The 136,813-nt window shown below is 33.5% G+C and overlaps 9 protein-coding genes, 1 non-coding gene and 1 pseudogene across 17 annotated transcripts; 6 read left to right on the top strand and 5 right to left on the bottom strand.

The window, feature by feature from the left end:
* Window positions 1–12,400: 12,400 nt before the first annotated feature.
* LOC133316103 (probable inositol transporter 2) lies at window positions 12,401–17,322 on the bottom strand. Of its 3 annotated transcripts, none has more exons than XM_061517803.1 (6): window positions 17,086–17,322; window positions 16,842–16,912; window positions 14,599–14,934; window positions 14,314–14,421; window positions 13,743–14,202; window positions 12,401–12,894 (listed from the first exon to the last, which is right to left on the bottom strand). In XM_061517803.1, the coding sequence occupies exons 1-6, from the start codon at window positions 17,216–17,218 to the stop codon at window positions 12,491–12,493; spliced, it is 1,512 nt and encodes a 503-aa protein (XP_061373787.1). In that variant the 5' UTR covers window positions 17,219–17,322; the 3' UTR covers window positions 12,401–12,490. The 3 variants fall into 3 exon arrangements, with proteins under 3 accessions (XP_061373787.1, XP_061373785.1, XP_061373786.1); XM_061517801.1 differs by having other exon boundaries at window positions 12,401–12,985; window positions 13,606–14,202; window positions 17,086–17,316; XM_061517802.1 differs by having other exon boundaries at window positions 12,401–12,985; window positions 13,606–14,202; window positions 16,837–16,912; window positions 17,086–17,117.
* A 23,347-nt stretch (window positions 17,323–40,669) lies between these two features.
* LOC133316138 (probable dolichyl pyrophosphate Glc1Man9GlcNAc2 alpha-1,3-glucosyltransferase) lies at window positions 40,670–51,579 on the bottom strand (annotated as a pseudogene).
* A 441-nt stretch (window positions 51,580–52,020) lies between these two features.
* LOC133316137 (receptor protein kinase-like protein ZAR1) lies at window positions 52,021–53,490 on the top strand. Its single transcript, XM_061517851.1, has 2 exons — window positions 52,021–52,024; window positions 53,036–53,490. Exons 1-2 carry the CDS (start codon window positions 52,021–52,023, stop codon window positions 53,488–53,490), a joined length of 459 nt encoding a protein of 152 aa, XP_061373835.1.
* An 11,917-nt stretch (window positions 53,491–65,407) lies between these two features.
* On the top strand, window positions 65,408–69,513 carry LOC133316112 (myosin-binding protein 2). Of its 2 annotated transcripts, none has more exons than XM_061517822.1 (4): window positions 65,408–66,953; window positions 67,056–67,241; window positions 67,364–68,764; window positions 68,859–69,513. In XM_061517822.1, exons 1-3 carry the CDS (start codon window positions 65,561–65,563, stop codon window positions 68,725–68,727), a joined length of 2,943 nt encoding a protein of 980 aa, XP_061373806.1. In that variant the 5' UTR covers window positions 65,408–65,560; the 3' UTR covers window positions 68,728–68,764; window positions 68,859–69,513. The 2 variants fall into 2 exon arrangements, with proteins under 2 accessions (XP_061373806.1, XP_061373807.1); XM_061517823.1 differs by having other exon boundaries at window positions 68,843–69,513.
* Window positions 69,514–72,572: 3,059 nt separating this feature from the next.
* On the top strand, window positions 72,573–75,258 carry LOC133316136 (uncharacterized). The gene is made up of 2 exons (XM_061517850.1): window positions 72,573–72,683; window positions 74,593–75,258. Exons 1-2 carry the CDS (start codon window positions 72,573–72,575, stop codon window positions 75,256–75,258), a joined length of 777 nt encoding a protein of 258 aa, XP_061373834.1.
* Window positions 75,259–78,562: 3,304 nt separating this feature from the next.
* On the top strand, window positions 78,563–92,591 carry LOC133316121 (cysteine-rich receptor-like protein kinase 43). Of its 4 annotated transcripts, none has more exons than XM_061517831.1 (6): window positions 78,563–78,845; window positions 78,983–79,122; window positions 79,464–79,674; window positions 80,942–81,176; window positions 91,235–91,382; window positions 91,805–92,591. In XM_061517831.1, the coding sequence occupies exons 1-6, from the start codon at window positions 78,791–78,793 to the stop codon at window positions 92,201–92,203; spliced, it is 1,188 nt and encodes a 395-aa protein (XP_061373815.1). In that variant the 5' UTR covers window positions 78,563–78,790; the 3' UTR covers window positions 92,204–92,591. The 4 variants fall into 4 exon arrangements, with proteins under 4 accessions (XP_061373815.1, XP_061373816.1, XP_061373817.1 ...); XM_061517832.1 differs by having other exon boundaries at window positions 78,940–79,122; XM_061517833.1 differs by having other exon boundaries at window positions 78,794–78,845; window positions 78,937–79,122.
* A 1,664-nt stretch (window positions 92,592–94,255) lies between these two features.
* LOC133316117 (uncharacterized) lies at window positions 94,256–96,686 on the top strand. Its single transcript, XM_061517828.1, has 4 exons — window positions 94,256–94,473; window positions 94,684–95,082; window positions 95,603–96,017; window positions 96,149–96,686. Exons 1-4 carry the CDS (start codon window positions 94,293–94,295, stop codon window positions 96,348–96,350), a joined length of 1,197 nt encoding a protein of 398 aa, XP_061373812.1. The 5' UTR covers window positions 94,256–94,292; the 3' UTR covers window positions 96,351–96,686.
* A 1,648-nt stretch (window positions 96,687–98,334) lies between these two features.
* TRNAL-CAG (transfer RNA leucine (anticodon CAG)) lies at window positions 98,335–98,415 on the bottom strand. Its single transcript has one exon. It is a non-coding gene; the product is annotated as a tRNA-Leu (tRNA).
* Window positions 98,416–108,409: 9,994 nt separating this feature from the next.
* On the top strand, window positions 108,410–113,217 carry LOC133316125 (L-Ala-D/L-amino acid epimerase). 2 transcript variants are annotated; one of them, XM_061517838.1, is made up of 7 exons: window positions 108,410–108,980; window positions 110,702–110,812; window positions 110,911–111,127; window positions 111,274–111,607; window positions 111,734–111,795; window positions 111,908–111,980; window positions 112,953–113,217. In XM_061517838.1, coding segments are annotated over exons 1-7 (1,350 nt in total). In that variant the 5' UTR covers window positions 108,410–108,428; the 3' UTR covers window positions 112,954–113,217. The 2 variants fall into 2 exon arrangements, with proteins under 2 accessions (XP_061373822.1, XP_061373823.1); XM_061517839.1 differs by lacking the exon at window positions 112,953–113,217 and having other exon boundaries at window positions 111,908–111,981.
* Window positions 113,218–115,023: 1,806 nt separating this feature from the next.
* On the bottom strand, window positions 115,024–120,978 carry LOC133316114 (kinesin-like protein NACK1). Its single transcript, XM_061517825.1, has 14 exons — window positions 120,894–120,978; window positions 119,738–120,028; window positions 119,504–119,593; window positions 119,143–119,243; window positions 118,848–118,964; window positions 118,593–118,674; window positions 118,451–118,518; window positions 118,287–118,346; window positions 118,077–118,201; window positions 117,436–117,634; window positions 117,247–117,357; window positions 115,887–116,915; window positions 115,469–115,791; window positions 115,024–115,351 (listed from the first exon to the last, which is right to left on the bottom strand). The coding sequence occupies exons 2-14, from the start codon at window positions 119,964–119,966 to the stop codon at window positions 115,024–115,026; spliced, it is 2,862 nt and encodes a 953-aa protein (XP_061373809.1). The 5' UTR covers window positions 119,967–120,028; window positions 120,894–120,978.
* A 1,061-nt stretch (window positions 120,979–122,039) lies between these two features.
* On the bottom strand, window positions 122,040–128,243 carry LOC133316123 (uncharacterized). The gene is made up of 6 exons (XM_061517837.1): window positions 127,567–128,243; window positions 127,039–127,253; window positions 124,821–125,109; window positions 124,653–124,738; window positions 124,413–124,504; window positions 122,040–122,957 (listed from the first exon to the last, which is right to left on the bottom strand). Exons 1-6 carry the CDS (start codon window positions 127,855–127,857, stop codon window positions 122,710–122,712), a joined length of 1,221 nt encoding a protein of 406 aa, XP_061373821.1. The 5' UTR covers window positions 127,858–128,243; the 3' UTR covers window positions 122,040–122,709.
* Window positions 128,244–136,813: the final 8,570 nt, after the last annotated feature.

Raw genomic sequence — 136,813 nt, 5'->3', positions numbered from 1 at the left:
ATATTTTTATCAAATACTCTTACTAGCCATAGGCCATAGCCATTAATATTTCCCAGACTATGAATGACAAAAAAAAAAAAATTATGCGAAAATTATCATGAACGCCCTTAATATCTGCTAATAATTCAGCACACTAATTACGATTTTTTTTTTAATATTAGTGATATCATAAACTAAAAATTATCGTAGATAGCCAATAATAATTCGAGCTTAAAATACTTTAATTCCTATAACATAACCCTTTTAATTAAGTAGGCATGCCATGTACTTTAATTCTTTATATTTAAATTTTTGGTCAATATTTATAAAATAAATTAATTTATCTAAATATACTAAACTAATGTAGTCAGTGAACCCTTAACAAATTTGAGACAAGAACAAATCAGATTCTTAAAATATTTGCATTTATAAAGGTACGAATCCTCTTCTCAGGCTTCAGTTCAATTGAGATTCTTAAATTAAGTAAATTATTATTATTTAATTATTATTATGAAAAGTTAATTAGTTAATGCTTTTGAAAGGAATGCTACAAATTTAAGAGTCATTAACTGAAAAAATAATATATTTAAAAAATTTACGCTTAATTAATAGCTTAATTATTTAGTTGTTTTTACGTTTTAGAAAAAATTATGCTTGAAATTTTAAACGTATAAAGGCTCATAGATTGCCAATAAAAATTGAACCTTAAAAATGATTTAAATTCCTATAACAGTAATTTTTTAATTAAATATGTACTTTGGTTCTTTGTATTTATATACTGGGTCAATATATATAAATATGCCAAATTAATGTGGTGGTCCTAGATTACCCTTAACAATTTCAGGCAAGAACAAAATCCAAATGTAATTTCCATACCTTACATTAGCATTTTTACATCATATTATCACAAGAACAAAATACAAAAGATTTTTCCGTCACGAAAGTGAAAAGGAAAATAAATAAAAGAAGAAGCAATAAATTAATGTTACCGACACTGTCTACTTTCTTTGACTGGCAAACATGTCTCATTTTCAAAGTGTAGGTGCAATTATAATAAATAGAACTATTTCACGGGAGAATTTAAGGGAGACACTGCTATGTGCCTGTGTTCATTTGTCTCATTGCTCATCTTATACTTCTCAAACTATGACAGGTAACAACTCACTTACTTAGTACAGTATCCTCCTTTTATTTCAATGCTAAAGTACAAATTTGAAGTGAAACATATGTGATTGGGACTCTATCCCTCCTGCTATTTTTTGTTGTTATTCTTTTTTCCTGAGTGTACCACCATTTAACTATGGTTTTAATTTTGGGGGTAATATGCTACAAAAACAAAACTATACAACTTTTGAATCGCCGTTTATTCTCACTTCGTCACCCACCTTCACCTAATTAACAGGTCACAAATTATATTTATTTTATATCCACGCCCTTCAATGTAATGGAAGTCAAAGAAGCAGTGTTTGGGATGCGAGCAAAAAAACTGTTGTATAGAATAAATAGTTAATAAAATAGGTATTTTTTATATTTTGAAAGTTAAAAATTAAAATACAAAATAAAAACAACTCAGATATACTTTCTTTAATTTTTATTTTTTATTTTTTTTTTACAAAACAGACATTATCAAATCAATTTTAAATTTTTTTATTCTAAAAGAAAAGAAACAGATTTTAAAAATTTTAAACAGATTTTATATCCTCCGGTTCTTGAACAAGGTTGTTTCCTCGAAATTAATAACAACCTTATCTTCTCCTAAGCAACACACCCGAAGATGACTCCACTATCCTAGAAATCTTATCTCCCTATGGCGCTGCTTCAGCTGGTAAAATTCGAAAATTTATATGAGTACTGAGATATCAAAGATGTTTAGGTTGAAGCCTATTTGGGCCTCCCAACAACTAAAGTTACTTGCTGTTTTCTCTCTTTTTAGCATGCTTCCTGTTTTCTTATAATCAGTTTTGGGTTACTCTTTGTTTTCTTTTCAGTTTTTGACTTTTCTTCATCCATGGTCACCGACCTATGTTTTTCCATCTATATCTCAATTCGCAAAATGTTTCTATAGATGGCAATTTTTACGATTTTGATGAAGATATATCTTTGAAGGCTCTTGCAGCACAATTCCTATGTTTTGACTTATGATTCATTTGTTCTTTGGAAAAAAAACTCTTTAATATTTAAAGCATCTTGGAAAGTTTGATCCTATGACCGTAGATTCTAAACTCTAAAGCAAGAGCTACACTCAAATCCTATGACTAATTGTAATAGCTTTACTCAAGCACTCCTCTGCTTTCTGTCATTTTCCTTCTACTCTATGCAATTTATTTTATTTTACTTTACTTTACCTCACTTCATGGATCTTAAATTGCAAACTGATTCGGTATATGTTTGGATGGTACATCCCTATGCTCTCAACTTCGACATGGCTCTGACCTGGAATAGAATAAAAGAAAAAATCAAGATGGAGAGAGATTTTATTTTATTTTTTTCATTTTAAGAAAAAGATAAATTGCAAGTTTCGATAAGTATGTATAATGAGATTGTAAACGATCCATTAAAATAAAAAAAATAAAATTTTAGAGGGACCACCAAGTAGGCCAATACGTTTTTGCTAACCGTGCCTACATTTGGAACATATAATTAGGTTGTGTTTGTTTCAGGAGAATGAAAATTTTCCTAGCTATCTGCACGTGGGAATGTGATGAACCCACTTTTGGTTGAAGCATTCGGTAGTTTTGTCCGTCAATCCACTTTGTCTAGCAATCGAGGAAAACTGGTTAAAACACTGTTAAGATGCCCTCCGATTCGGTGGTATTTTTATGAGAAAATCGGCTAAATTTTGGTTTTTGGTATAAAAGGGTTATTTTCCCATCAATATTTTATCTTCAACCAAACACATATTCAGGAACTTCATTCAATTTTTTTGGTAAAATTTTGTCCAACCAATTTTTTAAAACTTTTCTATCTAACTCATTTTCCCTGCAGATCCCTAGTATTTACATTTCCCTAGTAAAAAAAAAATTCACTTCAACCAAACACCACCTTAGACAAGAGACAATTTAAGGAACTATAAACGCACAAAAGTCATGGACGCCCCGTGATGATAAATTCAATGAAAATATAGGATCTGATATTATGTATAATTTTTTTTTTACAATCTCAACAGTGATGATAAAATAAGTATGAAAAAAATTAAATATAATATCATATTTTAAAAATTGTATATATATATATATATGTCTATTTTTTTTTTATGCTTAGTTCTTTTCACATTATTAAATCACAATCTTAACTAACAAGGGAGAAGAGAAAAAATTGTCAAGTCACAAACTTAATTAATAGTAGGAGGAGAGAGAAATAGTGAAGATCCGTGAGATTGTGATCAAATAATTTGTTAAAAAAAATAGGCACAGTAAATATGAAAAATGTTGGCCAATACTTTTTAGGCTTATAACGGGTTGTGTTCAATTCAAGAAGATGATGATAAATGTAGGATATGTAAGCTAGTGAAGTTGATGAAAGAGACAAACATGAGAAGTATAGCAGATCATTGACTTAACAAGAAACCCCTTGATGTGTGTGAGTTTGGGCAGATTTTTTTTTTTTTTTAATACATAATTTGGGTAGGAATCAAATTCTTAATAGAAGAGGTGTTTTAATATTTGGATTACGATTATCCTCATCTCTCTTTTTTTTAGAAGGTCTGCGTGCATGGGATGAGTCCAAAATGGATTCCTTGGTTTACTCTTATCCCAATTTTGAACTCCTCTCATAAAAAAAAAAAATTTTATAATATTTTAAATTAAAATTTCTTAATCCCTTAAAATAACAAAATTAATCCGTCACCGTGTATAAACAAAAAATATTTTTATTAAGTCATAAGTGTTAAATTAATAGAATAATCCTGTTTTAAAAAAATTAAATTAGTTATTACTCCCTTAATTTATTAATTTTTTGAGGGATTTTGATTTTTATTTAATCTAATTTATTTAAAAAATTAAGAAAATATAAACTACCTCTTAGAATTTCTATTAATTGAAATGAGAGGAAGTATTAATAAAGTGAATAAATAATTCAATCTATTGTAATTTTATTATTTAAAATTAAAAATGTCATAATTTTTTTTAGAAATATTGTTAATTAATATTTTGACACGGATATAGTTTGAACAAATATAAAATTTATTGTTAAATAAGTTAATTCAAATAAGGCTAATCAGATTAATACTGTAGTTCGATGCATTAAAATCTTGCTATAAAGGACGTGGGTCCAATTAACACCGAAGAGGCGTTGACATGTGTCAAACCTCAACCGTCTAACGTCATGGTCGCCTTTATTGCTGAGCTGATCCAGATGCATAAAAGCAACTGCAAATGGAAGCACGTGGGTACAACGCAAATAATAAATAAATAAATAAAAATTTAAAAACTCACGTCGTATTTTGAATTATTTATATTTTTATAATTACTTAATTTTTTATTTTTTTTCCATTCACATCTCCTTTAACATTATTAAAAAATTAACTAAATATATATATTCTACAATTCTTAGAAGAAAAAAATTAAAATGATAATAAAAAATAAGATCAACTATTATGAAAAATTAAAACACTTAATAAAATACAAAACGAAAAAAATAGTAAAAATAAAATAAAATTTGTCTATATAAAAAATATATAAAAATAAAATAATAAAAAATAAATAAATCACAATTACGAATTTTTAATATATTTTCTTTTATTTTTTTCTATTTTTTCCTTGGTCTACTTATTCTTTCTATTTAGGGTCTACTTATTCTTTCAATATATGTTTGGTCTTTTATATCTCTATTTTATTCTCTCTGTTTTTTCTTTATATAAAAATCTTTAATAAATGGGGTGACATAAGGCTAAAAAAAAATCGAGAAAAAAATCAAAATAAGATAGACAAGAAAAATACCATACATATTTAAATAAAATAGACCAAGGACAAAAAAGATAAAAAAATAAAATTATATATACTGGAAACTCATAAGTATGATTTCTTTTTATTTATTTTTTTTATCTTAATATTGTCTTCTAGTTTTTTGTCTTTAGTATATTATAGTTATCAGTATCTTACGATATACGCGATACGATTCACAAGTCCGACGATAGATATCGTGGAGTGTATTAGAAAAGGAATTGTATGGAACGATACGATACTGTATCTTATCTTATGATACCATAAGATACGAAAATTAAAATAAATTTTGTAATTTTTAATATAAAAAAAAGATTTGATTTGTGATTTAAATTAACAAAATCTAAAAAAAAAATTATTAAAAGAAAAAAATAAAGATTTGATTTGTGATTTAAACTCAAAAATCAATCTGAAAAATGTATTAATAAAAAAAATAATTAAATAAATATTCTAAATCTCTTCCATCTATAAGGAGGAAAGATTTTATTTTTGAAAATCATTCTGAGACTATAAGTTTCCAACGAATCCAGCCATAGTTTCGCATCAAGGATCTTATACTGTTGAATAACAAATGAGAGATGAGTCAAATGATTATCCTAATAAAGAGGATAATGGAATAGTTATGTCACTGATAGATGCTAATAGTGATAGTAGTGATAATATTAGTCTTAATAATTGATAATTAGGAGAATAAATGGTTTGCACTTTAGTTACTTATGTATTTTACTTATTGAATAGTAATTTGAATTTATATGATATTAATTATATTATATATTTTTAAATTATTTTTTATTATATTTATATATCTTACGATTCGATACGATTCTGGTATAAAAAACTCGCCGAACAATACATGATACACATTGAGATTCAATAGCCTTGGTGTATATTTTTTTTCATTTCGACAATTTTCATTTTTTTAAAATTTTAATCTTTTCTATCACTATTGTGATTTTAAATATATTTGGTCTTATTTTTTCTTCTATTTTTTCATGTGTTCAATCCTGTTTAGGGAGAGTTCAGGATTAAAATTTTAAACCATTCTCAAAGATGATACCGAGGATGATCGAATACATGCTCTCATCCCACCTGCACAACTCCCATGCACCAACTGAGCTACCATCATTTGATTTCTTCTATTTTTTTTTTCTTTTCCTATTTTCTTTTTTTATAGATTTATTTTCTTTTCTTTTTTTATTTTGACACATTTGAATTTTCTTTACTACTTTTTCTTTTTGTCTTTTATTAAGTGTTCTAAATTTTCATAACATTTAATCTTATTTTTCTTTTTTTATCACTTTATTTTATTTCTTCTAAGAATGGTAGAATAGATATACTTAGTTAATTTTCTAACAGTGTTAATGAAGGATGTGGATGAAAAATATCATAGAGGGTTAAGTGATTAAAAAAAATCATACGGTGTAAGTGATTAAAAATGCTCGCATATATATATATATGTGTGTGGACATGATATTCTTACACGAGTGTAAAAATATTTTTTAAGGTTATGGGTTAAAAGTTGACCTTACATGATTCAATTTTTTTTTATATATATATAAGACCTGATTTAGTTTTTTGTTTAGTAAAAACATAGAAACTTTTATAAAAAAAAAATAAAAACGTAAAAATTTACATTTCTACTGTTTTTACACGAAATTTTTTTATCAAGTTAGTTTTTGACAACAATAGTTATTACAGCATTGTTTACTATCAACACTTCTTACTTAGTTTATCTTCCAAGTATTTACCCCCTCAAAAATAAGTTTATTTTCCAAGTTTTCTTATATTCCTATGTGCACTTAATTTGAAATTTTTAATCTTTGACATTTTTATTTTTTCATTAATTAAAGTACAAATCCGCCATTCAAAAGTTTGCAATTTCAATATTGTATCATATTATTTGTCGTTACTATATATCAAATCAATAGCACAATTAATGATTAAGGAACGTGTTTAGTTGTAACCAAAAAAACGTCATGTCTGTACCAAAAAAAATAAAATCGTCATGTCTTCAAATTTTCAACTCATAATTATTGGTGAACCAGAAAAAGGGAAAAAAGAAAAAGAAAAAGAAAAAAATTGACAGCAACCGATCATATTAGATGATTTAGTTATTATAAAGTCAAAAGCATAAGAGTATGTCTTGAAACTTTTGATATCTAGAGTTGAAGGGGCCAAAAAGAGACCTCATGTTTAAAGCAAAGAGAGCAGGCAAAATAAAATTTTTTGACATTGATATTTAGACAAGAAAGTGCTAGTTAGTGGTAGAGGAATGAGCTAAAGACTTATATTATTTCCATAAAGCTGGTGCAAAGTTGTGGGGTTGGTGTGTGACCTTCAAGAAATTTAGGTCCATAAGAAGGTTCATCACAAGTTCTCTTCCTCATAACACGCCTTTACAAAAGAGATAACGAATGTCCTTCATTAAAGAGAAAGATGGAAAAAAAGGGGGAGCGAATTTCTTTCGCTTTGGCCCTATCTTTCCTGTTCAAAAGGATCTTCTAATTAAGGGGCACCATTCAATAATGACGATACCTTTTGTAGGTTGTTATATAGAAAATAGGATAACTACAATTTGTTTTTGTTTTTTTTTTTTTCCATAAAATGATAAACGGACAAATACCCAATTTTTTATATTATTAATCAGAATGAAGTTCAAATTATGTAAAATTATTTTTTATCCAAAAAATTATTTATTTATCTTAAAGATTAATCTGACTTATTTACTTACAAACTATATTATAAAATATAGACATGAACCTAGTCTCTTTGTTTTTAGCTGGAGTTCTATATAATATTCTTTTAACTCTCTTTTCTCTTTAAAGCACGTATAGTACCTCCGGGTATTTGGCTTTTTAGCTCCTTTCTCCTGTAGAATAATTTTATTTTATCCGTTCTTATCCATATATTGACCACCCTACCCGTGATTCAGTTCAAGATCACAATAATCATATGACTTCAAGTATTCTGCTTGCAGTGCTTGGTGTTTCCCATTAACAAAATAGAAAATAAATAAAATAAAACTAGTCTTTCCCGTGTCACTACGTACGTACAACTTGGGTTGTTGAGTGATATATTGCGAGAAAATGGCAGCTGCTGCTGAAGCGTGAAGAGAGTGCTATAATTACATAAATAGACAATCTCACACAAAGCTCGACGATTGGTCAATGAATCTCTCTCTCTCTCTAATAAACATTTGGACTCGACTTTTCCTTTCTCATATTTTCAATTGAACATTTTAACTATCATATACCTATGCTAAAAAAAATAGATGTCCTGCATTTAGAGGAAATAAATTTCTAGCACCATGATGAATTCCTTCTATTATTCACTTCACGACAACGTAACACCAAAAACCTTACTGCCATCCCATCTCTTTAGACGAAACTCTTGGAGAAGACTCATGTCGGCTAAAAATGTTTCACATCCTTCACCGACACGTGATTAATTAAAAAGTCACTACACATTAATTGTAAAAGGAGAAAAAAAGAGAAAAGAAAGAGATAAATCAGTAAAAAAAGTTAAAAGAAGAAAGTATCCTCAAACAATACGCGTTCTAAAAGTAACTATAGTTACCCTCAAGCATTGTGATTACCAATGTTCATAAAATCGAATTGATCTTGTTTGATCGATTGGGAAATTGATAAATCGGTCATATAATCGGTCTAGTTGAAGTAATGGACCCGTCATGCATCAGAATTGGTGTGACCTGGCTGATTTTCATTAAAATCGATGATCCAGTCAGTTAACCAGTGACCTGGCCCAGTCCCAAAAAAAAATTTCAATTTTTTTTTTTAAAATAATAATAATAATGGACATATTGGAATATTTTTTTTGCTTATTGACTTATATAAGTTATGTACCTACAACACTAATATTATCTCAATTATGCACAATGCAGAGAATTTTAATTTGATTTATAGTTAGATGTGTCGTTTACTGAACCTGAAGTCTCGTATCGCAATCATTATATTTTTGTTTGATCCTTTATTGGATAATAATATGTGATTTTTTATTTTTATATTAAACTTTTTGAAATTTTTATCATTTTTTTAGATATTTAAGTATGTTTATAATTTTTTCATATAAACTATAGAATTGCATATAATTACCGAGTCATGCGGTTGAACCAATTAGGGATGTGCAAAATAATCAAAAAACTGAACCGAACCATGAATCGAACCGAACCGCCCTTAAAATAACCGGTTTTTAAAAACCAGTTCGTGAACCGAACCGATAAAGAACCAGTTCATAAACTGAACCGGTTTTTAGAATCTGTTTAAGAACCGAACCGTTTTCAAACGGAACCAAATTGATTTTTATAACTCTATTTTTTAAATTTTTAATTTTCTTTTCTTTTCAAAAGAGGTCGACCCGAACCGGTTCCAAACCGAACCACTTTCGAACCACTTCCGAACCGAACCAGTTTTGAACCGAACCGAACCACTTCTAAACCGAACCATTTAAATCAATTCGATTCGATTTTTCAAAAAATCTGGTCCGGTTCGACCCATGCACATCTCTAGAACCAGTGATTCAGTGACCCAGTACCTCGATCGGATCAATGACTAGGTCAGTTTTAATAACATTAGTTATTACTATTTAATCGGTGGTGGGGGAAAAATTGAAATATTATTATATAATTTTTTTTTACAAAAATATAATATATTTTAATCAATTTATGGATCTATATTAACCGGTACCTACTTTTGGGCGGCGCTTTAGGAACTGGGTCGGTAACACTTATTTACCACGGTTTCCAAGTTGCTTCCCTATGTCCCTTTCCCTGATATATCAAGCAAGAAAGAAGAATCGATCCAAGAAAGTGATATCCAGCTTTATCAAATAGTAATAACTTGTCATGCCAAAACAATGCCTAATGTACTCCATACGAGGAACGAATAGGTATCCGACGAAAAAAGGCATTGTAATTAAATATCTTAATTATATTCTTCTTTGATTTTTATTTAATAAATTTTATTTTAGTTTTGTCATTTTATTATATATTTATTAAATGAGAAGGATTATATTGACAAACTTTTTTTTTTATAAACTTACAAATGACACTATATATTATCAGTAAAAATTTATTCAAAAATATCTTATTCATAAGACATATAATGTACTCTGTAAACAATTTTTTTTTATAAATATAACTTCTCATTATTAAATATTATTACTAGTATAGGCTAGCCTTTTAGGTATCCATTTTTTACTTGTACAAGGAAACCATTGCTGAAAAAAGAAGAAGCTTATAATCTAGAAGAATATTTAATTATCATTGTTGTACTTCGGTATGCTTTTCGACCATGGAGGTGGGTTACTATTGGCTGCATGTGGGTGAGGTTTTTTGAGCAGTGGGCAATATTCTATTTTCTAATTATTAGGTAGGTGACTAGATCAGTTTGTTAGAAGTTTGACCTTTGGACAGATACTAATATAATTTGATTTTTATTTTATTTTTTCACTTCAAATAAAATATAATTTTGGACTAATCATGTCATCGATAAATTAAAAAAAAAACTTAGAATAAATGAATTAGCATCTTATCCACACACAAAAAAGCGCCTGTATCAAAAAAAAAAAAACATCTTAAATGATCGATAAATGGCAATGCATTCACAGTTGTGATTCTTGTGAATACCCCTTGAGTGAAAAGCATTTATGGCATTATTTTGAATAAGACACCACGTTCAATTTCGGAATTAAATATTATTCTAAATGCGAAATACTTTTGACTTTATTCTTTCATGTTTCTTTTTATAATGATATTTGGATTGTTGTATATTAGAGGTAACATATGGATAACTCAGCATCAGACAACTAGAAGAATCGTCAATTTAATTAATGCCACCATTTATATTATACTATACTTATATATATATTTGAGATATTCCAATCAATTCATTATTTTACAATTTATTCAATTTGGGATGAATTCTGAGATTAAAACTTTAAATATCTCCAAAAGACAATACTAGAAATGATCGAACACATATTTTCACCTCACCTGAATTAGATTAATCGCGAAAAAGCATACTTTTTCAAATATGTCTTTTCCCTTATAGTAACTTACACTGTGCTTCACATCATTACTAAGCCGTGGAATTAACATTGTATAGTTTTTCGCTTGAAACGGTTAAAATGCATTTCATATATAATTTTTTTTTTATCAAAATATCATTAACCAATTCTCCCAGCAACTTAAGCTATTAGGAAAATTTACATTAATAATTTCCTATTATTTTGACACAAAACAATAAAGACATCTAAAGTTGAATGATAAATATATGTCCATGCACATATTTGAACTACAACAAAGTTAGGATTTATTAACTAATGCACTTAATATAATGGTTACCGAAATAAACAGAATGCACTTAACAATATACTATACTTGTATTGTTTCATATCTATACTTATTTATTTGTTAGAACCAATAACATTTGCTTTTTATATTATATATTTTCTTAGTTTTGATAATAATGATTTCGATTTTCTGATTCCAATATTCTTGATTACTTATTTTTCAGTTAGCAATATTTTATTATTCTTACATTAAAAAATTTAATAGTACATAATATGTAATAGAATACAAATATACAATGTATATGACAAGAATTTATAAAAGGCAATAACCTTTTTTTTTTTCTTGTTTATAAAAGCTACATCTGAAAAACTGTCTTTTGTTCTGATTACATACATAGATATTTTTTTTTTAAAAAAAAGAAACAATTATACCAAACATTCTGCCTTATGCTGACAAAATGATAACTCCAGAATCCAGATTTGAAGACGACGATTACTAGTTCGACAAATTTAAGTTTGACGTAAAGTATCATTAAATTAATGAAAGCATAATAGAGTACAGACATGCGAACATAAACCTTTAAATTCTTTATTTAAAGCAGCATGAAATGTGGTAGAGGACTGGCACAAGTACAATCATTGTAATTAAAGCCTCATTGTTTTTCGATGCTTATTCCTGTTATACACTATTTTTCTCAATCACTATTTATTAAACTTCTTCTTTCATTATTCTCTATTGGTGTGAATGAAATTTAGATAGATATTTCAAGGTATATATCATCAACTTTCCTATATGCTATAGGTGTGCGAAGCATTTTATTACCTTTTGAAAAACATGATTAAACCTTAACTAGTCCATGGGCTAACATTTTGTTGGGACTCAGCCTTATACTCAGATCTCTAAAATTAAGCCCAATCTAATATGCTTGTTTTTGCTACGTTTCTGTTTCCGTTCCTCAGAGTTTGTAGCTAGGGAATAGTGCATGACATGACCACTAGTTATTGTTCTGTTAATTTATGTTCCTCTAATATAAGATATCTCTACTTGGTTTTGTTACTAATTTGTAGTTTCCAAATAGTAATTTGTTAAATCAAATAAGTATACACATGAACCTTTTTTTTTTTAATTGACAGAAGATTAAGTTATTAAATCTATATGATAATCTAATAGCCACATTTTACTATTTTATTACCTTTGTCTGAACCCATATATAGTTCCCTGATTACACTCCAATATTACAGTATGATACAACACAATTAACTTAAATTGACTGAGTCTTTTGTGTTTGTACTTCTCCAGAATCAGAACTTGTTTTCCAAAACTTGAAGTTTAGAGATCTTCTTTCCAGCATCTTCTCAACCTCTTCCATTGGAAGTCCTTTGGTTTCTGGGACAAAAATAATAACAAAGATAATGGCTGCAACAGTGATGAATATAAATATCATGAATGTCCATGACGTCCCAATAGCTTGTGTCAATGATAGAAAGGACTGAGCAACAATAAGATTTGAGACCCAATTAGAAGTAGATGCCATTCCTCCACAGATTCCTCTATACCTCAAAGGATAAATCTCAGAGTTGACAACCCATGGAACAGTTCCCATCCCGGGTGAGAAGAATATGATGTAGAGTGCAAGGCCTATTATTGCAAGCCATCCAAATTTGCTAGGACATCCCCTCGTGTACCATAGCCTTTGTTCTTTCTGGCACTGATCCTTTGTGGTGTCATTGGAGATCAAACATGCCCCAGGTAGGAGCTGCGCATAATTGCTACTAGTGTTACATTACAACTCAATAGTAAAGATTGTGTCATTTTGTTATCAAAAAAAAAAAAGATTGTGTCATTTTTCAGTAAATTAGCAAACTTAGTCCCTAGAACTATTCTCTATTTGCACGTTAGTCCCTGAATCTATTTATTTTCAGATTTAAGTCCCTGAATTTACAACACTCATCATATCAAGTTAATTAGCCTACAAGTTTTATAAATTCAGTTACTACTAACTCATACAATAATTAAATTCAAGGAATAATCTGCAAGTGGAGAATAATTTCAGGGACAAATTTGCTAATTTATTTACTCGACAATTTTCCTATACTATAAATTAATGCAGGGGGCAAGTTATATTTACAAACTTTTTTGTTTACAAACTCTTACAAGCTACACTATGTAGGACCGGTCCTACATTAATCACACACTGTACGACCGGTCCTACATTAGTGTGATTGCAAAAAAAGTTTGTAAACGGATCCTGTCCCTTGACGCAGATATGATAACATAACACTGCTGCCAAATGGAGATTTGTACTAAGGAATAAGAACATGGGAATGATGAAATCTTTTGAAGTACTCAATATGGAGGGGAAGAGGATAAATTTACCTTATTAGTTCCAGAAGCACAAAAGCCACACTCTGGAGAAGCCTTGAGGCACTTCATGCAATCCCATCCACCAGGGTTCACAGCTGTACTATAATCGGGACAAGTATTATTGAAGTGAGAGGTTTCAATTGTGCTAACCATTGGGGAGTGAGTTGTACTCTGATGGAATACAACAGTTAAAACAACAACGGAGACTACAACACCAAACAAACTGAATAGCAGAAGCTTTTTCCTTCCAGTCTTATCTATAAAGTATATACTCAATATAGAACCAAATGCATTTAGGCCAGCTGTGACAAGTGACAGAAGTAGTGCTGTTCTATTGGATGCAAAACCAGCTAACTGAACAATGGTGGGGCTGTAGTACATTACTGTATTGATCCCCACAAACTGCTGGAAGATTTGAAGCCCCATTCCTGCATATAAACCTCTTCTCACAGTTTTAGTTTTCAGCATTTTGACTATGCTGACCTTATCTGAAGCTTCTGCTTCCTTGATTTCCAGTTCAACTGATTCCTTCAAAGTATTAATTTCAGATTCAACTTCCTGGGGTGGGTAAATCTTCCTTAAAATTGCTTTGCCTTCATCTTCTCTTCCCTTTTATTATTCAATATAAAGGCAAGAAAGAAAGGCAAGTTAAGATGCAGTTTTTCATAAGCAAAAATAAAATAAAATTAGAGTACATGTACTTATGATAGATAATGGAACCTTCCTGAACAGCCAACGCGGTGATTCTGGCAGCATACTCATCAGTACAATTTGTAACAGAGCTGGTACAGTTGCTACTCCTAACATCCATCTCCATGTTCCTGGTGCCTGAACAAATGATCATAAAACAACTAAGGTATAAAATACTAGTTTGAACCAATAATCCATATAGCATTTAAAAATTGAAATAAGTGTAATCATCCCTCATTTGTATACATGTTTATCAAAATAAACTCAGCTAGTTCAACATACTATATAGTGAAATTGTGAAGCATAGTTTCTCACATTTGTGAAGGCCAAGTTGATGAGGTAGGAGAGGAATTGTCCTCCAGTTATGAGAAATCCATTGAGACTAACAAGGGCTCCTCGAACTCTGGTTGGAGAAGCTTCAGAGATGTATAAAGGGGAAGCCATTGAGGCCATTCCAACACCAAGTCCAACAAAAACTCTACCAACAATGAGAATAGATGGATTGGTAGCAGCAGCCATGACAGCAGACCCAATAAAGAAGAGGCTATCTGCAATAAGGATTGCTTTTTTCCTTCCAAATCGATCGTTAATCCATCCACCAACTGCAGCCCCTATGATTGCTCCAGCAAGGGCCATACTCACTATTGCTTCCTGTGTTATCAACGATTCAACATCATATTTTTTTTTTTTTAAATTTACCCTTTTTGTGGTGTACTTTTAACAATTGAGTTAAAAAGTTTTTGAACTTTTCTTTGTCACTCAATAATTGCAACTAATAGTTATATGTTCGAAGTTTAAAACAAACGAATAAGTAAGTGGTTACAGGAATTATGTGAGTCATGATACGTCATTACGATTAGCAAATCTTCTGTAACATAAATTTGTATAATAGTAACGCTATAGTTCATGAGAACTTTTTTTTTTTTTTTTTTTTCAAAATGTCATAAGTCTCACATTAGTTGACAATGAGCTAAGTAAAGTCTATATAAGTGAGAGAAACATGTTGAATCCATTTGATGTGATTGGTCTAGCTTAATCTATTGACAGTAGTCTCCTGCCCCATGCTTGCACAGACAGGAGGAGATTGATTGCATATTGTACATATAGGTAGAAGGACCCGTAAACCTGTTTTTTTTTTTTTTGTTCCTAATAAAAAAATCAATAAAATTATAGATAAAGAACAATATCCAACTGCGGCTTCTATATCTTTGTTTTTCTATATTCTATCTAAAGACCCACAACAGCTATTGAGTAATATATTTCTTTTAAAAATCACACAACTAAATAAAAAGATTTACGCGCAAAACTATTTTCTACATACAAATTTTGTTACCACATATTATAATAAAAAAGATATTTTAACGAAGCAGTTAAATTATATTTTTTTTGCTAATTAGCGTTACAGGCTTACAGCATTTCACAATATCATTTATATATTACCCTTTTTATGGAATATGCAGGTTTAGAAAAAAAAAACTCCGCCGATTTTAGAACTACATGGACGATGGACCACACCCTTAGTAGGCCTACTTAATATTATTATTAATTAGGACAGAGTAGAGCACGGTCTGATAGAGAGGCCAAAATTCCAAAAATTTACAGTAGCTGTATGAGAAAGTATTTATTATTTTTTAATTCACCCAAACCAAATGAGACATTAAAAATTCTTTTCGTGCCATTAGTATTCTATAATAAAAATACAACATCAGTATTAGATTAACACTTCGAAGTATTTATTATTTTTTTAATTTACCAAACCAAATGCGACATTAAAAATTGTGCAAGAAAAATCATGATCCTAAAAATAAAGTGCCATTTACACGGCTAAGATCTCATAAACCATCATGTTATGTCACTAACTCACTATATACATACAAATTATGCCTATACACAAGATTTTATTTTATAAACATTTGTTTGTTAAAACATATATGAATGATTTAAAAGTAAAAAGTATTAAATAAAGGTAAAAAAAAATTTATAAGATATTATGCCAACTTTTTTATAATTATTCTACGTATTTCTTCTCACTATACTATCTTAATTTTTTTAAAAATATTCAATCCTTTTACTTTAAATAATTAGGTGAGAATTCAATATCCTCTTAGAGGGTATGCCCACAAAATCCGCTTTTTATCATATTAATAAAATGTGATTAGTTGAGAATTCAATGCAATATTTAAATCAACCTTATCTTTTTAAAGATATGATATTATGCTTATTTTTTTATGTTTATTTTACCTACTCCTTTTTTAATAAAATTTCAACTAATAACATTCACCCTTTTTCTTTCCTTTTAAAATTCTTATTTAACAATATTTAAAAAAAAAGTAAAATAAATATAGACATAATATCTTGTTCATGTTTAAAGATCAACATGTGAAGTGTTTGCATAAAAGTAAAATAATGACTTTAAAAAAATGTATGGAAGAAATTAACTCATGTGAATATCATTAATTTTGCTTTTTCCCTATGTAAAAGTTGACGGTATTACTGTCCATTAAGAATGGACAAGACAAGCTCGTCGAGAAAGAAGACACAAATGAACAGTACCTTACCTGTAGCCAAGTCTGTGTATCCACAGCTTTGAAATCATCTCTGATATACAAAAGAGCCCCAGATATCACTCCTACCCATCACCATCAACGATCAAATATGCAAACACAAAGATAAACATTAAAAGACAGAGATGCAAAGCATAAAACTTGTGAATTATAAAAAAGAGAAAAACAGAAACGGTGAGAGAGAGAGGGTGTTGTTAATTTGAAGGTTACAGAGATTATTAAATTGAATTAAACTTACCGGTGTCGTACCCAAAGAGAAGGCCACCAATTCCAGCAGAGAAAGCAAGACGAAGAACGTAAGGATTTTTCCATGACAGAGACAAACATTCTCTGAAAGCAGAAACATCGGCTTCTATTACTCCTCCTTCCATGTTGTTGTCTTCTTGTTCTTCGATCGGTTGAAGAACACAACCAACCTCAGTAAAGTAAGTAATTAGTGAGTCAGGGGAAGTTAAAAAATATGTTTGATTGCAGCAGCTCTATTTATAGATGCGATGGAAATGGTTGCAATTATGATGTTTGGACACTGTTGTTCGATGAGGAAATCATCATATATTTTATGGTAAAAAAGTTTTGCGACTTACTTTAGATAATTTTATCTAATATTTATTGAAACGACGTTGTTTTGGAGTTAAAAAATTAAAAAATTAGAGTGATAAAGACTATTATAACCCTGAAATAAATTAAAATTACAAAAATATCATGATTTCCGTCTCAAACGACGTCGTTTTGATGAACATTAGATAAAGTTATCTAAATAACATCAGAAAAAATAAACCCATATTTTATTACATTAATTTTTTAAATACTTTTGTTATAGAATTAATTTTGTTGACCATATAAGATATTGTTATATTTATTATTTCTTATAAAAATTTAAATGACAACACAAAATAAAAAAAAATTGAAAACTATTTTATAATTTTGTGAAACAAATTTAGTAATGATTAATCCGGTGATTTGTTAATTTCTTCAAAGACTAATTTAAATAGTTACTAAAAAAAATGATGTTGAAAATAAGTTTTAAAAAAAATGATGTTGAAGAATATAAAAATTGAGTTTTGATGTACCAAAAAAAAAAAAAAAAAAAAAATTGAGTTTTGAAAAAATGAAAAATAGTTCTTGTGGAAATTATCAGCGACACGTCAAGTCCACTAGAGCTGTCTTATGCCTTCGCAAAGAAGGCGGGGACCTAAACTTTTTTGTTTGAAATGCAAGTAAAGTAACTGTACTCGTCTATCCGATCAATTGAAAAAATCAAGGTTGGGTCTGTCGGGTTTATTACAAGGGTTTTATGTTTATCATTTAACATAATATAACTCCACTTTCCTACACACATATTAAAGAGATAGGGTTCACATGTTTTTCTTTCTCTTTTATCATTTCACTTTCTCTCTCATTTTTGATGTGAGAGTTGAAAACAATACTTATATTATGTTACATAACACTAATAAAACCCTTATTATAAACTCTATATTTGAAAACGAACTTTACAAAATATAAATATATGCATGTTACAAAATTTAATTACGTGGTAGAATTTGCCATAGATTCAAATTTATAATAATACAGCTCTTCAAACAAATTTACTCTCTTAGATCTACAAATTTTTAGTCCCTAGCTCTATAATATATATATATATATATATATGTATGAGTTCATTTTTTCTGCAGTTAATGCAGATAAGTTATCTACATTGAGTCCAAAACGACGTCATTTTGAGACTAAAATTAATGTTTTTTGTAATTTTAATTTATTTTAGGGTTATAATAGTCTTTATAATTATAATTTTTTAATATTTCAATACTAAAACGACGTTGTTTTGAGAGTAAAGGCAGATAATTTATCTGCAATAACTGCTGAAACATTTTTCTGTATATATATAGATATAGGGATAAATATTTCTACAATCACTTTAGATAATGTTATCTACAGCTATCTAAAAGCTACTCGTTTTGATTAACGAAAGGTGTTTTTGTAATTTTAGACGAATTAATGAAGGCTCTTTGACCCTTTTGCCCCTAATTAAATAATTAATAACCAATTTGCCCCTCCTCCAGAACTATCCACCATCCTGCCCCCATTTAGTCGATTAAGTTGCACTTTTAATCGACTAAATAGGCTAAACTCAGAAATCATGAAACGCGAATTTTAGTCGACTAAAAACTCACCTTAATCGACTACATTGTTTGCACTTTTAGTCGACTAAGCATATTATTTAGTCGACTAAATGTCGCAGATCAGGTTTTTTAAAAACCCCCCCATTTCGCAAAGGGAGTTATTTTCAAACCCTAATCGACTAAATCGCTCCATTCCGTCCCCTCTCTCCAACCAAGTCCGAATCTCAACCCTTGAAGGTGCGATTGAAGCTTCCTTGGTTCACACTTGCGAAATTGACATTTAGGTAACGTATTCTGACTTGCATTTGATTTTAAGTTTAGTTTTTTTTTTTTTGTTTTCTCCATGCATTTGATTTCTGTTTGCGGTTTTGTGGATTTAGGTTAGGGGTAGGGTGCTAAGTTTGATGTGAGGGTGAGGGTTAGGGTTGATGTGGTGCCTTAGGCTTAGGGTTAGGGTTAGGGTTTATGTTGCTGTTTTGTTTGGGTTGTAGTGTTAGGGCAAGGAATGGGTTTTTGTGATGTGCTAGGGGTAGGGTCAGGGTTAGGGTTAGGGTTAGGGTTTCTGTTTTAGGGTTAGGGTTAGGGTTTTTGTTTTCTGTTTTATTTTAGGATTAGGTTTTGTTTTTTATATTGAATTTTAAATTTTTTGATATTGTTATTGTTCATTGATTTTTGTTTCCACTTGCATTGTAGGTACAGTTGTTCCATGGCTAGCCGTAGAAGATCGTCTAGTACTGGAAATGAGAGACGACAGAAGCTACGACAAGACCGTCCGTCTTCGTCAAGGCCACAAGAGGAAGACCCCGCTGCTGTCGACCTCCCATTCGGATACTTGTTCGAGAATGACCCGGTGGTTCATGAATCTTTTGTCCGTGACTTTGTTAACCGACCGATTTGTGGGGCCAAATCACTTGATACAACCTTTTTTGAACAAGAAGGTTTTAACATTGTGAGGTGGTTGGAGGAATCACATCTTAGGACCTTGGCTGAACTGTCGTGTTCATATTCTGAGCTGCATGTACGGGCCTTCTACCATAACCTCAGCTACCATCAGGGTGAGCTGAGGTTTAGGGTCTGCGGGGTGGAGATCATCATGACGGCTCCGGTGCACTGCAAGGTCAATTATGATTATACCCTGTGGTCTTCTTCAAGGTCACATTACCCATGAGAACATCAAAATGCTCCAATATCCTCTGAACAAGACAAGCAAATGGAAGTGCACCCTTGTGTTTGGCCTTATACATCATCCAACAGATGTAGTGCCTCCAGTTCACCGAAGTACCATGTCGGATAGCCCACATGATGGGAATGTCATGCTCCAACACCCTGGAATGATTGAACGCTCGCGGAAACAGAATGTGGGTGATGACATAGTGTAGTATGCGGGACTCCATAGTAAGCAACCCCACCGTATAGGCAATGTGTTGCCCACTGACTCTTCTCTGCTCCTGCACGGCATCACCGCGTGTATATCCTGGAAGTATGGTCCCGCTGTCTGCGTCATATTCCACAGTCTGCGCAGAATCAAAGTCATACCCCAGTAACTCCAACCATACCGGAGTCGTCATGATGATCTCCACCCCGCAGACCCTAGACCTCAGCTCACCCTGATGGTAGCTGAGGTTATGGTAGAAGGCCCGTACATGCAGCTCAGAATATGAACACGACAGTTCAGCCAAGGTCCTAAGATGTGATTCCTCCAACCACCTCACAATGTTAAAACCTTCTTGTTCAAAAAAGGTTGTATCAAGTGATTTGGCCCCACAAATCGGTCGGTTAACAAAGTCACGGACAAAGGATTCATGAACCACCGGGTCATTCTCGAACAAGTATCCGAATGAGAGGTCGACAACAGCGGGGTCTTCCTCTTGTGGCCTTGACGAAGACGGACGGTCTTGTCGTAGCTTCTGTCGTCTCTCATTTCCAGTGCTAGACGATCTTCTACGGCCAGCCATGGAACAACTGTACCTACAATGCAAGTGGAAACAAAAATCAATGAACAATAACAATATCAAAAAATTTAAAATTCAATATAAAAAATAAAACCTAATCCTAAAATAAAACAAAAAACAGAAACCCTAACCCTAACCCTAACCCTACCCCTAGCACATCACAAAAACCCATTCCTTGCCCTAACACTACAACCCAAACAAAACAGCAACATAAACCCTAACTTTAACCCTAACATAACCCTAACCCTAAGCCTAAGGCACCACATCAACCCTAACCCTCACCCTCACATCAAACTTAGCACCCTACCCCTAACCTAAATCCACAATACTGCAAACAGAAATCAAATGCATGGAGAAAACAAAAAAAAAAACTAAACTTAAAACCAAATGCAGGCAGAATATGTTACCTAAATGTCGATTTCGCAAGTGTGAACCAAGGAAGCTTCAATCGCACCTTCAAGGGTTGAGATTCGAACTTGGTTGGAGAGAGGGGACGGAATGGAGCGATTTAGTCGATTAGGGTTTGAAAATAACTCCCTTTGCGAAATGGGGGGTTTTTTTAAAAACTTGATCTGCGACATTTAGTCGACTAAATAATGTGCTTAGTTGACTAAAAGTGCAAACAATGTAGTCGATTAAGGTGAGTTTTTAGTCGACTAAAATTCGCGTTTCATGATTTCTGAGTTTAGCCCATTTAGTCGATTAAAAGTGCAACTTAATCGACTAAATGGGGGCAGGATGGTGGATAGTTCTGGGGGAGGGGCAAATTGGTTATTAATTATTTAATTAGGGGCAAAAGGGTCAAAAAGCCAATTAATGAAGGTTGTTTCAGTAAAATGCATCTGATAAAAAAATGAACAAAATTACGAAAACACTATTCATTAATCACCTAAAATTACAGAAACACCATTCCTTAATTAAAACGACGTAATTTTTGGGTAGCTGTAAATAACCTTATCTAAAGTGGTTGTAGAAATAATTTTTTTCCATATATATATATATATATATATATATATATATATATTTTGGTGAGGATATATATAAATAACCTTATCTAAAGTGGTTGTAGAAATATTTTTTTCCATATATATATATATATATTTTGGTGAGGATATATATATATATATATATATATATATATATATATATATATATATATATATATATATAAGAGAGAGAGAGATAATATCCTTTAACACCAATGTCAAATTTTAAATTTGACATCTCATCTGAAAGTCATTAGATCAAAAAAGATCAATGGCTCTGATTTATAAGCATGTGATATCATTGATCGATCTAATGTCTTTCAGATGAGGTGTCAAATTTTAAATTTGACACTGATGTCAAAGGATCATATATATATATATATATATATAACTTATTTTCGTTTATAATCTCTTACAATTATATATTAGCCGTTGATTTTCGTCAATCAACGATTATCATTTATTGTGAATTAATAATTAATTAATGAGTTTGATTTATAAAAATAATAATTATTGATGGGCAAAAAATTAACGGTTAAAATTATGATTGTAAAAAATTATGAACGAAAATAAATTGTAACTATAACTTTATCGTAAAAATAATTGACCACAATGGGGCCATGGTAAGTGAAAGGCCTGTGTTTTTGCAAGGTCTTGGTGAGAGAGACACAATTCTTCAACTATATTTGCGCAATCAATTCCCTTAAGTATTAAATTTTAAAAAACATCAAGGTATGCAAGAGCAATAAAGGATCATAAATTTTAAAAAAACAAATCAGCATGCAGCTTTTAATGACCCACTCAGAAAGAGCATCACCATCTGCCATCCGCGACTTAGAACAAACAAGTCTATTATAATATTCACCAAAAACAACGGCCGCTAATTTACTGAAGCTTAAACCAAAGCTAATTAACAAGATATTATTTAACAATATGGTATGGACTGCACAATTTTTTTTTATAAATCATATGTATTTTTCATAAGATAATTTTGTTTGAGCTAGGAATATTCATATGATAGTAAGGTTAGCTATCCTAAATGAGATTTATTTATATTTACAAAGATTTGAACTCTAAATCTTATTTGAACGAAATCAAACGTATATAACTTGAAATAATCCTCTTTCGTGGTATAGATTGGGGCATTTGAATGCTGATAATGGTACAAATAGTTTGAAATATCCAATACTTTCTCACTATTTATAATACAATAATTTTAACGCAAGCTAGGCAACACGCCATGGTGCCAGCATTTTACAGCAAAAAATAAAAAGAATCTCACCTCCTCGCTCGAATTACCCCCAACAAATTTGAAATATCCAATACTTTCTCACAAAATATATATATATATATATATATATATATATATATATATATATATATATATATATATATATACTTGAAAAAGGGTATTCTAATATATTATAAAATTGTAAATAATCTGTACAAAGAGTTCTCTATTTATAGAGAATATTTGACCTACTTTTAACCTAATGGGCTTGGCCCAATACAACAAAGGGCTTGGCCCAATACAACAATAAATGACTAAATAAAAACTAAATAAAAACTAAATCAATATTATTTACAACACTCCCCCTCAAGCTGAGGAATAGATATTTATCATTCCCAGCTTGCTAGTAAGTTCTTGAAATCTGTCTGAAGGAAGCCCCTTTGTTAATAGATCAGCTAATTGACGCCCAGTGGGAATGTATGGAGTGATAATCAACCCGCTATCAAGTTTCTCTTTGATGAAATGGCTGTCAACCTCAATATGTTTAGTCCGATCATGTTGAACTGGATTATGAGCTATACAAATAGCGGACTTATTATCACATAGCAGCTTCATAGGTCCCTCACATTTTATTTTGAGATCATCAAGAACAATTTTCAGCCACAGTAACTCACAAATGCCTTGAGCCATAGCTCGAAATTCAGCTTCTGCACTTGATCTGGCAACCACATCTTGTTTCTTACTTCTCCATGTCACCAAGTTACCGCAAAGAAACATGCAATAATCAGTGGTAGAACGACGGTCAGTCACGGATCCAGCATAATCAGCATCTGTGTAGACTTCTAAAGATAGATTGCCATCACGTCGGAATAACAATCCTTTACCAAGAGTACCTTTAAGATACTGAAGAATTCTCTCTACTGCCTGCATGTGTTTTTCTTTTGGATCGTGCATAAACTGAATGACAACACTAACAGCATAAGCTAGGTCTGGTCTAGTATGGGCCAGATATATCAATTTCTCAACTAGTCGTTGATATTGTCCTTTATCAACTGGAGGACTCTCTTCTTCATAGCCCATCTTGTGATTCTGCTAAATAGGAGTATTAGAGGGTTTACACTCGAGCTTTCCTGCTTCTTTGAGAAGATCAAGAACATATTTCCTCTGGCTGATAAAAATTCCTTTGCTTGAATGATCTACTTCTATCCCTAGGAAATATCTCAGTTTCCCAAGGTCTTTGATTTCAAACTCAGAGGCAAGCCGTGTTTGCAGAATCTGTCTCTCCACAAAATCATCACCTGTGATAATAATATCATCAACATATACAAGGAGCACAGTAAGCTTCCAATTTTGGGAGTGCTTGAAGAAAAGAGTGTGATCTCCTTGGCTCTGTCTGTATCCTAAGGTCATCATAAACTTAGTAAATCTTCCAAACCAAGCACGAGGTGACTGCTTCAATCCATACAAGGCCTTTTTTAATCTACAAACTTTATTTTCCCCCTTCACAGAATCAAAACCAGGCGGGATTTCCATGTAGACTTCTTCTTCTAACTCACCATTGAGGAAAGCATTTTTCACATCAAATTGATTTATATCCCAATTGTAATGGGCAGCAAGGGATAACAAGATTCTCACTGTATTCATCTTTGCAACTGGAGCAAAGGTTTCTTCATAATCAATGTCATAGGTTTGAGTGTAACCTTTGGCCACTAATCGAGCCTTATATCTCTCAAGAGTGCCATCAGAATTATATTTCAGGGCATAAACCCATCTGCACCCTACTGCTTTCTTTCCGTTGGGTCTATCAATAACCTCCCATATTTTATTTTTCTCCAAAGCATTCATCTCCTCTTGCATGGCTTGAGCCCAATTCCTATCTTTCAAGGCTTCATGTACTGATTTTGGGATTGCAATAGAATCTAGTGCTGAAACAAAGCTTTTGTGCTGCACAGAAAGATTAGCAGAGGAAACAAAGTGGGAGATAGGGTATTGAGTACAAGAGGGACAGGAGGAACAAGTTTTCTTGTGACAAGATATTTTTCATTTTCTAAGAGCAATAGGTAAGTCATCAGAAGTAGAAGCAATGGGTAAGTCATTAGAGATATCAGAAGAAATAGACAAATCATGAGAGGAAATAATATTAGAATCAGAAACAGGAGATTCAGGAGACTCAGAAGAAATAGGAGATTCAGGACTTACCAGTGGTTCAGACAATTGAGGTTGCTGGTGAGACAGTATGGGTTGTATCTCAGGTGTATTTGAAGGTTCTGACACACCAGGAGCAAACACACTAGGAAGAGAGAAGATTGATCCAGACTCAAAGAAGGAAGGGGACGAGTCTTCTGAAGAACTATTCTCCCCCTGACGATGAGGACCCAGGAAATAAGATTCAGATTCTTGAAAGGTGACATCCATAGAAACAAAAAATTTCCGACTTGGTGGATGATAACACTTGTACCCTTTTTTATAAGGGTTATAACCAAGGAAGACACACTTAAGAGCCCTAGGATCCAACTTTCTCCGATGTTGTTTATGAACATGGACAAAGGCAACACATCCAAACACTCTTGGTGGGAGGCTCTGCAATATGGGAACAGAAGGAAAGAAGGAAGTCATGGAATGAATAGGACTGATATTGTTAAGGACCCGTGAAGGTAAACGGTTGATCAAAAAGGTTGCAGCTAATACTGCTTCTCCCCAATAAGAACTAGGAACAAATGTCTGAAAAAGTAGTGCTCTAGCAACTTCAAGAAGGTGACGATTTTTCCTTTCAGCAACCCCGTTTTGTTGAGGGGTATCAACACATGTGAGCTCATGAATCATACCTCTGTTTGAAATGAATTGTGACAGGCGTTGATTGACGTACTCAGTACCATTATCAGATCTGAGTCTTTTAATACCCTTACCAAACTGAGTCTCAACCATGTGATGAAACCGAATAAATATCTCCGGTACTTCAGACTTGTCTTTCATCAAGTATATCCATGTTATCCGAGTACAATCGTCAATAAAAGAAACAAACCACCTAGCACCTGAAACACTGTGCACTTTAGAAGGGCCCCAAACATCAGAATGGATAAGAGAAAAAGGTTCCCTGCTTTTAATAGTGCTAGAAGGAAATGACACTCGATGGTGTTTTGCAAATTCACAAACATCACAATGAAAGGTCTGAACCGACTTATTGAGAAACAGAGAGGGGAACATAGACTTCAAAAGACTAAATGGTGGATGCCCGAGACGCTTGTGATGGAGCCAAATCATAGACTCTGCAGTAGAAGGATGACGTGTCATTAATAACTGATATTTGCTAGCATGGTCTGGAAGGAGATGATACAACCCATCCTGTTCATTAGCAACTCCAATTGTCTTCTTCGTGGTAAGATCCTGAATAAGACAATGAGAAGGAAAAAATGTGATAGAACAATTCAAATCAGTTGTAAGTTTTTGAGTGGAGATAAGATTAGTAGAAAGCTGAGGAACATAAAGAACATTTTTAAGAAACAAGGAAGGTTGAATTTGAATGTTACCAGAACCAATAACTGATTTATGGGATCCATCAGCTACGGAAATAGTATGACTACCAACAGTAGGATGATAAGAACAAAACAACTCAGTACGACAAGCCATATGATCAGTTGCACCAGAATCCAAAATCCATGAGGTTTTAAAATCAGTGCAAGAAGCAAGAAGAGATATAGAACGTATGCTCTTACCAGATAAGATCGAAGAACTATCATGCTCGGCCATTCTTTAACAAAAAAAGTTAACAACCAGCGATAAAATCAACCAAACAGAATATCAAATGACCTCTGATCAGAAAAATAATTACAGATCCAGACAGAAGACAAGAAGACGAGAAGAATGGTGGTGGTCCGGTCCAAAAACACGGCCGCACGCGCCGGAGAAAGGAGATGCGCGTGGGATTCACTCGCCGGGAAAGGGGCGGCGCGTGAGAGCGCGTGGATGGGCTTCGCCGGCAGAGATTTTTCTGGTGTGGTTGTCCGGTGAGCGCGCACCTGTCTGTGGGTGGTCGCGGTTGAAAAGTCGCCGGAAAGTGGTCCAAACAGTGAAGACAGATCTGATTGGAGGCGATCGGAGGTGTTTCGGTCGTTTGTGGCGGAGGAACACTGCGTAGAATGATAGATCGGAGGAAAAATAAGGTCAACAATGGTCCCTTTGGTCCAAAAGGTCCCCGGAAAAATTTTCCGGTGGCGGCTAATGGCAAAGAAATTAGGGTTTTGTTAAAAAAGAAGATAATATGTGCGGAAGCAAAGCCCTCAGATCGAGAGCTCTGATACCAACTTGAAAAAGGGTATTCTAATATATTATAGAATTGTAAATAATTTGTACAAAGGGTTCTCTATTTATAGAGAATATTTGACCTACTTTTAACCTAATGGGCTTGGCCCAATACAACAAAGGGCTTGGCCCAATACAACAATAAATGACTAAATAAAAACTAAATAATAACTAAATCAATATTATTTACAACATATATATATATATATATATATATATATATATATATATATATATATATATCTTGGTCAAGGATTGATGTAACTTTAGGGCACATTGTTGACATCCAATTCAGAAGTGGATACAGCTCATAGCCACGTGGACACAGTTCATCCAACTAATTGTAGTTAATCTGTTTTAGTCGATTAGTTAGTTACACTTAGTTATTTAATCAGTTAGTTAGTTATTTCCGCGCAAGCACTTTTCTCCTGTATTTGTATATAAGGAGTAGCTACGTTCTTTTGTAATGACTTTTTACAGAAATGAGATTTTTCAATTCATAAGATGGTATCAGATTACAAACCCCGATCCATTCTTTTCCCCTTTCTTGCAATCATGGCAAACCCTGTTCAAAATCAACTTTCTGACCCTTTCTTCCTCCATCCAAATGAATCTCCTTCTTTGATTCTTGTTTCTCCACTGTTCAATGGAAGAAATTACCACACTTGGTCACGTGCTATGACAGTGGCTCTGAGATCGAAGAACAAATTACCATTTGTTAATAGCACCATCTTTCCCCACCAGAAGATGATCTACTGTATCCATCGTGGGACAGATGCATCACCATGGTGTTAGCTTGGCTTCACCATTCAATTTCAGAAACGATCGTTCAGTCCATCCTCTGGATCGACAAAGCCAATGAGGTTTGGAATGATTTGCGCGATCGATTTTCACAATCTGACATGTTTAGAATATCAGATTTGCAGGAAGAAATTTCTAAAATGTACCAAGGTGATCGACCTATCACTGAGTATTTCACAAATCTGAAGACTCTGTGGGATGAGTTGAACAACCTCAAGCCACTCCCTCCTTGCACATTTGGCACACTGGCTCAGATGTGAGCATACAGAGATGCTGATTATGTTATCTGTTTCTTGAAAGGCCTTAACGATGAGTTCTCTCATGTCCGTTCCCAAATTATGTTGATGAACCCTCTCCCAGATATTAACCGATCATTTTCTTTAGTTGTGCAGCAAGAACGCCAATTTAGATCTCCAGCTCATCTAGCTCATGGTGATCATGCTAATGAAGCCAAGATTTATGCAAGCTCTTCAGGAGGAATGATTCGTGATCGCAACTTTTCAAACAGAGGCAGAGGGCGCACAAATCCTGGCAGAGGACAAGGCCCAGGCACAAAATATTGCACTCACTGCAAGAAAACAAATCACACTGTCGATTCATGCTATTTTAAGCATGGATTTCCTCAAGGTTATCGATCTCAGCCCTACCAGCAAAATCACAATGCCAACAGTGTACTTCAATCTGTTGAAGACAATAACTCAGAAGCAATTCCAGCTCATGGAGATTCAGCTCTTGGAGCAATATCAGTTTCACAAGATCAGTATAATGATTTCATGGCTTTCTTACAAACTTCGAAGCCTACACATTCAACAAATATGGCAGAAACCACTATGACAGATGCAATGCCTCAGTCCTTGACAGGTATGAATTCTGCTCAATGGCTCCTAGATTCAGGAGCAACCGATCACATTTCTCATATTTCTTCACTTTTTTCTCAAATTAACAAGATTCCACCAATTCTTGTTAATCTACCAAATGGTGCTCGTGTGATTACATCATATTCCGGTATTGTTCATGTTTCATCTAGTATTACCTTGAAGAATGTCTTATATATACCAGATTTCAAAGTAAACTTGATTTCTGTCACCAAGCTAATGGCAGATATATATTGCTTTCTAATATTTCAGGCCTCACATTGTTTGATTAAACAGAACCATTCTTTGAGGACGATTGGTACAACTAAACAGAAGAATGGATTATACACATTGACAGCTCCTTTACTTCAAGATTACAGTGCAGAAGTGTCTTTACTTTGAATTGTAATAAAGTTTCTGATTCTTTACCGTGGCACCTACGTTTAGGCCACATTTCAGAGACCTCTTTGCAACAGATTTCTTCATGTTTTCCTTTTATTTCAAAGATACCTGTAAAGCCATGTGACATATGTCACTTTGCTAGACATAAAAGGCTTCCTTTTCCTTTGAGTACTTCAAAGACAGCTACTAGTTTTGAATTGTTGCACGCAGACATCTGGGGCCCTTTTCTACTCCTTCAATTCACGGGCATAAGTACTTTCTCACCATTGTAGATGATTTTTCTCGATATACATGGGTGAGGCTTATGACTAACAAAAGTGAAACTAGGAAATACCTACAGCGGTTTATTTTCTTTATAGAAAATCAGTTTGGCACCTTACCAAAATCCATTCGCACTGACAATGGCAAAGAGTTTATGATGATTGAATTTTTTGCACAAAAAGGGATATCTCATCAGACAAGTTGCGTAGAAACCCCACAACAAAACGACTTAGTGGAGCGAAAACATCAACACATCTTGAATGTCACTAGAGCCTTAGCCTTTCAAGCCAATCTTCCAACATCGTTCTGGTTATGCCATTTTACACTCCATTTTTCTGATAAATAGACTACCAACTCCACTATTGCTGCATAAGTGCCCATATGAAATACTGTATCAGAAAATTCCCATCCTCATGGACATTTGTACCTTTGGCTGCCTTTCATATGCTTCCACCTTGCCTTCCACCAGACATAAACTTTCTTCCCGCGTCAGAAAATGTGCTTATCTTGGCAACCTAATTGGCACCAAAGGCCACATCCTATATGATCTATCCTCTAGACAAATTTTCATCTCAAGAAATACTGTCTTTTATAAGTTTATATTTCCCTTTCCTCCCAATACTTCCACACAACCATCTTCACCTGTTGACAACACACACAACTTCCCTTCTTATCCTGATGACACCACATCCTTTAATGCATGCCCCATGCCACCTGTCTCAGCTCCTAACCTACGCGTGGACACAACTCCACCTTGTAATGACACCTCACAGCTTCGACCTCCTCCTTCCATCACTGACGTGCCCACACCTCCTCCTCATAACCCACTACCAATAACCCGCAGATCCACTAGACCACACAACCCTCCTTCTTATCTTCAAAATTACCATTGTCACCTCACCACAACCAAGCCTTCTGTTAGATACCTTTTAAACCAGGTTCTTTCCTATGATCATTGTACACCCAATTTCCAGAAGTTTTGCCTCAATATCTCCACCCAGACAGAACCTAAAACATATAACCAAGCCGTGAAACATCCTTGCTGGCAAAAGGCCATGAAGACAGAACTTGAGGCACTTGAGCTGAATCATACTTGGCAACTTGTTGAACTACCTTCAGGTAAAACACCCATTGGATGTAAATGGGTTTATAAAACCAAATTCAATGCAGATGGATCACTCGAACGCCACAAGGAAAGGCTAGTGGCAAAGGGCTATAATCAGATTGAAGGAATTGATTACTTCAACACATTCTCACCAGTTGCAAAACTCACAACTGTGCGTGTCCTATTATCCATTGCTGCTGCAAAGCACTGGTTCCTTGAACAATTGGATGTCAATAACGCCTTCTTACATGGCGATTTATATGAAGAGGTATATATGCAACTACCTCCTGGTGTGACCAGTAAACATCCCAATCAGGTTTGTCGACTAACGAAGTCTCTTTACGGCCTTAAACAGGCCAGCCGGCAATGGCATTCTAAACTTACTTCTGCACTCTGTTCTTTGGGCTACATCCAATCGACAGCTGATCATTCTCTATTTACCATTCATCAAGGCACATTTTTTACAGCCCTATTAGTCTATGTAGACGATATCGTACTTACTGGTAATGACATGGCTGAGATTACACGTGTTAAATCTTCTCTTGATCAACAGTTTCGAATCAAAGACCTTGGGAACTTGCGATTTTTCCTTGGTCTAGAGATTTCACGATCCAAAAATGGCATCATCCTCAATCAACGCAAGTATGCTCTTGAGCTTCTTTCAGATAGTGGATTGCTTGCTGCTAAACCTGCTACAACACCACTGGATCCTGCCATCAAACTCAGTCGTACTTTACGCTCCTTGTTAGACGATGCTTCTCCCTTTCGTCGTCTTGTTGGACGCCTTCTATATCTTACCACCACCAGACCCGACTTATGTTTCTCAGTACAACAACTAAGCCAATTTGTATCAGCTCCAACAGACATACACCAAACTGCAGCACACCGCATACTTCGTTACATAAAAAGCTCTCCTGGAATGGGTTTGTTTTTCCCTGCCTCCAACAACCTGAACCTCTCTGGTTACTCTGATTCGGATTGGGCATGCTGCCTAGATACCAGACGATCTGTCACGGGTCATTGTGTTTTTCTTGGCATGCACCTCTTTGATCTCGTGGAAATCAAAAAAACAAACTACTGTCTCCCGTTCTTCTTGTGAAGCTGAATACAGGGCTCTAGCTAGCCTCACATGTGAGTTACAATGGATCACTTATTTGCTGCGTGATCTGCGTATTCCCCCAGCACATCCTGCTTCCGTTTACTGTGATAATGCCTCGGCTATTTATCTTGCACACAATCCAACCTTCCATGAGAGAACGAAGCATGTGGAGATTGATTGTCACGTTGTTCGCGAGAAAATTCTTACGAAGCTCATTCACCTGCTTCCCGTATCCTCATCTGACCAATTAGTCGATATATTTACAAAGGCATTATTTGCCAATCCATTTCATCTCAACCTTTCCAAGTTGGGACTTTAGAATATTTTCAGTCCCACTTGCGGGGGGGATGTTGACATCCAATTCAGAAGTGGATACAGCTCATGGCCACGTGGACACAGTTCATCCAACTAATTGTAGTTAATCTGTTTTAGTTGATTAGTTAGTTACAGGTAGTTATTTAATCAGTTAGTTAGTTATTTCCGCGTAAGCACTCTTCTCCAGTATTTGTATATAAGGAGTAACTACGTTCTTTTGTAATGACTTTTTACAGAAATGAGATTTTTCAATTCATAAGACACATTTCACGATTTATACATAATGAGAGCTTTTTTTTGTACACATTATGAGGTATTAATTAACTCATCTTATATGTATTACTCCAAAAAAAAAAACTCATATTATATGTACATACGATTTCCTTATAAAAATCAGATGAGAGCTAAATTAATTATCCTAATTATTCATTGTTAAATTGATTTATATAAGAACCTATAAACGCTTAATTCAATACCTCATCCAAATTATTAGCTTAGACATATATCAGTACAACTTTGGAGTCGTGAGAGATAAGTTAGAACGTATCTGTTCGTGCGTGTTTTTTCAATTCAAAATGATATCTAAATTTCTTGAAAGATAATTTAAATGTGCATATAAAGAGATATGTATCAGATAAATGTGTATATTAAAATGAGATGACGAAAGCTATATCAAGCTGAAGTTGCCGACTTGGAAAGAAAGATGAAATCACAAAAGTCCAATGGATGGATCACAATTTAATAAATCTAATTGAATCACTATCGTCATCCATGGGATTTCGAGTTTTGCAGTTTAATAGTAGCTAGAGTCCAATAAGCCGCCACCTTGGTTTTGACAGGTCCCATTTTACGGAAAATTCAAATGCAGGTGCAGACATGTGGATCCTATGAAAAGAAATAAAGAAATTCTTAAAAATTAAAATATATTTGTATGCACAAATGTAGCCAGGTGTTGAAGCCTACAGTTTATTTTGACTAACTTTCTTTAATTAGCCAACTTCAGAAAACCAATTTTAAGGGAATTTGATATCATAAAAAGCTTTTTTAATATTTTAAAATAGTAAAAAGTGTTTGTCATTTTAAATGATATAAAATTACACAATTATAAGAGAGATAGACACAAAATAATTTTTTATTTAAAATTTAAATTAAAAAATCACTCACTTTCTCTCTTTCATAATTTCTATTTTTTTTTTGTCTCTTTCTTAAAATAACATAACTTATGTCATTTAAAATGACAAACACCAGACTCTTTAAAATATATATTGAATAAAATCGAAACAAAAACCTGACCCTATCCAACAAGTCAGATGAAAGTATGAAACTGTTGCTCCACCCCCTAACCATGAGAACATTTTTCGTAGTATGTATTTTGGAAAATATATATAATTATAATATTTTTTTTTTCTTTCTTCCGGAAATATATTAGCTGATGTGTTTATTAATGGATTATACATACGACGGTATTGTATATTTTTTCCTATTTGTTAAAAGTTAGTCATATGAAACTGAGAGCTTTTCTATATAAATTTATTTTCGTGTTGTGAATATATCTTTTCCATTCAGCCAATTCCACTTTTTTTCTATGATAACCTTTTTTTTTTCTTCGAAGATCTTATCCAAATCTTATCCAACTGTTACTGTATTCCCCAACATAAAAAAGTAATTAAATTAATTTAGAGAGATGAATTCCTACTTTTAACAAGCGTGATTGTTATAATAAATTTAGTTTACATAGTTTGTATAGAATCAGTTAATAAAAGTATTATATTTGTTAGAAGGAATATATCTTTTGTATATCTGTAATTATTTATTTCCTTTATTTTATTAAGATTTGTATTAGGTCTGAGCTTAGTCCATTAGTATATCTATATATTGTACATCCTACCTCAATTCAATACACACAGTTTTATTTTAATGTTTCTCTCTCTTCTTGTTATTTAACATGGTATCAGAGCTCGAGTGACTACAAGGTTACAAGTTCGATCATCATCGCCCTCATTTTAAAGTGCAATTAAAATAAAAAGCACAAAAGGTAAAGCAAAAATTGGGCCTGTACAATATTCACGCTTCAAGCCCAATGAGCTCTCGTGTGAGGGGTCATGTTGAGATATATAGTCTCACGTTGATTGTGTTGTATCTTTAACTAAAACTTCTGTCATCTTTCAGGATCGGAGTTCGGGGAAGGAGATTACCAAAGGATGTGAGTCTCAGGGCCTCTATCAACAATTTCCCTCTTCCTCAGCCTGCTCCACTGTGGATTCTCTTCTTACTATACATGCTCGTCTGGGCCATCCTAGTCTTGCAAAGCTTCAGAAGATGGTTCCACATTTATCGTCTCTTTCTAATTTAAATTGTGAGTCTTGTCAGTTTGGGAAACATACTCGTAGTACGTTCTCAAGTCATCTTAGTCATCAAACTGTTTCTTCTTTTTCTGTGGTCCACTCTGATATTTGGGGACCAAGTCATCATTCTTCTACTTTAGGATTTAAGTATTTTGTTACTTTTATTGATGATTATTCCAGATGTACTTGGTTATTTTTAATGAAAAATCGGTCTGAGTTGTTTTCTATTTTTCAGTTATTCTACAATGAAATAAAAACTCAATTTGGTATTCCTATTCGTACTTTTCGTAGTGATAATGCATGTGAGTATTTATCTCATCAATTTCAACAATTTTTTTCATCTCATGGCATTCTTCATCAAATATCTTGCCCTCATACACCCCAACAAAATAGTGTAGCCGAAGCGCAAGAACCGCAATCTGGTTGAAACCACTCGTGCTTTGTTAATTGATGGCAATGTTCCATACACATTCTGGGGTGATGCTATACTTACTGCATGCTATCTCATTAATCGCATGCCATCATCTGCTCTCAATCATAAGATACCTCACTCTATTTTATTTCCCCATCAAGTTGTATATCCTTTGACCCCACATGTGTTTGGTTCTATGTGTTTTGTTCATCATCTTGGTCGTCCAGGTTTGGATAAATTAGCTCCCAAGTCTCATAAATGCGTTTTTCTGGGTTATCCTTGGTCTCAAAAGAGTTACTGTTTCTACTCTCCAACTTTACGTCGATACTTTATCTCGGCAGATGTTTCCTTTTTTGAATCAGTTTCATTTTTTGGATCTTCTACTACTCATGTGGACACTGATTCTGTACAGTCATATTTCCCAGTCGACTCTTTTGAATACCTTCCGTCTTTACCAGTCCATGTTTCTAACTCTCCTTCTATCACCTCTTCTCCTGATGAGATCGAGCATAGTTCGTCAGATGTTTCTGTGGACTCACATTCAACTGCATCTCCTCCCTCAACTTCGGTCCCACCTTCGGATAGTGACCTTCTCATTGCTCTTCGTAAGGGTACTCGTGATACTCGCACTCTTGTCAGGTATACAATTAATATTAGTTACCATCGTCTTTCTCCATCATATTTTGCATGTCTTTCCTCTTTATCCTCTGTATCTGTTCGTAAGACTACAGGAGATGCACTTTCACATTTGGGATGGAGACAAGCTATGATTGATGAAATGAGCGCTCTTCATCATAATAGAACATGGGATCTGGTTCCTCTTCCATCTGGAAAATCTGTGGTTGGTTGCAGATGGATTTATGCTATTAAGGTTGGACCTGATGGTCAAGTAGATCATCTTAAAGCTCGTTTGGTGGCGAAGGATTTCACTCAAGTGTTTGGATTGGATTTTGTTGATACTTTTTCTCCTGTGGCGAGAATGTCTACTCTTCGCCTCTTTATTGCCATGGCTGCTATTCGTCATTGGCCTCTCTACCAACTTGATATCAAGAATGCTTTTCTCTATGGTGATCTTGAGGAGAAAATTTATATGGATCAACCTCCTGGATTTGTTGCTTAGGGGGAGTCAGGTCTTGTTTGTCGTCTTCGTAAATCTCTATATAGTCTCAAGCAATCTCCAAGAGCTTGGTTTGGTAAATTTAGCAGTGTTGTTCAACAATTTGGCATGACTAGGAGTGAAGCTGATCATTTTCTCTTTTATCGTCATTCAGCTTTTGGATCTATCTACCTGGTGGTATATGTGGATGATATTGTCATCACAAGTAGTGATAGGCATGAGATCACTCAATTGAAACAACATTTATGTCACCATTTTCAGACTAAGGATCTTGAAAAACTTGGATATTTCTCGGGAATCGAGGTGGCCCAATCTAAGGATGGCGTTGTGATATCTCAGAGGAAATATGCTCTGGATATTCTTGAAGAAACTGCTTTGTTAAATTCTAAGTCTGTTGATACTCCTATGGATCCAAGTATCAAGCTTCTACCAAATCAGGGAGAACCCTTTCTAGATCCTGAGCAGTATAGAAGATTGGTTGGAAAATTGAACTACCTCACATGCACTCGGCCTGATATTTCATTTGCAGTTAGTGTTGTCAGTCAATTTCTTAATTCTCCATGTCAAGAACATTGGAATGCAGTTATTCGTATTCTTAAGTATATCAAGGCATCTCTAAGAAAATGCCTTGAATATAAAGATAAAAGTCATGATAAAGTTGTTGGGTACTATGATTCTGATTAGGCTGGTTGTCCAGCTGATAGGAGATCTACTTCTGGGTATTGTGTCTTTGTTGGAGGCAACTTGATTTTCTGGAAATGTAAGAAACAAAATGTAGTAGCCAGATCAAGTGCTGAAGCAGAATACCGCTCCATGGCGACTACTACTTGCGAGCTCATCTGGCTTAAACAGTTTCTCAGAGAGCTTAACTTTGGAGACACTAGACATGCAACTCTCTTTTGTGATAATCAAGCAGCTCTGCACATTTCATCAAATCCAGTGTTTCATGAAAGAACCAAGCATATAGAAATAGATTGTCACTTTGTTCGAGAAAAGGTTCTTACTGGTGACATTAAAACTAGTTTTGTACCCTCTAATGAGCAATTAGCAGATATATTTACAAAATCTTTGAGGAGTCCTCAAATAGAGTTTATATGTAACAAGTTTGGTGCATATGATCTATACGCTCCAGCTTGAGGGGGAGTGTTAGAAGGAATATATCTTTTGTATATCTGTAATTATTTATTTCCTTTATTTCATTAGAATTTGTATTAGGTCTGGGCTTAACCCATTAGTATGTCTATATATTGTACATCCTACCTCAATTCAATACACACAGTTTTATTTCAATGTTCCTCTTTCTTCTTGTTATTTAACAATATTATTGTTTGTGAAATTATAACAATATTTATATTTTTTTGAGTTGTTTTAATTTCAAAAAATAATGTATATTCATTAAAGTATTTCGTACTAGTCATGTAAACTAGTGAATAGCAAAATAACTCTATCAAATCTTCCGAACGAATGTTATTAACGTAACGCATAAGTCATAACTGCTATATCTTGCTAACATCTTCAAAGGGAAATGTGTCAAATGAAGTCAAATAATTTAGGGGAAAAGTATTTGTCCTTGTAAATGACACAACTTATATTATTTCACTCTCATAAAGTGGTGAGATTCACATCTTTATTTTTTTTTATCCATTCTCTCTTCCCTTTATCTATCTCTTTCTCTCACTTAAAAAGATACAATTTTACATCATTTAAAATAACACACACTTTTTTCATAATTTAATATCTTAAAAAATTTTAAAGCATAATCTTTTAAGTAAACAATTAAGTAGTTTAATAGGAAGATTTAAAATACTGAGTATCGTTGGGCTCATGTTATTGCATAATCCAGTAAATGCTTAAGTAGTTTCTTCTGAATTGTTGGTCTCGATCCAGCTACAGCTCAGGTTGTATTCGACGCTAGGGTTGGACTGGGCTAGGTGGAAATATGAGGTAAGAGTAAGTTTTACTTTCACTCATCTATTCTTGATGTGGGTAAATATAATTACATGGGAAGTTTTTTTTTTTTTTTTCTGATATAAGAATAAAAATTTTACTTTTAACTTTAATTATGGATTTTCGTGCATTTGATGGTTATAATTTACTGAATGATACTCAATAATTAATTATTAATTCATAATAAATTATAGCCGTCAAATGTATGAAAATCAATGGTTAAGATGAGGAATAAGATTATATATATATATATATATATATATATATATATATAGGGTCATGATCATTTTACTCTAGTGTAAGTTAGACTCTTAATCTTGTCCGTTGATTCCACTTATATCTAAGGATCAATGGTGTCACATGCTTGCAAATCAGAGTCGTTGATCTTTTTTGATCTAACGGCTCTCAGATGAGGTGTCAAAATTGAAATTTGACACCGATGTCAAAGGATCCTACCTCATATATATATATATATATATATATATATATATATATATATATATATATATATATATGGGAGGTAAACATTTTTACAGCCACTTTAGATGAGGTTATCTACAACTATCCCAAAAACTACGTCGCTTTGATTAATAAAAAGTGTTTCTGTAATTTTAGGTGAATTAATGAAGGGTGTTTCCGTAATTTTGTTCATTTTTTTTTATCATATGCACTTTACTGAAACAACCCTCATTAATTCACCTAAAATTACATAAAAAACCCTTCATTAATCAAAACGACGTAGTTTTTGGAATAGCTGTAGATAATCTTATTTAAAGTGGCCGTATAAATATTTTTTCATATATATATCGGTTCATTTTTTCTGCAGTTACTGCAAATAAGTTATCTACAATAAACCTAATACGACGCCGTTTTGGGGCGAAAATCATGGTGATTTTATAATTTTAATTTATTTCAGGGTTATTATAGTCTTTATAATTATAATTATTTAATTTTTCAATCTCAAAACAATGTCGTTTTGAGAGCAAATGCAGATAACTCCAACTTAAGATTAAGAAATATTATTCCTCATCTCTATACATATGACAATTGTAGTTTATTTGAAATAAATAAATAATTAATGAATATAGCTCAATAAAATACCTAGGTCAAATGGAAGAAAATCAACAATTGAGATAGGGAATATAATTCCTTAATTTTATACTGCAGTCAAAGTATCACACACACACACACACAAATGTTTGTTATTTTAAGTGATATAATTTTGTATCATTTTAAGTGAAACGATCACATTTTGGTTCATGTGTGTCATGGTTTTTACATTATTTCTTCTCCACGAAATTAGGAGGAGAGACAAAGATAGAGTATTGTGGAGAAAAAATAATGTAAAATCTACCAAACATATTCATTTCACTTCAAATGACTCAAAATTATGCTAAAAAAAAAGAAGAAAAGAAAGAGAAAAAGAAAAACACAAAAATAAATAAGAGTAAAAAGATGGGAAAGAGCAAAATAAGTACAAGAAAAGAAGGAAAAAAGAAAGAGAGAGCGAGATGAAGAGGAAAAGAGCTAAAAAAGGGTTATATACAAAAAAAGAGAGCTAAAAAAGGTCCATATGAAACAGAGAAATAACAATGGGTTTAAAACTCCACCATACTTATAGTTTTTCTTCGTTCTATCTTAAGACACACTGTTGGCCAATTTATATCTTATTCATTTTACACAAATTTGAAAAATCGATTCAAGTGCAAAACCCGATACAAGTTAAATCGCGGGTCATGACCGATTTACCAGATTGATACCGATTCAACTGCATGACCTATCCAATAGCCAACTCGAATCGATGAGGCCATTGATTTACTGAAACCCAGGTCGACTCGGCCAATCCGATATGGGTTTTAAAACATTGGATTAAATAATTATAAGGCGGATGTAAGGATAAAAATATTGTAAATATAATTAATATGTGTGGTAAAATATTCATAATGACTAAACTTCTATTGGCACACGATCACACTACTGTGAAATCATTTCCAGTACTTGCGGCTCACCACAATCCATCGCAGTCGCAGCTGTTATCAAAACTCAGCCACACTTGGTTGTTATCAGCGGTTGACGATGAAAAGCAACGGCCAAAGTCACCGCTGAAAATCACTATCAACTATTGCTTTTGGATGTCATAATCTGGTCACTTTCCATTAGTAAACAATTTTAGGTACCGGAGTCATTAACGTTCTTCAAAGAAAGCAAATAAAGGCATACACATTCTTAAATTTTTATTGGATTAATATTAGGATGTATTTTAAATTAAATAAAAAATGAATACACTCTAATTTGATGTCTTTAAAGACAAATTCACTTATTATCAAAAAAAAAAAGAAGACAAATTCACTTTAAATTAGTCTTTTTCTATTCTTATTTGATCCCTTCAGCTAGTTAAGCCACCCAACAAAAGCATGAAGTTAGAATCTGGGCAGTACCTTATTTTACACTAAGCTATACTACCTTGGAACCAGAGGCAGAGGCAGAGGCAGGATCAAATAATTTTTTCAATTAGGGTTCACTCTTGAAATTTTGCTTTTAAAAGAATTAAATATTGACTGCAAAAAATCCAAAATTTAAAGAGATTTAACTATAGATCTTAACTGCCAGATCCAAGAGTACAAGAGTACAGGATCCCAGAAGCACAATATAACATAAGGGGCGCAAATGCAAGCTTATCATAAAAAATTAGAGGGTGTAAAATTTGTATCCATATCTAACCGTGGCAATATAGGTTGAGTCCGACGGATCAACTCGTCAAAACAAAATTGGTTGGGTTGAGATTTTCAACCCACGAGTTGACCCGTCGGGTCATAATTAATTTAATTTTTTTTACAATTAAGTAATATTTTATTTGTCACTAACTTTTGTGACATTCAATTTTTTTTATTTTAATACTTTCTAGAAAAACTAAAGAATAAAAATTTTATTTATGACAAATGTCATCTATATATAAAGACAAATGAGTTCTTAAATAATGTTTAACTGAATATTAATATACATTTAATATTGAGATTGGAAAAAATTAAAAAAAGTGAAATAAAATTAAATATTATAAAATTCATAAAATATAATTTTTTTTGAATTTTAATTAATTTTTTTAATTAGTGGGTTGGTGGATCAACTCACTGTAAAATAAGGTGAGTTTATTTTTTAACCCATATTCAATGGCGGGCCAACCAGCATCATCCCATTTTTGACATATTGATGGTGGGACGGGGCAACTCATATTGCCACGTCTTATCTCTACAACTACGAGACCTACCAGATAAATCCTCCAAGTCCAACTAATAACAAAACCTCCTTTCTTCACAGCTGCTCTTGAACTACCTTTAGATCCAAATTTATCGAACTTGTTTCTTTGTATGACCAGTTGGCGCTCTCCTTGTTTCAGTCCCATCATAAAATTGTGCTGAAAAGCCTGACCACATCAAAATGGAGTGTAAAAGCAGCAACAGAACTTTGATAGGATACTCTCGTGCCTCAAATAGTAGCGGAAAAAGTGAATAGCAGGATACTGCACACACAACGTAATCAAAGAAACAAAAATGGGAAAAGAATAGCATTGATATCAAAATTATGTGACTCGCAATTTCTGCTTCTTTTAGCATCAAAAAACATTCTCACTCATTGAAAGCAGATTTTTTTATCGCAAACATAAAGCCAAGTTAAAGGAGGATCTGGAAAGTATAATTGTTTCTTGGTTTGCTCTTATCTTTTATTCTGCTTGATTAATGTTGTGCAAGATGGAAATTATATTTGCTTGCTTTATATTTGCCTGCTTGATTAAAGTTTGTTTGCTTTATATTTTGTTCTTAGCTGTTGTTGGGTTATGAAAATTATAAATCTCAGCAGTATGAAGAACATACAGAAACAAGGCAGAGGATTACCAACCTATGAAGGGTGTAACAAGATTTATGTGACAATTGCAGTAGAGTCGAAGGTTTGAAATCCTGCACTGTTTCTAAATGTTGTGGATTGTAGATGATATTCACAAAAGCAAGATTCCCTGGAAAAGATAAAGTTGATCTAGAATTTTTCTATGGCTTATTCTGTTGCGAGAAATCCATATACACTTGTATCATACCCTATGTAGCCATAAGCAACTCCTAATTTATGTTATATTGTAGAAAATGCTATAATATGATTGAAAGATAGTATCTTTTTTCCCCCCTTTATTCTTGACAACTAATTGAAACTGTTTTAGCTATGCTCATGTAACTTCATATCTTCATCAGTTTTAAGCATTAACTGAATCATATGTCATTATCAGAAAATCTCAGATCAGAGCCATCCCAAACTCAGCCATTACAAGAAAAGGTAATAATTTCACCCATTTCATAAGGTGTCAGTATCCCTGTGTGAAGTTCGCCCAAGAGCAGAAGGAAAAATGACCACAGACCAACCAGAAAATAAGAATTATGTGAGAAAAGTGTTTATTCTCATGGGCTGTCGAGAGAGAGCAGGGGGTGGGAGGAAACAGAAAGATAGGAACAACCAAACAACAAATATTTCTTCTTCCTGTCTTGTTTTTATTTTCCTATCTCTTAAATTAATCCCATCTTTCTCCTCTTATTTTCTTCCCATGTGTTTCAATTCTGATCTTTCATGTCTGATGCACTTTCTGTTTAAGCAATGATGTTATTACTATATGAATCACAAATTTTGGTCTGCATTAAATAAAATAGGGCGGAAAAGTCTAATTTACTCCCTTAAATGTTACACGATATTCAGTTTAGTCCTTAAACTTAAAAAATGTGCGAAATGATCCTCAAACTTCCTAACACGTGTGATGACATGGTCCTCTTGGCTGACATTCATCAAAATTTGACAGAAATTGTTGTGTGCCAGTCCTGTATTTGGTCAGAATCTTCATTTTCACATGATAATCTCCATCAAATTTTGGACGGATGATAGTCAAGTGGACCACTTCACACATGCTGAGAAGTTAAAAGGATCATCTTACACATTTTAAAAATTTAAGAACTAAATATTAGAAGAGATCCATTAAAGGAAAGCTTAAGAAAATGAGAGAAAGCGAGAGAAAAGGTTGAGAGAGAAAGAGATGAAGAGAAAGCATTATTCTATTGAATCTGAACCAAATGAATCATTATTACAGAGAGAGAAATGAAGCTAACATTTATATACTAAATGGCTAACAGCTGTAACAGTGGCTAACAGCTGTAACAGCTTATGGTTGACAGCTGTAACAACTTATACAAATAAGTAGCTGTGACTAAAGTAAAGAGTTCTACTGTATATACACTAATATTCCCCCTTCAAACTTAAGTGGGTTGGATCAGGAGAGCATGATCCAAGACCTTGAGTTTGTCTTTTAATTCTGTAAACCTTGCAGCAGAGAGAGGTTTAGTAAATGTATCAGCAACTTGAAGAGAAGAAGGTATGTGAAGGACAGCAAGAGACTTTGCCAAGACTTTTTCACGAACAAAGAACAGATCAAGCTCCATATGTTTCGTTCTTGAGTGTAGAACAAGATTGTGAGCTAAGGCTACTGTGCTTTGATTATCACAGTATATAATAGGAGTTTTGCTTGACACATGAAGTTCTTGCAATAGTGTCTGAACCCACAAAATTTCTGCTGCAGTGAGAGCTAGGCTACGATACTCTGCCTCAGCACTAGATCTTGCCACTACAGACTGCTTCTTGGACCACCAGGAAATGGGATTGGAACCAAGGAATAAGCAAGCACCTGATGTGGATCTTCTATCATCTGGATCAGCCCCCCAATCTGCATCACAGAACCCAACAAGAGAGAGAGGCTGGTGTGGTGAGGCTGGATGAAATAGAAGACCATGAGACAATGTTCCCTTGAGATAACGCAAAATCCTTTTGACAATCTTCCAATGTTCTTCCAATGGTTGGGACATAAACTGGCAAACTTTATTTACGGTAAAGGCAATTTCTGGCCTTGTTAAGGTAACATACTGCAAGGCACCAACTATTGATCTGTAGAGGAAGGGATCAGCAACATAATTCCCCCCATGCTTGCTTAGTTTGCAGCCACTAGGCATAGGAGTAGAGATACCTTTTGCATCTGACATTCCAGTTTTGCACAGTAAGTCTTTCACATATTTACCTTGAGATAACAGAAGTCTCCCATGAGAAAGAGGCTTAACTTCTATACCCAGAAAATAATCCAAGGTTCCTAACTGTTTTAGAGCAAAGTGAGAGTTCATTTGATCAGTGATCTGTTGAATTAGAGCTGAGTTGTTTCCAGTGATGATGATATCATCCACATAGACTAATACATATATGCAGCTCCCATTAGAGTGAAGAATGAATAAAGAGGGATCACACTTGCTAGAGTAAAAACCAAGTTGTCGAAGAGTAGTTCCAAACTTTTCAAACCATGCACGAGGGGCTTGTTTTAGCCCATAAAGAGCTTTGTGTAATCTGCATACCAGATTCTTATTCTCTGTTTCAAATCCAGGGGGTTGTGTCATGTAGACCTCTTCGACAAGCTCTCCATTAAGGAAAGCATTGTTGACATCGAGTTGTTTTAAGGGCCAGCCATAAGAGAGAGCTAGAGTGAGAATAATTCTGATTGTGGTGGGTTTAACAACTGGTGAGAAAGTCTCATTGTAATCATAGCCCTGCTGTTGATGAAAGCCTTTGGCAACAAGCCTGGCTTTGTATTTGTTAACTGTTCCGTCAGAATTTTCCTTGATGCGAAAGACCCATTTACACCCAATAGCCTTCCTGCCATGTGGTAAAGGAACAAGAGACCATGTGTGGTTAGATTGCAAAGCATCATATTCTAATTGCATTGCCTTAAACCAGTGAGGACTAGTCAAGGCTCCCTTAACTGATGTGGGTTCTGAATGAGTGAGGAGAACAAGATTTCTGGTTGCAGCCTTAGAGCGTGTGATAATAGAGTGTGTTGGAGAGGGAGGGTGCAGAGGACCTGATGGGACATACTCACAGGAACATAATTCAGGACCAGAACTAGAGCTGGTGTTTTGACTGGAAACATTAGGAGTGTGAACAGAAGGTGATGGGGAAGAAGGTAAATGTGTGGCTGAATTCGAGAAATGACCAGACTGGTGTGTAGTGTTTGCTGACAGAGAAATGTTGGAGGAGTCAGAAGATGGATCACTGTGAGGAACAGATGTTGATGAGGAATTAATAGATGATGCTGAATTAGTGGTGAGGCTGGTTGGACAAGTTTGTGGAAGGAAAATAGTTAGAGGAACAGAAGTAGAAGTAGAGGTAGACTGGTGCAAAACAGAAGAAGTTTTGTTAGTATGCCATTATGTGTAAGGAAACTTGTATTCATTGAATAGGACATCTTTAGATATAAATATTCTGTTTTCTGGACTCAAGCAAATATAGCCTTTATGATTGATAGAGTAACCAAGAAAAATGCACTCTTGAGATCTAAACTCAAGCTTATGTTTGTTGTAAGGTCTTAGAAAAGGGAAACAAGCACAGCCAAAGGTTCTAAGAAAGTTGTAATCAGGTTGTTGATGGTGCAACTTAATGTGAGGGATTTCAAATTTGATAGCAGAGGAAGGAAGTCTGTTTATAAGGTAAGTAGTTGTGGTAAAGGCATAGTCCCAGTATTGCATTGGAAGAGATGAATGAGCTAAGAGGGCTAGACCAGTCTCTACAATATGTCTGTGTTTTCTTTCAACAACACCATTTTGGTGAGAAGTATGTGGGCAAGTGATTCGATGAGCTATTCCTTGCAAGTTAAGATATTGAGTAAAGGCTCTAAACTCCCCTCCCCAATCTGTTTGTAAAGCTTTTAGAGGGAGTTGGAACTGATTGGTCACCATGGCATGAAATTGTTTGAAAATGCTTATTGCATCTGATTTTTGCTTTATTGGATAAAGCCATGTGTACCTAGTGCAGACATCAACGAATGAGATATAATAAGCATTGCCTAGAGTGGATTTAAGAGGTGATGGTCCCCACAAGTCACTGAAAACAAGAGTGAATGGCTCTTTGTATTCTGTATGAGATGGTAAAGAATGTTGTCTATGGGACTTTGCACAACAACAAGAAGGACAGAATTCAGCCAATTTATTATTGATGTGTATATTACAAGATTTGAGTACACTTTTAAGGGAATTAAAGTGGGGATGTCCCAGCCTATAATGCCATAAGGAATACAAAGAGCTAGAAGGGCTACATATATCAGAAACAGTTCTAGAACAATGACTATGTGTTTTGCTATTTGGACTAACAGCATTAACAACATTAACAGACTTGTTGATAGTCGAGGACACAGGAGAGCTAGCACAGATGTTACTGGTTGCAGAAGTATGACTTTTGGAGAGCTTCAACTTTGGAAAATAGTACAACCCATCAGAACCCAATGCACCTTGAAGGAGGACTTTATGTGAAACCTGGCATTTTACAAAACACACATCAGAATGAAACTCAAAGAAAACTGAGTTGTCTTTAGCAAATTTGCTAACACTGATAAGATTTTTAGTAATGGAGGGAACCAAAAGTAAATTCTGAAGGTGCAGGTGAGTGTTAGAGTCAAAAGGAGATTGAAAAGAGGAGGAACCACTAGCTGTTATAGGAAGACCTTGTCCATTTCCAATCAGAACATGATCTGTACCACTAAGTTGCTGGCCTTGTATAATATTTTGAGATGTACCAGTTACATGACTTGATGCACCAGAATCTGGTAACCATTCAACCAGAGGGGGAGAACTACATGTGGAAGGTAGACTAGAAGGAGCAGCAAAGTATGCTTGAGGCTGAGACTGACTTGTTGGTCTTGTATACTGGAAAGATCTCATTGGTTGAGATTGCTGGTGTTGATACTGGAAGGACCTCACTGGTTGAGGTGGTTGATGAACAAAGTAGTGAGGATAAGGAGTGTTTTGTGGTGGAGGTAGATTCGGAACAAAATTCTCTTCAAATCGATGCCAACAATCTTTAACATCATGTCCAAATTTATAGCAAAGTTGACAGTGGACATGTGTTCTGGTGCCTCGTCCTCTTCCACGACCAGACCTTCCACCTGAACGTCCTCGTCCTCTATTCTGACCACTTGAGGTGTGGAACTGACTGAAGTTTTGATACTCTGTTCGACTCTGTTTTCTGGTTTCAGAAACAGAGTCTTCTTCTTCATCTATAACTTCTCGATTTGAGCTTGGAAGACGCTGAGTGAGATTTATAGTTGCTCCTTCAGTCAACAGAGTATCGTTTTGCTTGATTAACAACTGTTCATGAGCTAGTAACTCCACTGTTAGATCTGCAATAGTGCAGTCTCGTTCTCGTCCGTGTATCATCATAACGAAAGAAGTATACTCTGATGGTAATCCTTCAAGAATAGTCTCAGTGTGCTCCTCAATAGAAATAGGCTTCCCAATCGACTTGAGCGAGTCACATAGTGTTTTGATACGTGTTAAGTATTCTTTAATAGTCTTCGAGCCTTTCTTCATAGTTTTCAACTCAGATCTGAGTTGACGAACTCGAGACTTCATGACTCCATGAAAAAGTTTGTGAATATTGTCCCAGGCCTCAAAGGAGTGCTTCACAGGTAGAATATCATTTACAGTAGACTCAGAAATAGTGGATAGGAGCCATGTAAGTAGCATCTGATCTTGATTGAGCCAATCGACATAAGCGGAGTTCAGAATATCATTCTCTCTGTCTTCGTCTGAAACAAACTTGGGAGGAATTTTTGGATTAACAAGAAAACGATGCAATTGGTGTGAAGTAATTACCGGTTCAATGATCTGATTCCAGAAAAGGTAATTATCTTCGGTAAGTTTTGCAGAAATTTGAAGATTGAAGAGAGAAGCTGTCTTGATTTTCATTGAAGTGGACTTTTGTTGAGATCTGGATCTATGTTGAGATCTGGATCTAGGTTGTGATGCGTTCGAGTAGTCAGAAGCGTTCGAATCAGAGTCGGAAGCGGAAGACATGATAGAGATCTAAACGGATCAGGCCCTCAGAGAGAGCTCTGATACCATATTAGAAGAGATCCATTAAAGGAAAGCTTAAGAAAATGAGAGAAAGCGAGAGAAAAGGTTGAGAGAGAAAGAGATGAAGAGAAAGCATTATTCTATTGAATCTGAACCAAATGAATCATTATTACAGAGAGAGAAATGAAGCTAACATTTATATACTAAATGGCTAACAGCTGTAACAGTGGCTAACAGCTGTAACAGCTTATGGTTGACAGCTGTAACAACTTATACAAATAAGTAGCTGTGACTAAAGTAAAGAGTTCTACTGTATATACACTAATACTAAACTACATATCGTGAAAAGTTGTGTAAAGAACTATTTCAATCCAAAAACTTAAGCTATTATGTAAAGGCCACATTAATATTTTTATATTATATTTCTCTAACGTGTTCCTTCAAACAAGAGCTCATTGGGCTTGAAGGTTGTATAATGCACAGACTCTGCCTACCTATACTATAAAACTCCATAATATTTAATTATTTATTAATAGAATGGGCGCCGCTTAATTGCAACTGGGAGACATAGTGAAAGCTCTGATACCAATTGATAGGAACCAAAATGCAGAAATAAGAAATGGAAGAAAATCTTACACGTGTGCATTGATTAAGGCTGGAAATGAAGCACGAGCAATACAGGTCATGGTGGAAAGTTGAGAAAAATACAAAACAGGTAAGGATGCAAGAAGAAAAATATAGGTTTCTGAAGCAATTCAAGAGGCTCTAGGGATCTCTCCCAGTTCTGGTTTCCCAGCCCAAGTCTGTCCCAAATCTCCCACACCCTTCTCCACATGCCTTTGGCTCTATTTAACAAACTTCCCTAACCACCTTGCCACCTCAGTAATGATTATTCCTCCCTTCTAACAGAATTGCATCCTTAAGGTATACGTGTTGTTATCTGGAATATTCCTTAATGCTGTTGAGTCACCCTTCCCTTGGTATCGTATCAATACACTATTGGTCCAAGCCATGCATACACACTAGAGTTCTTATGAGCTAAATCCAATCCTTAGAAGGCAAAAAATTTGCCCGATTTAATTTGAGACCTCAGCCGAATATCCAGTGTTATCAAACTCGGACCGATCATCAACTAGGTCAATAGGTCACCGATTCAACCAATGAGTTACTAGTTCAACAACATAAATTAAATATATATAATAAATATAAAATTAGAAGCATTTTAGCTAATAATTAGAGTTGGTTTAGTGGTAAGTGCTATAAGTTATCTAGGTTCGAATCTCGTTAGCGGCATTTTTCAAGCATTTTGTCCAAAATTTCACAAAACCAGGTTTTTTTAAAAAATTAATGTTTATTTAATACCGGTTTAACTGTTGCATACCAGGTCAAATGCATGACTGATCCAATACCTAAATCAGACCAGTTGGAGGTCCAGTTTACGAGTCAACCGGTCGAACTGGTCGGGTCGAGTCGGATTTTATAACATTGCTAATATATGTTGGAAGAGTGTTGGACTTCTTTATTTCAAATAAAACTCTCCTACCACGTTCAGCCTTTAAGTTAATGCTGAAGTATAATTTGAATTAAATTTGTTAAATCCTAGGAAGCTTTCACTTACTCCAAGATTACAGGCTTACAACCTGCAACTAATTGTTACAACATACTACCATCCCAGTCTTCATCATGCGGACATCAGAATTTTGATTGGCAATTTTTATGAGATTAGTCATGAAGTAATATATATGGGTTTCAAGTGCATCGATTCTCTTGCAATGAATTAATAAGACTAGGTGATCTTAGTCATTTGAAGGCTTTACTGTTTATTTTTCTGATTTAAAAAATGCTTTTATTTTTCCTTTTAAATGATCGATAGGGGACTAAAAGCCTTACTGCACAACACCTATGAACCTAGCATCTGACAAGTCTACACCTAGGCACCGAAAACAATAGATGGAGCATTATTCATAGCTCGTGAAAACATAGGATAGGGAAGGGCCAAATTTGCAAGACTACTGCCAATTAACAAACAACCTCGAAAAAAAAATTACTTTAGGAAAATATTATCTTCAAAGGAGACATGCATCACTTGTGTTTTCCACTAGTAATATAAAAAGTTACACGTAAATTACCAGCATATGCACCAAGACAAACATTTTTCATAAAATTTATTTCATTTTATTTATATATATTTCTTTAAAAAAAATAGTTTCGTAAAAAAAGAGAGAGAGATAAAGGAAAAGAAAAGCATCAGAAGCCAACAAACAAATGAATAAGCAATAAAAACATACCTATTGACAGTAAAAAGTAGTGCTCTGCATCCTCCGGTGTTTGCGCAGCAACAAGGGCAAGTGGTATTACAAAATGGAGTGATGCCTTCTCATGCACATGCCACCCAAAAAGAAAACCACAGGTATAAGCGTAGGCTATCCATCTACTAAACATTTGGGGCTGTGGATTCTTCCAAGCCTTGAGAAGTCAAGGAGATAGAGCAAGCAGAACCATTATAAAAGTCACGAATGGTGTGATCTGCAGATTAGTTAATAGAAAATGAATTCTTCGATGAAACTTTTGAATAATGAAAAGCAAAAAGGTATAACTAAACACAGCTGTTATATTGTAGTCGTAGATTCAAACAACCAGTCATCAAGCTCGGTTGCTGATGTCAATTGAGCAGCAGCATCTTTGAAGTTGCAATGCTTTGATGAAGTTTTAGAATAACGAAAAGTGAAGTGGCAAAACTAAACTCAGCTGTTATATACTTATATCATAGACATAGATTCAAACAACCAATTATCAAGCTCAGTTGCTGGTGTCATCTGGATTTTGAGAAGTTAAAATCAACAAAATTTAATGTTTATCATTCAAATCCAAACTTCAAGGAAAATTATATGTTACAGTATAAAATTTGAAAATGGCTAAAACATCATGGGACTTATTTACAATTTATCCTCTTTGTTTATTATAACAAAATTGAGCATACGAAAAAGCAAGAAAACAAATTAGACTAAACATTAAACAGATTGTGGGCAAAATTAGACACAATAGAACAAAAAACAAGATGGTCCAAATAAAGTAGCAAATCCATAGCACTTCCAATCAGCAAATAATCAAGTTAAATAATCGCTGTACTGTAAAGTGATACCAGACAAACACTGAAGCTTCTGTGAAAAACAAATTTACTAGTAAAGAACAAGCTTGACTCAGCGAAACGCAAAACTCATGAATAATTAGATCGAACATAAATCTAACCCAGAGTCGATGAACAAATATTACTTATAAATAACAAAGGTGTTTCAGAGTTTAACATTGTTTTTAATCAGAGTTTAATCTCATTCTGCTAAGTTGAACGGTTAATTTTTTTTTTATTTTACAATGTCGAACCCTAATTTTCAGTGAATCTAAATTGAACCCAAACGCACCTTGCGGGGATTCTTAATTCATTATTGGATCCACTCGGTTTTTTAGCTACCTCAGCACCTCCACCACCACTGATATCAGGGTCGCTGCCCTCGCCACCAATGTAACTTGATGCGCTTCACATCAATTACAATCATCGTAATGGCAGCGGAGAACATCGGATTCGCTTAATCAAATCAGAGAAAGTTCGAGACAATCGCACTGTGAGCTTTGAGAAATGTGATTTTCAATCAATGTGAAAAAATAAATAAAGAAAATAGAGATATTTCCCTCGCTTGATCAGAGTTCAAACCTGAAGCATATACTAAAAAAAGATATCAAGAGATGACAATTTTAAGTTGAGGTTATATTTACGCGAGGTATTACATTTACTACCCAAATAGTTTACAAACTCTTACAATCATGTCTTAACCATTAATTTTTGTCAATCAACAGTTATCATTTATTATGAATTAATAAATTTGATTTGCGAAAATCTTAACTGTTGATTGATGGAAATCAACGGGTTAAGATATGATTGTAAGAAATTGTAAATATAACATTCTCTTATATTTATCTCATTTTGTATGCAATAACTAATTTTTTTCCCGAAATAAAAGATGGGTGAGTCTCACTTTTTTTTTCCTCTCTTTTTATTTATAGGTCCCACTTATAATCTTGTTTCTATAACATAAAATAACTATTTTCTTACTAATTAAAAAAATTATTTTCCTTTAAGTTTTTAATTATTACTCGATCGTTGGCAACTTGGCGTCTTGGCTGCACATAACAAAGCTTTTTTAATTAATAATAGTTTTCTTATACTTTTATAGAAAATGATAATTAGTATATGAGTTCGCTTTTTCTATAATTACTGTAGATAATTTATTTATATTGAACCTAAAATGACTTCATTTTGAGGCAGAAATCAAGGTATTTTTCTAATTAATTTTTTTTCAGGGTTATAAAAGTTTTTTTTATTATAACTTTTTAATTTTTCAACCCAAAGCGACGTCGTTTTGATAGCGAATATAGATAACTTATCTACATTCACTTTAAAAATATTAAGGGGGCATTTGGTTGAAGAGAAATGTTTTAAATACTAAGGAAATAGAATTGATAGGGAAATGGTAAGAAAGTGAGATAGATAGGAAAATGTAAAAAAAAGTTGTTTGGTGGAGAAAATTTGTACTGGAGAAATTAGGTAACTTTTAAGAAATGTATGTTTGGTTGGAGGTAAGATATAGATGAGAAAATAATCTGAAATTACAAAAATAACCCTGATTGTAAATCTTTTGTTTCGGTGGCATGGTACAACAGAGTTGTCAAATCCCAACGTCCTTAATGTGAAAAAATTGACTCTTTCCAACGACCATAAAAAAGAATACAAATATCTCTGTCTGTGGGCTTGATCTGCACTGCATTGTAATTGCAACAAAAAGAACTCATCATCTGCACTGCATTGTATTAGATTTATTATCTTCCCAATTTTTTTTTGTATGAACAGCATAAATTTGTAATTGCAACAAAAAATAACTCGTAATCTGCATTTGCATTCTGTACTAGATTTATAATCTTCCCAATAAAAAGTTTCAGCTACAAAGAGTTCATATTTAATCCTAATTATTTATGCAGGAAGAAATGGTCAACCATCTCCGAATCTTTCATGGTCAACCAGGCTGAGAATTGCCAAAGGAACAGCTAGGGGTTTGGCCTATCTCCATGAATGCAGTCCAAGAAAATTTGTTCATGGTGACATCAAACCCTCCAACATTCTTCTTGACACAGACTTCCAACCCCAAATTTCTGATTTTGGTCTTAACCGACTGGTCAGCATCATCGCGAACAACCCCTCCTCTGGTGGCTTTACGGGTGGAGCTCTTCCTTACTTGAAGTCATCACAAACAGAGAGAACTAACAACTATAAAGCCCCAGAGGCTCGAGTTTCAGGTTGCAGACCCAAGGGGTACATTCGTCTTTGCCTTTATAAGTGGTGTGGGAAAATGTCGATGGTTAGTGTGAATACCACCTCCGCGAAGGACAACTTCGGCCTGCTTTTTGAGGAGAAAAAGCTATGCAAATACGTTTGACATCAATCACATTTGGGTGGCTAAATCAGGAACTCCTACAACCAAACGTAGCGTGCGTTCTTAGAAATCCATTGATAAGATATATATCATTCTCAACATTTACCTTCAACCAAACGCTCCTAAAGCCTTAGTATGTATGTATGTATATATATATATATATATATAGGGTTTAATAAGAGTTATGTTGTAGGAAAAGTGATTGTGTTATGTTATAGAGATTCGTTTTGCGTGCCAGAGTTTTTTTTTTTTTTTTTGGTTTCAAAAATTGTGGGTCCCACAAAATATTGTGTGTGTAGGAAAGTTGTTGTGGTCATGTTAAATTATAGATACAAAACCCATATATATATATATATATATATATATATACGGGAAAGTTATATTTACAATCTATTTTCATTTACAACTTCTTACAATCATATCTTAACTGTTGATTTCCGTCAATCAACGGTTTAGATTTTTACAAATTAAATTTATTAATTAATTATTAATTCACAATAAATGACAATCGTTGATTGACAGAAATCAACAGTTAAGATATGATTGTAAGAGTTTGTAAACTATTTGGGTTGTAAATATAAACTCTCCCTATATATATATATATATATATATATATATATATATATATATATAAGATTTAATATCTCTCATATTACATGAGATAAATTATACCTCCGTACATATATAAAAAAAGGTAGGATCCATAGTTTTTTGTTCTTTCTTTTCTCACATGACTCATATGGGTCCCACACACTTTCATATATATGTAGAAAATAATTTTATTTACTATATATATATATATATATATGAAAAAAATATTTCTACAGACACTTTAGATAAGGCTATCTACAACTACCTCCAAAAACTACGTTGTTTTGATTAAGGAAGAGTGTTTCTGTAATTTTAGGTGAATTAATGAAGGGTGTAGATAGTCTTATCTAAAGTGGTTGTAAAAATATTTACACCTAAACCCTATATATATATATATATATATATATATATATATATATATATATATATATATATATAATATCTCTCACCATGTGTTTTAATTAATTGCATGTAATTAGGCAATTAATTTTGTATTAGTGGGTTAAATTAGGTAAACTATCTAATTAAATAAGTTAGGGTCACTTTTGAGGTGAAAAGTGCAGTCAGTGAAAATTATGGGATAAAAATGGGTGTAGGCAAAAGTACCCAATATATAAAAGTAAAAGTGAAAATATTCCTAAAAAAATATTTGAGACCTTTGGATAAAGTTTGGTGGTGAATGAAGCTGAATAGATAGATGAGTTTATACCCGGTTAAGATAACTTAAGTTAAGTTAAGTTAAGTGACAAAACATAAACTGAATCCCATTTCATCTTCTCCTTCGCGTGGCTTCTTGAGAGACCAAACCCCATGGTTGTCAAGCTCCAAAACACAACTCTCTTAATAATCAATGGAATCACTTGATGTTTGAAGCAAAGATGCTTGGTTTTTCCTTGTGAGTGTAACCTATAATCCAAAATCTTGAGAAACCAAGTGTGTAGAGAGAAAAGCCCTTGTGGAAGTGGTGACCCATTGTTGATTGGGTGTCTTGGAGCGGTCCATTGCTTGAAGTGAGGCCTGAAATCTCTTCCTTGGGTGATTCTAAGTGAGTTAGTGTTAAGAAATCCTAGTTTCCTTTGAGTTTTGTGGAGGATTGATTTCTTTTTTGGGAAATATTCCAATCGGTTCATTGCTTCGCAATTAATCCGATTCGGAGCGGGTCCAGGATCAAGGCTTTAAACCCCTTCCAAAGGTGGTATTGGGGAGATTCGAACACATGCTCTCACCCCCAGCTGCTTAGCTCCCATGCGCCAACTGAGCTACCACCATTTGGTGGAAGATTGATTTCTAGGTTTTCTATGAAAATGGGTCTTTGAATGAGGTAGTTAGAGCATGATTGAGGCTTAGGCGAAGTTGGAAAAAGTGTTTAGATGATGATTTTAATGGTGAAAATGTATTTGGATGATCATTTTACTCATCTTCATCAAATTTTGAAAACCAGGCCTAGATAGTGTGAATTCTTGCATTTCAAGTAGTGTGACTTAGATTGTTGGTATTGATTGTGTTCGTGATGCTTCTAGGTTGGGGGCAAGTGGACCTATCTTGATTGATCAAGTATTGGAGGAGCCAATGGAGCTTGATCTTGTCACTTGAGGTATTTCAAGTGAAGGTGAGTTCATGACCATATGAGTGATGTATAGAGTTCCTTGTGGTGGTTGTGAATATATGTTAATATTTACATGGTTGAAATTGTACATTGTCAAGTAGGTGATTATTTGGCAAGCTATTGATTATTGCTTAGAGAGCAAACTTGTGGTGTTGGAACCTTGGTGCTTAGACCAAGCATTAGGTAGGAAGCGTTACAAGGTAAGTCTTCGGACCTTGAGTGTTGATCCCTTTATTGTTCCACCAAACCCTGAATGGGTAGTGGTTGTTGATAGTGTATGTAAATGCAACAAAGTAGTTTAATGCTTTGTTATACGTATATGTATGTTTTGGGTGTGACATAGGATGGTGTTTCCCTATGTTTGTATGTTGCAAGACGATGCGTAAATCATACTTGGTAGATTCTCTGGCCAGTAGGACTATTTTGCATCTGAGTATCCTTAGGACAACATGAGAGCTCGAGGGATGTCTCATGGAGATGTTATTACACACTGCATGGATATGTATTTGTTGCATTATTTACGGTTATTGCTATTATACTGTGAGTGAACTATGGGCTGGAGAAATGCTCTAAGGACCCGTGGTTTACTGAGATGTATTCATATATCTTATCCCGTATTGTGGGGACCCCCTTTCAGATACAGATGCTGCAGGAGCCTCTGGTGGCAAATGGCCATATTTGGATTAGATTGATGCATAAGGATATTGCATTACCTTGGTTATGGATGTCATTTTGTAGATCCTATGTATAGGATTTATATTTGAAAGCCATTGATATGTGCACGTCATGTTTTATTTTGGTGGACTTAGCCTATGCTCACCTACTTTGGTGTCTCTTTTGTTGATGGGAGCCAAGAATTTGATCATAGTGTTTTGTACTTAAGTCCTATGGTCATGTATTAAAGGCCCTTGGATATTGTATTTATTGTATACATGATTGAAGGGCATGGATGCCTATTTGATAAGTGTGTGTCTTGAAATAGCAAAGAATCATGTATTGGAGTGATGATATAATGTCTATTAGGTGAAAGAAAACCTTTGGGGTTGAGAATCAATGTAAATTTAAGAATATTATGTCTTGTTATCCATTTTTCATATCCTATATGATAGATTTAGACCCTTGTATCTTAATGGAAATTGTAGATATTTTTCTTAGCTTTCCAACGAGACCAAGATTGCGTCAATCAGATAAGTATAACTCAAGTTACGGATAAAATACTAATGTAGGGCGAAATCTCCAGACCGTGGCGCTACGAGCGCCAAAATTAGCGCTATCAGCGCGGGACCCCTTGTGAAATTCAACACTTTTTCTTCAAAAATTCATATCTTGAGCTACGGTGCTTCGATTTGAGCGCGGTTTGAACCCACGCGTAGCTAACGAAGAAATCTATAACATATTGGAAAATGAAGACCATAGAAACAATATAAAAGTAGTAAACTAAAAAGTGGAGGTGTTTAGTGTTGAATAACGATAAAAATGAATTATTAAGCCTTGTTGGTCTAAGGGGACTACTTGGCACACTATAGTGATAACGTATGATTTAAATAAAATTACATTAGGTGTTCCACACATAGTTTAAGTTATGATTACAGTTATTGGAATTGTTTTAATTATGGATTTGATTTTAAACATCAACGTTTATAAAAAAAAAAGTTTATCCGTACTTTAATTTAATTGTTGTGATTGTAACTGCGCCCAATGTCATACGTAATGTTAACAAACCGGTTCTAGAACGGGGTGTTACATCTATGAGGTAGGATCTTTTGACACTAGTGTCAAATTTCAAATTTGACACCTTATCGGAGAGCTGCTAGATCAAAAAAGATTAATGGTGTCACATGCTTATAAATCAGAGTCGTTGATCTTTTTTGATCTAACGACTCTCAGATGAGATGTCAAACTTTAAATTTGACACTGATGTCAAAGGATCCTACCTCTATATATATATATATATATATATATATATATATATATATGGAGTTGAAAGTTCTTACCTTGGACGTTAGGATATATTACGAGTGAATATTGAGTTTTGGTCTCATAAATAAATAAAGGGGAAATCATAAATAAAACTAACAAGTAATAATGTATTGCACAAGTATTTATAAATTTAGATAAAAGGATTAGTGCTTCTCATGTTATATGAGATAATTTTATTTCCTATACATACATAAAAGTGTTTGTGATTCATATTTTTTTTCTCTTCTCTTCATATAGACTCATATGAGCCCCACATACTTTTATATTTGTAAGAGATAAAATAATATTTTGTCTCCAGCAACATAAAAAATATTAATCCCTTAAAAAAATATAAATTAAAAGATAAAATTATTTAAGAAAAAAATATTAAAATTTAAATTTTAAATTTAATAGAATAAAAAAGGAAAATATGTATAATTAATTTTGAAAAGTAAACATAGAATTTAAAAAAATAGCAGTTAAGAATGACATGTGTGATTCTTTAAAAAACAGTAGACTAAGAAATTAAATCACGTACGAAAAGATGTTTTAATTTAATATATAAGAGTAAATTATTACTTATATTTGGTATTAAAATTTTTATTAGAAAGTTAAAATTAATAAACTCTTTTTGACATAATTTTAAGAAAGGAAAAGTTCACCAATGCCACTGTAGTTTACTTCAGAATCACTTATGCCGTTGTGGTTTTTTTACTTATCACATATGCTCATGTGGTTTGTAAAAGGTATATTTTTTTATCACATATACCCCTGTGATTTCTTATTTTTTACAAAGCACAGGGGCATATGTGATGGGAAAAAACCACAGGGGCATAAATGATTCTGAAGCAAACCACAGGGGCATTGATGAACTTTTTCTTTTTAAGAATAAAGTACTTTTTGGTCCTCAATAAATATTATGTGGTCAATTTATTTCCTTAGAAGAAAAAAAGTTGACTCGTGGTCCATGTAATAACCATAATTAACATGTGTAATAATGAAATTACACGTGATTAATGATTTAATCATGCATATTAGAATGTTTGATTAATTCTAATATGCATTATTAAATCATTAATCACGTGTAATTTCATTATTATACAGGTTAAGGTTATTATAATCCCTCTGAAATTCAAAAATATTAGTCCTTTTGAGGGATTGTGGGTCTTTTTTAAATTTCAGAAAGATCACGATTTTGACTAGCTAGGTCTATTTTGAAATTTAGAGTGATTACAAGTCAACTTTTATTTTCTTAAGGGATTAAGACGGGTCTCGTAATTTTTGTTGAGGACCCAAAATATACTTTATCTAATTTTAAGAATCAAGTTTCATAGTTAAATGAGTAAAGTCCTTTTTGGGTCCCTAACAAAAAATACGATCCCCACTTAAGTTCCTTAAAAAAAGTTATCCCTCACAATTCAAAAAAGCTCACATTATTCTCTCAAAAGGACTAAAATGGGTCCACTTTGAATTTCGTCGGGACCAGACGACTAATATTTTTTTTGTAAGGAACTGAGAATCATATTTTTTATTTAAGGATCCAAAAGAAGCTTTACTCCATATTTATGTATTTATAGATAAAATATCTCCAACTGACGCATAAAATATAACCCTAAAATGATATCAAATTGATTGCAAAAAAAAAAAAAAATTATATCAAATCAGAAACACAAAGCATTAAGGGAAATGAGAGAATTTTCAGTACTCTAGAGCACATACCCCTTCCATTAAAAAAATGACACATGATTAAATTTTTTTTATTTCCCCTCTGTACACATATCATATTTTCTCTCTCCAATTTTGATTAGCTTGTCCCACTAAATAAATGATGTCCGGGCATCACCTTCATAATTTCGCAGGGAAATCTCCATCGATCAGCAGATGTCCTTTCACTCCTTTGAGATGTTGTATAGACATGATGTCGGTATCATTCAAATCTATGATGTATTCAGATGCCTAAAATCGAAAATAAAAAGAATAAAAAAAAAGAATAAAGAAATAGGAAATATAATCAAGTTTCCACTGGTTATTGGTTGTGATTCTGATATTGTGGATCCACATAGATAACTGCAGGCCATCTTTCCTTAACCAAAGCATAAAATTACTACGGGACGTGAATATTTCATTATGATTTAAAAGATTAAGGTGGTATAGCATGAAGATTATTCTTATCATCGTTTCTATTTAAAATGTTCAAAATGGTTAATTAGTAATAAGAATGTGAGAATATTCAATTATAAATTTTACTCATTCTAAAATGCGAACCAAAGATTTGGACATTCTAACCATTCAGCTATGCTTATCTAATCTATAATAGCCATTGGATATGATACTTTATCATAGAACTAGTTATAAAGAAGAAAAGAAATATACAACAATAGTCTAATCACTGTCGGCTATTTAGTCTGGGAGAGTGACTATTTTGCCACACCGGGTAAAAAAAATTATTAGACTGCCACGTTAACAGTAAATTTTGTCAAAATGCCACGCGGCATATTTCGCTACACTGTGTAGCGAAATATGTTTGCATATAATTCGCTACACTGTGTAGCGAAATATGACATGTTAGGCTGCACAGTCAGCAAAAATGACACGTGTCAAGCAGGTAGAAATTCGCTACACTGTGTAGCGAATTATGCTTGAATTCTGCCTGCTTGACACGTGTCATTTTTGCTGACTGTGCAGCCTGACATGGCATATTTCGCTACACAGTGTAGCGAAATATGCCGCGTGGCATTTTGACAAAATTTACTGTTGGTGTAACATTCTGATAAATTTTTTTGACAGTCGTGACAAAATAGTCACTGTTGCATTTAGTCTCTGCAAGTCACACTAACCATTAGGATTTTAAATTTAAGGTACAACAACAGGGCATTACCTTTAGTTAGTTACAAGTATGATGTTTGGATAAGCCTCAATTGCAACAGTCATTTTCTTCTACCATCCACATCGTTCCAATTGTGGCCGATCTTATTGCTACAATCTCCATTTATATAAGTAGCATTTCCATCACCATTTCATAATAATAGACCAGCTTATAAATTTTCTCCATCACTAGCAAATAAAAGGCAAATAACAAACCTGCACCAATTGTACAAAAGAATCCAATGAAGTACTCTTTTTTTGAGCTCATTTGGTTTCTCATTACTAGAATCTAATGCTAAAAGGATAGAGCTCAAGGTAAGAAGGTAATTTTTTGCTTCACAAATATGACAAACATAACAATATTGAAAACAAGTTGGGAAGACAACAATAGAGTCAAGGTTGAAATAGGAAGATATGAATTTCCAAATAAGAAGATAAGATTATTTAATCCTAACATAACACCAATTAAAATGAATAAAATTAACATTTTTGAATTGAAATCAGTGAAGGGCTTCCTTTTAGTGAATTTAAGGAAGACCAATTGGTATAAACAAGAAAGGAAAACCTGCAGATTAAACCACAAAAAGAAGAAGGGGGCGCTGGGGTACAGAAATCTTAACAGAATTTGTTTTTTTTAAAAAAACATGGTTTATTGAAAGTGCTTAATTCAATCAAAACATATTTAAGGGCTCCTTTGGATGAGTTTTTTTTCTCTAAAAACTACTTTTTTTCTTGAAAAAAAGCACTCCTCATTTTTAGTTCGTTTGGATGTCTGCTTTTAAAAAAAGCAGAAGTCACACAAAAAGTCAAAAACCTATTTTTCTCATAAGCTAAAAATTTTAACTTCTAAAAAAAGCAGAAGTCAAAAGCCAAATATTTTTTTCAAAAACTAAATATTTTTATAAAAATATAAATAGCTTTAACTTTTATAAAAAAACACTTTTAAAATAAGGAAGAGATAAAAATTACTTTTTAAAAAAAGAAACCAAACAAGCTCTTAATCCGGTGGGGCAACCACGAGGCCCTATATCAAATCACATAATTTTTTGGCGCCATATATATATATATATATATATATATATATATATATATATAGCACCGATACCGACACGTGATACGACAAGATACTCCGACACTTTAATTTTAAAAAATGTTAGATTTCGACACGTTAGGACACGTTTTGATATTAAATAATATTTTTAATTTATGTAGTGTATATTATATTTAATATTCAATAATTTAACAAAAAAATGAATCTAAACTTATAATATTCATAAATTTTGTAAAGAAACATAAGATATCCCAAATATTTATATTAAACTCAATAAAATGGTAATCGTAATATAACAAATCTAATAGTTAGAGCTAAAAACTCAACGCAACGCAATTTTTGAAACTTTTTTTGAATTTCTATAATGCGTGTTGTAGTGTCGGGGAGTGTCGGAGTGTCCGAGAGTATCGAGAAGTGTCGTACACGACACGTTAGGATTTTTGAAGTGTCGGTGCTTCATAGAATATAAGTATAATGTTGTAGGAAAGTTGTTAGGTTATATTATAGAGATAGGGATTGTGGGGCCCACACTTGTTGAAAAATTATGTGAGTCCCACAATCCCTATTTCTATAACATAACCTAACAACTTTCCTACAACATTATTTTTCTTTTTCCATATATATATATATATATATATATAAAAGTGAGAATTTAGGATACACCTACCCAAATACTTTTTTTTTTCAAATCAAAACCCAAAAGGTGAGTCTAATAAAAGGACGCTCTTTTTAGGATTATCTTAGAGTAAGGTTTTAATGGTTATGATTGAAAATGGAAAATAGGGTCCATTTGTATGACTAGTGTGCAGGATTAAGCAAAATATATACTTCCACGTTGATATCATAATATTTTATAATTTAAATTTTGTTGGGTGATATCTTTGTACCCACGCATGCCGTTTAGATGAAGCCTACGGGTCCACTTCTACTGAGCAATTAGACAACAAATGCAATTCATGCCTTCATTTTTAGCATAAGTCGCCAAAATTGAAATTTTCAATAAAGCACTTACTAGGAGGTATTTAGCCGATAGATTAGACTGTTTTAACAATGTGTGGACCAATAATCTCTAGTATAATTATTCTTGTTCACAGGGTTTTTAACTCTCTTTTTTAATCGATGTCATGCGTTCTAAATATGGGATTCATTAGCCTCTTGAATTGCAAAGTTGAAGAACAAGGACAATAATTTTTTAACTCTACTTTTAACATTATATATGGTTGATAATCTTTTGGACAGGCTCCCAACAGAACCAATGACATTATTTTTTTAATCCCTTCTTTTGTTTCACATTTTGAATTATTGATTGTCCTTTGATCAAAATAAAAGGGGAAATTGGGATTGAAAAGAGAATTTGAGGGCTGCCACCAGTAATTAACTTTAAAAAGTGAGTTTAGCTTTGATGTTCCTTCCAAGAAAGATAGTCTAGCTTTGAATTAAAACTTTTTTTTTTTTCGTTTTGTTTATTTCTTGCACTTCTGCCTAATCAACAATACATCACAAACGGTACCATCTTTGCATCCAGCCTTCATTTTATTTTCATATTCTATAACACCTCTCTCATTATTTATAAAAGTACACAACTATTATAATGTAACCAATAAGCCCAAATAACTTTTTTATGAGAAAGTATAAATAAATTTAATGTATGCTACAATAGGTGCATTGAATAAATTTTGGTGAATGAATTAATTTATTCATTTATTGTATATGTCAATATATTAGTGGGGGAGTTGCCGTACTCCTCTTCAATTTTCTCCACCAGCATATTATAAGGGAACAAATAGCTACTTGCATCTACAATTTGTGTCTACAATTTTACAATCTGGCAGAACCATAATTTGCATCTATAATTTGTACTTTTGGAAGTTTTGATGCTTTATGGATTCAAATATTATTGTGAACAGTGTGATCATATTTCCTTTGAGCTGGCATATATGTACTAAACAAATTTGATAATGGCAGCCTAAATTAGGTTAATTATATTAGCATTGGGGGTGGGGGAGGCATTTGCTCAATTATAACCAGTAGGGCCAAAAGAGACACTGAAAAACTTATGGTGCAGACTTTACTAAAGCAAAAGCAATTTGGAGGGCCAAAGCACAACATTTACTAAGCTAGCTATAGATTCCTTTCATAAAAAAGAGATATGAAAATTTAGATATTATTTTGGAAAGTACGTATGGATATGATAACGTATGGGAACAAATCTTGAATTGTCATCCCATTATTTTTGAAAACATGGGGGAGCCATGGCAATGAGTCGGTGAGTGGCGGTGCAACCATGACCCAAAAGCTAAATTCATTCTTGTTGGAGCCAAACAACTAGTTATTTCTTAGGCGTTTTGGCTTCTTAAGGCCACCTTTTTCTTTATGGGTTTAAATTGGATTACCTAACGAGTGAATCATTATATTGGACATCCAACACTAAGTTATTGGAATACAAGTTAAATAATTGAATATATATTTGCAGAGACTAAAATAAATGCTTATTATGATTCTGAACCAGAGTTTAAGTTAGCTAACTCATAATCTTGATTGAGAAAAAAGAAAAATGCTTTTCTTCTAATGTGTCTTCTATTTGTTCAAGTAATAATCAGCTTTCTCTTACCAGGTGTCACCCGGATATAAATTTGGCACACAACAGGCTTGTCCGCCAAGTAAAATGAGTGTAGTTTTAAGCAGCTATCTTGCAAACCAGTAAGATTTTCATACATAATTCTTTGGTTGGAAGGAGGTTATTTACGTATATATAATAGGGTTTGATTTTTCTCATGTCGGATGAGATAATTTTATCTCATGTAACATATAAAAAAATGGGTAGGATCCACTTTGAAGAAGAGAGAAAGAAAAAAGATGGGTCCCATCCACTTTTTTGTGTGTTGCATGAGATAAATTGTCTCACGTAACATAAGAAACACATTTCCTATATAATATCGGGGGAAAGATATACTTATCACCAAAAAAATTTACAACTAACTTAATCATCTTTGATTTCCGTCAATCTAACGGCTATAATTTATTGGAAATTATTGGGTCACATTATTACTTAATTATTAATTCTCAATAAAATATAACTGTTAGATTGACAGATATCAACGATATTTAAATTAATTGTAAAAGTGATAAACTTTTTTAGTTGTAAATATATCATGCCGTATAATATTGATATAGTAAAAGTGATAAACTTTTTTAGTTGTAAATATATCCTGCCGCATAATATTGATATAAAAACACAAAGTTTCTTAGGAGGCATACCCAGTTACCCACATAATGAACTCAAGCATCTGCAGCCATAATAGGTCCCACCCCTTACTTTGAAACTGGTCCACCAACTCATGTGTGAGGTTTGGTGGACCATACCATTTGTTGCCTCGATAAAAAATTTGAAGTGGAGCTGGCAAGATTATCAAAATGAGATTTTTGGCTGCAGAAAATTCTAGACCTTGGAAAAACTCTCTACAAACTTAAAATTTTTTTTATCCAAAAACATTAATCCTCGTTGTTAGACAATACTATAAATTATTAAAAAAATCCTCAACTAATAATTTATTCTTTTTGATTGAATTGATTCTTCCCAATAAAAGCAGTGATTACCGAAGGTATATTTCACATTTTCTATCAGAAGATTGCTCAATTTCACAATATTCTAGTGAAACTAGGGAACTGCTAAAGCGTTATGTTCATTTTTGTCAAAGAAAAGCATTTCACTTCATAAATGATGCTTGGAAAAAATAACATTCTTTAATTTTCTTTGACTCAAGAACATTTATTTATCCGCCTCAGCTCAGTCTTTTTTGGTTATCATTCTATTCAATTCAAATAAAACCACTTGCTCTCAACTTTTATTCTGCCCCCTCCTCTCTTGTACACACCCAAAATACAGTTTTGACATCTTGTCTGAAAACTCTCTTCCCTTTGAAACTTCTTCTCTGTCTCTTTTGTCTAATACTTGTTTAGATAAACCTCTCTTTGTACATATAAAAAATAGAGTATCAACCATGGCTGCCAACAAGTTTGCAACCATGTTGCATCGAAATACCAACAAAATCACCCTTGTTCTAGTCTATGCCATCCTTGAATGGATTCTGATCATTCTCCTCCTTCTAAATTCTCTTTTTTCTTATTTGATCATAAAGTTTGCTGATTACTTTGGCCTTAAAAGGCCCTGCATGTGGTGTACAAGAATTGATCATATCCTAGAGCCTGGAAAGAACAAAAATTCTTGCATAGATCTTGTGTGTGAAACTCATGCCTTTGAGATTTCTAGACTTGGTTTCTGCTCCAATCATCACAAACTGGCTGAATCAAAAGACATGTGTGAGGATTGCTCATCCTCATCCCAACCAGATTATGTTAAACTGTCTCAGAGTTTTGGTTTCTTTCCATGGATGAAGCAAATAGGCATGATTCAGGATTCTGATGATAAGGCAATTGAGAAAGTGGAGGAGGCTTTGAAGTGTTCTTGCTGTGGTGTCAACCTAGACAGCAGATTCTACCCTCCTTGCATTCTGATTAAACCTTCTCTGAACGTTTTGGATTATGGCCTGAAGCAGAATTTGATCACAGAAGGTGGGGTTGATGCAGATATTGATGAAGGTGATCACTCAGATCATAGCAGATCGGATTTTGTGCTTGATCATCATGAAGATGAACAGAGCACTGAAGAAAACAGGGGAAGTCACATAGTGTTTGAGGTTGAACAGGGTTTAGGTAGAAGAGAAGATGAGGGAGAGGAGAGTTGTGCTTGTTCTGTATGTGATGGTGGCAAGGAAGCCCTGGCTGAAGAAATTTACAAGTTGGATTTGGGTGTAGAGAAAGGGAAAGAAACCTTTGAAGAGGAAACTTTGAATGTTCCTAAGCCTAAGGATGATGATGATCAACCTTGTCAGCAGACCACTGCTCAAGTTGATTTCATTGGAGAGATAACTGAGGAAATTCCACCCAAACATCTGGAATTTTTCATTCATGGTGATGATTGCAGATTGATTCCTGTTGAATTGGTTGACTCCACTGCCACAGAAAATGGAAATCAAAATAGATATAAGGTGGAGGGTGAAGGGCTCACCGACAATGAAGATTTTATTCTTGACTTTGATATGAGTACTGATGCAGAAGCTGAACCGGTTATTGAGAATTGGCACATTTCTGGGGATATTGTGACAGAATTTTCATGTCAGGAGAATAAAAATGTCTTCAAGATCAATGGGGTTGACTCAATTCAATTAAGGACCAGAGGACAGTCCTCAGGGTTACAAGTAGAAGAAGAAAAATTGGAGCTGAATTATCAACATGTGAGATTTGCTCAGACAGCTGAAGACTTGCCTAGGGATGACAATGTTGAAGCAAACATGGAAAGAAGAGATGGAGAACTATGTTCAGATGTTTCTCTAGGTTTTAATTGTTTTCCTCCTCAATAAGTCTACTCAGTTCTTATACTGTTGTCTTTCTTGATTTTCTATATTCAATGATCTAATATTTTCTTTATTCTTGCAGCATCTGAAGATGCATCACAAATGCAGGGTGAGGAATTTGAAGCAGAAGTCTCAATAGGGACTGAAATTCCTGATCACGACCAAGTGGATGAGTATCAAAGCCAATATATCCTCTTGGATACAAATCAACGAATACAAGAAGATCCATCTACTAGCACAGTCAGATTTCATGTCCAAGATGATAGAGGTAAGCCTCAACTTCTTATCTTCCTTTTTCTTCAAGTCCATCCTTAAAACTTTCTAATAACATAAGCTGAAAAATAAAATTTACCATTTTTTTAATATTTAAACTTTGCAATATATAATTAGGACTTGACAATGGTGAAGAATTTGTTGAATTCAAAACCATGTCACTTGAAGTGAGAATGCCAACCGCAAATAACCATTTGTCATCATCATCTTTGGAGCTTAATGAGAATGAGGAAGAAAAAGTTCCTGACACACCCACTTCTGCGGAGAGTCTGCATCAGCTACACAAGAAATTGCTTCTGCTTGAGAGGAAAGAATCAGGAACAGAAGAGTCATTGGATGGAAGTGTCATAAGTGATATAGAATACGGTGAGCTCACAATTGAGAAGTTAAAATCAGCATTGAAATCTGAAAGGAAGGCTTTAAGTACTGTATATGCAGAACTAGAAGAAGAGAGAAGTGCATCTGCTGTAGCAGCCAATCATACAATGGCAATGATAAATAGGCTTCAGGAAGAAAAAGCAGCAATGCAGATGGAAGCTTTGCAGTATCAGAGAATGATGGATGAACAATCTGAGTATGACCAGGAGGCTTTGCAGATTTTGAATGAGCTTATGCTGAAGAGGGAGAAAGAGAAGCTAGAGCTAGAAAAGGAGCTTGAAATATGTAGAAAAAGGGTTCATGAATATGAGGTAAGAGAAAAGATGATGATGTCAAGAAGAGATGGTAGCATGAGAAGCAGAACTTCATCTCCCTCTTGTAGCAATGCTGAAGATAGTGATGGATTGTCCATTGATTTGAATCACGAAGCAAAGGAAGAAAATGGTTTTTATGGCCATCAAGAATGCAGCAACCAGAACACCCCCGTTGATGCAGTCTTATATTTGGAGGAATCATTGGCAAACTTTGAGGAAGAGAGGTTATCAATTCTAGAACAACTGAAGGTACTGGAAGAAAAGCTAGTTATGTTGAATTATGAAGAAGAACACTGCTTTGATGATACTAAATCAATAGAACATCTTTGTGAACAGAACGGGAATGGATATCATGATCATAATGATTATCATGCAAATGGATTTGCTAATGGTCATGCAAAGGAAATAAATGGTATTCATCACCAAGGGGGGAAAATCACAGGTACAAAACCCAAGAGGCTTCTTCCACTTTTTGATGCAATCAGTACAGAAGCAGAATACGTAGAGTTGAGTGGAGATGAAAATGAGTTAGAATTTTCCCCCTTGCAAAATAGTTCAGCTGAAAAGGTTAATTTGGATAAGAAAAAGCTTGCTTTAGAAGAGGAGCTGGATCATGTGTATGAGAGACTACAGGTGCTGGAAGCAGATAGAGAGTTCCTAAAGCACTGTATCAGCTCGTTGAGAAAAGGAGACAAAGGGTTAGATCTTCTCCAAGAAATATTACAACATCTTCGTGATCTGAGGAATGTGGAATTCAGAGTCAGGAACATGGGAGATCTTGCAGTATAAGAAGTCTATATGCTCAAATGTACCAAAGAGAAAATAGGTAAAATGCTGATCTTGTTGCATTAAAAATGATTTTCTCTTATTTTTCAATTAGGATGTCACTTATACATTTATTAAGATCTTGCTAAATGCAGATTTGTTATATTGGAGTTGATCCACTAGCTGCAAATCAAGCATACATGAGCACCACTGCTGTGGTCTACATAGATACAGGACACACCAATGCATCATCACTTGAAGAATTTAACAAAAAGCCAATGGGAGTTCCCTAATGGAGAGGGGAGAATCCTGGTATGGTCTGTTTGATACAATGGTGGACAACAAAACTGAAGTCTGCCTTTTTCTTTTTTCTTGTTTCTTTTGTCCAAGTAAGCCCAAATTTTTGTGGGTTGTGTCCATCATTACCTTTGTGGAAAAGGAGGATGATGAGTATATGTCAGTGTGTATATGTCAGTGTGTAGGCTAGTGAGGTGAAGCCACCCTGTCACTTTGTATTTTGAGAGCAAAGTCCTGGCTTGCAAAGCTGGAGAGATCCAAAGAAAGATTCCAGTGCCAGGCACATAGCATTAGTTTATTAGACAGACAGAATTAGGGCCACTAGTTTTGTCATTTCTTACATTTTTGTTTTTTTGTGTTTTTGTTTCGGTAAGAGTGAAGATCGGGTAAGTAGCCTCTTTCTTTTCTCTTTTTTCATCTTTTTGCATTATTGCATCCTATGAGGTTTGTTTATTTCTGAGGGGGGAAAGCTGAGTCACTTGTATACTACATGTATTCATTTGTAATTATATAAAAAAAGTGAGTGTTTGTTTATACTTCTTGGTATTAGCTTTGGTTAATGTTACTTTTTAAAGCTTGTGGCTGAGATAGATATTCAAAAAAGAATTAAAAATAGCATAAGAAGCAAACGCTGCTTTCACAATTGATTGTGCTTTACTCAAAATGCAACTTCTCGATGGATTGAAAACAAGACAAGTAAACTAAAATAATATTAATATACAGCGTGGAAAACAATAGAAGGACGTCGGCACAGAGATATTGCTGAAGCCTAAAAGGGATATAAGTCTATTGATAAGGTGGCAACGGTTGCAAATTTTCAAGTATGAATAGCTATTAAACAATTGCCACCAAAGCAAGAAATTTCCTCAATGCATACGTGGACCAATCATCTGCACCGTTGATCTCGTATTAAATAATTATGTTTATGTTTATGTTTATGTTTATGTTTAGGCATGTAGGTTAGAGAGAGATAATATTCCCGAATTGGGTACAATTTGTAAGGTTTGTTAAAATTAAGCTCGAGCATGTTAAACTCATTGTCAGGTAACTTATACAGAAACGACTTAACTACAATTTAGAATCCGGTTTACCATTGATACAAGTTCTTATCCAATTTCGAAGATAAGAACAAATATAAAAAGCCTATAATTTTATGAATGCTCTGTAAGGTACTTATCAGTATAGATTATACGTTCGAAAAAGACAGAAATTAGAATAGATGATCAAATAGAAGGTCGCCATTTTGTATAATTTCTAATAGACAAAAATAGTAATTCAAAAGACCATCCTTATCAATCTTGAAACTTACAAACTTCTAAATTTTAATGTCATAAATGCAAATAGACACATTGTATCTGGCCAAATCTTCGTTATCAAAGAGAAATATCAAACAAAGGAGAGAAGGGTACTCGTCTTCGAGACTCATGAGTCATGACTCATGAGTGCCCTTGAGGTTACGCTGCCCAACCAATAGTTAAGGGGTCCATTTAGTAATTAAGATGTATTTAACCATCTTACATTTTCGTTTGGGTCCATCATTCACAAGGACATTGACCCTTTCACCCCCAATACATGTCTTTGTTTGCCGTGGCCCATGCCATGAGAAATAGACAACCAACGTACACCTTTTGTTTTTTTCTTCTTCTTTGTTTTATGAGATAGGTTATTTTATTTATTTTTTGTTTATCTTTATCAACCACTCTAAAAAATTATTAGATCAGAATTTTAATTAATATTTATCTTTTTCTCTTATCTTTAGATTTTGATCTAACGGTATTGAAAATTGTGATAGACAAAAGTAAGCAGAAAAAAAATTAATAGAATAGAATCTATCACTTATTTTATTTAACAAATCAACGTTCATTCTTTTATGACCATGGCATGTACTTTATCAAAATGGATGCATGGCTCAATAACTGTCAAACCACCTCAAATAAATGTTACCAACTAATTACTGTAGAAGATTCTGGAAGAAGGTGGAGGATAACATTCACCTCTATATATACATGAAATCATTTGTAATATGACAATGTTGTTTTAACTTGAGAGCATTTCGAGAGTACCTCTAGAGAGGATATTGAAAAGTGACCTCTTTGTAGAAGTTTGAGAATACCACCATCCTTAGTGAAGTTACCTCTAGTGTAACTAAAGAAGTTTGAATCCTTGTAATCTTTCTTTTTCGTAGTGAAAGATTTTCTAGATTAGCGTCCGTTATTTTTTTTTTTTACTTTTTTGCATTAGATAATGTTTTCCACATTAAAACTTGACAATGTCTAGCTATTTGTCTCTTTCATTTATGCATTTTTCGTTTTTCTCGTGTTGGTCGACCTAGTGACTTTGGGCCGACCTCGAGTACCTAGTTCGAAGCTCAAAGTGACATGTGAAATCGCTTCCGTGTTGATTTGAGGAACCGACGTCCCAACAACTTGTATGGTTCATTTTGTTACGTGGGATATAAGATTAGTTGTTTAATAATATCTTCATTTTGAACTTTATTAACAAAAGATAGAATTAATTAATTAAAATAATAATTTATACCAAACTATTGGGTTGAATTGATTCTTTATATGGTATCAGAGTTTCAGAATTTACTCTTATCAGTGTCACTAGGGGTGTTAACGAGCCGAGCCGAGCCAAGCTTTGGTCTTAAAAGGCTAAGCCTGTGTTTAAATGTGTCAGCCTGATCTAGCCTGTTACCTGTTATGAATATAATTATCGGCCTGTGGCCTGTCTTATTTACAAAAAAAACCTGATTTAGCCTGTTTAAAAAAAAATAAGATAACAAAAATTTATCCAAACAGGATATACAAAGTAATTTCATAAATATTCAAAAATTCAATGTATATCCAAACAACATAATATAGAACAAAATCATTCAAAATGTCTGTTTAACCAATAAAATGAGGCAAAATGGATTGAGGAGAAAGGGGGCTATTACAAGTAGTATAAAAAATATAAAACAAAAATTAATATATTAGGTCAGCCTGAGAGGCTCCAAGACTGAGCTTTTGAATTGGAGCTTGATGCCTTTTTATTAAACGAGCTTTTATACAAGTCCAAGCCTGGTTCCAATCTATGATGCACGGACACGGACACGGACACGGGACACGATACGCCGACACGTTACTTCTAAAAAATGTTATATTTGGACACGTTGGGACACATTTTGATATTAAATAAATTTTTTAATATTTAATATAATTTGAAGACATACACTCAACTTAGTTCACAATTAATGAAAGAAATGTGGAATTTAAGGGTATCCATTAATGATGTTTCAAATTTAGACATTTTCGAGTCTTCTCTTATTTTTTTTTCTTTACTCCAAATAATGAAAGAAAGGAGGAAAATCACATAAATTGAGAAAGTCATGGCCTAAATGTCTAAGTCTAATGGTACTCGGAGGCATCCTGTTTCTTTTATTTCTCTCTCTCACAGTCAAGTTCAATAATATTATATTCGATGATTTCAACCAGTACAAGTTACAAGCTACAGTACAAGTTAAAACCCAAAAAAGTCTTTTGCCTTTTTCTACAGTCCACGATTCTTTTTACCATTCTCCCTGAATGGAAATGGTTCCTTCGGCATTGTTTTCTTCTAACAACCGCCAAATTGTCGACAATGGCGGAGTTAGGGTTTTCTTGTTTGTTAATGAAAAAACCGAATATCATGTACTGCTTACTGTGAGTGTGAGGAGAAGATAAGGTAGTTTGTCGACAATGGCGGAGTTAGGGTTTCAGGAACCAAGCTCGTGGAGGCTGGGGTTAAGCAGCCCTGAGTCCATCGTCTTCACACTTGAATCCAACTTGAGTCTCTTCTCCTCTACTTCTGCTCTTTTTTATTTGTAATTTTTTTTAAATGCAAAACGTGTCCACATCCGTTTAACCGCGTGTCGGATACAGTCAAATTTGCGTGTCCCACTAGTCAACGTGTCCTAAAAAGTCGAACGTGTGTCGAACGAGTGTCCGAACGTGTCCGACACGTGTCAGACACACATTTTTTCCCCAAAAAAAGCGTGTCCGTGTTTCACAGGTTTCAATAACCAATTTCAGACATGTAAGTTCAGGCATTCACGAGCCGAGCCGAAGGCCCCTCGTTTGTTTACCACCCTTCACTTTTTCTTGTGAAATTTCTCATCACAGGTAAGTTGAACCTGATACATCATCCATCCTTCAAACTCATTAGGCTCTCGTGTGAGGAGATGTGTTAGAGATATATAAAATCATTAATATAATCTCAGCCACCAACTTAAACTTTCGAGTTAAATTGATTATTTACAGAAAGATTAACCTTCGATCTTATTTAACAAATCTCACTTGAATTTAACAATTGACATAATTAATAAAATAGAGCCGTTATATATATATATATATATATATATATGTATGAAATCAAGGAAGTCAGATTTACATTGGTGTATATATAAAGTTAGAAACACCCCTCCTTTGAACATCTAAAATATCTTCTTTTCACATTCATTTTGATTCATAAGATACAAGTTTGAGATGGAGAGCGTGAGAAAATAATTTTGTGTCGTTGAATGTTGTTCTTAATAAGGCAAAGCTACAGCACAACTTTAAATTAATTCAGCATTTATCACTCAAAAGTTCATGTCCAACCAAAGATGAGAATGCATTGCTTTCTTACTGAGACACGAGAGCGGTTGCCACGTGACTCGTGAATTGGAATGATCGTGACAAATTGGTCTCTTTCCCGTACAACGTACTAACTACTAACTAACGTAGTAAATATTGTAAAGAAAGAATTCCGCGTTATATGGTGATCTCGTTTACCAATAAATTTTTAGTGTATGATCGAAGATTCAGTATATTTGTTCAGTTATCTCGTGATACGTGTGTAAAGCATATCATACTATCTATTTTCATTTAAATGATGTGATTTTTTTTACGTGTCACAAGAATAAATGAACAGATCCGCTGAATTCAATATATGTGATACACTAAAAACTTATTACTGGTTTACGAAAGCAGTGACGATATGTTTATGTTCTCTTTTGACTTTTGAAGCTTTAAGGAACGATGAAAAATGAAAAACAACTCTCGAGGGTGTTGGGACGTGAGAGCCAAAATACTACGGAGAGCGAGAAAACATACAAGTGGACATCGCGTCATATTAGATTTATGGTTTTTTTTCACTTATATAGTTTTTATTTTGTTTTTTTTAATTTGATTTTGTATACATTTAACTCACGTTTAAATTTTCATTAGAGGATTGGATTTTTATGATGGATTTTCTTAACAAAAGTAGTTGAGATTGTCTCGAATCCATTTCGTAGATGAAACAAGTTATTTTGGTATTTTAATTTCATTTGGGTCGAAAGTGAAACAATATTGACCCTTTTCTCACACGATTCATCTAGATATTGAACACATGTTCCTTTTCCAAGTGACACATTTTGTTTCTAATGTGTCACTCCATGCTGGAAGCAGAGGATTAGTTTAATTATAAATGAGGATAGGCACACCTGCGACTTCATTTGTCTGAATATTAACAATGTTAATTTAATTATGTGTCTTGTTTCGTAATAAAAATTTGATATTTTTCAAATTGTATTTATTTGAAAAATTGTAGTACTTCACCTTTGTGTATGGTAGTCCTAGAAGTGTGGAAAGAAGGATTTTGTGGGAAAACCTGAAAGACATTGGAGAAACTGTAAATAATGATTGGGCTGTTTTAGGAGACTTTAATAGTATTTTAGAAGGTAATGAGAAGCAGGGAGGTGGTGATGTTTGCTGGAGCAGTGTTCAGGAGTTCTCTAATTGCCTTAGTGGATGTCACCTTTTGGATATAGGTTGTTCTGGCCCGAAATTTTCCTGGAAGAGAGGCAAACTGCAAGAAAGAATAGATAGGCTGGTTGTTAATGACTCGTGGCTTTTGAGTTATCCCCACAGGTCCATTTATCATTTGAGCTTTAATAGGTCTGACCATAGACCCTTGTTGCTTAAAGATGATTCATGCACTGCTATATTTAAGGGACCTAAACCCTTTAGGTTCCTTGTTGCCTGGTTGACTGATGAGAACTTTGGAGAGGTTGTTGATGCTTGCTGGAATCAGACCTCAGATTGGGTTCATGCTAAGGATAAGTTCCAGAGGGAAGCTTCTCTTTGGCACTGTAATGTCTTCAAAGAATTGCATAGAAGGAAACTGAAGATACAAGGTAGGTTGAGGGGGTTGGAGGCTGAGATGTGTAGGTATCACAGTGAAGCATTGGAAAGGTTACACAAATCTCTTTGGTAGGAGCTGAATAGAATCTTTGTCCAAGAGGAGTTGACATGGTTCCAACGCTCTAGATGTAAATGGATGGCCTTTGGGGATAGAAATACAAGGTTTTTTCACTCTGCCACTGTGGCTAAATTTAGAAGGAACAAAGTTACAACCTTGAAAAATGATGAGGGTGATTGGGTAGAAGATCCAGAAATCCTTAAAGATATGGCTGTCAAGTTTTACAAACAGTTGTATGCAGGGGAGACTAGCTCAGTACCGAGCCTTTGCATTGAAAATGGATTTCCCACCATTGATGACCAAGCCTGGAAGAACTTGGGGTTAGTGCCTGATGCTATGGAAGTTAAGAAAATATTCTTCAGTATGAAGCCTTATAAAGCCCCTGGAATAGATGGCCTGCATGCTGTGTTCTTTCAATCCCAATGGGGAAAGATGGGTGATTCTGCAGTCAAGTTTGTGAGGGAGGTGTTCCAGGACCCGAGTTTAGTTGAACAGGTTAACCAAACTCTCATCTGTTTAATCCCAAAGTGTGACTGTCCTGATACCTTGAGCCAATTTAGACCAATCTCACTTTGTAATGTGATTTTTAAAGTGGTTACTAAAGTGTTGGTGGGTAGACTGAAGAAGTTTATGAGGGAACTTATAATGCCTAATCAATGCAGTTTTGTCCAAGGGAGGCATGCTTCAGACAACATAATTATTTCTCAAGAAATATTCCATTCCATGAGAACTAGGAAAGGTGCTAAAGGTTGGATGGCAGTGAAAGTGGACCTGGAGAAGGCATATGATAGAGTAAGTTGGGAGTTCTCCAAGAGTCTATGTTGATGGCTGGGTTCCCTGAAGCACTTATCAGTCTTATTATGGCCTGTGTGTCATCTTCTTCTATGAACTTACTTTGGAATGGATCCCAGACTGAGGAGTTCAAGCCCACTAGAGGGATTAGACAAGGAGATCCCCTTTCCCCTTACCTTTTTGTACTCTGTATTGAACGGTTGGGTCACATGATCTCTTCTGCCATGGATAAGAAGGATTGGCTCCCTGTTAAGCTTGGGAGGAGAGGCCCTCCTATTTCTCACCTCTTCTTTGCTGATGACCTGCTCCTATTTATGGAAGCTTCAGTGGGTCAAGCTGAGTTGGTCACTAGTATCCTGGATAGGTTTTGCCTTGCTTCGGGCCAGAAAGTTAGTACCACTAAGTCTCGGGTCTTCTTCTCTAAAAATGTGAATCATACTAGAAGGAAGTAGCTGAGCCAGGTCATGCATTTCTCTTGCACTGCTGATTTAGGCAAGTATTTGGGTATGCCTATTCTACATAAGAGAGTTAATAGGAAAACTTTCAGGTTTATCCTTGAGAGGACTAATAATAAGCTTAGTGCTTGGAAGCAGAAATCCTTGTCTATGGCAGGGAGAGTAACTTTGACAAAGTCTGTCCTTGCTTCTCTCCCCATTTACTCTATGCAAACCTCTCTCATTCCTCTGGGTACTTGTGATGAAATTGAACAAAAAATGAGGGGTTTTGTGTGGGGTTCGAGTAGGGAGGCCAAGAAAGTGCATGCTTTGCCTTGGAACACTATTTGTAAACCTAAAGGTGATGAGGGACTGGGTATCAGAAACTTGAGGCAAATGAACAAGGCGTGTCTTATGAAGATAGCTCATGGATTGTTAAGCAACAAGGAAGACCTATGGGCCAGGGTGTTGAGGCATAAGTATAAGGTGGAGGATAAGCTAATTCCCACCATAGTAAAGAAATCTGGTTCGTCAAATTTGTGGCAAGGCATAACTCGGGTGTGGCCTCAAATAATGGAGGGTTCTAGAGTAATGGTTGGCAATGGAATGGGTAGTTCCTTTTGGCATGATAAGTGGTTATCTATTGGTCCACTTTTGGAACACAGGACCCAGGATATACCTGATGAGAGCTTGAGTGCTAAGATTGCAAATATGGTGACACCCAATGGAGATTGGAATTGGCAGGCCTTTGAGGACTATATTTCGGTTGAAGCCATGAGTTTGGTGGCAGGAACCTGCCCTCCTCTTCGTTCGAATGGGGATGATATGGTGATTTGGGAGGCATCCCAGGATGGTAAATTCTCTATAAAGACAGCCTACTGTAACTTAGTTGGAGAGAATTCAGATGATAATCAGTTTCAGTGGAATGCTGTTTGGGATTGGGGAGGACCTCCTAGGATAAAAACCTTTCTCTAGCTTGCACTTGGGGAAAATTTACTTACTAATAGGAGAAGAGTACAAAGGCATATGGCTATTTCTGATGTCTGTCCTAGGTGTATGTCTCATTCTGAAAGCTGTGTTCATGTTTTAAGAGACTGCAGCCGGTCCCAAGCTGTTTGGAGAAGATTCATTAGTCCAGGTGCTTGGCTGGAATTTATGAACCTCCCTTTTGCAGATTGGATGCAATCTAACCTATCCCAGAGAAGGTGCGCATTGAGAGGGGAGAGGGGTTGCTTGTTATTTGGGATTGTATGTTGGTTCCTATGGAAGGATATAAACTTGTTTGTTTTTGAAAACCAGATTTCTGATGTGGAGAGTCTGGCTAGGAAAATTTGCATCTTTCTCTCTAATTTCATGGAGGCGAGCAAGATGTATAGGCATGCTGGTTTATCGCAGGTGAACAAAGTTGAAGTCCTGGTCAAATGGCTTAGCCCTCCCTCTGGTTGGATTAAGGTGAATGTAGATGGTTCAGCTAGGAGGCGAAACAGTCAATGTGGTTGTGGGGGTGTGCTTAGGGATGAAAGGGGCTGTTGGTTATCAGGTTTTGCAAGGAATTTGGGGGCAGGTAGCTCTGTTCTGGCCGAAGTCTGGGGCATGTTCTTAGGACTTCAAACTGCTTGGGACAAGGGTTATCGAAGAGTGTTTGTTGAAGGGGACTCGAAGGTTGCCTTAAAATTGGTGGAAGAAGGGTGCTTACCTAACCACCCTCTTGGTTTCCTGCTACATAGGATTAATCAGTTGTTGACACTTGACTGGCAGGTGAAGTTCACGCACGTGTATAGGGAGGGTAATGGAGTTGCTGATTTTATTGCAAATTTAGCTCATAGCTGTAGTTGGGGTACTCACTTTTTTGAGGTTCCCCCTCCTGGTTATATAGAGTTTCTGAATAGAGATTATAGGGGTATAGTGTGGCCTAGATTGGTCACTGTTATGTAATACTTTTAGGTTTCCTTGTTATAAAAAATAAAAATAAAAATTGTCAGATAATGAATTTATTGAATAAAGATCTGCTTCCCACTTGCTTTGACCCTTCTCATCACCGAGTCAAGCAGGCGTCCTCAAGTCAACAAGAAGACACGTTTCTCGTTTTCAGTTCTCATTGTTATAGCAGATATCTATGTTATGTTCGTCTTTTCCCTTACACGAAACTAACTCTATTTCTTATTCATTTTTTTCTTCCTAACTCCCACTTTCTCTGCATCACCTCTCATTTCCTCGTAAACCCAATTTCAGTTAACAAAAAAGATCACAACTTTGCCTCAACAATCCATCTGTTTCCGTTTCATGGGCTGGTCTAGGGATTGGGAACCATAGACGCCGCCATGGACAAATTTCTTCAGAGTCTTGGCAAACACTTCAAATTCGGTTTCGGTAAAGGTAGTCCAACAAAACCCAGTTTTTCCTTTCTTATTTTCTTTCTTTTTCAGTATGAATTTTATTTTCTGGTTGATGAGTTGCCTGATTATAGTAGGGTTCTCTTCTTCTCTGTTTCTGCTCGGTTGTGTTTTGATCAGAGCGAAACAATGAAGCTGACATACAGAGAATGGCTGCACAGGAGCAGAAGATCTTTGCCTATGAAACCTTGGCTGCTGCCACCAAGAATTTCAGTGCTCTTCACAAGCTAGGTCAGGGAGGTTTTGGACCTGTCTTCAAGGTAAAATCAATGAGCAATTTTATTAATTGTTTTGTGTTTGGTTGCTAGGGAAAGTGGCAGGAAGAAAAAACTGAGAAAGCTTTCTTTTGGTTAAAGTACATGTTTTCTGAAATGAATTCAGACACAGCCTACAAGATTTTGGAATTTTGAAAGTTCTCTCTTCCAAATCAATGGTCGGACTCAAGAACTTGATAGCTTTTCTTGTGTTTTACTTTTCTTTGAAGAAAATTCCTCAAAAAGTAAAACGGTTCCTCTTTGGTTTTCCCTAATTCTAGTATTCTAATTTGTGGGAATTTATTTTTTGGTTAAAACCTTTTGTTTTGTTTATTTTTTCCTCACAGGGGAAGCTGAATGATGGGAGAGAGATTGCGGTGAAGAAGTTATCACACACCTCAAATCAAGGGAAGAAGGAGTTCACGAATGAGGCCAAGTTATTGGCTCGTGTGCAGCATCGGAATGTGGTAAATTTGTTGGGTTATTGTGTCCATGGCACAGAGAAGCTACTTGTTTATGAGTATGTCCCTCATGAGAGCCTTGACAAGCTTCTATTCAGTAAGTGCTAAGTGCTTCTGCGCCGTTCCTTATTTTGTTTAATAAAATCATGAGATGAATAAAAGCCATTCACATTTTTTTTTATTGTAATTAGGATTGTTTCTGAACCATGCTTTTTGTCAGTTAACAAAAGATTTAACCTGCAGGCATTTCAATTGATGATCATTATTTATAAGAAATGAAATTAATTTAAATTTAAGATAACTATGATTGAGTTCCCTAATTTTTTGCCATGAGGGATGTGAATGACTTTTCCCTTCAACCCAATATTCATTTTCTGACTCTGGAATATGGAATTTCCGTAGGTATCCTTTCCTTAGTGAAATCTTTCAGTGGTCCCAAATTCCCAATTGGTCTTTTCCACTTCGTTCCCTCCATCCGAAACATTTTTTTTTTTTATTGGTGAATTTAGCTTTTTTCAATACTTTTTTAGATACCACCTGAGTCTGAAACCGTAAAGGACTCGACTAATCGAATTTGGACTCAACAAATCAAATCGGGTCTAATTGAATTGTCACTGACCGTCAACTTTTATCAATTTAAACTTTATCATATCTGCCAACCCCGTGGAACGCCTCCTACCATCTTTACCTTTCTTCAAATACAAAAATGTTTTATTTGTCGTGAGTACCTTGACTTTCACATACATAAAATCATTCATTAATTGGATCCATTGGATGCCTTGCCTAAACAACATAATGTTCAAAATCAAACTACTCCTCTCACCCATCTTAACAAAGCCATGACAACTTCTGTTTGATGAACCATCCCTACCATTTTCTCTTTTCATTTTCAACGAAGCACATGCGACAATAAATACAAGGTAGCGTGGGGACTTAAAAGCCAAAAAATTTCAAGTTTGGAACACATTTCTACTTCCTAGGAAGGATAATGGAAACTTCCCAAACATAAACTCTTATTTTCTATATTCATTTGTTGTTGTGGAATAGCCACTAATCCCACTAAATCTGATCTGATCATGTTAAAATAAACTGATATATGATGGTTGGTTATGTGGGGGCATTTCTTATTTTTATCATAAACAACTAATGTTACTGACACTATTAATAGAAAAACATATTCTTATGGTAAGACTGCATATTTTTTGTGCTCCTTAATTGAATGATAATTAGTCTCATGAACGGGGGTAAAAAATTAAAAGAAAGAAAATAACTATATTAAAATTTTTACCAACTTTATAATTAACATTTTCTGTTTGTTGCTCTTTTTTTTTTTATAATGTAACAGTAAGTTTGAATGGATGCAGAATCGGGTAAGAGAGAGCAGCTTGATTGGAAACTTAGGTATGGAATAATAACGGGTGTGGCGAAGGGATTGCTTTATCTGCACGAAGACTCGCACCATTGCATCATACATCGTGACATTAAAGCTAGTAACATCTTGCTTGATGACAAATGGACGCCCAAGATTGCAGACTTTGGAATGGCACGTCTCTTCCCAGAAGATCAAACCCAGGTCAATACACGTGTTGCTGGAACCAAGTAAGTGTATGTATGTTTTTTATTCTATTTTAGGAAAAGATAAAATATTTTTCTTGATTTTTTTTTTTGAATTTTTTAATAAATTTTTTATTATGTAAGCTGGTTTTTATATATTACACAAATAAACTTATCTAATCACACATAGGTTAATAGCATACCGACCACCCAAAATAATAAAATAAAATATTTCTACATACAATTATTGAATTACGTCTTTAAATTACTCATAAATACATACATGGATGTCCAACATAAGTATAATAGTTGTTTATGAATTAGTAATTTCGTTTTAAGGATATCTTAATGATTTAAGATTATCAAATTTGATAAAGAAATATAATTAATTTGAAATTGTATGCATAAAAAGTTTATAATAATTTTAAAATATAAATATATATATATATATAGGGGTAGGATATTGTAACAATCAATTAGTGTTACTATTAATCAATTTTACAGTTATATCGATTATATTGACCCAACAATTATATTTATTTTCACCTTTGTATGGTCATGATTCCCTATATTTAATGTGAAATAATTAAATATGAGAAATCATAATCATACAAAGGTGAAAATAAATATTAAATATGAAAAATCATAACCATACAAAGATGGAAATAAATATAACCGTTGGATCACATAATCAATCTAAGGTGAAATTGATTAGTAGTAATCTTAATTAGTTGTTAGAATATCATTTCCCATATATATATACACGATTAATTTAATATTATTATCGTTATTAGTATTATTATTTACGATTTAGGATTTAACTTAATAACTTTTTCTAGTTTCCATAATAAAGGTAAACGAAACAAAAAGAATGAAACATTATAGTAAAAAGTATGCAGACTGCTTCAACGTAAACAAATAAAAATAAATAAAATAAAAACAATCCCCCTACACAGTAACATAAGTCATTCAAGAAGAAAAAGTAAAAAAAGAAAAAGAAAACGTTACATTAATATTTAAAATTAAAAACCAGGTAAAGTCTTTACAATATTCTTTTTAATTAGACATGAATCAAATAATATAAAAATAGTGTTATATAAGTACTAGAGTTAAAAAAGATCAGATTCTTTCTTCATTAAATTTAAGTTTAAGCATTTTCTTTCTTTATCAAGGTTAACATTCGCCATTTTTTCTTTATTAAATAAGTTAATCTGAATGATTAGATGAAAATAAATTTAAAATTTAACCCGGGCCGTAAAAGTTCAAGTGAGTAAACTGTCAACAAAATTAAGTTGCTTTTAAAAGAAACATATGATGCTTTTTGTCCAAAACAAAATATGGAAGATTGTAAGATTTTGTGTATATATATATATATAAAAGAAATATGTAAGATGGGAAAGTTAGCAATTTCATATACAATACAATTTTAAATTAGAATATTAAAGACTAATATAATCTTGGAATATAATCTTGGAATAAATTAAAATGATAAAAATTAATATAACCCTGAAATAAATTAGAATTATAAAAATAAATTTTTTTCAACCCAAAATGATGTCGTTTTGGGTTTACTCGAGCTAAGTTATCTCCAGTGAACCCATCACGACATCGTTTTGGGTTTGAAAGATTAAAAAATTAAAATTGTAAAGACTAATATAACCCTGAAATATATTAAAATTCTAAAAATACATTTTTCTCAATTTCAAAACGACCTCATTTTTTGGAATTAGAAAATTAAAATAATTAAAATAATAAAGACTAATATAATCCTAGAATAAATTAGAATTACAAAAATATTTTTTTCTCAACCCCAAAATGATGTCGTTTTGAGTTCATTGGAGATAAGTTATATTCAGTCACTCGAAATAACTTATTTTCAGTGAGTAAAAAATGACATCGTTTTGAGGTTGGAGGATTAAAAATTTAAAATAATAAAGACTGATATAACCCTGTAATAAATTAGAATTACAAAAATTCATTTTTATCAACCGAAACGACATCGTTTTGGGTTCATTGGAGATTGGTTATCTCCGGTCGGTGGAGGAACGCTTAACCCATATACATATAAGGTTAAGCGTTTCTCCAGTGGCTAATATAACCCTGTAATAAATTATAATTATAAAAATACTTTTCTTTTAATCCCAAAATGACGTTGTTTTGGGCTCACTAGAGATAAGTTATCTCTGGTCATCGGAGAAATAATTAACCATATATATATATATATATATGGAAAAAGTATTTCTACAGACACTTTAGATAAGGTTATCTGCAGCTACCCCTTTTAAACTAAGTACGACCAGTCGTACTTATTTATAACTTATAACAATAAATGTGCTCTCTTTTTCTCTCTCCTCAGACACTGTCGGCTGACGTGGTGGAGAGAGAAAATGCACTTTTAATGTACGACCGGTCGTACTTAGTTAAAAAGGGGTAGCTGTAGACAATCTTATCTAAAGTGTCTGCATAAATGTTTTCCCCTATATATATATATATGAGGTTTACTAATCTCATGTTACATGAGATAATACTCTCATGTGGGTGACACAAATATGTGGGGTCCACAATTTAAAAAGAAAAGAAAAAATTGACACAAAATTCTATGGGTGTATGACATGAGATATGTGTCTTATGTAACATGAGACTATCATTTCTCTCTCTCTATATATATATATATATATATGGTTGCATTTTCTTATACAACATGTGAGGAGCTTTTTTTTTTACACATACAACCAAGTGGACCCATTAGTTTTTTAAAAAAAAAAAAAAAGGAAAAAATTATTAACACGGAAATCGAGCTTTCACTAACATGAGAGGAACTTTGTTCCTACTACATAAGATTTATTTATTCTTATATATATATATATATGAGAAAAATATTTATCAATCAGCTTGAGATATATTTATCTCCATCCATTTGAAAACTACGTCGTTTTGATTATTTATTTTCTTATATTAATTAATTCACCTTTTAATGGTTATGATTTCTTTTTTCTATCTCTTCTTTTATCGCCATTGATATATTTTTGTACGGTTATGATTTAGTAGCTGGAGATAAAGTTATCTGAAGCTGCTTGAGAAATGATAAGCCTTATATATATATATATATATATATATATATATATATATATATATATATATATATATATATATGCTTTAATATTTTTACCATGAATGCAGATAAATTATCTATATTCCCTCTCAAAATGACGTTGTTTTGAGTTGAAAGATTAAAAACATAAAATGATAAAAACTATTATAGCCTTTGAATAAATTATGACATTATTTTGCGCTCGATGGAGATAACTTATCTGCATTCACTACAAAAAAAGGAAAAAGAAAAAAATTATTAACACGGAAATCGAGTTCTCACTAACATGAGAGGAACTTTGTTCCTACTACATAAGATTTATTTATTCATATATATATATATATATATATATGTATGGGTTTGCATTCATCATTTAACATGACAAAAAAAAAATTCCTACACACACAATATTTTGTGGGGTTCACACTTTTTGAAAAAAAAAAAAAAAATTACGGCACGCAAAACGAATCTCCATAACATTACACAATCACTTCTCTTACAACGTAACTCTTATAAAACCCATATATATGTATATATATATATGAGAAAAATATTTATCAATCAGCTTGAGATATATTTATCAATCAGCTTGAGATATATTTATCTCCATCCATTCCAAAACTACGTCGTTTTGATTATTTATTTCATTATATTAATTAATTCACCTTTTAATGGTTATGATTTTCTTTTTCTATCTCTTTTTTTATCGCTATTGATATATTTTTGTACGGTTATGATTTAGTAGCTGGAGATAAAGTTACCTCAAGCTGCTTGAGAAATGATAAGCCCTATATATATATATGCTTTAATATTTCTACCATGAATGCAGATAAATTATCTGTATTTCCTCCCAAAATGACATCGTTTTGAATTGAAAGATTAAAAACATATAATGATAAAATCTATTATAGCCTTTGAATAAATTATGACATTATTTTGGGCTCGATGGAGATAACTTATCTGCATTCACTAAAGAAAAAGATAAACTCAAAGATATATATATATATATATATATATATATATATATATATATATATATATATCAGAAAAATATTTCTGCAGTTATTGCAGATAAATTATCTGCATTTACTCTCAAAACGACGTCATTTTGGGATTGAAATATTAAAAAATTATAATTATAAAGATTATAATAACCCTGAAATAAATTAAAATTACAAAAACACCATGATTTTCGCGCCAAAATGACGTCGTATTGGGCTTACCGCAGGAAAAACGAACCATATATATATATATATATATATATAGAGAGAGAGAGAGAGAGAGAGAGATTTGATTTTCTCATGTTGTGACTCAACTAATGGTGGGTCCCACATTTATTAAAAAGAGAAAAAGAAAAGAAAAGCTTTGCACGCAAATCGAAGAGCCACAACATGAGAATTGAATTCTCATGGAACATGAGAAAATATTTTCTCATATATATATATATATATATATATGAGGTAAGATTCTTTGACACCTCATTTGAGAGTCATTAGATCAAAAAAGATCAATATTAGAGTAGCATTAATTTGTTAGGATCCTGATTGTAACTATCACGGTTTGTTACCTTGTATATTAAAATAGATTAGCTTGATTTATGCTTTCTGTTCCTTAAGTTTAGCTGATTTCCTGATGTAACCAATTGTAAATCTTGGTCTATATAATAGACCCAATTTAATATATCATCTAGCTGCGAATGACAGCAACTTCTGTTATGGTATCAAGAGCTTGACGATCAACAAGCCTTCATTTTTTTTCATCATGACTTCCGCACCTAAAACCTTCAAGGTTTCTGATTCTAAGTCACCCTTTTACCTGCACCCATCCGACAATCCTGGTGCTGTTCTCACCACGGTCATCCTCCGTGGACAATCCAATTATGAAAATTGGGCTAAGCTTCTAAAAAATGCTCTCCGAGCCAAAAATAAACTTGGTTTTATTGATGGCACTATTGTTGCTCCTACTGATACAACATCGGACGAAGCTTATGCATGGGTTCTTTGTAACTCCATGATCAATAGTTGGCTGCATAATACTATTGATCCCCAACTTCAACCTTTTATCAAGTGTTTTGAAACTGCAAAAGGTCTCTGGGATGATCTCAGCGAGCGTTTCTCTGTTGCAAATATCCCGCGTGTCTTCCACTTGAAGGCTACACTTTCCTCCATCAGACAGAATGGTACTTCTGTTATAGATTATTATACCAAGCTTCGTTCTATTTGGGATGAACTGGAGTCTAATCGATCCCTCACAGCTTGTTCCACTGGTGCTGACTGTGCTTTTTCTAAATCTGTTACTACTGAGGATGACAACAATCGTATTTATCAGTTCCTTATGGGTCTGGATCATACTACTTATGGTAGTCTTATTACCCAAATCCTCAATACCACTCCACTCCCAAGTATCAATCGGGTGTTCTCTATGGTAGCTCAAGAGGAAACGCACAAGGCATTGGTCCGATCTCAGGATTCTCCTTCTGATGCAATGGGATATGCAACGCCTGGTACTGTCTCCAAAGAACTAGGAGATTCTTCCAAACCTAAAGTCACATGCACTTACTGTGGCAAACCTTATCATGACATAACAAGATGTTATCAGCTGATTGGTTACCCAGATCGCCCCACTCCTGGACGCAGCCCTCCTCCTGGACGAAGCCGTGGTCGTGGTCGTTCATCCACTGCACGATCTCACCCACAATCTGCTCGGGCTGCTCATACTTCTCTGCCTTCGGTTCCTTCTGAGCCGTCATCAGCATCCATCTCCATGGCAGATTTTACACCAGAAGTTCTACAACATCTCATGTCCTTGGCTGTCTCTTCTGCCCCTCCAGTTGATAAACTTACGGGTAAGATTTTACACCCATCTTGGATCATCGACAGTGGTGCATCCCAACACATGACGGGCACACTCTCCTATCTATCCAATGTGCATTCTATTTCTCCTTGTTCTGTGGGACTGCCGAATGGAGTTCATGATATTGCTACGCAATGTGGTAGCATTACTTTGGGCTCTTCTCTTCATCTCTCCAATGTTCTTTATGTCCCTTCGTTGGCTTGTAATTTGATTTCTGTATCTCAGCTTCTGCGCCAGTCTTGCTTGGCATTGTTTGTTAATTCTGTTTGTTTGATACAGGACCTAAAGCAGAAGAGGACGATTGGAACGGGTGTTGAACGAGAAGGGGTGTATATATTGTGTGCATCATCAGCTTCTGCTCATGTTGCCAGTACGTCAGATTCTGCAGCACTATGGCATCGTCGTCTAGGACATCCATCTTCCCGTTATTTATCTTTGTTACCTTTTATTTCCAATGCAAATAATTTGGCTCCTTGTGACGTTTGTTGTAAAGCCAAACAACCACGAAGTCCTTTTCCTATTAATAATAAACGTTGTTTACATCCTTTTGATTTACTTCACTGTGATATATGGGGGCCATATCATATGGCATCTACAACTGGTGCCCGCTATTTTTTAACTGTAGTCGATGATTTTAGTAGACATGTTTGGATTTTTTTGATGCGCAATAAAACTGAAACTTCCACATGTTTACTTCGGTTTCTCCACTTGGTTCGCACCCAATATGATGCATCTGTTAAGCGAATTCAGAGTGATAATGGGACTGAATTTTTGTCATCTGTAGTCCAAGAGGCTCTCTCATCCTACGGTATTCATCATCAATTATCATGCACTTACACCCCACAGCAAAATGGACGCGTTGAACGTCGTCATCGTCACATCCTCAACGTGGCTCGTGCTTTGCGTTTTGATGGTCACTTACCTATATCTCTTTGGGGAGAATGCATCTTGACCGCTGCTCACCTCATCAACAGGACACCGACTCCACTCCTTGGTGGTCAGTGTCCCTATGAAGTTTTGCATGGCACTCCACCAAAGTATGATCACTTACGGGTCTTTGGGAGTTTATGTTACACTACTGTTTTACCCAAACCACATGACAAGTTCGCTCCTCGCTCCCGTAAGTGTGTGTTTGTTGGCTACCCTTTCAACAAAAAAGGATGGAAGGTCATGGATATCTCCACTCATGAAATATTTGTTTCTCGTGATGTTTTATTTCATGAAACTATTTTTCCATTGGCTGCAACTTCATCTGCATCTTCTGTCCATGTACCGTCACCACAAGCTGTCTTCACCGATTATGATGTGGCACCTGTTACTGCTATTGATACTCCCACAGCGGAGCTTGATGACAGGGGGAGTTCGTCCTCCCCAGTTCCGGGTTCTATTACTTCATCCACGGATGTCCCTGGTTCACTGGTTCCGTTGACAGAACCCAACACTGCATCTGTGGCAGATATTCGTGAACAGCGTGCCAGACGTCCCCCATCTCATTTAAAGGATTATGTATGCAACACAATGACTACACCCTTTCCTCGTCTCTCCACTTCTCCAATCGACTCAGGTATTCAATATTCCATTGATCATTATGTTTCTAATGCATTATTTTCTTCGCACCATCAGATTTTTCTTGCCGCCGTGGATAGTAACCTGGAACCCAAATCATTTAAAGAGGCTATGCAATATCCTCATTGGCAGAAAGCCATGCAAGCCGAAATTGATGCATTGGAAGCCAATCATACTTGGCAAATTCAACCTCTCCCTTCTGGTAAGAAAGCTATTCCATGTAAGTGGGTGTACCGCATCAAGTACAATTCTGATGGAACCATTGAACGCTATAAAGCGCGTCTGGTTATTGCTGGGAACAATCAGATCGAAGGAGAAGATTACACTGAGACTTTTGCACCGGTGGCTAAAATGACAAGTGTGCGTACATTTTTATCTGTAGCTGTAGCTCGAAAATGGAGCATTTTTCAGCTGGATGTTCAAAATGCCTTTCTCCATGGCGATTTGGATGAAGAAGTCTTTATGCGTTTTCCTCCCGGTTTCTCCCAAACCAAGTCTGGTCACGCCTGTAAGCTTCAACGTTCACTTTATGGTCTCAAGCAATCCCCACGAAATTGGTTTGCTAAGCTTCGTAGTTCTCTCCTCAGTTTCGGCTTTGTTCAGTCTCGTGCTGATTATACGTTGTTCACTTACTCGACTGGTTCCCATTATGTTGCTATACTTGTCTATGTAGATGATATTTTGTTGGCAGGTAGTGATCCTTCTCTCTGTGACCGTGTCAAAGCTCATTTACAAACCTGGTTTAAAATCAAAGATCTTGGTCCCCTCAAGTATTTTCTTGGCATTGAATTTGCTCGAAGCAAGACCGGTCTGTTTCTTACTCAACGCAAATTTGCTTTGGATATTCTTAAGGAATGTGGACTTCAAAGTTGTAAACCGGTTGCTTATCCTATGGATCCCAATCACAAGCTTGCTCTTGCTGAAGGACCTCCGTTTGATGATCCTAAACGTTATAGACGTATTGTTGGCCGTCTTGTATATCTCACGATTACACGACCAGAACTTAGTTATGCAGTTCACACACTTTCTCAGTTTTTGCAGCATCCTATGCAGATACATTACGATGCGGCTATTCGTGTTCTTCGGTACATTAAGTCCAATCCTGGCCAAGGACTCCTTCTTCGATCTGACAGTGATCTTCTTCTTCGTGCCTATTGTGATTCGGATTGGGCTAGTTGTCCCTTGACTCGAAAATCAGTCACTGGTTATTTTGTTACTCTTGGACATTCTCCTATTTCTTGGAAAACCAAGAAGCAAAACACAATATCCCGCTCCTCTGCTGAAGCTGAATACCGTGCCATGGCAGCTGCGACTTCTGAGCTTATTTGGTTAAAGTCTTTTCTCAGCTCTCTTGATATTCCTCATGCAGCCCCTATGCAACTGTTTTGTGACAGTCAGTCTGCTATTCATATTGCTTCTAATCCAGTGTTCCATGAGCGTACCAAGCATATCGAGTTAGATTGCCATTTTGTTCGGGACTATCTTCTCAGCAAGACTATTTCTACTCAACATATCCCCACTAGTTCTCAACCCGCAGATATTATGACCAAAGCACTTGGATCCAAACAATTCGATTTTTTGACTTCCAAGTTGGGCATCTCCTCCCTCCATGCTCCACCTTGAGGGGGAGTATTAGAGTAGCATTAATTTGTTAGGATCCTGATTGTAACTATCACGGTTTGTTACCTTGTATATTAAAATAGATTAGCTTGATTTATGCTTTCTGTTCCTTAGTTTTAGCTGATTTCCTGATGTAAATAGATTAGCTTGATTTATGCTTTCTGTTCCTTAAGTTTAGCTGATTTCCTGATGTAAATAGATTAGCTTGATTTATGCTTTCTGTTCCTTAAGTTTAGCTGATTTCCTGATGTAACCAATTGTAAATCTTGGTCTATATAATAGACCCAATTTAATATATCATCTAGCTGCGAATGACAGCAACTTCTGTTAATCAACGACTCTGATTTGTAAACATGTGACACCATTGATCTTTTTTGATCTAACGACGTTCAGATGAGATGTCAAATTTTAAATTTGACACTAGTATCTAAGGATACTACCTATATATATATATATATATATATATATATATATATATATATATATATGAGGTAGGATCCTTTGACACTGGTGTCAAATTTAAGTTTGACTCCTCATCTGAGAGCCGTTAGATCCAAAAAGATCAATGGTGTCACATGTTTACAAATCAGAATCGTTGATCTTTTTGGATCTAACGGCTCTCAGAAGAGGTGTCAAATTTCAAATTTGACACTGGTGTCAAATGATCCTACCTCTATATGTAATATATGATTTTAAAATTGTAATATTTTTTTTTTTGGTAGGTGTTTTTTTAAGTATTTGATTCCTAAACATTTAAGATTAAGTAATTGAATGTTAATACTGTTTAAGATTTATCACGAATACAAAAGCTTATGTATAAGTTACAATACATGGTTTAATGTACATGCACGATTTGTCATGTGTTTTAACTTTCCCTCATTGAATAAAGATATCAGAGAAAATGGTAATTGTGATTTGTGTTTGATAGACTCGTAATTTTGATTGATACTAAAAAGACTCGAGAATTATACAGTGGGTATATGGCTCCGGAGTATGTGATGCATGGAAATCTATCTGTGAAGGCAGACGTATTCAGCTATGGAGTTTTGGTATTGGAGTTGATCACTGGCCAACGAAACTCCTCTAATTTTGATGTGGATTCGCAGAATCTGCTTGATTGGGTAACACTATTTTCATCTTTTGACTTCCTTTAGTTCATTTTGACGGTTTAGGCTTATTTATTGACATTTTCGTAAGTATTTGGAGATTTTTTTTTTATTTGATCCATTAATTAATTAATGGTGACGACCATTGATTGATTACCGCAGTTCCGCAAGACATTAAAAAAGAAATTAAAAATGGTTGAAAACTTTGGTTGCTGTTATGATGTTACTTGCACGTTCTAGAAAATATTAAAAAAATGGGGCACATAGATGTTGACATGTTAAGTTCACGCGTTTATTCCCATCATCACAAAAGGAATTGAAGAGTTTAATTTAAAAAAAATAAAAAAAATGAACATAGAACTCAATAAATTATGATATGAAACATTGCTAAGGATGTGGTGTGTGTGTGTGTGTTTTCTCTCTTTTGGTGGTTACAGGCATACAAGCAGTACAAGAAAGGGAAGAGTTTAGAAATTGTAGATTCGGCATTAGCATCTACGATGGTAGTTGAACAAGTAACCATGTGCATTCAACTGGGTCTGCTATGCATTCAAGGTGATCCACATCTACGTCCAAACATGAGACGTGTGGTGGTGATGCTGTCAAGAAAGCCAGGTCACATGGAAGAACCAACGAGACCAGGAGTACCTGGTTTCAGATATAGAAGACCTTCTAGGCAATCTGCAACATTGTCTTCCACTCCTGGTACCTCTGGTTCACAGACTACTGATTCAAGCAACAACTGTACCACTCTTACTACTACTGTAACAGGAACTACCTCAGCTACTGCTGAAATAGACCCGAAAGGGAAAGGGAAACGTCCAATGCATGGTTAGGCTCATTATTATTATATTTTTGCCACGCAATGGGTTCTATTATTCTTTTTTTGTAATGTAAGTACGGGATGTGATCTAACTAGGATGTAGATATTTAGAGGGTTAGGTCAGGAATGGCAAGTGAATTCTTATTCTTTCATATTTTATAAGTGAGGAGTGAGCTTGAAAAGTTAATGTAAGGTGCCGGATTATTATTATCACAAAATATATGGAACTATATATCTCAACAGAAATATTTCATGAGAATTGAAAGAAAGGCTTCATTCACCTCAAAAGCATGATTTATTATGGAAGCTGAATGGCACTTGGGCCGGTGATGTCTAAGTCTTGTATAGAGTGAGGCCTATTTGTCCTTATTCAAGTGAGGTTGATGTAGAACACTTTTTATTCAGTCATATATGATTTTTTATTTATTTATTTGTTTTTTATTACATGAGGTAACCATAAGTTAAAAATTATCCCACAAAAGGAAAATATTTTCGATATTATAGATGTGCCGACCACTCATTATATTTTTTATCAAATATAAAAAAATAATATATTTATACGACTCTTATTTTTATGGTTTATTTTTTTTCACATTTTTTTTTTCATTTTTGATAATGGAATATCTACTTCGTTGTATCAAAAATCCACTCCAACAAAAGGTACACTAGGAATAAGATGTAGAAAAATGTTATATTTATAAATTTTTTATTTACAAATTATATTACGTCTTATCAGTAAGACACTCTTGAAGTCTTACCGGTAAGACATAATGTAGTTTGTAAATTTGTAAAAAAAAAAAAGCTTATCAATATAACTATCCTCTAAGATGTAACCTCATAGTACTAAAAAGATAAGTCATAAGTGGCCAAAACTAAAATCAACTACGAATATTTTTTATTTTTGTATATATCATCTCCGATAATTTAAAGGGTTTAATGATTTTATTTTTATTGTAAAAAAATTTTCTTTACCATACTCACATAAAAGAGAGTAGGCCTCATTAATTTTTTTTTTTCTCTTTTCTTTACAATGAGACGCATTCATTTTTATGTCAGTGCGGCGAAAGTTTTTTTTTGCAGCAAAATTAAAAGTAAGTAATTTGTAAAAAAAGATATCACTCTAATATTTTTATTGTTATGTTAAAAGAAACTCTCAGATAACTTTTTCATAAAAAATTTTATTACTTATTACAAAAAAAAAATTTATTACTATCATTGAATTAATTCGAGATGGTACTTGAGTTGAGCCCCTTATAATAATTGCAATAGTATTTCCATGCGCATTAAAAAAATTAGAGTATAAGAAAAAGTGCACTAAAGAGATGATATAATGACAAGACATTTAAAAAAATGGAAAAATGTGTATCATTTCGAGGGATGTAAAGTTGTATCATTTTAAATGAGAGAGAATAGAAAAAATTTTAAATGTGTGAATCTTATCTTTCTGTGAGAGTAAACAATATAGGATGTATCGTTTAAAATGACACATTTTTTTTTCTTAAAAAAATTAAAGCCAAAATATGCCATTAAACGTGCTGTAAAACTTGACAGTTGCATTTTTAACATCATCTCCAATAAAGATAAAGTATGTTCTATATCTAAACCAACATTCTCCGTGTATAAAACGAGTTATTCTTCGGTTTACATTGAATTTAAAATAATATTATTTTGGACAGAAATTATCATATTTTTATAATTATAATATATTTCAGAGTTATAATAATTTTTTAATCTTTCAATTTAAATCAATGTTATTTTGGAAATAAATATAAGTAATTTATCTTTATTCACCGTAATAATATTAAAGCCATCAACAAAAAACACATTCTTCATGTATAATAATAATAATAATATTTGCTTGATGACTATTTTTATAATATATATTTTTAGTACAAATTTTTATAATATTTTTTAATTCTTTTGTAAATGCTTCAGCGTTTTATTTCTTCTGTGTTTGATTTTTATTTTTTTCATAAAAAGCAAATTCTTTATATTTTTGGTTTAGTTGTGTAATCTTAAAAGCTTAATGAAAATGCTAACAATAAAGTAAACACTTAAACAGGACTCTGGCTAGAACCCTAGAGAGAGAGAGAGATAGAACCATGAGACGAACTCTGCTGAGAAGTGCCTCTCTCTACACTCGGAATCTCCTTCTTCACTCTTCTTCCGCCACCGCCTACGCCGCCACCACCACCACCTCTCTCGGGGTTTCAACACGCTCCCGACTCAGGCTCTTCTCCTCCGATGAAAACCAGAATCCGATCGAGGACGTCGATAACAAAGGTTTCACTTTCTTTGATAAATGTTCATCACAAAAGTTACTAATAGTAATCGGAATTTATTCACATGCCGTTTTGGATGTTACATTACGATTCGATGATTTATAATGTATGAATTTTTTTTTTTTTTATGAGGAATTGATGTATGATATGAAATCAAACGCTGCGTGATATAGTAATTGGGGGTGTTGATGATGGATGTTTTGATTTGCAGAGCTTAAACTTCGGATTAGGAAATACTTCGACGAGGGTGATGAGAGTGTACTTCCATCCATCATGGAGGGCATTTTGCAGAGGAAGTTATCTGGGAAGCATGAGGAGACGGATGATGAGTTGATGGATGAACTCAGCAAGGAGCCCATTGATGATGTTGAAGATGAGGAGTTCGAATCCGATTTCGAGGATATGCATGATACTGATGAGGAGATTGATGATTTATATAATGCTAGGGATATTGTCATGAAGAAAATGATGAAAGATGAGTACTTCAACATGGATGATCGCAAGTGGGATGAACTTGTTGAGGATGGGGTCAAGCATGGTTTTCTTAAGGATACAAAAGAGTGTGAGGAGATTCTAGAGGATATGCTCAGCTGGGACAAACTCCTCCCGGGTATTGCATTATTCATTGTGCTGTTATTTTTATTTTTCATATTGTTTCTAAATAGTATATATTGATATTGATATATGGTTATTTCACTGTTATTAATGTGATATCTCGTGGTTTACTAAATGGTAATTAAAGGTTGGAGGAGAATATGAGGGAGTGTACTGTGTATCTTTAATAGGGGGTTATCATAAATAGTCGTTTTTCTAAGAATTTTCCCATCTATGTCTTGACTGTTACTCTTGTGTTTCGGTAATCAGTCCAGTTTTAATTTGGAAGGTTGTCATTAAGGGTTTGCTAAATTTTAAATATTAATATGTTTGTAGACATTTGATCTTATTCTGGCTTGTGCTTGACATTTATTGCATGTTGCAGCAGAAATTTCCTGTCCATGGATTTTATGTGCATTTGGTTCCATTGTCTGTGCATGTTTGAATTGAAATGTAGTCATCAACTGTCACTTTAGTGATTTGATTATCATTGTGCCGATTCTGCTGATTTTCATTGGTGTTAATATCTTTTCTAGATGAGATAAAACAAAAGGTGGAAATAAAATTTAATGAGCTTGGGGACATGTGTGAAAGAGGGGAGCTTGAACCTGAAGAAGCTTATGAACAATTCAAGAAGTTTGAGGACGAGATGGTCATGGAAACCGCGAAGATAATGGAAAAAGAGGAGGTCCCAAAGTTTGATGATACTGCTGTGCCAGACAAGAAAAAGGATTTAGATGACCCACCTGGTGAAGGTCCAATTCTCCGGTGGCAAACTCGAGTAGTCTTTGCTCCTGGTGGCGATGCTTGGCATCCAAAAAACAGGAAAGTGAAACTTTCTGTTACTGTGAAGGAGCTGGGACTTTCAAAATACCAATTTCGCCGTCTCAGGGAATTGGTTGGAAAACGTTATCATCCAGGGAGAGATGAGCTTACAATAACTAGTGAAAGGTAAAGTGCTATATGTATAAAAAATCATTTATGTAATATTCAATTTCATTACACTTGGATCTCTGAGCCTTTACGGAAAACTGGAAGCAGCCACAATTTTTATTTAAAATCTTCTTTTCCATATTTTGAAGGTTTGAACATCGAGAAGAAAACAAAAAGGACTGCTTAAGGACTCTTCTCTCCCTCATTGAGGAGGCTGGTAAAGCTAATAAACTAGTAGATGATGCCCGGGCTTCATATGTCAAGGAGAGACTCCGAGCTAATCCAGCTTTCATGGAGAGACTGCGTGCCAAGTCCATGAAATTGCTAGAATCTAACCAGGTTCCTGCTTGATGTTTTCTGGTCCGATAATGGAGTATACATTATAACTGTACCTCGTTTTGGTATTAGCTATAGTTTCGAAGATGACATGAAAGGTTGGGAATTGGGATTTTCTTTCAATGAATTTGGATTCTAGCATTGTAATGCTTATAATCCGGCTCCCTCCTTGATTTCGAATCACTTTATATGGTATCAGAGCTTCAGTGATTATAAGGTTACAAGTTTGATTCTTATCGCCCCTACTTTTTTGTAGCATTAAATAAGTAAGGTTAAAAAAAAATTGATCTGTGTAATATTCACGCTTTAAACTCAAAGGGATTTTGTGTAAGGGAGTGTATTAGAGAATAATATAAATTATTAAAAAAGCTTTCACCCAACGGCTTAAGTTTTTGGGTTGAATTGATTTTTTACATTGATCACGATAACGAGAAATTAAATTGATGAAAATTGACTTGGTATTGACTATTGAATGCTAGAAATATTGGTAGTCACAAAATTTCTCATGTGCTTTGTAACGCAGCGCATGTATAGTGTACTAAAAGCACAGCCAACCACGATGACCTGATGGTTGATATATCAAGTGGATAATGCTGGATCATTTCCACTGATTAGATTATGTATATGCTATATGCTGCGACTTCATGTAGAAGAGGGCTTGAGGGAGACATTATGGGGTAAATCCAATGTCGGTGAACAAGAAAGATGGAAAAGCATGCCAGAATTGAACATGGAAACTGTGGTCATGCTATGAAGAATTGAAATGCCTTGCTTCCATTTGAGGTCATCTAGCGTTTCCGTAATGTCACGTATAATATTGTTCAAAGAAATTATGGCCTAATACAATATAGAAGTTTCAAAGTAGATAAAAAAATGCAAACAAAATATGACTTCTTGTATTGAGTTTTAACTCGAGTTTAAACTTTCTGATTCAAGTTTGTTTGATTACAATTGTACCAAACTACACTCAAATAAATTCCAACCACAAAAATTATGGCCTCCGAAACTGGCGTATGGAAAGCATTGGGATCTTTTATTTTGGATTTGATAAATTTACCTCCAAATTTTAGCGATTAAATCTGCACAAGAGTGCCAAAAAAAGGAAAATAGGCTTGTTATGTAACCTGGCACTCTTTGAATTGAGCTGTGCAATTGAGGTTGTCTAGTCTTGGGAACGGCTAAGATTGACCTGGTCCTTTGCGAATCTCGAACGTGAAAACATCCTTGGCTTGTTTTAACAAATATTCGTTAATGATAAAAAGCGAGAAACTGAAGAAACAAGGAACGGAAGAGACGTAAAATATACTCTTTCAACAACTTGGTCCTGTTTAACTGAAAATTAACGAAGAAACGGAACTTTATCAAGGGATGCCTCAAAAACCATTCCTAGGAAGATTTCCATGCAAATGTTCAGAGAAACCTTGCTGCATAATCAAAGGTTGCATGTGTCAACTTCCTTAACAGGGACTGCAAGTACCTCATGTTAACTGCAGCAAACAACAGATATTCTATGATTTCATAGTGTCTGATACTGTAAAATGGGGAGCAAACTGGCCCTTAAAGACAAAGGAAACGCTAAAATTCTCAATAGGAAGAAGCATGACTGTAAGGATTGCTCATGTTCTAGTGTGGTCTCTCCTCAGCAGCGTGGTTCAAAATGCAAAGAAATATTGGTTGAATTTCTATGTAGTTGTTGCATGCTGTGTGTATGTTGCCCATTAGCCGCTGTATGTAGTTGCATCAAACTACCTTGTAGAGTCTTTCAGAAAGCACTGCGGATTGCCTGGAATTGGGCTTGTTATGGATCAAACAATAGATTTTTTGCTGATTATTCTTCCTTTTCTGACATTGATTAAGATGTTATATTTGGTAAAGGTTTAGCCTAGTGTTTCCCAGGATAGATTTCACCATTTTTAATGTGTATAGGCTGTAGCAGTAGCCTACAGCTGCAGCAAGTTTTACTATTTGATCGCATAAATGACCAAAAAATAAATCTAATTGTCAAGAATGGGATTCGAACCCATGCCCTTTCGGACCAGTACCTGAAACTGGCGCCTTAGACCAACTCGGCCATCTTGACTTTGTATGTTAATTTTGTATTCTATTTTTTATCATTATGAACAAACCAGAAGTTGAGCTTGACCCCCTCTATAATTACCTGGTAGGGGCAACTTGGGCCTATGTGTTCCAGCCTTTTCAAGGGAATGAATTAAAAATATGTAAGTTTTCACTTTTGATACAAAAAGTAGGCCTAGTTCGTGGCACAACAAACCACCCCCATAGTTTAATTAGTGCTTTCATGTTCAGTTCATCATCCCCTTTGTACAAATAGGGAACTTCAACATTTTGCCTATATTGTACTATTTATTAGCATTTAATCTCAATCATTTGAAGACATTCTTGATATAGAAAAGAAAAGCACAAGTTGTGCCTCTTGGGCATGCTTTTTTCAACTATTCTGGTCATCAAATAAAAATTGTGGAAGCCAACTAAAATGGCCTGCACCTTTGTCAAATTTAGGGAAGCGGCCGTACCTTAGATTCCCATAGACAAATCATGCAAGTGCAGTGGTCACTATCAAGTTTCATTTTCTTTAGCTTTATAGAATAAAGAAAGAAAAAAGAAAGTAAAGGTTCAAGCTAAAAAAAATGAACATAATTATAGGCCCCACTTCGCCACTTATATTAAATTTGAATGATTTATTTTGGTGTTTTGTAATTATCTTTTTTGAAATTGTAAATAGGGTAATAAAAATTGGGTTTTATGATTATTATGTTACATAACCCAACTTGATTTTCCTACTCACACAATAAAAAAGAGAGAGAAAGTGAAATGATGAAAGAGAAGGAAAAAAATGTGGACCCCACCTCTTTGATGTGTGTGTAGGAAAATGGAATTAGATTATGTCATATAATAAACATAAAGCCCATAAAAATTAGGCTCAAGTAGAGAATTATTGTGACTGAAAGGTCGCTGGTTCGATTCTAGGCAAAATAACTTGGAGTAATCATAAAAACCTTTTCCTTCTATGTCACGAAAGGGATTAATCTTATCTAAATGGGTGGAGAATCACATCCTGTGAAACCAAAATAAAATAAAAAATAAAATAGACAGTGAATACTAAAAAAGTTACATTATTCAAAATATTATATTTTATTGGAAAAAGTTCACCAATGCTTCTGTTGTTTGTAAAAAATAAAAAATCACAGGGTCATATATGATAAAAAAAACATACCCTTTTGCAAACCAAATGGACATATGTGATAAAAAAAAAATCACAGGGACATAAATGATTCTGGAATAAATCACAAGGGCATTGATGAACTTTTTCCTATTTTATTTTTCACTTTATAAATTTTGATATAGAATTTGTAATTTCGAATGAAAAATATCATTTTTTTTTTTCAAGATATAATTTGAAAATGAATCGCTAAATTCAAATATGAGGCCAACAAGGTTTGGACTTTGGTTGTTGGCTCTTGGAATTTGTCAAAGGTTGTCATCCAAGAACATGAATTAAATTAATATTTTTTTCTTACACTATAGACACTATAATTAATATTTGAAAATAAAAGTTTTTTCCAAATATTTGTATTTATAAAATTTTCTGTTCAAAATCAATTTCGTAATTAGAACAATTCCAATAACTCTAATCATAACTTAAACTATGTGTGGAACACTTAATGTAATTTTATTTAGACCATACGATGTTGCCCAGTGTGCCAAGTAGTCCCCTTAGACCAACAAGGCTTAAAACTCATTTTTATTATTATTCAACACTAAGCATCTCCACTTTTTATTTAATTAAGAAATTTATACTATTTTTATGGTCCTCATCTCCTAATATATTATAGATCTCTTCGTTAGCAACGCATAGGTTCAAACCGCCCTCAATTTGAAACACCGTAACTCAACTTATGAATTTTCTAAGAAAAATGTGCTGAACTCACAGGGCCAGCGCAAATAGCGCCACGAGACAAAGAATTTCTAGATTTACGGCATGAACAGCGCCATAAATACGTTTTTCCTCTGAATGTCGGCGCGGTTAGCGTCACCACGACACTAATAGCACCACAGGTCTGGAGATTTCATCCAACCATAGTATTTTACCCATAACTTGAGTTATACTTATCTGATAGATGCAATCTTGGTCTCATTGAAAAGCTAAGAAAAGATCTATAACTTCCATTAAGACACAAGGGTCTAAATCTATCATATCAGATATGAAAAATGGACAGCAAGACATGATATTCTTATATTTACATTGATTTTTAACCCCAAAGATTTTCTTTCACCTAATAGACATTATACAACCACTTTGATACATGATTCTTAGCTATTTCAAGACACATGTATCAAAATAGGCATCCATGCCCTTCCATCATATATATAATAAGTACAATATCCAAGTATCTTTAATACATAACCATGAGACTTAGCTACAAAACACTATGATCAAATCCTTGGCTCCCTGCAATAAAAAAAACACCAAAGGAGGTGAGCATAGACTAAGTCCACCAAAATAAAGCATGATGTACACATATGAAATAGCTTTCAAATGTAAATCTTATACATGAAAACTACTAAATGACATACATAACCAAAATAATGCAACATCCTCATGTATCAATCTAGTCCAAGTATGGCCACTTGCCACCAGAGGCTCATGCAACATCTGTACCTGAAAGGCGGTCCCCACAACACGGGGTGAGATATACGAATATACCTCAGTAAACCAGGGGTCCTTGGAGCATTTCTCCACCCCATAGTTCACTCACAATATAATAGCAATGATAAGTAAATAATGTAGTAAATGCATATACATGCAGTGTGTAAAAACATCTCCAGGAGACATCCCTCGAGCTCTCATGCTGTTCTAAGGATACTCATATGTAAAATAGTCCTACTAGCCAGCTAAACTACCAAATATGAATTACGCATCGTCATGCAACATATAAAACATAGGAAAACACCATCCTATGCCACACCCAGCGCATACACATACGTATAACAAAACATTAAACTACTTTATTGCATTTACATATACTGACAACAACCACTACCCATTTTGGGCTTGGTGGAACAATAAAATGATCAATTCTCAAGATTCGAAGGCTTACCTCAATTGCTTCTAATCTTAACATTTGTTCAACACCAATGAGTAATCAACTAAGCTTCACAAATTAATACCTACATTAAGGTATCATGCAATCCATAAATACAACTAATGAATATCAACATGTTCATCCACCACAACAACCAATTGCCAAACACTAGGCCTAAACTCACCAATTCAAGTGAGTTAATCAATCTTCATAGCTTCCTCCAATGGTTCCACCAATATCAAATTGTTGCCCCCTTCCACAAGCAATATCTCACTCCACAATGGTTCCACTTGAAACTAAGTTAGGGTTAAGAAAGAGGAGAAGATTTGAAGTGGTTTTGACTTTGGAATGATATGATTTGGTTGAGAATCCAAGAAGTTAGGGTTTTGGTCTTCAAATGGGTTTTTCTCACTCTCACCCTCTGTTGGCCAACGAAGAAGAAGAAGAAATGGAGAGAGAAAATCATGTTTTGTCTCTTAACATAAGGTGAGTCACTTTAACCGGATAAAAGCTTATCTTTCTAGTTAACTTCGTTCTCTTTCAAACTTTACCCAAAAGTCAGAAATATTTTTCTAGAAACATTTCTAATTTTACTTTTATATTTTGGGTACTTTCGGCTACACACATTTTTACCCCATAATTTTCACTTACTGCATTTTTTACCTCAAAAGTGACCCTAATTTATTTAATTAGATATTTTACTTAATTTAACCACTAATATAAGATTAATTATCTAATTACATGCAATTAGTTAAATTTCATGGATAGGGATATTACAAATAACATAACAAAGTCATATTGCAAGCATTATGATAAGAACCTCGAAGTCAAAATAAGAACCAAGAACAAATAATAGAGACTTTTGGCCAGAATAACATCAGATTTTAAAATATTCATCAAGAGACAATGAGAAACTATGACAGTGAACAATATATAACCTATTCATTCATTCATTCTATTCATTCATTCCCTACTCATTCATTTTATTAATTCATTCATTCTGATATGTAACCCTATTACATATTTACATTTTATAGTAATCAGAAACAATATTTTTTCTTTCAAAAGATCATATGAAAATTTATAAGACTTTTCTACAACAAGGCTAATAACTAAAACAAGAATGATGCAGTGATGACAAATCAGCAAGATAATCCAATTGATAAGTCACACTGGCACAAGTCACAAGAATATCCAACATTTACACAAAAAAGTTAATTTGGCAAGAAAACAAGTCATTTTTTTACCGGAGAACTACATATACATTTGCACATCAGAAAGTCATCCTCCATCAGTATTTTCAAAGGATATTACAATCCTCCATCAGTACATGTGAACTACATATACATTGCACAGAAAACATATTTTTTCTTTAAAAGGATACTAAGAGACAATATTTTCAAATATTCATCAAGAGACAATTACAAACTGACAGTGAACAATATGTAACCTATTCATTCATTCAATCATTCATTCATTTTATTAATTAATTCATTCTAATATGTAACCCCATTATAGATTTACATTTTATAATAATGAGAAGGCATTGGACAGAAACAATATTTTTTTTCTTTCAAAAGATCATAAGAAACAATATTTTTGTAATTGCTAAATTAATATTGTTTTTCACTTTAGACACTATAATTAATATTTTAAAATGAAAGTAATTGTTCCAAATATTTTTATTTTGAAAATGGTCCGCAGTATATTTCATATGTCATATATTAATTTAAATATTTATGATTTAAAACTTTTACTTAAAAACTATTCTTATATATTAAATTATACATATACACACACATATATATATATATATATATATATATATATTTAAAATTGAAATTTAAATTATTTGAAATTAATTATGTATATTTATTTAGAATTTTAGATATGTAAAAAATATTTTTTATTATCTAAATTTAATTTAAAAATAACATAATAATATATGCAAGACTGTTACTTTTTTTCTTAATCCTAGGCTTTTTCACCCTTTTGTCCCTTATTAATTAATTAATAACCATTTTGCCCCTGATTCGAAACTATTTATCAATCTGTCCCTCTTTAGTCGACTACCTTGAATTTTTAATCGACTAAATGGCCAAAACAGACAAAAAATGGCTGCTGGGAGATTTAGTCGACTAAATCTCCCTATTTAGTCGACTAAATCTTCATATTTGACAAAAAAAAAAAAGTCAGTATGATTTTAATCGATTAAGTAGGGAGATTTAGTCGATTAAATCTTCCAACAACCGTTTAGTCGATTAAAAATGCAAGGTAGTCGATTAAAGAGGGGCATATTGGTAGATAGTTTCGAATCAGGGACAAAATAATTATTAATTAATTAATAAAGGGCAAAAGGGTGAAAAATGATTCATAACTTTGTTAGTGTGCTGTTGGCCTATGTTGCCTTTGGTCTATGTGTTCCTGCTCATAATTTTATTTCTAACTTATTACTAATTTCTTTTTATTTTTTTTTAAATAAAATTATTTTAATTAAAAAACGTTTTAAATTTTTTCAAAGGGTTAAATAATTTTTTTGATCTTTTATAAATTAAAAGAATTTTTTAAAAAAACTTAGAAAACCTCTATATCAAAAAACTATTATTTTATTTTTTTTAACTTTATCTAGATTAACCCTTATTGATTGTATGGTGAAACTAAAACTGTATCCACGAAGATGTGAGCCCTAAATTCATATTATAAAACTATTAGTTCATTTAAATTCATATTTATTTTATATAAAACTAGAAAATTTATGTTTTTTTTTTCTCGATTTCTGTAAATAAATTAAGAATTATAAATATTTATCATGTCATATTAATTAATTAAACTAATAAAATTAATTCAATGAATTACAACCAATGTTATATATTGATGTAATCTATAAACTTTTAATATATAACTTAAATAATTAAATATGTTTTACTAATCTCTAATCAATTAAATTATATAAATCATTATATATTAATTTTTTTGCATCCAATAATATATAATCACAAATAAAGAATACATACAATCAATTATACACAAATTCATGATGAATATCAAAGTTTACATCTCATAAAAAAAAATATTTTGTAAATTCATACATAATTTTATAATAAAATAATAAATTATATGTTTTTAATTTTTATGGATAGATTAAGAATATAATTTGATATTCTATCATAATAAATCATACAAAATACAATATAAATTATTGTGGGATAATATCTGATATATATTTTCAATTAAAATTAATATCATTATATGGTCCTAGAACTCAATATATAAATATTAACTAACTAAAGATGTTATGACCTATGACTACTCGTTAATTATTTATAATTATATGGATCGTTCAACATTAATTAATTTCTAAATTTATATCATTGTTATAAACCGCAAGCAATAACATTAAATATTCGTATACTATATATTCTCAACATAATATAATATGCATAATAAAATAATAAGTAGTACCTGTAATGAATAAGTAAAATGGAAGCACATAAATTATAAAGAAAAAATGTTTTTAATGCAGATAAGTTATTTGTATTTATTCCCAAAATGACGTCGTTTTGGTATTGAAATCTTAAAAAATTATAAATATAAAGACTATTATAATTCTGAAATAAATTAAAATTACAAAAACACCATGATTTCTGCCTCAAAACGACGTCGTATTGAACTTACAACAGATAACTTATATGCAATAACTACATAAAAAATAACCTAAATTATAAATATATAATAATAGCATAAACAGCCGAGTTGGTACCGTAAAAACACAAAACAATTAATGCCAATAGCCAATTACATAAGTTATAAGTAGTGTAGAAGGACACACCAATTTAAAGTAATTTGTGCCACACAATTAATGGATAATACATTATTGCGATACATGCACGAGTAGATAGGCATAATATGACATTTAATGCAATGCTAATCACAATATATAGCGTAAAAAACCAAATAAATCATAAATCAGTGGTTCAAGAATGAAACAACTATCGTTTAGCTGAACCTGGATGACTCCCGCACGCGCAATTCATGCATTATGCAAATGCAATTTGAATAATTTGATGTTGAAGGTAGAATATTGTCCCCACAAGTTAATATTTGTTTTCAAGCTAGGACGAGCAAAATGGCAGAGAGGGACAGACCTATGTTCAGGTGACAGTAACCAAAATGTCACGCTTTGGCAAAAAAATTATCAGAATGCCACGCGAATAGTAAAATTTCTCAAACTGCCACGCGGCATAATTCGCTACACAGTGTAGCGAATTATGTATGCAAGTAATTCGCAACACAGTGTAGCGAAATATGCCACGTCAGAATGTACGGAACCAAAAAGTGACATCTGTCATAATTATTGAAATTCGCATAGCGAATTTCAACAATTTTGACACATGGTACTTTTTGGTTCTGACGTGACATATTTTGCTACACTGTGTAGCGAATTACTTGCATGCATAATTCGCTACACTGTGTAACAAATTATGCTGCGTGGCAGTTTAGCAAAATTTACTATTGACATAACGGTCTGATAATTTTTTCGTCCAAACGTGACAAAATGATCATTGTCCCCATGTTCAGCTTCTGGGACATTTCAAAGGAAAGAATCTCAAGTTAATGTCATCATTTCGATGATAGCAGAGCAGAACACTGAAATTGGGGGTCTGAGTTTGGGTTTATTAATTATACAAATATAATGATTTCCAATCTAGACTAACATATTGTTACTACTTAATTATTATTAGTATATTTTAACAGTTAATAAATGTAAATTTTAATATTTTAGTTGCATTTATATATTATTTCTAATTATCTGAGTTAGGTGAGAGTGATGAGTATTACTGAACCACATTCGTAATACCTAGAATTAGATCTAACAACTAACTAGTAGACAAATTTTAGGTTGGTAGGCTGCATTAAATAAACGAAAAAAACCATAATATGGAAACATTTTTAAACAGAGTAAATTAGTCTTTCTTCCATTTTTTAAGTAAGGGGAGTAAAAAATGGAACTTGTAACATCCTTTTAGAAATTAGACATCGCACTTGGTTTTGTTGTTATTACGTATTTTACATTATGACGTAAAAGATAATACTTCTCATATCTAGTGTGCTAATATGAGTAAACAAAGTTAAAAATACTTGAATTTCTAAAATGTTTTACTTCAAAGTAAAAGTGATACAATGTATCACAAAAAAAGAGAGTAAAAGTGATACAACAAGCATACAAATTCGGCGGTTTATGGAAACAAATTTATTTTGGTTATCTTTGTTCAAAATCTTTTTTTTAAATCAAATTTATTTTACAAATATTTTTCAAAATTTTACATGAGTCGTTCAGTAAACATACGGGTCCCGTTATAATTTTATCTTATAGAATTTGTGGGGATGTTTCTAAGTAAGCAGAATCTATTTTATACTCAATTTAAGTGTTAAAATGTGTAATGATATTTTAAAGATGGATTTGCGGTTTTATTATGATGGCTTCCATTCTTTGAAATTTTTATTCCATGCCGAAGTATTGATGATAGATATCATATGATTTTACTTTAATGTTACAGTCATTTTAAAACATAAGAGCATTGTATCCAAAAAAAAATAAAAAAATAAGAGCATCTTTCTTTTTCTTTAAATACATGTATATTTTAACGTGGCCTCGCGTATATAATAAAGTGTGTTGATTTTTTCTACAGTGAAGTACGTTCCATTGTTACATGGGGTTTACATTTCTGCAGCTGCTGTACGTACAACAATCAAATACTTGCCGTATATATACTTGAAAGCATTAAATGCGAGAAATCATAACCATACAAATGATGAAAACATTAAATGTAGAAAATCATAACCATACACCTGTTGTTGCTATACGTAAAGCAGCCGCAGAAATAATTTTACCTTGTTATATATATATATATATATATATATATATATATATATAGACGTAGGATCCTTAGACACCAGTGTCAAATTTGAAAATTGACACCTCATCTGAAAGTCATTAGATCAAAAAAAGATCAACGACTCTGATTTGTAAGCATGTGACACCATTGATCTAATGGCTCTCAGATGTGGTGTCAAATTTCAAACTCGACATTGATATCAAAATGATCATACCTCATATATATATATATATATATATATATATCACAAAAATATGTGACTCGGGATATGTTATTTTACTAGAGAAGGATATTGTAATAACTAAGTTGTATTACTACTATATTACTACCAATCAATCTCACTGTTAGATCGATTATGTTGATCCAACGATTATATGTATTTCCATCTTTGTATGGTTATGATTCCACATATTTAAAGTGAAAGCATTAAATATGAGAAATCATAACCATACAAAGGTGGAAATAAATATAAAATATTAATTTGAAAAATCATGGTCATACAAAGATGAAAATAAATATAACCGTTGGATTAACATAATCGATCTAACAGTGAGATTGATTGGTAGTAACTTGGTAATAATACAACTTGGTTGTTACAATTACAATATCTTTCTCCTATTTTACTTACTTTTTTTTTTTGTCTATCACTCTAAAAGATAATTAGATCAGAATCTTAACTAACATTTATTTTTCTCTCTCATCTTTAAATAAGTAGAATAACCTATCTCGTGTGATTCATACTTTCATTTTTTTAGTAAGACCCACGTCATTTTATATTTATAAAATGAGACAAATTATATAATTTAAAATCACACACGCACTATTCTCATACACTAACCCCATATACTAATGACTTGCCGTAAACTAATGGCACACACACTACAAACAAAATAGAGGCAACAATTTAAAAATCAGCGTGGTATCATGTTACTCAAATGTTTTTTAATTTAGACCGTAATAATTGAGGTAACAACTTAAGAATTCAAATATAGAATTCCGACCAAAGCAACAAAGATTTAAAAATGGCAGCTACAGAGACTTCTTCACCAATCAGAATCACAACCTACTCCTGTTCCTAAATTTTCAATCCTATGTTTCAAACTCTAAGCTGCAGAACACAACACCCAATGGACTCAACTGTAATCCATGTAAAGTCCCTCTGCAACAGTTTCCTCCTTAGTTCTCCTACCCTTTTCACCTATAACCCAAAGAACTTCAATTCCATCACATTCACCAGGAGGAGCTTTGCCAAAAAGTCTGGTGCTTTTTCCAAAATCATGGCTTCTGCTACACCTACAGCAACACCCATCACCTTTGGGTTCAATAATTTGATGGAAACCTTCACTGTTGATGTGCATAGAGCAGAGAATAGGCCATTGAACGTGCCCTTGATTGCCCCTTTTACCATTGCTACCTCAAGATTGGAGAAGGTGGAAAACGTGGCCATTAGAGTTGAGTTGAGTAATGGTGCTGTGGGGTGGGGTGAGGCACCAATTTTGCCTTTTGTTACTGCAGAGGACCAACCCACGGCCATGGCCAAGGCTTCTGAGGCATGTGCCTTCTTGTTGAGATGCCCTGCACTAACATTGGGTTCCATGTTGGGGGAGATTGGTGGTATTCTCCCAGGACATGAATTTGCTTCAGTGAGTGAGATTAATCTGTGTCTCTCTTCTTGCACTTTTGAAATTGACATGGCCCCCCATTTTTTGACATGACCCTTTAATATACAAATTCCTTGAATTTTGAATGAAAGCTTTAATTTTCTACAAATTTTGAGAAAAAAATTAGACCTTCAATTTTAGCTTTGTATTTTATAATATTTACTTGATTGACTTTTCCCTTTGTGTAATTTTTGTTTTCCGCATATGCTTTGGTTCTTTTCTTTACTTGATTTTGAGAAAATCTTTTTACATCCTTGCTTGTTTTAAAGTTGCTAGCTTTTTCTGTTTTGGAATCAATATTGAGATAGTTAAAAAGAAAGAAGGAAAAAGAGTCTTTTCTTAATGCTTTCGTTTTAACGATCATGATCTCTATTCAGGGTTGGTCTCGGAGACCAAAACTGGGCCAAGGATTATGACAATGTTGAGAATAAAGTTATTATATGTCTGGACTCTGGCCCCATGAAATTCTGCATCATTTTATATGTGCTTCATCTCCAGCTAGGTTGAAATTAAAGATCTTTCTAATGAAATGGATTGGCTGGTAAAATTAATTTAAGAGAATTTACCAACCTCATAAAACTAGTTATTTGTCTACAAAATCTCATTCTAAATTAGCCAAGAAGATTGTGTTTGCCCTGGAGTCTGGACTAAGTCTTCCAGGGCACTCTCAAGTGTAGTTGCCAACTTGGCATAGTATCATTTCTCTTTGTCTGATTTTGTTTTCTGGGGCATTCTTCCCCTGATTCTGCAGTTGCTCATGGTTAATTGTAAAAAAAAAAAAGGACCTAGTTGGGTAGAATTAACTCTATGGATCTAGTCATCTTGTACACTTCTTTAATTAAAACTAATTTTTGTTAAAAACTTTTTTTTCCTGATCAGTTTCGATTTCAGATGCTATTGAATCAGTTATCATTAGATTGCAAGTTTGTGAAATACCCTCTTAGTGCTTGTTTTTGTAGAAATTTCACTTTCAATCTACCTCCACAATTTGATCTTCACACTTTTGGAGTAGAGTTTTATAAACATTCAGCATGTTGCTTCAGCAACTTTGTTCTCACCATGCTGGGAGCATTGCCCAAAACAACATGCAGTACGGTGAGAAAAACAAAAATTTATGGTACTACCCTAGCATTGCTGTGGATAAAAGCTGAGGTACTGGGTACTTGGAATGGCCAAGGGAAATGACATATTAAATTGGTTAAAGCAGCTCAAGATTGTTAATAAGAGTCTTATAAATATCAGAGCATTGATACACTATCGACAATTGCTGTCCTTGTTCATGTTTTTTCTTTTTTATTTATCTTCAGAGTCTCCTTCATTTTCCAGAAGACTCAGATTAATTGACATTAGTAATTCTTTGGCATTTTCCATAACATTGCATTTAACCTCTTTTCTCCATCTTTATTTTATTTTACGAAATTTGTTATTACTTTTTTATGGAGAAGCGCTCTTGAAGTTGAGATTTTGCAGTGAATATACTTAAAAGGATTCATAAGAAATTCATGTTAGCTTTGGATGTTTTACTTTATTGCTCTTGAAGGAAGAACTGACTAATATATGAATAAGGTTGTAAAATTATAGCAGGAAACTACATCTTTTAGGCATTGCAAATTCTACTACTTATGTTTTGACTTCATTGAATTTTCTTAATAACTGGCAGCAGAACATTTTTTTTTTCTCATGGGGTCTATGTAATATTGAAGGTTAGGGCTGGGGTGGAGATGGCGATAATTGATGCTGTAGCAAATAGTATTCGTGTGCCATTGTGGAGGCTTTTTGGTGGGGCTTCAAATACCATAACCACTGATATAACAGTTAAGTTCTTATAAATGCTTATGATGAAAATAATTTTACAAAAATAAGTGAAGACATTATCTGATAGAAATAAGTCTAAGCCAACTTGTATATGCAGATCCCTATTGTTTCTCCAACTGAAGCAGCTGAATTGGCTTCTAAGTACTATAAAGAAGGATTTAAGACTTTAAAGCTGAAAGTGGGCAAGAATCTGAATGCAGATATAGAAGTGCTTCAAGCTATTCGTGTTGCCCATCCTGAGAGTCAATTTATTCTCGATGCTAATGAGGGCTATAACTCTGAGGAAGCAGTGGAAGTTCTTGAGAAATTACATGGTTAAAAGCTATACAGTTAAATTTTTTTCTCTGTCCTACATATATGATCAAATGATTGCACACATGCACCAATATACCCATGCAACTCTATTGCAGTATTTTGGGCAATTTGGCTAGGAACTTAGATTTATTTTTTTGTATTACAGAAATAGGATTGACTCCTGTTCTGTTTGAGCAACCAGTTCATAGAGATGATTGGGATGGTCTTGGATATGTTAGTAACATAGCAAGAGAAAGATACGGAATATCGGTTGCAGCTGATGAGAGCTGCAGAAGTTTAGTTGATGTTTACAAGATAGCCGAAGGGAATCTTTCAGATGTCATTAACATTAAGCTTGCCAAAGTTGGGGTTGTGGGTGCCCTGGATATCATTGAAAAGGCAAAAGTAGCAGGATTAGATTTGATGATTGGTGGTATGGTTGAGACAAGACTAGCTATGGGTTTTGCTGGCCACCTTGCTGCTGGCCTTGGGTGTTTTAAGTAAGTATCATTATATTTGAAAAACTTGAGCCTTTTTTCAGTTTTTATAACTTCAAATTGTTTTACCTTTGTATTGTTCACCTGGTATTTTATTAATACATTTAAATATTGCAAATGCTTTTGTAGGTTCATTGACCTAGACACACCACTTCTGCTGTCAGATGATCCAGTTCTTGAAGGCTATGAAGGTATGCACTGTGTAATATCCATATATTGCTCCTAAATTTTAGGTTTTAATGTAAAGAGTGGTTTGATTGATCTCTTTGCAGTCTGATGACACTAAGATATTTCTTTGAACAGTTTCAGGTGCCACTTATAAGTTCACAAATGCAAGGGGACATGGTGGATTCCTTCATTGGGACAATATTGCTTAGTAAGTTATGATTTTCTTGCACAATACCAACTCCAGTTAGTGCAGCATAGCTGCCAACATATACCAGGTGATTCCTGGTATAAGATTCATGTGATAAGAATGATATACACCTTAAAAAGAATTTAAGCTGTTCAAACCTTATACTTGGTTGGAAAGCAACATAATTGTTAAAAGATATAAAAACAATCTTAGACTCTTTACCTAATAGCTTAAACTTTTAGGAGAGATGGTCTTTAATTTGGCATCCGAGCTTCTATTACTAAGTGGTTAAGAGTTATATTGTTGTTGGCCTGTTCTTTATAATTAAGTTGAATTTTAGCACAATATAGAATGAGCCTGTCCCAATACGAGCTTCAAGCCCTCTTGAAAATAATAAACCTGAGGTACAAACTTGTTGTAAAGAACCAATTCAACCCAAAAGTTTAAGCTAGTGGGTGAGGGTTTTTTAATGGTTTATCCTATTCTCTAACACGCCCCCTCACAAGAGAGCCCATTGAGTTTGAAAGGTGGATGATGTATCAGGCCCAGCTTACCTGTGCTAAGAAATTTCACAAAAAAAATGGGGGGAGAGCAACTAGGATCGAACCCGTGATACCAAGACTCTGATACCATGTAAGGAATCAATTCAACTCAAAAACTTAAGCTAATAGGTGAGGGTTTTATAATGGTTTATACTATTCTCTAACACTTGTAAAGCCAAAATTTCCAACTACTCACTTTTTATCTCAATAATGACAAAGTACTTCTTTTGGCCAAATGGAGAAAATGATGTTTTGAAATTTGGACATTGATGGTATCTGTTAAAAAATGTTCTTCATTCCAACGAATCATATTAAATGTTTGTATTTTTGTATCCATATCATGAAATTATTTGTTTTTTTGAGCGTGGATGATGGGTCATGATCTTACTTATCATGACTTTTATTATGCACGCTACCTTCATTAATAACATCTTTATTAAATTATTTGCAGACATTAGAAATGTTTAAGCGTAAATGGACAAGTTGGTCAGAAGGTCAGACCCCACAAAGAGCTATCTAACAAATGAATAATAATCGCAGAAGGGCTTAATGCATGAAAAATAAGGTGTGCAGTTATGATGTCTATGGTGGTAATTACAATAACAGTCATTAGTGAATATTTGTTGTTCAGAATGAGTAGCTAGCTACTAATCTACAATTGCTATGTATTTGACGTTTTCCATTCCTCCCCAGTTTCTGGACAAGAAAAGAGGTCTTGCACCGATTAGTAACTAGTTTAACTTATTCAATGGATGCAAGTTATAGTTTACATTTGCAAATCAGAATCATGGTTTATTCTATATTTAATTTCCATTATAATAGAATAATACTAATTACATACCAGTACCACTGCTTTGTATGTGAGTGTTACACACAGAGAGAGAGAGAGAGAGAGAGTTGGTGAGAAATATATGGCTGAACTAAATGGGGTCATCTTAATTAGTATGGTCATGTGAATTTTCTTTGGACAAATCAGAAAAGCTTATTTCACTGCTTCCTTTTTTTTTTATAACACACTTAGTTGCTGTGACTTGCTAATATAGTAAATATACATGTGGTCATATGCCAGAAATGGAAGAACATCTTTGATACTACCATCGCATTGAATATTGGGTACGACTCCCTCCCGTTCAAAATGAAATTACATATTATGTATTTCGGAGAATACATAGGTATAATTTTTTTTCTGTCATTCTTCAGGACACGTGTTATATTTTTATTGGACGAATGTAGGTATTACGGTAGTATATTAGAAATTACGGAGAAATGGGACATCTACTAGTAATTACCATTAAATTCTGTGAAACGCCAATCCGTGTGCGTGTGAACCACTTGTGACAACTGGAAGGGATTCTAAAAAGGATGCTACTGTTCATCAAAAAATAAATAACTCAATAACTAAATAAATGAAAGTTTTACATTCGAGTTGTACCCCAAAAAATGGAAAAATAAATAACGAGCCCGTAGTCTGTTAGCAGCATTCATGTTAAATGACATCTTTCAAATTCACCAACAGAAAAATTCTGCATAAATACTTAAGACTAACTAGGAAAGAAAATCTGGTATAGGATATCCAAGAATGAAGCCCAAATACTTGAACACTGATTTCATGTGTTAATTTGTGCAATGCAAATATTGATGCTATTTCACAAGTTGATGTTTACTATACTAATACAATCAAAGCAACTGCTTGGATATACTCCATTAGATATAGCATCTTTTATTAACTTCTTTTGGAACTTAAACCACATAAATTATCATTAATGATGTAGCAATTTATAGTAAAAAATATAGTGGTGAAATTAACTTGGAGTTTGGTCTGAATTCCTGATTTGGGAGTAATTCAAGAGTTCCTTGATATTAGAGTTAACTTTTCTTATCAACCCCTCGTTGTTTACTATCAAGTAATACTTGTAAGCTAAACAAGTGAGACTGCAAAATCTCACGGTAGAAGACAGATTCACAGGGTTAAAAAATATGTACGAAAAATAGTAAAAATGTTGCAAATTGTATTTAAGTATCTTTTCCTATGTGCTCTTTTGACTTTTATCTGTATATTGGACTTCATCTTGTCATCCATGAACATCGTCCACTTTTGCAAAAATTTCTTTTTTTTTCTTCCAGAGCATAGTCAATGGGTGGAATTTGCGTGATAATTTATTGAGGTGGAACATCGTCCAATTTTCTTCAAAAGGATTTTAATAGTTCTCAATTTTTGTGATTTTATGGCCATCACTTCAATGAACGCAAGTTTTTTTTTTTTAAGTACATATTGAACGCAAGTTTAGACCTTCAAGGGTCGTAAAATAGATATGAAATTGCAGTCATTAAAACAAAATTGTCGCCAAAATTGAATTGCTTGCAAGAATCACCTGTATCTCTGTTTATGTATTGGGTGCATACTAATGAGAGAAAAACGTTGTCCAACTCCAAAATAATATAATGGTTCCTTACATCATACATAATACCAAAATTAATTTCCATGTACAAGATTTAGTGGTACTTACATCAAACATAATTTGTTACAAATTTAGAAAGTTTGTTATGTGATTCCAGCCCATTAACCACGGCCTCTTATCAGTTGGAAGCACAAAATTCAGTTCAAACATCTCCTTTGACATGTTGCCTCCTTCACAAAAGCCCACAAGCTTTGCAACTATTTCAGCACTCTCCTTTACATGATGGGGATCTTGAGGATCTGTCCAGAGCTTGCTCACGAATTGCATCCTCCTCTGCTTCCCAACAAGTGGGACATCCCACTTCATGTACAATGCATCCCTCTCCTCTGGCGTGAAACGTGATGTCAATCTCTTACCAAGGAATTCTCTTTCTCGTTTCAAGGCTGTGATACTGTATATTATAAAATTTATAATCAATAAAAAAAAAATCCCTTTCATAAATTTCATTTAGTGTTGGAAAATAGATAAATATAGATTGATATAGAATACAAACACAGAGAGAGAGAACCTTGATGACAACGAGGTAGTTGGTTCATCCCCAAAATGAGCTGGGGTTACATTCCCAACTTCTGCTAAGTGCTGTTGCAACCACGTCAAACGCCTTAGCTCAACTTCTATATATATTTGATCAGCTTGGTCTCCCTTAAACAACAAATAAAATTGGGTCCTATGAATTATGGAGACAAAACAAGCATCCCATAATTCAATTATCTGCTGTCGCTGCTCTCTAAATGTTATTTGCCATGAAACTTGGGGTTCCTCCAGTTCACAAGCATATTCCTCATTTTCTATATTGTGGCCACTTGCTTCATTTGCTTCAAGCTCAAGAACCTATATAATGCAAACGAAAGGAAATAAGTGAAAAACTAATGGCAGCACCTAATGTGAGGAATTCTGGCAATGCAGGAATATTTTTTAGTTCATACCTGGCAAACAAGTAACTGCTTTTGGTATTGCAATTTGGCAACGCGTTCCTTCAATTCCGTGACATATGCTCTTATACTTCTTACATTCTCCTCTGCTGCATTCTGAAACATTTTCTGCATTTTCTTCATGTTAACTGAACTAGAGCGTTGATAACCTGAATTGTTTTCCTTGGACGAAACGTCTCCACCTTCACTCTTTGATGGAGTCTCCTCCTTCTCAGACTCTGGTAGATTCTCACTCAAAACAATATCTTCATTCTCAGGAGCTCTATTTTCAATATCAGATTCCAAAACTTGCAGTGTAGCTGATAATGGTGAGCAGGGAGAACTTATAATATTTTGCAGATTGGCAGCATTACTTGAAGCCAAAGGAAGCAACCTTTTCTTTTTGTGTTCCTTTTTCTGCTTAGGCGATGCTGCACCATTTAGCTGTTGATAATTGTTAGGGAGAGACATCACTAGCTTGTCTATAGACCTTTGAACATTCTCAAGCTGTTGCTCAAGATTTGCAATTGTGCTTCCCTGTGAATGAAGTCGAGTAATTTCTTCCTTGAGATTAGCACTGACACTCTTGTTTACAGAAACCATGCCTCCAACTTCAACTTCCTTGGGTGTAGACCTAACAACACACATTTCCCTTATTTCAGCTTGCAGGTTTGCAATTGTCTCAGCTGCATCTTGGTTACCTAGTCTATGATATGCTACTTCCTTTTGTAATACTTCCAAAGCTCGATTAGCTTCTTCCCCCAGTTGCTCCTGGAGTTGCTCAAGTTTGCGAATTTCATGCATAAGGGTAAAAGGAGCCATAGATGATTTTCTCATCGACTGCCTTAATGCTTTGTTTCTTACTCTCTCTGGTTTTGGTGATGATAGTGCACCAGTGTATGAGAGGCACTTCATGACTGATAAATGGGGTGATTCAACTGGATTTGAGACCTGCTGGTCCACCTGAAGCTTCTTGCGTAACTCGTCTGCCTGAGATTCTGCAAGATCTCTTTGGTTTTTCAGTTGTTCAATTTCCATCTCCATCTGGACATAATTAGGTCAACTCAGAAATCGGAGAATATGAAAATATTATTTCTGATAATTCAGATACACATAGGTTAGATTTATACAAAGTAGCCTTGACAAAAAAGGAAATAAACTAATGACAGATCCCATGTTTTTTGGGATTTCCTAATTGACTAGAAAATACAATTAACTCTGCCTAATTCTAGGGATGCATTCTGCACAGAATAGAATATTCCTTAACATAGATAGTAGGATTAGATCACAGTTTTCCAAAGGTAACAACATTCAGTATAATGGGAACATAATCCTGTATTATGGTATTATACATGTTCCTAATAATCAGTCTTACCTGCTGAATTTTGAAATCCTTTTCCCTTGATTGATCAGGAGTTTGCAGCTCTGCCTCTAGCCTAGCTACTTCCTTCTGTAAATGTTTAACTAGCTGCTTGTCTGAAACAAGCTTTGTATAGCATAGATACATTTTTTTAGTAATTTTGAAAAAAAAAAAAAAAAATCAAAGTGATTTTGAACTAGTTACCATGTTAACTTGAGCATTATTTGTTACTTCCTTTGCCCGGGTAGCAAAGAAGAGAGTGTTTCGCGATTGTTCTACATGGCTTAGTGCTGGACTCAGAGTACAAATGATGGCAGTGCGTGCATTCCCACCAAGGGAGTGCTGCAGTATACGTGTGAGCTTTGAATCTCTGTAAGGTATATGACCATTTCTTTTTCCAACACTGCATATGATTATATGAATACAAGCTGTCAGAAGAAAGCACATCACATTCTGTTTGCCTCTGATAAACTATTAGGCCTTAATTCCAATTAATTAAAGTAAAAGTCAATTAATGATACTATTTAATCTGTATTTATCTTCAGTTAACGATAATATGCAAGCTGATAAAAAAAAATTAGCATCAAAAAGTGATTCTATATTACGCATGCATGCGCACATGCATATATATAGAGACACATATATAGTCATGTAAGAAAATGGTCATCAGCTTAAGCAAATGGAAAAATGGTAGAAAGATATTTTCTTTATTGTTTTCCAATTTCAAAGGTGATTTCTGTGAATTGAAGGACAGGATTTGCTGAGAATTGAAAAGGACACGGAGACTACTAAAGGCCAGAAAACTGACAAAACTGTCTCATAAAAGAGTAAATATCGATTATGACCTAAGCTTCCTGATCACAGTGGTAAGAGTCATCAGACTAAGATTAATATGGCAGCCTTCTCTGAGTCTAGTGCCATCTGCTTGTGTCTGTGCAGTCCTCTCACTTCCAGCCAGATCAACGAAGTTCTGCAGCCATTGACGTGAGTTTTTTATTGTCAATGAAGAATAAGGTATGCAATTAGAAGTAAATAAGTATGAAACTTCAATTTACCAGAGTTGCAACCAAAGATCTCACACAATCTGAATTTTCACGAAGTGTACTTTGAATTGTCTGCAATATATATAACAAAAGGAAAATAAAGATGTTTCCATATACCCCATTATTAGTTGAGTGTTGATAAAGAAGAAAAGAGGATTAAATGTAGTAAAACTAACCAGTCTTATTATCTGGTGAGACCGTGAGCTGTTATCATTTAGAGCAGTTTCACCAACCTGCCTTTGAGCTACCAAACAAAAGAAAGTCATTAACTCGAAAACATGTGTTAAAATGTAAGCCAAGGTAAGGTGGTTTTCTTACCTTCACAAATAGAGATCAAATGTCTCAAATGCTTGTCATCATTCGCTGTTTCTTCCACTAATTTCTCGACCACAGTACCTTTCTATATGCAGGTGATTAAAATATCAACTTAGATTTTCAGTGAAAGTAAGCTATTAAATTGCAAGCTCAAAAGAAAACTAATGAGGAGAAAATTAATTCAATGAATTAGGAGACCTAATCTATTCTGAAACCGATCTATTTAAATAAGATCTGAAAAGGCATTTCAAAGATTACCTCGGGATCATCTAGAAGCTTCAGATTGCGACCAGATTCCAAATTCAACAAATCCCTAACATTCTCATTGTATATTTCAAGTCCAGATATTTTTATGGTGAAATCTCTCTCTGGGGTCTGCAACCGTGAAAATATTAGTTTTAATTGAATTTGAATAACTTTCCAAATCATATCTAATCATGGATTCCATGAGTGAGAATAACTGAACGGAGCATTATTTCAATAAATTAAGAATCAAAATCTCCAACCAATGTTGACTACTAGCTATATGGCAGGCAGTCTAGGCAAAACTTACACTTATTATATGCTTATATACATCATTGACAGCCTTCTCTGTTATGCCTCTCATTGTGTATGTCTTTCCACTGCTAGTTTGTCCATAAGCAAAAATAGTTGCTGCAATAAAATAAATACGCAATCATTGTGCAATGCAGAAACACAAACCATAAGGATAGTTCCTGCTTAACATAGTACCAAAACCATATGACAATATGGTCGGAAGTTTAATTCTTGACACCTTCATTGTTCACACTTCAAGCGCAAAGTGCTCTTGGATCAAGCGTATGTTAGAGATTAAAATAAAAAACATTATTACACCTCCACCAAACAGCTGCTTTAATGAGAATTGGTTCAAACAGTTCAAATATATACAGTACCATTAATGCCCATCAATGCAGACAATGCAACATTCTTAACTCCTCCATCATATACTGTCTCAGTCAAACAAGCAGGACCAAAAACTTTATCTGCACAGAGAAAAGTAACATGAAAAAATATTTAAAATCTGATGAAATTATCTCTCACAAAAGGAATTGCTGATATTAAAAAAAATAAGAAAAATGGAACTTTGAATTGATAAATGAGCAAGAAAACTAGTCAGGATTTGATACCAAAAGTAAAAGAGGTTGGTTGAGGTGCATGTTCATGTGCTGGTGGTTTATACACGATCATATGATCATCAAGGCAATCCCATGCCACCTGATCTTTAGCCAAATGCTCCCTTTTGTTCAAAGGCCTTAACCTTACTGTTACCACGATCTTCTCTTCCCTAGCTCTTGGCCCTCCTGGGGTAGACACGGGGCTTCTATCTATCTTTGAATTTGGTGTTCTGACAGTCATCTTCTATTCTAGGAGCTAGAAGTGAAGCAAAGTCAAAAGTGAACAGCAATGATTGTGAACCCCTGCAGGCAATAATTGAGCTTCTTTGACTACTAAGCACCAATAATTCACCATTTTTTGTTATCCAATTTTAAATGATTAGAACATCCCAGATCCTTGCCCCCGCTTAAAAGAAGATTTAAGAGAACAAAATTCAGCTAAAATCTTCCACATGCCTTCTGCTAGATCAAGTTTAGATCTTATCCCCCACTTTTATATGTATCATATTAATTAATTAAGCATGCCATAATCCAAAAAATTTATGCAGGCTTTTCTAATAGATAAAGCCCATTTTGAGCAACTATATACAAGTAACCAAAGTACCAGAATTTTACGCAAAGTAGGGGGTAAATTTCTTGAAATACTTTCTATAAATAATAATAATTATTATAAAAACAATTTATACATGGCTCTCTGACATTCTCTTCTGTATATTTCTTAGACAGTCATCTACCTGAGTCCTAACTATTGTTCAACATTAGCATTGACGTGAGATTAAAAGAAACTAATTCCCATCAAAGTTATAGATTCCCAGTGCTGTAACATGAATTGTATCAAAGTTATAGATTCAAAAAATTTCAAATGCTTTGGATGCTAAGCCCTTCCTCAGTCGATATCAAAGACAAGATTCCAAAAAAACAATAACAGACTAAGTGATGACGAGGCACTAATTAACTCAGAAAAAGAAAATTTTGTCGTAATGTGAATTAACCGATTCAGCGATCATGAACAAACCAGAACTTTAAAAAAAAAGAAAAAAAGAAAGAAAGGAAAGTGAGTGAGTAAAAGATTACAGAAATGGAAATTGCCAAGGTGAGCGTGATAAAATTGGAAAGCTCATGAATGCACACAAATAAGGAAACAGAATAAGCTAATCACGTGGATCACCAGTTTGTTTAATAACTTCTTCTTTAACTCAGATCCGATCCACAGTAAGAAGAAGAAGAAGAAGAAGGTGAAGGTGCAGATTAGGGCGTGAATGTAAAGAGAGAAAACGGGAAGAAGGAGAGCGTCTTGTTCCTTTGAATCAAAACAGATTAGGGGTGAGTGTTGTTGTTGTGTCCTTTGAATTTTGAGCAGGGGAAGGGGACCCCTAACCCAACGGCTACTTTCTTCTTTTCTGCCTATTTTTAATATTTTGTTTTATTTATTTTCTCCTGACCCAAGGGTTTTATTTTATTATTTATTTTCGTCCATTGATCTCACTCGTAGAAAAAAAGTGGGCCCCGGGTTTCAAGATCTAAGTTTTTTTCTTTTCCTTTTTTTAAAAAAAGGAAAATTCAAATTTTAATTAACTTATCCTCCTATGAAATGACAAAGGAAAAGACCGGAATGAATTATAATGTTTTAAGAAAATTATATGTATTACCTGATGAACCAGAATCACAATATTAACCTATTATTAACATTAATAGATTATAAATTCATCGCATAATACGCAATATTGAACATATATTTATGAAAAAAACTATTCTGATATTATATAAAATTAATTTTCTCTTTTACACATTTTTCGATAATTATGCAACTTTTTTTTTTCAAATGGTAGGACCCATATATTTGTCTCTATGACATAAGATAACTTATATCTTTTAACATGAAATTAATAACACTCTATATTTATACACAACTATGCCAAGATCGCTATGTCACCCCTTGTTGACTGTTTCTCCTTTTTGTAATTTTGTTTCTCATTTATTATTATTATTATTATTTCTGTTCTTTCACCCCAAGGTATAATTGAATCTCTAAAAGCAAAAATAAACTGTTAAAACTTGTACATAGCACTGGTTTATAAGTGGGGAGAAATTATTGAGAAATAAACAAAAGGGTTTGTTTATGAAAAAATGTACTGTTTAACTTTTTAAAAATAAAAATAAAAATATAGGATTATACTTCTCTTGCTGGATGAGTATTTATATTCCCTTTAGTTATGAGATTAGCATTTTCCTATGAGCAATGCACTTTGTAAGATATCAACTAACAATATAGCTTTTCTCAACGATGTATATAGTTCTCAACAAAATACTCCCACCTTCATCGAGCTAATTATTAACATCTTAAGAGTACAACAACAACAACAACAACAACAACAACATATGCTTATCCCCCACTAGGCATCCCAAACGATTAACATCTTAAGAGTGTAACACTATTTTTAAAAACTACAAAATATTGTACAGTGCCATCTCCTCGCCTCTCACCAGAGCAACATGATAATCCTCAGAAAAATTGGGCCTTGGTACACTGCAATCTGAGTATCTTCTAAATCACAACATCAATATCTGTAAATATTCATGTCTTAAAATTAAAGGGGTCTCAACCATTATTGAACTGAAAAGGCTTGTACAGTCTGGCTTAATCCCACATATCCTCCCAGTGAACCTGTTTGCCATAGCCACTTTTTATATCTATCTTTTCTCCCTTTTCATTAAGGCCCTCCACTTATCTGATAGTTTTTCCCTCATATTAAACAACTTATTTTATTTTATTTTTTGTCATTTTCACTTTAGCAATCTCTATGAATTCTTCGCTTGAGATCAGCTTCATCTTTGTGCTGCTTAGGCATGTTTAGCAGTCCCCACGCCAAACACAATCTCTACAGATGTTGGACTTTTTATCAAGTTTGCACCAAGCAATGAACGCAGAATTTAAGTCTTAGTTTTACCCAAGAGGATGGAACTGACATGTCATCTCATTCAGTTCATCTGAGGTGCGTGCCATGTGATTTAAAGAACTGATAATCAGGGTGATTCACCTGAACTAGCCTTAACCAGTTATCAGCAGTCTGCAAGAGGGAATTCACTAGTTGACTCTCACTAACTCCTTTTTTCATCAAAATAGATCCCTTTAACTTATAGGAAGCCATTGCAAAAGTAGGTATGATAATCTTTGGTATCCCATCCACCTCACTGGGATAAACCAGTGTTGGAGCCTGAGTACGACCACTTCCTGCAAATTGTAATCAAAAGAAATATTTTGAAAATCAATTAGTCCATATTGCATCAAATAGACATTGCATTTCACGTTTTTGAAAGAAAGCATTATTTTTCCATAACAGATGAGATAACATCAACCAGCAAGTTGAGTAATGCGTTATTAGAAGCAGTTTCTGTTTTTCCATATTTGTCAATTTCAAATCACAATATGGTTTTCCCAGAGTATCATGCTTCTATCAAATCATCCTTCACTGAAAGATTAAAAAATTGAAGTTACAAATCACTTGCATTCATTCTGTTCTCAGCTGCACAGTTGACAGCAGGATACTGCCAGTTCAGACAGAAGTTCTGCAGAACTGCCCTCAGATGCTGCCACCTGTGCAGGTGTGAGCAATGCAGTTGTAAAGTATGTGTATCTAGATTTTCCCAAAAGATGATATCCAAAAAAAGGAACATGTACTAAGGTACTCTTGATAAATAAGTTAAAACTTAAAAGTACAAGCTGTAAGCTAGCTTGAAGAAGCTCGGTAAGAAAGAACTTGAGCGTAGTACAAGTGACCAATACCAAGTTCAGATCACATTTTGGTCAAAACATTGGTAAAACTTAAATGCTAAGAAGAAAATCCAATCTGCATAGCATCAAAGCCTCCTGATAATCTACAATTTCTAGAATTGGTCTTGACATAATTAGAGCAGAAAGAAAAAATATCCACCTCGCTCTTTAAGCAGACAGAATTTATAGCACTTATTTCAATGCAAAACACACACATACACAAAAACATAAAGAAGAATATGATATCTGCATTTATAAGAGTGATTTGAGGAAGCTCCTATTACTCTTTAGAGATAAAAAAGTCAAGTGAAAGATTAGAAACGCAATTCACTGAATACATGCTATTGGAACAGATTCCCATCTTTCATATTAGTTGACAAAGGGAATATTATTTTTAAAATGTTCTATTTCTGACAGATATTAAAGGGGAAAAGGAAAGAGTTAACCCCAATTTTTGTCCTCCAAAGATACAGTCATCATGACTTTAGTACTCATAAAAAATTTGTCATCAATTTAGTCACTTAATCATGCAAAGTATCATCAAACCGATCCTTCTTTGAAAGTCAAGGAGAAATGAGAGTAATGGAGTCCTAATTTATGGATAATATTTTGCATGATTGAGAGACTAAATTGATGACACTTTGCATTATTGAGGACCAAACTATTGTTAAAAATCTTTTGGAGGACTAAATTGGTCACACGTTGCATTGTTGAGGGCTAAATTGATGACAAATATCTTTCAAAGACCAAAGTAATGACGCTTGTATCTTTGGAGGAAAAAAATAGGGGTTTACTAGAAGGAAATAATCTAAATATGCACAAGTACATCTAATCTAACAATATTGAGCCAAAATGAGTGCTGTATAGCTAAGATGCCACTGCAGATCAAACGTAGGTTTGAAGTTCCATAATTACCTGTCAAGGGTGTGTGGAGGGTATGGTATGTTAGAAAGCAGGTATCTAAATGTTTTAATGTTGGACCTGTGGGTATTCGATATATAGGATACCTAGAAAATGACATAAAAATATGTTAATTCACTTAAAGAAAAATACAGCATTAAAGCATTAGATCAAATCAATCTTGCAAAAAAAAAAAAAAAAATTAACAAAAAGAAAAAAAAGGAAAAAAAGGAAAGAAGTTAAGCAATAGATCACCATGCCACAGACATCCAACTGCCTGGCAGTAAATCACAACTTCTCAATGACCTGAGGGCAGGATAGTGGTGTGCAAGATCTAATATCTGTCCAAATATTATAAAGTATAAGATGGACTGTTCAGATCAAGGGTAAATAAGACACACATTAATTAAGAGCAGTAATTGCCTTGTCAGTCAGCGGTTCACGGTTATGAGGAGGATCTTGTTCCAAATACTCAAAAAGCAGATCTTGAGGATTCCCAGTTTCACTGTCATCACTAGAAAAGCCTTCTTGCACAGTATTGTGTTTATCATGCATAGACAGCCTGCTCATTTGAAAAGAGGCACCACCTGTCACATATTGACTTCTTCTATGTGCTATAAAACGTTCAATCCTTTTTCCATATTCATAATCACTGCTTCCTTCACTACATGAATCTCTGTAGTAATCACCATCACTATCTTCACTGGTATACCTAATGACATAAGAAAACCAGATCTGGTTGGCTACAGGCTAAAGCATAATAGCAATTACTTTTGTAATGCTTGTGGTTTATAATTGCATAAAAGTGGGGCACAATGAGTTAACATATCACAAAATAGAAAGTAAATTCACAATTACAATGACTGCGTACAGGAATCAGTAGCCAGAGAGAGAGAGAGAATAAAGAAAGAATAAAATAAGGTAAGAAAAAAAAATCCAATATATTGAGATCTAAAATGAATCACTAGTCCATAAAAAGTCAAAATCAATTGATAGTACATGAGGACCAAATTAGAACAATAAATTTATATTTTTAAATTTTGAAGTGTGCTTGGTAAGGGTGAAATATGGATAGAATGCAGAGGAAGAAGTGAGATTTGATAAAGATATCAGACACAACACGCATCTAGATACATCACTTACCTGCACTCTTCTAGTTCAGTTTTATTTCTCCTGTTTTACTTCTACCATACACATTACATAAGAGAACAGATGAAGCATTACAAGGAATCATATCAAATATACGAAGAGAACTCTCAATACCCTCAAATACTGTGCCTTCAATTACCTCAAAACCCATAAAAATTTTATTCACTCTTCCAGCTGACAGCCGATCTTTTTCAACCAATCATATCTAGCAGTTAAAATAAAATCAAAACATGAGGTGCTGCAAACTGCCACTAACCAATTACAGTGTCAAACTTTAGTGACTCTCCAACCACTTAACACATTAACTCATCAATTAATAATAGTGCTACTGAATACTGTCACTTGAAACTCACAAAATCTAATTTAAAAAGCAACTTGCAATGTTGTAACCCAACAAATCTGCTACACACGAATATGACTTCATTACAACAGAAACATGTCCTTCATTAACAGCTTGGACATTGAATAAGTCACCAAAAGAAGGGAAACAAACGCAAGCACATAAAAATATAAGCAAAAGATAGATCTCACACATAATAAGTAGAATATTTTTACATGAAGAAGTTCAGGATCAATGACTATTAACTAAGTGTTGTGTGTGTGTGTGTGTATATCACTAATATCAGTAACCTTAGTAACTTTGTCTTAAATTCCGCCTAAAATGGTTGGAAAGTAAAAGCATGAAATCACTTCGTGAAAGAATGACTTCAACAAATTCAGTGCTTTAAACTTTAAAGCACAATCCCAAACACTTCTCCCCAAAAGTAATCTTAAGTAGAATTAGACATTTAATCCATGAGTAAAATCCTAAAATCACATGACTAATGCTATTCATTCTTCTTTGTTAGGAGGGAAAAGTAGGAGGATCAGAATCGATGCTTAATTAGTCCAAAAATCATAGGAAGAGAAGTGAAAATTAAGAAAGATTTACAGAACAGATCAAAATGAAATGGTTATAATTTATAAACTAATATATTTGAATGTTTTACACATTTCTTTTACAAAACCCCAAGTTACATGTATAAAAGTAGATACTAGTAATCGTAACATTCCTCTTAAGGGTAAACAAATGTCAATTGAAAACAAAAAAAAAGAGTCAAACCATCTCATTTTCTATTATAAACAGTTAATAATATCATCTTCCTCATTTTCACCATTTTGAACTCTTGCAGTTTCAATGTCTATGGCAAGCATAAATTTATAAAGACTAAAACCATATGTGTATTTCTCTTTCATTTACTTTTCACTTTTTCTTTTCACCTTTCAATCCGCACTCATAAAGCATAATCCAATACCACTTAAAATCCATTTAACTAATTTACCATATATATATATAAATAGAAGTATAAATCAAACAAATTACAGAGAGACAGAGCAGAAAAGCTGCATCTATCAACAACTCTACCATGTTTCTAGTGGTTCGTGTTGTCTCAAAGTTACCAATTCTCATGCACATATAAAAAGAATGATTCTACATGTTAAATGCCAATACCTTGGTTTGGCACTGGACTTCTCAGCAGTTTGACCATATAGTTGAATAGCTGACAAATATGGAACATAATATTGAACAACAGATTCACTTTGATCAAGTAGCAAAGGGACTCCTGCTCCGTATGCACTCCATTCCTTAAAGGATTCCCAGAGATCATTCAGGGTGAAGTAAGACTGATACTCGACATCACAAGTCTTCCAACCCCTCATTGTTGTCTACACCCACAACAAAAAATAAAAAAGGAGTCATAAACCATACAGTGATAACAAGAATACCGAGAAACAAACTTTGTACCCGTCTAATTATAACTAAGTATGTAGCTGAATGAAAAAGGGTGAAAGTCATGAAAATTATATGTCCTAAACTTGTCAGCAGTTATATATTCAAAACCAGACCAGATGAAAACAATCAACACTCAAAAGAAAATACATTTGCAACAAGTGTTTCAGCATTTTTAAAACAACCCATAAAAGAGTAAAATTATGGGTTGAAGAATAAAAGGAAAAGGAAAGATGGAATTAGATCAACCTTAGAGAAATACTGAGCTGGGACTAACGGTGTTGTGGACTCCAAGAACCTATCAATATTACTAACAGACTCCACAGAAGGACAAAGAGTTGGTTTTGTTGAGGAGTACAAAGATTCGTTATCCTCAGAAACATCAAGCTTGTTCTTTGGAGTTGAATTTTCACTTTCATTTTCGCCATTCTTGGCTCTCTGAGCTTGTTTACGCTGGTTCTGGTTCTTCCTTGCCTTCACCGGAATGTAAAACCGATCCTCACTACGAACACCCCCAAACTGCAGTGCAGTCCCCAGCATTTTCCAATCTTTTTAACAACTATCTTCTCCTCCGTTTGGTCACTGAGAAAACGGAGGAAAGTATCCAAAACCCAAAATAAAAGTCTTTTTTTTTTTCTCACACTTTTGATTTTCCCAAAAACAAAGAAACCCAGAAAATTTATTATCGCTGGGGTTGAGTTATTGGAAGAGGTTGTGACGATCAATAAGGAGAAACCAGAACTGGAACACTCTAATTTTCTCGGGAAAAAAAGAAAAGAAAAGAAAGGAAAGGAAAACAGTGTGTACCGAATCGGAATCGGCAATGGAAGATAATAAAGAAAAGGGATGAAAGAGAAGATTGGAATGATTGAAGGCGAAGACAAGAACAGTGAAATTGAAGGAAGGAAAAGGAAAATATGTGAAGGAAAGAATAGTGGGGCAGAGGAAGAAGAAGAAGAAGAAAAGCTTCAAATTCAACACTCTCCTTTTACAAGTTACAACAAAACAAAACAGAGAAAAAAGAGAGAGTAGATAATCAAATGTTAATTCCTAATAATTGTTACTGAGGTTTTAAAGAGTGTAATTTATTGGTCTAATTAATCTTTACATTAACAGGCATTGGTTAACGTTCAATTCAATAAAAAAATTATTCTTGGACATTTTAATTTAGAAATTAGAACAGAGTTAGGTACCACTATAACTACTTTCACACAAAAAAAAAAACTAACCCCTACATCATCATAGAAACTTATCATCATATAGGAATACACATCACTATTACATTTGTTCCAACTACAATGTCAATACTTCTATAATAAAGTCAAATAAAATACTAATAGTTTGTCTCATCATCCTATAATTAATCTTTACCTTAAGATTCATTTAGTACCTACTCACCTACGGCTGCGTGCAAAAAACTATTTCACTTTGTTCTGATCTAATACCTATTTTTTGAACTGGTTTAAATACTGACTCATTTTTATTTGGGTCAGTTTTAGACATGACTTATTTTAATAAGGACTCATTGACCCATATCCATTATGTGAAAAAAAAAATCACAATTACATTAAAAGAAAAGTTTTCACGTAAAAAAATTACGTCAAAATTGTTTACAGAAAATATTTCCATCAAAATTTGTGACTAAAAATATTTCTGTAAAAAAATTTGATGGAAATTTTTTTTGTCAGAATGTTTTACGGAATCTAAATTTCGTCAAAATATTTCCCAAAAGAACATATTCATCAAAAATTCCGACGAAAAACATTTCCATAGAAATTTTTTGACGGAAAAAAATTTCATCAAAATTCTTTACAAAATTCAAATTTCAGTGAAATTTTTTGACGGAAACATTTTCGTTAAATTTTTTGACAAAAAAAAAATTTCGTCGAAATTTTTAACGAAACACATTTTCATCGAAAATTTTTGACTAAATATTTTCGTCAAATTTTTTGATTAAAAATATTTCCATCAAAATTTTCAATAGAACATATTTCTGTCAAAAAATTTCATAAAATTTTTTGACAAAAAAGATTTCGATAAAATTTTTTGATGAAAAGAATATTCTATCAAAATTTCTTTAGAGAATCTAAATTTCGTCGAAAGTTTCGAATTAAACATTTCCCTCAAAATAATTTCCGTCGAAATTTTCGTTACAAAAAATATTTCGATAAAAAATTTTGATGGAAAAAATATTCTGTCAAAATTTCTTTAGAGAATCTAAATTTCGTCGAAAGTTTCGAATTAAACATTTCTCTCAAAACAATTTCCGTCGAAATTTTCGTTAGAACACATTCTCATCGAAATTTTGAACGAAAAACTTTCCGTCAAAATTTTTGACTGAATTCTTTTTTCGTTTAAAACATTTGATGGAGGAAATCATTTTCGTCAAAACTTTTGACGGAAATTAAATTTCTATAGAAAATTTATTTTTGTAAAATTTTTCATTAGAGAAAAAATTTCGTCGCTTTTCGAGAAAAAGTATTCCGACGAAAAAATAATTTTGTGACAAAATTTTTGTCGTTTGCAACGTAGAAATTTCGACGAAATTTTGTGACAAAACCAAGTCAAAAACGGGTCAGGTCAGATTTGAACCACTTCAGAAATCAAGTCAGACACACTTCAGAAACCAAGTCAAGTCAGATCCAACCCGGTTCGGAACTAGTTCAAAAAGATTCAAACCAAGTCAGACCTGCCTTGGATCAAATTAAAGTGGGTTGGATCAAAATACCTGACCTACAAAAATCAAGTTGGATCGAGTTGGCACAAAAATTTGACCCGACCTGACCCATGCACAGCAGTAGCTGTTTACCTTCCACAATGGACATGTATAAAAAGGTTTACTATTGATCTATTTTAGGTTCAAAAACTCATATGACCAATTCCATAATTTATAGAGATATAATATTCACAATAAGCAAGGTAATTTAAATAAAAAGTAAATCTGAATTTTTAAGTTTAGAATCTTTTTGTAGTGGTATGATTTAAGTTTAAATAAAATAATGATAGAGAAGAATAATCTCAATTCTTCATTCAAATATTAGTTTCGTACCCCTAATAATATAAGGATATAATGTATTTTTTTATATATAAAAAAAAGTAAGTCAAACAATCAAAAGATTTTAAGCATTAATGGCAATATTATTATTCAATACTCAAATGGGGAAATACATGAAACGTTAAATCTACAATTTTAATTACTTCCATACAAATACAATCATTTTTAACTTTTTAAACATTTTTTTCTGTTATTACGATTACAACTGAAAATTGAAATAGTTTTCCCTTGTGTAGGAAATTATATGAATATGATACTTTGAAGAAATTTTAATAGTCAAAACCATTGACCACACTGGTTGTTTGTGAATTGTGATTGTCAAAACCCTATGAGATCCGGTGTTGTTTGTAGAATTGTAGTCACCACAAACACGTTGAAGTGTTAATATTGAATATGAATTGGTCTGTGTTGTTGCATCAGGGATGACGACCTTGCTCTGTTCCATTACATATTTCCATCTATAATTTATTTCTTTGCATGGCCGGCAGTATGGACTATTTAGTTTAATTTATGGATCCTTCAATCTGAAACCATGAAGAAATGAAAACCCTCCTTTAGATTGTTTTTAATTTAACTTTTCTTGGTTATTGTACTCCACTATTAAATTTCTCTTGGATGCTGCCTGTTATGCCATGTCAAGTTAAACACATATTTATTTGGTCAGATTTTTTATCACAATAAACGGATAGGATTTCTTCTATAAAAACTTTTAGTACCAGAAAATATATTCCCCCGTCCTTATATATCTTGTAGGGGGAAAATAAGATAATTGAGCTTAGACATGCTCATTTTTCTTTTTCCACCATTTCAACTTTCAACTTCCAACCCTACTGAATTGAAAAAGAAATTATCAAATGAAAATACTTGTTTGCTTATTTTTTTGAATATTTTATATAAAAAAATGTAATGGAATGATCATATATAATGAAAGGGGTTTACTAATATCATGTTACATGAGATAATACTCGCATGTGAGTGATACGAATATATGGGGTCCACAATATAAAAAGAAAAAGATAAGAAAATATTGGAACAAAATTCTATGAGTATATGACATAAGATAATTCTCTTATGCAACATGAGACTATTATTTCCGAAATGAAGTAGAATGAGATAAAATAAAATTTTCTTCTTGTTCTTTTTTTTTTTTTTTTTTGAAAACTATTTCCGTCTTGTTCTTTAGTTATTCAATTATGAGATGGAAGAAAAATTTTATTCCATTTTCAAAAAACTTTAACAAAATGAATTGAATGACAATAATTATAAGTTTATTGTTATCACATAGCTATTATATCAACCACACTAAAATGTAGAATCAAAGAAGAAGAAAAAATTTCGCAAGTTTTTTCATCTCTTTATATCCTTTATTCCTAATTTTAGAAGAAATAAAAATTAGAGAACGAAGAGTATAAAACCAAATAAAATCTCCTTAATTTTATTCTATTATTTAAATATCTAAAAAAATCTTCTTTGTCAATTTATTTTATTTTTCTGTAAACCCAAACAAAACATCCCTGCATTCAAATTAAAAAACATTTAATTCACAATGTAACTATTACACAACTAAGCCATTAGAATTGGTATAGTTATAAGGGATTTGATAATTTGTATTAAGTTATGTGTTCAATTCTTTTTTTATATAAAAAAAATTAATATATTACACAACTCCTCAAAATAAAAATTCCATTACACAAAAAAAATTCCATTACACAAAAAAATTAGTTGATTTGGAATCAACGTCAAGTAATCTAGTAATTTCTTTTTTCCCAAAAAATATAATTAGAGAGATATGATATAAATTCATTAAAAATCCATTATTTACCAATTTGAGTTTTTACGTGGTTTATCAAATATGCGGAAATGAACATAATCATATTGGGTAATATTATTCTTCTATTAAGTACCACTTTCTTGTTAGAGAAAAAAGAATAAGGTGAGAAAAAATTTATTATGGAACCCATTTATAAAATGTCTATGCAGGAAGGTGATACTAATTTTTTTTTTTTTTTTTGGGTAAATACGAGGTGATACTATTCTGCTGTAACAAAAGAATAATATTACCCAATCATATATTAAAGTTTAAAAAGTATTTTGGTATGAAAGTTCTCTGTAAAGTTTGCACTTTGTTATTGAAGATGTTATTTTGGTCAAATTTTGAAAGTCTGATTTATGATAGTTAAAATCTTAATTTCATGTTACGATTTTGTGTTTTTACGATTTTTTTTCATCAAAATAATTTTATCAATATTTCAAACATTTTTACAATATTTTTACGTTTTGATCTTTTATCCCTCTTCTAATTTTATGTAAAATCTTGATTTTAACTATTTTTGTCTGATTTTCTTCCAGGTTAACTCATTGGTAATAAAATAAATCAAAATTAAATAGTATTGCTTTATTTCTGCAACTTTTTTTTGGGTTACAAAATATAAATCATCAAGCTGCGACTGCTTCATAACAAACGATTTGTTTTCCCACAGCAACACAAAGGAAGTGGTTGTGTTGAGTATTTATTAGGATAAAGAGGAACAAAGTATTCCCAAAAAAGAAAAGAAAAAAAGAAGAAAAAGGTAAAGGGGATAACAACGAAAATGGAAAATAATATTAGGTATACCAACTTCCCTTTCTTTGACCACAAAAACCCCAAATTAGCATACAGGAAAAAAGAAAAAAAAAAGAAAAAAAACACGATAATCAAAATGTCATTATGAGTTATGGCCGCCTTAATGGTTAAATCAAAGGAGTTTGTATTTATCATTTAACATGACACAAAAAAGTTTCTTACACACACAATATTTTGTAGGGTCCACATTTTTTGAAGCAAAAAAATAAATAAAAAACTACGGCACGCAAAATGAATCTCTATAACATTACACAATAATTTTTTCTACAACATAACTCTTATAAAATCCTAAATTAAACTCTGCAAAATTGTAACGCTCAAGTTAGTATATCAATTAAAGGTAAAGAGTATATCGTAAATTGCATATATATATATATATATATATATATATATATATATATATATATATATGAGGTAGGATCCTTTGACACCGGTGTCAAATTTGAAGTTTGACACCTCATCTGAGAGTCGTTAGATCGAAAAAGATCAACGACTATGATTTGTAAGCATGTGATACCATCGATCTTTTTCGATCTAACGGCTCTCAGATGTGGTGTCAAACTTCAAATTTGACACCGGTGTCAAAGGATCCTACCTATATATATATATATATATATATATATATATATAGGGGTAAATATTTCTACAATCACTTTAGATAAGATTATCTACATTTCTGTAATTTTGTTATTCTTTTATCATATACATTTTACTGAAACACCCTTCATTAATTCACCTAAAATTACAGAATCACCCTTCATTAATCAAAATGACGTAGTTTTTGGGATAGCTATAGATAACCTTATCTAAAGTAGCTGTAGAAATATTATATATATATATATATATAGGGAATATCTTTTCTTCTGTAGCAGGTAAAAATATTAATCTCCAACAGAGACAAATTTTAGGTGGGACCCGTGATTTCAAAAAAGAAAAAAAAAAGAAAAAGGGACAGACACTGTTACTGATGAGTGTGCAGGAGAGTTGTTCTCCTTTCTGTCGCCGGAGACAGACATTTCCCATATATATATATATAGGGGTAAATATTTCTACAATCACTTTAGATAAGATTATCTACATTTCTGTAATTTTGTTATTCTTTTATCATATACATTTTACTGAAACACCCTTCATTAATTCACCTAAAATTACAGAATCACCCTTCATTAATCAAAATGACGTAGTTTTTGGGATAGCTATAGATAACCTTATCTAAAGTAGCTGTAGAAATATTATATATATATATAGGGAATATCTTTTCTTCTGTAGCAGGTAAAAACATTAATCTCCAACAGAGACAAATTTTAGGTGGGACCCGTGATTTCAAAAAAGAAAAAAAAGAAAAAGGGAAGACACTGTTACTGATGAGTGTGCAGGAGAGTTGTTCTCCTTTCTGTCGCCGGAGACAGACATTTCCCATATATATATAGGTAAAATCATTTCTGCAGTCACTTTACGTACAACAACGACAGGTGTATGGTTATGATTTTCCACATTTAATACTTTCATCTTTTGTATGGTTATGATTCCTCGCATTTAATGCTTTTAAGTATATATATGGCAAGTATTTGATTGATGCAGGTACAACAGCTGCAGAAATATAAACCCCACATATATATATAAATATATATGAACTTACTGCAGATAACTTATTTGCAGTGACTGCAGAAAAAGCGTACCATATATATATATATAGGGAATACTTTTCTCCTTTAACAGGAGAGAAGAGTTGTCTTCTACTGAGACAAAAAAGTAGGACCAGCAATTTAAAAAAAAAAAGTAAAAACAAAAACAAAAGCTTGGAACGAAAGTCGATGTATGTGTAGGAATAAAATCTTTTCTCATGTGAAAGGAGAAAAGCATTTCCCATATATATATAGGTTTACATTTCTGTAGCTGTTGTACGTGCAACAATCAAATATTTGCCATATATATATATGTGAAAACATTAAATGCGGGTCATAACCATATAAATGATGAAAGCATTAAATGTGGGGAATCATAACCATACACCTGTCGATGTTGTACGTAAAGCGGCTGCAGAAATGATTTTACCTATATATATATATATATATATATATATATATATCAGAAAAATATTTCTGCAGTTACTGCCTATGTTGCACCGACACTGACACGGGATACGATACGACACGACACGACACTCCAACACGTTAATTCTAAAAAATATTAAATTTTGACATGTTAGGACACATTTTGATATTATATAATATTTTTAATTTATGTAGTGTATATTATATTTAGTATTCAATAATTTAACAAAAAATAAAGCTAAACTTATAAATATAATACCCATAAATTTTGCAAAGAAACATAATATATTTCAAATGTTTGTATTAAACTCAATAAAATCGTTATCATAATCTAACGAATCTAATAGTTGGAACTCAAAATGCAACGCAACGTAACCTTTGAATCTTTTTTGAGTCTTTGCAACAAGTATTGGAGTGTTGGAGTGTCGAGAAATGTCGGACACGACACCTCATGATTTTTGAAGTGTCGGTGCTTTATAGGTTACTGCATATAAGTTATTTGCATTTATTCCCAAAACGACGTCGTTTTGGGATTGAAAAATTAGAAAATTATAATTATAAAGACTATAATAACCCTAAAATAAATTAAAATTACAAAAATAACATGATTTCCGTCTTAAAATGACATCGTATTGAGCTGACTGCAAATAAATTATTTGTAGTGACTGCAGAAAAAACGAACCCTATATATATATATATATATATATATATATATATATATAGGGATAGGATCAACTTACACCGGTGTAAGAATAATAAATCTTACACCAAATCTTAACCATTGATTTCCGTGCATCCAATGGTTGAGATTTATTGGAAATTAAAAATTAATTAATGAGTGAGACCTAATAAATCTTAACCGTTAGATGTAAAAAATCAAAGGTTAAGATTTGGTGTAAGACTTATTATTCTTACACCGGTGTAAGATGATCCTGCCCCATATATATATATATGAGATTTACATTTCTGCAGCTGCTGTACGTGCAACAATCAAATACTTGCCATATATATACTCGAAAGCATTAAATGCGGGAAATCATAACCATACAAAGAATAAAAGCATTAAATGTGGGGAATCATAACCATACACATGTTGTTGTACATAAAGCGGCTGCAGAAATGATTTTATCTATATATTAGGGGTGGTAATTTGGGTTGGCGCGCCCCGCCCCGCCACCAACCCGCCAAAAATGTGGCGGGACGGGTTGGCCCGCCATTGAATATGGGTTGAAAAATTAAACCCACCCTATTTTATGGTGGGTTAGCGGGTTGGTAGGTCAACCCACAAACCCGCCAATTAAAAAAAAATAATAATTAAATTTTTAAAAAAAATTATATTTTATAAATTTTTCTAATATTATTTTATCTTATTTCACATTTCCTTTATTTTTTTCAGTCTCAATTTTAAATGTATACTAATATTTGTCAAACATTCTTTAGGAACTCATTTGTCTCCATATATAGTTAACATTTGTCATAAATAAAATTTTTATTCTTTATCTTTTCTTGGAAGTATTAAGATAAAATAAATAAATTGGATATCACAAAAATTTAATGAAAAATGAAATACTACCTAATTGTAAAAAAAAAAAAATCATAACCCGACGGGTTGAACCCGTTTTGACCCACTTCTAGGCGGGGCGGGTTGAAGTGGGTTGGTGGGTTGAAAACCTCAACCCAACCTGCCCCGTTTTGGTGGGTTGGCGAGTTGACCTGTCGGGCTCAACCCTTATTGCCACCTTTACTATATATATATGGGTAAAA

The sequence above is a fragment of the Gastrolobium bilobum genome, unplaced genomic scaffold (assembly GCF_033153095.1).
Source record: "Gastrolobium bilobum isolate Gb01-03AN ecotype WA unplaced genomic scaffold, APGP_CSIRO_Gbil_v1 utg26468, whole genome shotgun sequence".
Lineage (NCBI taxonomy): Eukaryota > Viridiplantae > Streptophyta > Magnoliopsida > Fabales > Fabaceae > Gastrolobium > Gastrolobium bilobum.
The sequence above is the reverse complement of the archived record's forward strand: the minus strand, read 5'-3'. Positions and strand labels throughout refer to the sequence as shown.

Excerpts from the sequence above, each read along its gene's own strand:
- LOC133316103 (XM_061517801.1), bottom strand. The coding sequence starts at position 17,218 with ATGGAAGGAGGAGTAATAGAAGCCGATGTTTCTGCTTTCAGAGAATGT. Across the intron at positions 16,913-17,085 it reads TCTCTTTGGGTACGACACCG|GAGTGATATCTGGGGCTCTT; the intron begins GTAAGTTTAATT and ends GGTGATGGGTAG. Across the intron at positions 14,935-16,841 it reads ATACACAGACTTGGCTACAG|GAAGCAATAGTGAGTATGGC; the intron begins GTAAGGTACTGT and ends TTGATAACACAG.
- LOC133316112 (XM_061517822.1), top strand. The coding sequence starts at position 65,561 with ATGGCTGCCAACAAGTTTGCAACCATGTTGCATCGAAATACCAACAAA. Across the intron at positions 66,954-67,055 it reads ATGTTCAGATGTTTCTCTAG|CATCTGAAGATGCATCACAA; the intron begins GTTTTAATTGTT and ends TTATTCTTGCAG. Across the intron at positions 67,242-67,363 it reads TCATGTCCAAGATGATAGAG|GACTTGACAATGGTGAAGAA; the intron begins GTAAGCCTCAAC and ends ATATATAATTAG.
- LOC133316136 (XM_061517850.1), top strand. The coding sequence starts at position 72,573 with ATGGTTCCTTCGGCATTGTTTTCTTCTAACAACCGCCAAATTGTCGAC. Across the intron at positions 72,684-74,592 it reads AATATCATGTACTGCTTACT|TACTTCACCTTTGTGTATGG; the intron begins GTGAGTGTGAGG and ends GAAAAATTGTAG.
- LOC133316121 (XM_061517831.1), top strand. The coding sequence starts at position 78,791 with ATGGACAAATTTCTTCAGAGTCTTGGCAAACACTTCAAATTCGGTTTC. Across the intron at positions 78,846-78,982 it reads CAAATTCGGTTTCGGTAAAG|AGCGAAACAATGAAGCTGAC; the intron begins GTAGTCCAACAA and ends TGTTTTGATCAG. Across the intron at positions 81,177-91,234 it reads ACACGTGTTGCTGGAACCAA|TGGGTATATGGCTCCGGAGT; the intron begins GTAAGTGTATGT and ends AGAATTATACAG.
- LOC133316117 (XM_061517828.1), top strand. The coding sequence starts at position 94,293 with ATGAGACGAACTCTGCTGAGAAGTGCCTCTCTCTACACTCGGAATCTC. Across the intron at positions 94,474-94,683 it reads CGAGGACGTCGATAACAAAG|AGCTTAAACTTCGGATTAGG; the intron begins GTTTCACTTTCT and ends TTTGATTTGCAG. Across the intron at positions 95,083-95,602 it reads CTGGGACAAACTCCTCCCGG|ATGAGATAAAACAAAAGGTG; the intron begins GTATTGCATTAT and ends TATCTTTTCTAG.
- LOC133316125 (XM_061517838.1), top strand. The coding sequence starts at position 108,429 with ATGTTTCAAACTCTAAGCTGCAGAACACAACACCCAATGGACTCAACT. Across the intron at positions 110,813-110,910 it reads CCATAACCACTGATATAACA|ATCCCTATTGTTTCTCCAAC; the intron begins GTTAAGTTCTTA and ends TTGTATATGCAG. Across the intron at positions 111,128-111,273 it reads AGTTCTTGAGAAATTACATG|AAATAGGATTGACTCCTGTT; the intron begins GTTAAAAGCTAT and ends TTTGTATTACAG.
- LOC133316114 (XM_061517825.1), bottom strand. The coding sequence starts at position 119,966 with ATGACTGTCAGAACACCAAATTCAAAGATAGATAGAAGCCCCGTGTCT. Across the intron at positions 119,594-119,737 it reads ACCAACCTCTTTTACTTTTG|ATAAAGTTTTTGGTCCTGCT; the intron begins GTATCAAATCCT and ends TTCTCTGTGCAG. Across the intron at positions 118,675-118,847 it reads AGCTTCTAGATGATCCCGAG|AAAGGTACTGTGGTCGAGAA; the intron begins GTAATCTTTGAA and ends ACCTGCATATAG.
- LOC133316123 (XM_061517837.1), bottom strand. The coding sequence starts at position 127,857 with ATGCTGGGGACTGCACTGCAGTTTGGGGGTGTTCGTAGTGAGGATCGG. Across the intron at positions 125,110-127,038 it reads AAGTCCAGTGCCAAACCAAG|GTATACCAGTGAAGATAGTG; the intron begins GTATTGGCATTT and ends TTATGTCATTAG. Across the intron at positions 124,505-124,652 it reads AGTTGGATGTCTGTGGCATG|GTATCCTATATATCGAATAC; the intron begins GTGATCTATTGC and ends GTCATTTTCTAG.